General features: G+C 38.2%; 2 protein-coding genes and 1 long non-coding RNA gene across 7 annotated transcripts; 2 read left to right on the forward strand and 1 right to left on the reverse strand.

The window, feature by feature from the left end:
* Window positions 1-26,124: 26,124 nt before the first annotated feature.
* Window positions 26,125-77,238, forward strand: TMPRSS15 (transmembrane serine protease 15). The gene is given in 27 exon segments (XM_042037892.1): window positions 26,125-26,304; window positions 29,465-29,595; window positions 29,884-29,951; window positions 30,781-30,822; window positions 33,096-33,238; window positions 37,322-37,363; window positions 37,680-37,721; window positions 39,585-39,704; window positions 44,063-44,171; window positions 46,871-46,980; window positions 47,845-47,982; window positions 49,045-49,194; window positions 51,449-51,551; window positions 51,989-52,139; window positions 53,339-53,480; window positions 57,063-57,152; window positions 58,318-58,443; window positions 58,907-59,038; window positions 61,421-61,531; window positions 64,366-64,498; window positions 68,386-68,481; window positions 71,718-71,767; window positions 72,151-72,325; window positions 73,876-74,057; window positions 74,265-74,360; window positions 75,267-75,406; window positions 77,062-77,238. Coding segments are annotated over 27 exon segments (3,144 nt in total). The 5' UTR covers window positions 26,125-26,159.
* Window positions 34,974-37,719, forward strand: LOC121669327. Its single transcript, XR_006017719.1, has 3 exons — window positions 34,974-35,020; window positions 37,322-37,363; window positions 37,680-37,719. It is a non-coding gene; the product is annotated as an uncharacterized LOC121669327 (long non-coding RNA).
* A 3,695-nt stretch (window positions 77,239-80,933) lies between the features above and the next one.
* On the reverse strand, window positions 80,934-107,114 carry CHODL (chondrolectin). 5 transcript variants are annotated; one of them, XM_042038093.1, is made up of 8 exons: window positions 106,918-107,114; window positions 92,158-92,470; window positions 91,258-91,415; window positions 87,412-87,459; window positions 86,956-87,039; window positions 85,545-85,647; window positions 83,025-83,103; window positions 80,934-81,470 (listed from the first exon to the last, which is right to left on the reverse strand). In XM_042038093.1, exons 1-8 carry the CDS (start codon window positions 107,006-107,008, stop codon window positions 81,468-81,470), a joined length of 879 nt encoding a protein of 292 aa, XP_041894027.1. In that variant the 5' UTR covers window positions 107,009-107,114; the 3' UTR covers window positions 80,934-81,467. The 5 variants fall into 5 exon arrangements, with proteins under 5 accessions (XP_041894027.1, XP_041894030.1, XP_041894025.1 ...); XM_042038094.1 differs by lacking the exon at window positions 83,025-83,103 and adding an exon at window positions 83,235-83,307 and having other exon boundaries at window positions 81,384-81,470; XM_042038096.1 differs by lacking the exon at window positions 87,412-87,459.
* Window positions 107,115-144,179: the final 37,065 nt, after the last annotated feature.

Below are 144,179 nucleotides of genomic sequence, written 5' to 3' on the forward strand. Positions count from 1 at the left end.
TGTTATTGAGTCTAACACTGCCTTGAGAAACTATAATGAGAATAAAGAAATTATGGCAATTTCATGGTATGTAGGTGGAAAAAAATCCACTCTCAAATAGAGGGGAATCTGCAACTAGAAAGGAGTATGCTTATTAACAGATAACTGTACAGAAAGTATAAAATTGTAAATCCTCTGTCACATCTTTCAAAATACCTGTGAGTTACTATTCCCTTGAATACTTTCATATTGTGAATCCGGATACAGAAATTACTTAAAACTATAATGTTTTCAACATAAGAAACCATTGAAGTGCAGCTTCATGATATCTTTGGCCAGTGTTAGTATCCACAGTGACAAAATCAGGCTTTGGTAGGGAGTCACAAATTATTTTTAGTGGTCCTCTGCCATCAATGGTATTGGTACCATAGCTCTGGAATGTCTGGCCTGAAATTTTTGTGAGCCTTCTGCCATTAGTCACAATGAAGTAAAAGATGGACAGCTGCTCAAGGTCTCCTTTTTGTCAGGAAAAGTTTTCCTTGTCTTTTCCTTTCCCTACTCTCTATCCGCCAGTACTGTTTTCTATGCCTGTTATGGTTTGCCAACTCGCTCCAACACATTTTCTCTCCTCCCCTCCATGCCATTTGTCTGTTTTACTGTCTTTCCTGTCCCTGCTAAGCACAAGGTTGTGCTGCTCTGAAGTATGTATGAAAAAAATTATGAATGACCTCAAGTCAAAACCTACTGAATCTGTTAATTTCTTTGACCTTGAATGTACTTTATCTTGGTAGAATTGTTAACACAGTAAGTGTAACTATCTCCCCACTGTCCAGATTTTTCCCATATTCTATGCTTTTTGTGTAGCTAGGTCAAACACATTTTCTTTCCAGTCCACAAAATACATTCCAAAAGGTTCCAAAACAAAAGTGATTATGATCCAGCTATCATTTTGCTTTAAGAAGAGATTGGGTTTGATTTGATATTTTTGGGAAAGCTATGCTGGGGAAGCTAAAGACCAATAAGCAGTTCATATGGGCAGTATACCTTGCAAAATTAACCTTCCATGATTAATTAACTGTCACGGTTTGACACTGCTTAAGCACCAGGCACCATGAATAACTATTCACTTATTTTCCTCTGCTATAGCTGAGCAGAGGAGGGGGAATTTTCATGAGTTAAGGATTAGGGAAAAAACATTTCAAGGCAAAACAGGTTCAAAACTTAAACAGTATAAAGAAGATTCACTACTGACAGAATTAAAAGTAAAAAGGATAATGAACACCAAAGCAAACTTTCAGAACACCTTTATCTTCCAGTCCCTCCCTCTTTCTACCAACCGCACAAGGAAACAAACGTAGGTGTTTGGTCAGTATTTTACTTCTTAAGAGTCTTTCTTTATGTTTAAGGAAAAGAGTTTCTTCTGCTGTGCCGTGGGATCCTTCCCATGGGAGAGAGCCCTCTGCGAACTTTTCTAGCGTGGTTTCAACCTTCACAAGCAACAGCCTGCCCGAACCTGCTGCAATGTGAAATCCCTCCCACGGGTCATGCAGTCTTCCCACAACTGCCTAGCATGGGTTGTAGTAGTTCATGGGGTTTAGTCTTTTAAGGATGAGCTGTTCTAGTTTGGAAGCGAAGACTCTCCTATCTCTAAAAGCAAGGGTCATCTCTCTCTGTTCAAATTCTTTATTAGATCTCAGCCTCTCAACATCTACGTGCTCTAGCACGAGCACTCCTCTTCATGGGCTGCACTTGCATCTCTGCACCCCCCTGCCATGCACCTCATGAATTATAGGGAAACTGTTTGTTGTATTATAGTCCTCACGACGGCTTTCAGGAGAATCTCAGCTCCAGCGTTTGGAGCACCTCCTGCTTCTCCCTTCTCCCACCGACCTTGGTGCCGCCATGTTGGCCTTCCTCATATGACCTCACTTTTCCTTTTTCTCTGACTTGGAAGATAATTAGCATCTGAAAGTTGCAGCTGAGAGGCTGATTTTGTCTGGGCTCCGCATCAGGGAAATACTAGCCACGTCTCTCACTGCTGACCACAAGGAGCTTCCGCCTGGCTCTGCTCAGGCCGCGCCAACCCCAGGAGGGTCCCAGCCACGCAGTCCCGGCCTCAGGAGGGTTCTGGTTGCAGGGCTGCTCACAACACCGAGGTGGCCCTTCCCTCCCTGCCGGCATGGCCCTGGCTGCTGCGCCGGGAAAGGCCCAGCAGCCTTCTCTGGGAAGGGGCTCAGGGGCCCCCCCTCATCACCCCTCGGAGGGGAACAAGAAAAAGAGAACTTCTTGCGCTTTCTCCTTTCTTAAATAGGTCATCACAGAGGTGTTGCCAACTTGTCTAATTGGGCTAGTAACCTGCCCATCGTCAGGCCTTTCAGTGATTGGCTCTGTGCCAGACAGAGAAGTTTCGAGCAGCTCTTTTCTTTTTTTCTCTCTGCCACCTCAAACCAGGTTTTTGTTAAACCAACACATTAACCTTCTGTGCTCTCAGCTGAAAGTAACACTGAATGGGATGGGATTACTTAAGTGCAACTCTACATACACATAGAAATAGAGTTATTAGGACTGATACAGTAATATATAGTCCAGACAGTCTGATTCCCAGCTGAAACTGCAGGAATGGTGTTTTCATATTGGTTTATTAGGCAAGAATGGAGAAGAAATCCCTGCTGGACTTGTAATCTTATTGTACAGAGCAGTATTTCAGAATATCCTCCCTGAAAAGTGTGAACTGGAAATTTATGCTGTTTTTATTTGCCAGACTGCTGGTTACTATTGCACAGGTCAGTGCTTAAATAATGTATCACGTAACCAAAAAGGGTTATTTTCCCCTCTTCATTTCTACATGTTCTTGTATCATGGGAATTCTTTGCTTATGCCATTAATCTATAAATTTCACAGCTGAAAATGGAGAACAATCCTGAAGTGTGGTCAAAAAGATATCTCAACAATTTCAAGTATTTTTTTCTGGGCTTCAGACATTTTTTAGCTTTTTATTTTGCCTTGAAAGAATCTTTATAATGTTTTCTCACTAGACTAGTGACTCCACATGTCTAATTGTTTCTATTTACACCGTCTGCAGCCTTACTCTTCCATACCCAAGTCTGCAAGGAACTCAGTTTGTTTAGAAGTATCAAGATCTGTGTCTTGCCATCAACATATATTAAGCAAACCAAAATGTCCCATTTTCTCTGTATTTTCCTGTGTTTGTCATTATTGACAGTATCACACTTGGCCTGAAGCTTTTTTATAGCTCTAAAGCTCTTTCTGTATTATCACAGCATTCCTACAGTGGAATTTTGGCCAATCATTACAGATACAAAAACTCCAGTAATTTAGGTCATGGTTAACACAGATAAAACAGCCATTCCCAGAAACAGGTACCTCTTCCAGGATCATAGTGGGAGGCTAGAAAAAGAAAAATGTAACTGTTCACAGATGCAAGACCCAAATCAAAGGTGCTGTGAGATACCCAGAGAAGCTGGGCTGCTGTGGCTGCTCCATCCCTGGAATTGTTCAAGGCCAGAACACTGATCTAGTGGAGAGAGGGTTGGAACTGAGTGGTCTATAAGGTCCCTTCCAACCCAGGTCACTGTATGAAATTTGTATAGGGGCTAAGAGAACAACATAGCTTCTACTGTGTCACCAGTACACACTAAAAAAATTTGCTATCATTTTAACATACAGAATATAAACACTGAGAATTCTGCCACCTCTGAGTTTCTAAGTGAGTCACATTTATTGCCTGATCAAATATTGATATGATGCTCCTTTCTGAAATCCCATTAGTAACCTGTGTACTGGGGGAGAGCTCCAACATTATTTTTAAATTTGGCCGCTTTAGAAATTCTTGCCTAAGATATCTATAAATAATACAAATTTCAGGCCTGCCCTAAAAATATCAAATTCACTCTGACCTGCTGGTCTTTACTGGAAACAGATTACAAAGGGTGGATGAGGTATGATTTACTCAGACCTCTTTTTCAGGACGGCTCACAGCATTATGGAACAGAAGTGCTGATCACTTTTGGAAGGTCTCATTCGAGAATTAATCTTCAAAAGTGACTTTCCCAAACCTGACATGGGAGATCAGCCCATTGAATTTTCTGAAGTAAGGGCAGGGACTGCAGAAAAAGGCAAAAAAAAAAAAAAAAAAAAAAAAACAAACGAAGCCCTCTAGGCCAAGGACAGATTTATTTACTCTACAGGCAGCACGGAGCATGGTGCGTTATAAGCATGTTTAACAGGTTGCTTGGGAGCCATCTCAGACTTTTATAACATGATATGACAACCTTTGCTCAAATTTGTGCAATACCAGCCTGGATGCAGCTGTTCCAAGGGCTTCTTATCTTGCTTTTCCACCTGGTCTATGAATTCAGCAATCATTAACAACTTTACTGACCCCATGGCTAGCAATGCTAACTAATCATTAAGTTAATATGAACATTCATAGTAACATTATTTGTCCTAATCACAATGCCATGTGTGCACCAGAGGAATGTGAGGTCCTCTTTCAGTGAACATTATTGTCACAGTCCATTTGAATATCTTAAATTTAGAGAACAATGGTCTCTGTAAATTAAGCTTTATTTTATGAACTCATTAGCAAAAATAAAACCAAACAAGATAAATATTTCCTCAATTCCCTTTGTACAAACTCACATGTCTATGAGCAAAATGGTTCCCTAGACAATGGTTAGAGCGCTCATTCTTCATATTCCTCCCCTGCATCTCTCTAGGAAGCACAACAGCCTGGGCAGTCCAGCTGCTGCTGGATCTGCTTCAAAAGCTTTTTTCAAAGAATCAAGCAATAATTATGGTTGAAAAAGACCTCTGAGATCATCAAGTCCAGCCTTTGACTGATCACCATGTTGTCAACCAGACCATGGCACCAAGTGCCGTGTTCAGTCATTTCTTGAACACCTTCAGGAAATGGTGACTCCACTACCCTGAGCAGCGCATTCCCATGTTTAACAACCCTTTCAGTGAAGAAATTCCTCCTTATGTCCAACCTGAATCTCTTCTGGCACAGCCTAAGGCTAAGCTTGAGGTAAGCCAATGTATTTATACCGTCCATCTTGGAAGTTTGGTCTGTACCACATCCATTATTTACTGGATTCTGAAGAAACATCTAGACAATTGGTATGCAAGAGGGCAGGAGGTGATATCCTCAGGAGAGGGTAAGCTGAGGGTGATAACGGCTGCAGAGTGGCCTCTACTCCTTCCCATGCATTGCATCCCAACAGCATGTTGTTCTGGCTTTGACCAGAGCATCCATCAGGGTCTCAGCTTCTCCTCTGCCCTTATTTCTCATATTTGGTTGTCTTTCCAGAGAGTTCTATGTTCTTCGGTAGTTGATTGGCCCCTTGCTACTCCCCCCTGCCTACTCCTTCTTCCATTTGCCACAATTCCTTCTCCCTGCTCTGTAACGCCCCCTAACTGATGTAGTATTGGTTACCGCGTGTTTTCCACGCCCATTCTGTAAGGGTATAAAACCCCATGTCAGCCCCATTTTCATCGGCTTCTCTGTGGTTTTCCTGTGTTCTTCAATAAACCCTCTCCCCCCACGAAGAAGTCCCTCCACTTCTTTCCTGCCTCCTTCGTGCACCTTCGCCATCAGTGGGCAAGGTGAACCCCACCAGGAGCTTCGCGTGCCCTCCTGCGCTGGGATCGGCCCCCGTCATCCCCTTGGGGGCAGGCAGAAGATCGCGTGGTGCTCGGGGCAGTGTGCTAGCCAGCAACAGCACCGCGGCATCAGGCAACCTGCTTAGAACTACCAGTGATATGTTTTTCTTCTGGGTGTTATTTGCACTGCTCTGTCCATGGAGTGCCCTTGGCCTGAGGGCTCGGTCTGAGCTCCAGCTCTGGAAGTGCCACCAGGGAAGGGGATGCAGCCCCAGGCAGATCCTGGGCAATACTGGGGGCCTGTAGGGAAGCTTTCACCCTTTCTCTGGGAGCAGGGGAAAGGCAGAAGGTGAGGCAAAAGAAAATCCACCATCAGCTTCCTTCTCCTGAAAAGTTTTTGGGATGTTGATGCCACTCTACATCTCTCTGCTTCAATAAAATTGTCCCAGTTAACTGTAGCAGCCAGAAAAAAAGGTGAGCATAACACATAGAGGCACAGATAACTTGTAAGTCTTCCTGTACAACTCTTAATTTTTTATAGTCAGTATTTTTTATTTACCAGTTTGAACTATGTGTTAATGTTTTGTAGCGGTAATAACTACTGCTTCATTTGCATTTATGTTAAGATTTTTATTAGGCTAACAAGAAATTCTTGGCTCTATGTTTAATGTGTAGTCCCCTCCACCCATCACCTTATTTTTAATGGTGTTCAGTGCTATTCATACTGAAGCTCTGTGCAAGGCAATAAGCAAAAATGATTTACACATCTATTTTTAAGTCACAGCAAACTCTGAAGCAAAATCAAGGCCGAGCACAACAAACACAAGAAGTGATGAAGATGGGAAGATGAGTACATATGGAAGCGTAGAAGAGTTTACATGCAGAACCTACAGCTATAACAGCAGATTACACCAGCCTCCATTGCAAGAAAAATTAAACCCTAATTTAAATGAAGAGTTAGAAAAAGGTGCAAGTAGATACCTTAGTTACAGAGATGCTCTTTATAAGCTGACGGCTATTTTTCTCTTATTTTTCTTCAAATGCTCTTGTTGACCATGTCAACAGCATCTGAGATATCAAGGTCATTTTGAAGGTGATTTGTGGCTATTTAGCTCTCTATGCTCCTTGTTCAAAGGTTAAGAGAAGTGAGCTGAGTTTCCTTATTTACTGATTATTTGCAGTCTTGTCAGCTTAAAACCCTTTAGCAGGAAGAAAATGAAATAGAATGATTCTTTATGAACTGTCTGTCTTTCTCCTCACAGCTTCTGACTATGCTCCAGCATTATGAAAACATCCAAATGGAATTTGTTGTGGAGCTAAGAATCAGTGAATTTGAAGACACGGTGATCTTACTAGAAGTGAGCTGAGGATGTGGAGAGGAGGCTGGAAGGTGACAATGTAAAACTTCTGGGACATGCACCAAGTTGAATTTTGAGCCTAGCCATTACCATGCAAAACTTGTCCTAATTTAATATCAGATCTGCCTCTGCAGTTGTGAGAGGTGCAAGTGGTGCCAATACAGATTCAATAAATCTAGAGGGATCTTTTCAGTTATCCAACAGGGAATTTGCAGGTTCAGTATCCAAATCCTTTAAAAAATGGTGATATGAGCAAGAGTGAGAGGAAAACAAGAAACAGGAAAATGCAATCAGACTGGATTTCCTGATCTTTGAGAAAATACTCCCTAGAAACTATTTTTCAAGAAGCAATCTAATTTGGCAATTAAACTAAAGAAACTAAATAGGACTATCATTTCACAAACAGGGCATCCTCATTCTTGTAATTAATATCTTTTTTGAAACCCATGTGACTGGATGAGAGTTTCAGGACTATAATTTTTTCTCCAGGACAGCTATCATTCTCTTCTGCCTAGAAATAATGATCCACGTATAAATCTCCTTTGACATATTCAATCTTATTTCCCATCTGCAGCTGTTGTTAAGCTTGGATGGACTTTGTCAAAAATCCTGTAGAAAAGACTACACTAAATTGTGCATAAAATCACCACCATGCTGGAGATGCACCATCTTAGAAATCCTTGCAGGATATTTCTGGGTTTTCTAAACAAGGTTTCCATGAAGAAAAATTTTTGAAGCTTTATTTTTCAGTGCTGAAATCCTGAGTGATTATAATCCATTGTACCCCCTTCACACATTTGAAGTTGGTAAAATAGCAGTATTTAAATAGGTAAAGCTGGACCTAAGAAATGCTTGTCTTGTCTTAATGAGTGCAGTACTGAGGGTGAGAACAAATGCTCATAAAAAGCATCTCTATTTTTCTGAATAAAAACCACAACAGATTTTACTCTTTTTTTTATCTTTCTTAAAATTTTCAACAAAAATAATCTGAATCTATTTTTGTTTGTATACTACTTTTTTTTCAAGGATTTGAATAAAAAATTACTCTTGCAGATACATAAACGTGTGTGTTGCTGAAAGATCCATGCCTAAGGAGCCATCTGGAATGCATTGCTTTCCCTGATCTTTTTAGGAAGAGGCAATCCTTTTATCAAGAAGCCGAATTGTTCTAGCATAGTCTGTGTGATCATCACTCTCCAAGTGAATGAAAGAAAAAAATTATTTTGGTAATTACTCAGAGATCAAAATTTAATGCTCGAAGAATAAGTGGAAAAATTTCTGATAACTGCAGTTTTTCTCAGAAGCAATGCTTGTTTGCAGTGGTTTTCTAAAATTTTGTAGCTGTAACCATAATAAAAAAACAGCAAAACCATCTCTCAGGAGCAGGAAATCAAGCCTGTCATTTTCAGAAATAGAGCTTATTGTTAAATTCTTTCTTTTTTATGTAATTCAAACTGAGATCTATTATTTCTATCAAAGTTGCATAGGCTGAGTGTTGTCAAATCAGGGTGAAACTGTAAATTGTGGAAGCATCAACACAAAGCTTTTATGTGTACATGGTTTCACTGGTTAGTTAACTCCATCCAGAACATAACTTTGGGAAGGTTTCTGTGTGTTTTCCCTAGCCTAAGCTGTCAGTGCAACACTAAGAGTATCAGTACAGCTGCACTTTGCAGAGATGCACCCTGAAACCCAGGCTTCTAATGCTTGTTTTTTTTCCCCTTCCAAATAAAGGAGGAAAAATATGGGATTTGGAAAGAGCAGCACTGCCCTCCGGTGGGCAGCTTGATCCTTCACAAAGGGAAGCCTTGGTTTTCCTTCAGCTTTTGGAATACTTAAAAAGCAGTGCCTAGAACTGTACTCCCAGCAAAACATGTGTGCTTGGATTGAAACTTTCAGGGTAAGGTTCGAATATGAATAATGAAAACCCTTTTATTTTTGGAGGGTGTGGGGGTGTATGCATTGTGGTTTGGGTTTTGTTGGTTTTGCGGGTTTTTTTTTCTTCCCCAGAAATCTGTGAAATGCCTCTATGCAAGATGAGAAATCACTGAAAAATAGAAGAGGAGTATATTTTTCTTTGATAACCTAAAATCACTATAGTGTCAGTAAAGGTGAGTTCACTTCCTTCATATCTCATTCACTGTGTCACATGTTTTCAACTCCAAATAAACACTTACCTGATTAAAACAAAATATTCTGGGTTTTGGGATCTTAATCTTTTTGTTATTGGACAAAGCACAATAAAGACTAACTCAAATCAATAGCAAAAATATTTCTATTTGAAGCTAATCAGAAACAGCAAAGGAATAAAATGTATATGCTTTACATTTGCATATTTACAACTATGTTTACATAAAAATAATGTTGTCAAGCAGTTGTTTCTGCTTAAATGTAATTTTTATGAAGCCCTTTCACAGGCTTCCTTCCAGGTACCAAACCACTGATGGCAGCTTTCTGAGAACAGGTTTTCAAAAGCTTTGCATTCACCTTGCAAAGCTTCATTATGATAAATTTGCATGTAAAACAGAATCAGAAGTCTACTTAAGTCAAAACATCTGACTGAGTCAATATAAAATCTTTGCTATCTTAGAGTTCTGGAATGCTTTGGGTTGGAACGAACCTTAAATATCATATAGTTCCAACCCCCCTGCCATGGGCAGGGACACTTTTCACTAGACCAAGTTGCTCAGAGCCCCATCCAGCCTGGCCTTGAACACTTCCAGGGATGGGGCAGCCACAGCTTCTCTAGGGAATCTGTTGCAGTGGCTCACCACCCTCACAGAGAAGATTTTTTTTTTTTCTAGTATCTAGTCTAAACCTACTCTCTTCCTTTCCTAGGGAAAAGATTTGAAAGACATTGTTCTGAGTGAATTGTTTTTAAAAGGTTCATGTTCTAACTTCTCTGGTTTTGTATCATCTCTGTGTCATTTGGGATGCTTATAATGAATTGGAGTATTTTTTTTCTGTTGTTTTTCAGACATTTGGCCTGGGAATTGAACCTACACTGGTACATTTGGGGTTTTTGGCCACCTCTTCCTTTTTTTTTTTTTCGAAACATGTTACATGGTGAAAGTCCTTCTAATGTCCTTTAACACTAGTATTTTGAGATTAATTTAGAGAGAGGTTTGGGGCCTTTTAAGTACCTTAAAAAATTTTCCTCAGGTCCAGTTAGCTGAAAACATGTGTTTAAGACTAAGTGCTCTCTAACCAGGACTTTTTCACCTGTAGTTTGAGCTGAGGGCTTGACCTGCTCTTGCAATATTCACTTCTCTAACCATATGAACATGGCTGAAATTTCTAATAAAGAAATAAAATTTGCTCCTTTGCTGGTTTCATTGGCACATCTTGCCTTAAAAGTGTATTTTTCATGCTCCAACTCATTTTCTACCCTTAGATAATCTTGCTGGCTCAACAGACATTCCTCAGAGGAGGACCTTTTACTTCAGTTCGAGGCTGTCTTGACTTACCAGCTCTGTGTTAGCTTTAAGCATGTGTTTCCATGCTTTACTGAATCAAAGTTAAAATTATGAGTCAGGTTTAATTTTCTCTTGTTGATTAAACAACTGCTTCAGCAATATGTTTCCCCCAACAATTAATTTGTTTAGTATTCATGAACATGCAAGTTATTGCAAAACCATTCTCAAGGTGATCACCATCTCATCTCACCTAAACATTTGTCAAAATGTGGGGCTGAACTTCACTGGTTTTCAAGTAGAGTTATTAGTTGAAATAATTTGGAGGCTTTTAATGTGGCTTGGCTTCTTTTTATATGTTGAGATGAGTTTAAGCTGACACTTTCATAAATGCAATAACTGAATGGTATGCATTACAGTCTGTTAGAAAATGAATTTTAAACATTGTTTCTTAATTAAATATATGTTTTAAAAGCTGTGTTTGAATATAGATTTAAAATACTACTGAAATCTGAGATATTCACATTGAATTTCAATTTAACTCAACCACTATAAATATGTAGTGCAGTAAGATTACAATGTATGTATGATTTTTAGAAATATTTTTAAAACACTTTTTAAAAATGTAATCACTATTCTGTGATGTCCTGGGGCTTGCTCTACAACCAGTGATGGCTGCAATGGTGATGTCAGTGAGAATCTCCCAGTCCAGGTGGGCTTTGGATCAGGCCTGCTAACAACCTCCAACTATGACCAGCTGGATTTATAGGAGTTAGTTGACCTAATTCCTAGAAAAGTGGTGGGCTGTTTCTGGAGAAATATGTACTACATCCCTAAGCTTAGCTGATCCTTCCAGATATTAGAACAGGCAACTTAATGTTCTGTATCTGTCCATTGTGGGTGATGAAAAGGACATATCTCCCTGCTATCCAAATGCCAATATACGGAAAAAAAGACCTAATGAAGCTGAACTCACAGCTCCAGGAAAGAACATTTTAGTTCTATTATTCTCTAAAATTGCAAGAGGACTAATACAGCCTAGGGAAGATTGTAAAATGAATTATCCTTAGCTGCTCTTTTCCTTATGGCCTGATTCCAAAGCAAAGCACTTTCCTTTCACTCCCTATGAATATCTTCTGCTGTCATCCTCTGGTTTATTTTACTTTAGGGACATGTTCAGCTTTTATCTGCCATTAAAGACCCATTTCTGACAGCAGGTAATGGCATTTGGAACCTTTTCCCTAAACTATCACCTTAGATTCTTTGTGCCATGAAATTGGTCCTTTTTCTCTTTTTGCTTCTTAGTTTGCAGGTAGTGAAAGTTGATGCATCAGCCTCCTTTATGTTTCCCATTGGGCACTAGGAAATGACCAGGAATGACCAGGCAAAAAGCCAAGTCTGGATGAGATCAATACAGAGACAAAACCAAAAACAAACACCCCCCCCACCCCCCCCCAAAAAAAAAAGGGTTTTTTTCCTCAACTTTTCATTTAGCTAGAATTTTGTATTGACTCCAAAGCAGGAAAGACTGACTCTTTCCAAAACCCCCTTTTTTAAGAACTGAAAGCTTCAGTTCTTAGCTTAAAAGCCGTCTTTAAAATTATAGACAAAATCTGTAATAAGTTTAGTCACTTTGCCTACCCTGATATCTAAGGTCAAGGAAGCAGCAAGTTACTCAGGGTGTTTGCAGGACTGCCAGACTCTGGTTCCATGTGTACCCCACTGAATTGAACCTGAATATAGGTCCTGAACTTGTCTCCCTTATCCATGCTACTTAACCTATGTATCTCTTCATCAGCACCACAATGCCCTGGATCACCTGCCTGGATTTTCTTTAATGTGGTTAGGCAGCATGAGCAGGCCACATGCTGTGTCCTGTGAGCAGTTTGGTGGTATGGAGTGAGGGGTTAATGCTCTCTGACCCCTCTTCAGTCATGTCTGGTTTAGCTGAGCCAGCTCAAGGAGCACAATTTTAATCTGATATAGTCCAGTGGCAAAAAAAATTCTCCTTCAGAGAACCCAGAAAGTCCTTAGAAAGCATAAAATGTTGTACCACTCAGCGAAATCTTTTGGGGGTACAGATTATACAGGCTTTGCCTAAATGTGCACTTAACCAACAGAAGGATGTCATACAACTGAAAACAAGCTATTTCCCACTTACAGTGACATAGTCTAATCTGTTTCACATTATCACAGAATCAGAATGGCCTGGGTTGGAAGGGCCCTTACTGATCATCTAGTTCCAACCCCCCTGCTGTGGACAGGAACACCTTCCACACGTTCAGAAACTTTCAGAAGTTCTTGAAAAAGTTCCTTTAATGGACCAGAAGCCTAAAATCTTTGTACATTAACCAAACCTTATGAAAGAGGGCTTTTAGAAAGATATATCTTAAGGTGTCTGAAAATAGACTGCTGTCCAGCAGATCCCAAAGTCATTGCTACTGGTATATTGTTCAGTGAGCCCAATGGATATGCTACAGTCAAATGTCTGGTTAAAATTTGTAGTATTGACTTCAATGCACAGTGGAACTTCACTGTGGAAGTTAAGCAGAAGAGATGGTCAGAGTAAATCCTGTATCACAAAACAGAAATCCCAGCAGATCAGGCAGTAGTATAAAACCTGATCAGTGAGAACCAAAAATCTTGTTTTCTAACATGGAAAGAGAAAACTATGTTTTATTTGTGCAGATAGGAATAATGTGCAGATAATAAGATTCAACAATAAACACAATGTCTGTCTCCTGAAATTGAATATATTGTTTCCAAAATGGCGGCAGATCAAGCAAGGAGTGTGATTTCTAACAGTAGTGGTCTGGCTGTGAGATTTGTTAATGCAGGCACTCATAACTTCCTGAAACTTCTCAGAATTAAGCTGTTAAGAGTTTCCTCTGCTGGACATGAAAATTCCCTATTACCTAAATAGTGGTAAGTATTGCAAAAATCATCTCTACCTTTTCTTTTTTTTGTCTTTTTACCTTGTCATTTATTGTCACCAACTGTCACCCATGTGAAATCTTCATATCATTGAAATAGATGAAATGGTTATCATATCTACTTAATTAATATCTATTTACTCACTAAATTAACTCCTTAAATTAAGTAATATTCTTTTTATCTCTTGTACTGGCTCCAGCTGGAGTGGAGTTAATTTTCTTCATAGCAGCCTGTATAACACTGTGTTTTGTATTTGTGTCTGAAACAATGTTCCTAACTCTGTCATATTTTGGCTGTGGCTGAGCAGTGCCAAGGTTTTCTCTATTTCCCGTTCTGACTCCCACAGTGAGCAGAGTGTGGCTTGGCAAGATGCTAGGCTGGGACAAAGTCAGGTCAGAGGGATATTCCATGCCATATAACATCATGCACCGCAATGAAAAACATTGTAAACACTTGTAGCTAATCTTGTCAGGGAGATTTCATTAAACCTTTGGTGTTCCTTGCTACGGTTTGGAAGTGGGGGTGTCAACACAAGACTGATGGCACCTCTGTAGGGATCCCTGGGTGTGTGTTTGTCCCTATCCAGCTGTGCTGCAGATACAGCTTTAATATCAACAAAGTCGCGTTCAGGAAGGGAAATTTAGAGCACTCTTTCCCAGATCACTGCAACCAGGCTCCAGCATTGCAGGCAAATGCAGCGCTCTGACACATTCAGTAGACGGATTTCTATTCAAAAGGTGAACATGTTCCTCATTCTTCAGCAACTCAGAATATAATCATAGAATGATAAAGGGTTGGAAAGAACCTTAAAGACCATCTTGTTCCAACCCCCTTCCATGGGCAGAGACACCTTCCACTAGACCAGGTTGCTCAGACCCCAATCCAACCTGGCCTTAAACACTTCCAGGGATGGGGCAGCCACAGCTTCTCTGGGGAACCTGTGCCAGGGCCTCATCATCCTCACAGCCAAGATTTCTTCCTAATATCTAAGCTGAATTTCCCCTCTTTTAATTTGCACCCATTACTCTATCCTATCACTACAGTTCCTGATGAAAAGTCCCTCCTCAGCTTCCCTGTAAATACTCACAGTTTCAACAGCTTGAATAGCATTTACCAAATACTTTCTTCACTGTTACATGCAAAATTTCACATTACTGTAGAGAAAATAATGAGCTCCTCTAAGAAAGAAAAATTGTAATAGTTAATGCCTGAATTACTCATAGTTGACAGTAATTTTTTTTGCACATTATGTCATAGTTCAGTCTATGCATTGTGATGTTTTCAAATTTCATTACTTTTTGTATTTTTTTTTAATTTTACTTTTTCTAATATTTCTGGTATATTTTTACCTGGATTTTATTTCTTCTAGTTTTTTGACACAGCCTTCCAACCTGTTCCCTCTTTAACATTCATCTTAGCAAATCTAAACCTCACTTTGGACAGAATGTCTCCTAATTCTCTGTATTTTTATTTTTTCACTGATGATTGTTTTAGTTATGAGAAATTAGGTGAAAATTGTGCTTTATTTAACAAATGGTTTGTCTCCATTTCTGTGATTTTTGAATGAGCAAGTATATTTTGTTGACTTTCTCTAGGGTGGTGTAAATGTTATTAACTAACTTGTCTGCTTCAAGTGTCATATTTTTCATGTATTTATAGAAGATGGTTTAAAAATATTGTTAAACAAAAATATCTCTAAATATTTTTATTTGTTTCACATAGTTCCTAGCCAATAGAGATCATTTGAAATTATACAATAGTAAGAATTTATATTTATAATTCCATTATCCTTTTACTTCTCAAGTGTTTAGAATTTGTATAAATATTATGATTTGTACTGTTGTACTGTTACACCACTTAATAGGCATTTTACTAGCCTGCTTCCCCCTGAAAGGTTACCTTTTTCTTTATACTTGACTGTTCATGTGGTCACATGTGACTGCAGTGAAAATCATTTTTGTGGGAGATTATGCTGTTTTCAGCCTCTACATACTCTTTCTTTTGAAAATGCTACAAAGATACATGTGGCAACACAATTTGACTTTATTATCTAATGACCTCCTTTTTCTCTCGGATAAACTTGATCTCAAAGATAAAATCTCAAAGATAACCAACAAGAATAAATATTACTGGGGGACAAAAGGAAAATGCAGGATATTAGTGCCCCCAGTTGAAACTCTAAGCTCATGGAAGAAATTCGGGCATGTGCTACAGTGTGGAAAAAGATTTTACTTAAGAAATAAGAAAAAACCAAACAAATTTAAGTAAACCAGCTTAATTTGTCATGCCTGTTCTTTTAGAAGCCGTCATCTATCATGATTATTCTTTCTTACTTCTGGAAAAGAAATAGAAGCTTAATATTTGTTATAAAATATGTGGGACTCTACTAATTCAGCATTTATGGATGCTGAAGGTTACATCTGTGTTGCTCTGTCAACTTAAATCTCTAAAAACTTGTTAGACTTAAGAGTCAGCAGACTGTGCTAAAAGCTTTTGTCCCCAAGACAATAAGTCTAATAACTGTTAAATATCTATCAATTTTTTTCAGTTGGTAGTAACAGGAAAATCTTGCAATAAAGTCGCACACTAACAATGATTACTTAAATTATATTTTCAGCTCAATCTAATCTTATAATTTTAAATTCAAGTTTACTCTTTTGTGACCGAAACATTTTAATTTTGCATTTATAATCTGAAGAATTGACAGAGGTATGAGAGAGGGAACTTTATCCTTTTTTAGCAATAGAATTTCCAAGTTGGCTCCACTTCTGTAATCTTTCATCACTTCTATGTGTAAATGAAAAAGAACAGAGATCTCAAATCCATCTGCTGGGCTTGTACTTAGCAAGACAAATTTTTAATGGTAAATTGATTTGAAATGTGTTGCTTCTGAAAAGTTGGGAGAAAATCAGGGGATTCATGGTCAATATAATGATTGCAGGATTTTGACTTTTCTATTGAAATAATTGATATATGTGTTAGCTGGAAATGCTAAAACTTGTATAATTGTGTAGTGATAGATGAATGCAAGCTAAAATGCAGATATATTTGCAAGCTTTAAAATACTTTTGTAGAATTGCACTGAAGCATCCCCTTCCCATTGTCTGTCCCTTCTTTCCTACAAGAGAACAAAGTATATGAAATCTGAAATATTGGTCACTTCTACAAGGGTTTTGTAAGGCCTAATTTTTGGCACCATTGCATTTGATCTGTTTCTAATAATTTTTATGCTTTTTCCATGTTTCAGACTGACTTAAAAGAGAAAGTTTTCCTCTCCTTGTTTTAGTTTGTTTCTTTTCCTCCAAAGCGTATGAAATCTGTCAGAGTTGATTTACACTGGGATGTAAATCCTTCCACACAGACTATTCCTGTGTCTCAGTTGTCCAGTTTTCATTGTTTTTCAGTGGCAATTCCAATTTCTAAATGAAGAAAAATTGAGGCTGAAAGCTAGTAATAGAAAAAAGCTATACAATTTCAAATATCATTGTTAGTATTTCATGCATGCTGTTGTGTTTGATATCAGGTATTTTTTCCCAATTTAGGTAGGCATTAAAATAAAGAAGTAATTGATAGTTTTAGCAACAGAGAGTTGTAAAACATTTTACCATTCAGTATCTTGGGAGCACTTAAAGAGTTTTGAAATAAGAAGTGTTCTCTTTGTAGCACCTACAATAGGTAATGAGGAAAGATTTGAACACAATGACCAAAATTTGAACTCCTGTTCAAATAGATGAGCCCAGTTATTTGAATCTTTGAGAAAGTAATTACATGCTTAGTTGACCTCGTTTTCAAAATCCAACAGCATTTTCCTCATCCTTCTGTGTTACCTGTCAGCTACTGCTAAAATAATTATCATGATAAAAATAAAAACAAAAAACCAATTGTATATAATTTTGTTTAGTTATCATCTTGTCAAAAGTCTAATGTAAAAAGTTAATTTGGTGCAAGAAGTTAAATGGTTTTTCATAAAGGTCTAACCTGAGTATCTCTCCACATGTGTCTAAAAGAATATAAATTACCTTTCGTTCAGTAGTTTTTGTGAGGGTCATGTACAGAGGACAAGAAAATAAGAGTGACCAAATCATTTAGTGCTCTAACTTGAGATCTGTGTTACCTGGTTTGGGGAATCTTGAAAGATGGAGTACAATAGTTTACTTGTCATATCTTTCCTCCAAAACCAACACATAATTGTTGTCTGGCTGTTATGTTAGGTGTAAAGTGGGATTTTTCAAAGGGTTCTGCACTGATATAAAACTTTTTCAAGTCAGCCTCAGCTTCTACTGAAAGCTGCAGTACAAAATTCAAAAGGAAAGGAACAAGCCTGAGGCTGAATGTTTTTGGAAGGATGTATTGATAATTTTTAACATCAAAAAAAGTGTCAAGCTGTCAAAGTGCTCTGGAATATGTGTATTTAGAGAGTGAGCTTATGCTTACACTTGACGCACTGAGCACTAGGTAAATGCTTATCAGCTCTCTTTTACAGCTTCTCTGGCCTCAGCTTTCACCTCATTTTGTGTGCTATTGGGGAGTGAACTGCAAGGATTTCAGATTTATTTCTTCCTATCTTCTCCTTTTATTTGAGTAATATGTTTCTGACACATTTATCTGATTTTCCTTTGCTCGGCCTGATGTGGACAACAAAAAAGTTACTTCGTGAGGTGGCAACAAAAGGTATAATAATGGAGAAATTTGAAGGTTTGTTTCTTACGGTCTGCCCTTCAGAATCGTACAGTTAAGAATGTTACATCCATAACACAGCTGCACAGGAGTACAAATGTTTCATAAAACCAGATCGAATTTCACATACAGATTTCCAAAATCATTCTGAAGGGTTATGGACAAGCTCCCTTTGTATTATTGATTGTGTAAGTTAGCAATAGCAATAATTATTGTTCCTTAGGCATTTCTTACTACTTCTGTTATGGAGATACCTGTGGTTAAGGTTTTTCAGGGTCATAAGAAAAGAGATCAGTAAAATATGAGTTGGCCTAAAAGAGACAGATATTTAGCCAGAGGACCTGGGAATTTTAGAGTACTAAAAATTCAGAGAAACAGGTGCTATTCACATTATTAATAGTTAAAATTTAACAACCTTTTAAGTACCCATAGAACAGGGCATAGCGATGGTTATCAAGATCTGCAGTCAAGAGTGTTTATTGAACAGTTGAAATAACATTCATGAAATACAGATTTTAATGTTTTAATTAATATTTGAACATGAAATTTCACATTTTTCCTATTTTTGAGACAAAATCTCTGAATATTCATCAAGAATAACAGTTTTCTAAGTAGTGTGGACAAACTTGGGAAAGACTGCTGGAAACTGCACGAAAGATGAAGATGCATTTTAATGACAGCAAATTTTTCCCCAGTATTTTTCCCCATATTTTGCAGAGGTTTTAGACATCTTGAAATGGTTTACATAAAGAGGCTAGACTACCCCCATCTATGTCTTTGTTTCAGACCTTTTCCTCTTCTGTGTTTTGTGGCCCTTTAACCTGCAAACAGATATGAAGATTTTATTTCAAAGCTTCTTTGGAAACAGATATATACCAACAAAGCCCTGTGATGTGTAGTATAGAAAACTTAGTTTGCATTTATTCTATCATTCTGAATAAAAGGTAAGGGTGAAAGAGGTGAGCCATTCCCCTGCCACTTGAATTTTCTTTTCAATGCTTCCATATTAGCCTACAAGGAACAAATATCTGTACACAGCAATGTTCCTGTAATTGGTTTTATTCATAGGAACTATTACATTGTGGCAAATTTACTGCTGGTTTCAGTGACTGCTCCACACTGGCTTTTACATCAATTAATCAGAGAATTCAGAGAAGCAATAGTACTGCTACCTTCCCCTTGACCTTTGTCTTTTACCTGCCTATTTTGCCCTGCAAGTGTTATTGGCTGGGTTGAGACTCTGATTCTTTCCCTTGTATGCCATATCTGTTCCTGACTCATCCCATTTACTTGTCACAGAGAAATTTGCATTGACATGTTCTTTTCATAGCTCAGATGGTTCATGCTATTTTCTGTTTTCTTTTTGATTGCTACCCACTTCACTTTGTTCCCATGATCCACACCTTTTTTAGCCTAACAATAAGGGGGAATATAAGGAAGTATGTGCATGTAGTGGTTTAAACTCAGCTAATTAATTCAATGTGGCCTAGATTTTTTTAATGCAAGGCATCATGTTATTCTTAGTTTATCTAATTTTAATTTACTAAATATTAGAAATTTATGATAACATATTTATTTATGATATTTAGTTAATGTAGAAGGATTGTTTGCCTCTAGAAGCAAATTCTTACCCTCACCATTGGGTCTCTAAAGTTAGGTGAAAGTCTTCCTTTATTCTCAGTGCGTGCTGCTGGGTCTGTGATCACTTCTGTTGAAGTCAACTGGAGTCATCACAGATTTCGTTTCTGGAGACTCTTAATTTGCCCCACTTTTTATTATAATATATTTAGAAACACATTTCTCTGATTCTGACTTAAAAAAAGACTCTTTGATTCTGTGTTGGAAAATGCTGGGAAAAGGAAGTGAATGTTGAGCTGCAGCTAAGCAGTCAGGCAAGATAGGGATTGACCCAGAAAAGAACCTCAGTGCTGTCCTGTGAGATCTTCCTTGATGTGCTCAAACAAAGAGAGTTTTTGTTTTCTTTAAAAAGGCCTTCCTCCAAATCGAGGGAAAGGTGATATATTCCAGTGTTGCTTTCTGTGCAATTTTTTTTTCCAAGGCAGTCTGAAGAACTGTTGCTAATGGCAGCAGTGTCTTTTTAATTACTTTCCTGATATAGACTGGTTAACATGAAGACAGATTACTCCCCAGCAATTTATTTGGATCATTTCATTGAACAGTTCTGCTTAATCCATATTTCTGAACGTTCCTCAAGGGATATATAAAATCTGTAAGGGATTCATAGATTTTTCTTCCTTTTTATGGTCTTACTGGAAGTCAGAATTTAAACTATAAATGCACAAAACAACATAGATATTTGCTCATGTGATAGGAATCTAAAACTCCTCTGAACCCTGTGTCAGTTTCAGTATGGTCTTCCACACAAAGTATATGTGTGTATATGTATTGGTTACTTAATCCATTGCTATATGATCCATTACTATATTATTTTGCACATTACATATCCCCTCTGTTTAGTGATCACTCCTAGGAAACTTGTTAGGTGTGCATGTGAAAGTTCTTGGGCAGTGTCTTAGAGCAAACACTCAGATGACTCCATGAAACGATCTTCCCACTACATTAATCTTCCAATGATGAGGTCACAAGATATCAACTCAGAGGTTTCAATAATTGCTAGCTCAATATATATACTTAGACCCAGGATTTGGGGAATGCTTAGGGACTAAAGCATCATGTCCAATTTCCTTCTCTATCTTCCCACCTTTGACATACCATAGCCAAATGGAGATCTACGTAACCTAGACCTTGGGGCACTAATACTTGTTCTATAGCTTTGAAAGCAGGTTGGGGTTTTTTCAGTTTGGTTTTAGAGGGCTTGGGATGGTCAGTTGGTGGGATTTTTAGTTATCATAAACTCTATGACTTCAGGGGGGAAATGGAGATACTATTCCTTCATGCCTTTCACTTGCGTAAAATACATGTATTTGCAAATTTGTTCAACACTTTTGTGTTCTACAGCATAGTTTTCTCACCACCTCTACTCCAATTTAAAGAGAACAATCTTTCTTATTTCTGAAATCTTTAATAATGCATGCGCTTTTAAAAGTTTTTGGTCTTGTCTGAGAACCTCAGGATAAGAAAACTGAAATTTCAGAAAACTGAAATTCAGGAAGCCCTCCAAGTTGGGTTATTCTGGAAACAGGTGAAAAGAGGGTGAATCCAAAGACTGTGTACTCCTCTGCAGCCATGACTCCTCTGCCGAGTTATGTCTTGCTGGGTCAAATGTGCATGAGAAGATCTTTGAAGACAGAATAGCACGTTAGTGATGTATATTATGTGACTTTTAGTCAGGAAACATTTTAAAATGAATTACACAAAGAATTAAATATTTCTAACTACGAAAAATTCTGATAACTTGTTTAGTAAATGAGGTCCATGTTCTTCCTTTCATATTAAGTTTTACAGTTGGATAACCGCTACCACGGATAATTTTAATCCTTGTGGAGTTTTTTTGAATATGGCGTTACTGCAATCCAGCTCTGGGGTCCCAGCACAGGAAGGACAGGGACATGTTGGAGTACATCCAAAGAAGGGCCACCAAGTTGATCGGAGGGATGGAGCACCTGTCCTATGAGGAAAGACTGAGAGAATTGGGATTGTTCATCCTGGAAAAGAGCAGGTTTTGGGGTGATCTAATTGCAGCCTTCCAGTACCTGAAGGGAGCCAACAAGATGGAGGGAGACTATTTACAAGGGCCTGGAGAGACAGGACAAGGGAGAATAGCTTCACACTGAAAGAGAGTAGGTTTAGATTAGATATTAGGAAGAAATTCTTTATTTTGGGAGTGGTGAGGCACAGGCATAGGTTGGATGGGGCTCTGAGCAACCTGGTCTAGTGGAAGGTGTCCCTGCCCATGGCAGGAAGGTTGGAAAGAGAGGATCTTTAAGTTCCCTCTCAATCCAAGCTGTTCTATGATGCTATGATTACTGAGAACTTGTCCTTCCATATGACCTCCCTTTTAAACTTCTTTTGATGCAGTGATGAAAATAGCTCATAGTCCGATTCTGCACTTTCCCAGCAGATCTTTTGCTTTGGTTTTCTATCTTCCTCTCTGGAAGTCTGCATAGGGAAAAGGACAAAGAACTTTAAACATCTGAAAAGAGCTGCCCTAAGAAAGCTGATTTTCATTCCATTTTGATAGGAGAGGACAAGTCCTGTGGGGGTGACAAAACATTTTCCCACAGAGAGCTAGTTATTGATGTAATGTCAGGCTTTAAGTATGCTTGTGATAGTCTGGGTGCTAGAGGAATTATCTGAGAACACCATCCCCTCTCCTTCTATGTCAGCAGTTTTTTCACCTTGTGCTGGAGACTGATCAAACAAGGAAATAAAAACAGCCCAATAAGGCTACAAAACCTGTGAAGCTGCAGATGTGGATGCAGTATAAATGACCTAAATTGTGAATCTGTTAGATTTCTACCCTGTCAATGGCCTATTTCTTTAAAAATTACCTAACCTGATGTTTCACTAGTATGGCTACAGTAATAATTCAAAAAAACCCAATTATCAATTTTAAATAAGTTGTCATCTTTCTCTGGGTTTTATCACATTAATAGAATATTTGCTTTTATATCATTTAAAGTATTTTAAAATAATGTTGTATTATTTTATCATATAGTTCACAAGTAGTGTCAGAAAAGTAGAGTTTAGAACATAACAAACTCAGTTGTTTCAACTGAGTAATCTGATTTGTTATTTTTGATTTTACATTATTTCCTTAGATGAATAATTTCTTTGCTGCAGGGTGTCCATGACCTGTAAATATTCACAACTTGCAGTTGATGATAGTAATCTGTTAGTAACAGTGGTTAATGCTCACTCTTTTCCTGGATGGATCATACCATTTCATCAGTTTAGTCATGTAGCAAGCCAACAAAATCCAACTTTCAAGAGTCCTATCAATCCACAGTGGAAATTAAAGTGAAAAGAATATTTTAGAATTATGCCAAAAATAAAAAAAAAAAAATTAAAAAATGCAACTAAGACTGAAGAAGGATGAACAAGACAAGTAATTAAATGAGGAATAAGAGTAGAAGCAAGTGAAGTCAATGTCCAGAGGGAAGTTTGCAGTCACAGGATGTGCTCATCATTAAGAGACATAGAAGTGGACTGCAATAAACTTCACAATGTTCAACAAAGTTCAACAAGTGCAAAGTCCAGCATCTGATGTGGAATAACCCAATGTCCCAGTACTGACAGGACTGACAAGCTGATAGGGGTGTCTAATTGCTGCCCTCAGATATCTGAGGGATGATTGCTGAGAAGGCAGATGGACTCTTCACAGAATTGCAAAGGGAAAGCCCAAGAGGCAATGAACACAAATTGCAGCAGCTGATATTCCAATAAGACACAGAGGGGGGAAGAAAATCACTATGCAGGGAGTCAATGCATAGTATTTATGGGGTCTTCCACCTTGGAGGTATTCAGACCTTGCCTTGACATGGCCCTGAACAGCCTGGTCTAATTTCAGTTAACCCTACTCGAGCAGGAGGTGGGACCAGATGCTTGTTATAGGTCCCTTCCAGCATAAACCACTCTGCTTCTGTAATCCCTGACTGATGGCAAGCAAGCATTGGCACATTGTTGAAGTCTTCTCCCCTCATTTTGAAGGTTTACAAATGAAAATGTGGAAACATGCGTCCTTATATTGTTTTATAACCAGCTCATATTAGTACAGACTATAATATTTTGCAAACAAATTAATGCAAGAACTCACTTTTAATTACTACAGGCTCAGTGTCCAGGGCTTGCCTGTTAATTATTGCTACCATGACCTTATTGCCAGCTAAAATTGTTTAACAAATGAGTTCATTTGTTGGAGTCACAACTCCAACTTGAGGCTACCTGTGCTAAGTTATGTCCTCGGCCAAACTGTAATCAGTGTGTGTGAGCTGTAAGTGGCCACAGTTTTTGTCCCTTTGGGCTAATCTCTTTCCCATTAGAGCATAAATCCAGAATTTAAAATGCAGAGGCATCTTTGGGTAACAGTGTTTTTCTTTTATTAGTTATATATAGTGTCAATGGTACAAACAGTGAAATTATGCAAAGAATGAAAGAGGAATCCAAAGTCCACCTGCACAAAACTCCTCAGATTTGTAATAAAAAATGTTTGATTAGGAATAAGACAGGACTAAACTGTTTCAGGCAGCATGGACAATTGCAGTTACTTAACCTTGCCTGGCTGCCAGGTGCCCACCCAGAAGATTCCTTAATGCCCTCCTCAACAGAGAAGGGCAGGAAGGAAAATTCCTGGATCAAGATGAAGATGGGGAGGTCACTCACCAATTACCATCATAGCTAAAACACACTTGTCTTCGGCAAAAGTAGTTTATAGCCATCCCCAAATGGTGCAGGGAGATGGGGACTGAGGGGTTGTGGTCAGTTCACAACAGCTCTCTGTTTCTCCCTCCTCTTCACGTTCTTCCCCTGCTCCAGTGTGGGTGCTGTAATGGCACAACTCTGCTAGGTGTGGGATAACCTAATATGTGTAGCTGAGCAAAGTGAATTATTTAGAGGCATCCTCAACTTGTCTGATAGAATCAGCATTCAGAAAAATGTAGAAACTTGAACCCCTTGAAATGAAGGGTGTTAAAATTACTGCTGAATGAGCACGAAAAGTTACAAAGACACTACTGTGCCACAGTTCAGCAGTGCTCAGCACTACAAATATAATCTGGTTGTAAGTATACATATATATCTGCACACATTTGTATTCATATATGTGTGTCTGTGATACACAATATACACAAAAGCAATTCCTACTCTATCTAGCATGATGACCCAGAGATCTCATCCATTTGCAAGATGCAGAGTTTGCTCTTGCTCTGTAAGGGCAATATGATTAAGCTGCACTGAATTTTGTTTTAAAAGCTTTGGGTTTAAGTAAATAGTTATCTCTTTTTAGTAGGGTGAAATATTACTATATTGCTTTCATTATGGTATGATATTACACTAAATCTAGGATCCTACTGTCAGGCCAAGATTTTGGTTGTGATTTAGTGCTTTATATCCAATCATTTGTGTTGCAATCCTTTCAAATACTGCAGTTCTCAAAGACTGGGCAGAGAACTGCTGTGTCATCCAAGAGTCTTATTTCAAGACTTTCTCATGTCTTCCTGATTTATATTATCTCCATTTCTGTCAATTAACAGATAGGTAGAGCTTCTCTCTTCCAAAGATTGACTCAGAAGTTTCCCTTTCCTTTCACAGGCAGGAATATGGCTGGTGTGCTCAGATTCTCCACAAGGAAGAGTGTCATACCACAAATCTGGGTTTAGGACTCTGAGAGTCAAAAACAGTAACTCACAGGGCACAAAACATAGAATTAGTATGACTTTACTTTTCTGAAGCTCAAAAGTTTTGACAGATTAAATTTATAACCAAATGTTTATACTGGTTGCTACACTGCCTGTTTAATTTACTCTTGCTCTACTAAGGCTGCAGCTCTGGCCATCCACAGGGCTTTAACTTTATCAAGGACTTGCATCCCATGGCACATTTATGCCTGGCAAGAAAATACAAAACAAGCATGCATTTCATAATGTCTTTTCTGATTAGTTCTCCAGTTCTGTGGTCAAAGAACCATGCCTTACACAGATTAAATTTGTGGTGCTGAATTACTGTTCAGTGCTGAACATGTTGCTGAGCTATGGCACATTACTAAACAATTCATTTCCCAGCACTTCCTTTATAAATAAAATTATTTTTAAAGGAATTTTTAAGTAGAATGAGGAAAGATACAGCTTTCACTGTTGTCTTCATAATTGCCCTTGTGAGGAATTAGCAAAAGAAAACTCTCTAAGCAATAAATTTGGCAGCAATATTTTATATCATCACTTAAAAATATCAAATTACAAGAAATAGTGCAAATCTAGTGACTAAACTTACATTTCTGTGGATTTGCTTGTTCTTTATCTGAGACATAACCTTCAGTGTTTCCCTTCTGGGGGAATTTCTTTTCTTCTTATTTGCATATCCTGTTCATGAATATGACTGTTCAAGAATGTTGTAAAAACCTATGTCAGTGAAGTTTTATGGTGTAATTAATTTACAAGCATCTCCTATATATATGTATCTCCGTGTGGATTATTACCCTCCTTTTCATGCTGCGTCTTTTGTCAGTCCTTAATTCACACAAGTTTTTGAGACAGAAATGAAGCGGAAAAGATCATCTGATAAGAAATATGTTCCTCTTAGTATCTATGAGATTTTGTTTGCTTCTCTGCTTGCAATTTTTGTGTGTGTTTGTGTTGGACTGATTGTACTTTCTTGGTTATCAATCCAGGAGTTGGAACGAGGTGAGTAGCCAACCTTTAGCTACAGACCTTTAGGAGTTCTTCAGACTTTGAAGCCAGTGCTGCTATAATTGTTAGTTGTATTTCTTATTTTATGCTATGCTTTTAACGCTGGGGGCAGGGGAAGTGGTGTTTTAGGGTTTGTTATGTGTGAGTTTTTTCCTCCCCTGAAAATTGATGTGAAAAAAATAGGGGAAAAACAAAGCATTGGAATCATGCTCTGAAGCCATATAAAATAATTTTCATGGTTTAGGCTTTGGGAAAGGTCCTTGAGATGCAATCCAAGCTATAAAGCTTTGGTTATTCCACCATATTCATCAACTAGAGAAGGTAATATGGAAAACTGAGAAATTTTGCCTTTTTCTCCTTGTATGAGGTTTGACTCAGAAGACAAATCCACTGAAAGGCTGATAACCCACCGGAATTTGTGGGGCCCGTCTCTTGGAATCTATTAATTTTTTTATTTAAAAAATATTTTAAAGTAATATATTGGTGTGAGACAGATCCAGCCCCAGTCAGCTGCCAGCCCCATGTAAAGCTCAGGTAAAGCCATTCTTAGTCCTTGTCCAATGCTCAGAACGTGAGGGAAGAAGTTACTGATACTGAAAGCAAACTAAATTAAAATATAAATGTTGCATAATTTTCAAATGAGACTGAAATTTTGGTTAAGAAATCTTGTGGATATAAGTTAAATGGAAAGGCCACACCTGGAGGACTGCCTCCAGTTAAGGGCTCCAAAACACATAAAGGATATGGAGCTATTGGAGCATCTCAAGTTGATTATTTTAGCAGAAAAATTGTTCTGCTACATTGATGATTTTGCTGCTTTCATTAATGAAAACTCCATACTATTTCATTCTGAACCTCATGAAGACTACACTAGACTTATGTAAAAAAAAACCAACCAACCAAAACCGTTTTGTCAGAATATCATGTTTGTTCCTTCAGTTGCCATGGTTTTTACTTCCAGATTTTAAAAACTGCACCACCTACTGATTTCTTACCTTCTTACCAGAATGCTATCACACTCCAGTAAAATAAAAGGGTGTGTTACTGAATCTAGAGAAAGGCTTTAACTTAATGACTTTGTTTTTAGAAGATACATAGGCAAGATATTGTCCATGTACAAATATAATTAAAAACTATTTTTTAAATTATAGTTGATATATACTTTAAAAAGGCCTTTGATATTTAGAAATATTTTTTAAACAGATTTGCAATTGTTTTAAGGACAAATGGCCTTCAAAGAAGCTCAAAGCAGTCTGCTATTACCAGTTGATATTAAATTGGTGTCACTATGCGGTGCCTTCCATCATAAGCTGTTCATTGTAGTATTTATTGCTTATCTGCTGTTATGATTCAATTATTAAAAGTATTAGAAATACCTCTGCCCAAATTAAGGTGCAAATGAGACCATATGCCAAAGTCAATAGTATGGATTTTATTTAACAGCAGGAGAGTGAGAGAGAGAGAGAGAGAGAAAGGAAGAAATAAGAAAGAGAGCATTGGGGCAGGAAGAGTAAGGCGGAGACAACTTAAGTAGAAAATATCACGACTCTGTGGATCCCAGTGGCATCCTGTTGATTCTCTTCTTCTTCTTGGTGGTGAGGGTTTCCTGAAAAACACAGAATCCAATGGATTAATATACATTTGGGCCAGGTGGGAATGCCCAGGTACCTCCCCCAGGAGGGGGACAAGTTTGACATAGTCTCTTGCAAGACTCTGTATCCACTGCATCACTTGGCATCACACGCAGTACTCTGGTGCAAGGCCTCAGGAATGGGTTTGGGGAGTGCTTTGGGGGAGTCTTTGATGGATTATGACACCCCCTCAGCTGCCTCTCACAAGAATGTCCCGTGGCTGTGGCCTGTGGGGTTGGCAGTTCCACAGCTGGGCCAGTTTGTGTAAGGGAGGATGGGTGTTCAGTGCCTCCGACCAGAGGTTACATCACACATCTGAAACCTCCTCCTCTCCCCACCTTGGTTGTGGGGGAGTCTGTGCAAACCTGGCCTCTCTGGGCTGTGGTCTCCCCCATCCCAAACCCAGCCAGTGATGATTCTCAGCACAGCTGCTGGGTTTGGCTTTCTGGTGGATGAGTTCTTCTCCCTCAGCCTTTTCCTAGACCTTTTTCCTAGGCTTGAGATGATTGAAAAATAGTGTCACATTTATCTCAGGTTTCCTTAGATGGTTTAGCTCACAGTCCAAAGTTCCAGTCAGGCATCTTCAAGGAGGGGTGGGCTCCTGTGGTTACAGCTTCTTTAGGCAGTTTTGCCATAATGGGCAAAACTCCCTCATAGCAATGTTTAAGCCATGAACCATAATATTTCAGTTCCTGACATCTGCTTTTGTCTTAAAACTTGTTTTTGTGTTAATGCCTTCAAACACAGCCTAAAATACCACTGCTACTCCAACTGGTAAGCAAAAGGCATTTCCTATCATTCAACTTTAATTCAGCTATTTTCTGAGAATTTCCAGTGTGTTACACAGTGAAGAAATAAGTTTTGAATGCATAATGAATTATTTTATGTATACCTCATGTCCTGTAGCATATTAAATCAAGATTAAATTTGCAGCAATGACCAATTATCTAATTTCTTTATAAATTCTCCCAGAATTTCATTCATGTATTGGTGAAAAAGGTCAGGTCAAAAATAGCTTAACTATTCTGGATGTTTCCAGTGCCATCATCAAAACCAGCTTACAGATAAGAGAAAGGGCATAGCACAAATACAGAAAGTGTGAGGCAATAATTCATAATATTTTTAATCCGGAACATATGAAAAACTCATAATTCACTATTTGCCTTCCCATGTATCTCTGTCCCCCGTGTTAGACATAATTGGGCATATCCTTTGTATGCCCATATTGTATCCTTTATCTACTCACAGTGTTCCTGGAAAACAGCACCTAAAACAAAATTGAAAGTAGTGAGAACAAAGGGCAAATAGTATTCATAAAAGTATTATTACAGTTGTAACTATTGTAAACATCAAAAAAGTCTATTTTTTTCTTTAAACTCAGGACTAGGCAGAATGACTCTGATTGCAAAGCAAAACAAAAATCTAGAAGTTATTGTATTGATGATCTGTGTGGAATGAAATCTAATGCAGTATTTTTCATTTCTTTCTATATGATTAAAACACCTTTGTTTTTAATTATTTAGCTGAAGCAGATGTGAATACTCATGACTATATGGGAATATTTAAAATAGTCTCTGGCACATCTTTCACTCCTGCCTTGCAAAACAGTTCATCAGCTGATTTCAAAGTCCTTGCCTTTGATGTTGAAAAATTGGTAAGAACCTATGAACCTGTGGTTAATTCAAGAGTATTTATAGGTACATTAATTCCCTAACATTAACTGCTGTTTATGGCTTTTTCTTTCCAAAAAAAAGAGATATTTCAGGTCCTAAGCCTGGTCAGAACTCAATATATTCCTTGTTTGTCAAAATCAGTGAATCATCAAAGAAATGCCTTGCTTGTGTACTCTACAAAAAGTTATTTCGTACTAAAACCATGATTGTAGTGAGAATTTGTGTGGTTTTAATTCCTGTATTGTTCAAGATTTCTCTTTTTCATATAGATACAAAATATCTTTCAAGAAAGTGATCTGAAATACGAATTTGAGAGATGTGAAATTTCCCAGTTCAAGTAGGTACAGCTTAATTTAACTTTGAAAATAAGTGTCAAAAATCCTCACTTAGATATTTCTCTCAGAAGTACTTACCCTGATTTTCAAGTCATCCTTGGTAACGTCCTGTATTATCCCTTTCACATCTTCCATCTTCCAAGTGCTACTGTGCTAAGTTTGACACCAATGTGTTTCCTTGGGCAAACTTCCTTCTCAAGCTGATGTGTGTCTATGCCTTGGCCAAACCAGTAAGGCTGAGCCCTAAGACCCACTCACAAAACTCTGTATTTTAAAGAACTGCTAAATTATTTTTTTGCCAAGGTGCTGTTTGCAGGGTTGCTGATCCTTGCTATCTAGAAGAAATTTCAGGTTAGAAATCTCCTGGCATAAGCCTCGAGGCTCAGGCACTCATATGTCCCTATGGATATGGATCCACTTAAGTCATATTCCTTAGGGCATTAGCAGCTGAGGCTGTCATTTGACACCAGGAAAAGCTGGAGCCTGTGTGTCCACAAGATTCTATAAAATTGGTACACTAAGATCTGCTTCATTTAGTAAAGCTTGTTTGACCTCATTTTCAATATCTGGGTGTGTTGGGTGTCCTACTGAAGGCCAGCTGACAAGAATGTCCAGGTTACACAGCCAGGTCTGTAGTGTTAATTGCATCTGCGCTATTCTTAATTAGGTCCTGATTCAGCAAAACACGTATAACACTATTTCCCATTACTAAACAGTTCCAGGACATGCTTCCATCCTGTCCAAAAATATTATAGTCTCAGTGGGAACCCTTTGGTGTTGGTTGTGATTTTCCCTTTCTTTTTTTTATTGTTCCTTTTTTTTTTTTTACAGGAAATCTGAAGGTGACCATGGCAGATTGATGCCAGAGACCAGGTATATGTATATAACAAAGTTTAGTTAAAATATGGGCAAGAGACAATGATGCTACTAATTTAGACAGTTCTTCTGTGGACAGCGTATAGATTAAAAAACCAAAAACAACAACAATAAAAACAAAACAAAACAAAACAAACATTTTTGGAATTTGGATAAGTCCCTCTAAAGAGGATGAAGCTTCAAGACATATCTTTCCTCTAAAAACTTCCTTTAGGATTAGATAAAAAAAAGTGATAGTCCCTGGGACTGTCAATTTAGAAAGAAAAATGGAAAGGAGTGAGAAAGGTAAGAAACTATCTAGAAAGGAAAGGATATTGGTTTGTGCTGAGTTTGCTTGTGTAAAACTGCTTAAACTAGAGTCAGATCTCATGTCATTACCAGTAACTCAAGTTTCAAATTAAGAAAAGTATGAGGACCACTGTGATAGGCAAGAACAAAACAGAGCACAAAAGATTAAGATTCCAGCAGAACTGAAGAACCTTGAGAAAGGAATGGCATAACTGGCTGTGTCATAGTTGAACCCAGAAAATTAAAGTACACATTACATGACAACAGATCAATAGTTCTGTGGTATCACATGTTCTTGTGGCTGTAAATACATAAAGTTTATAAGTATGCAAAGGAGATTAGTGTATTGGAATGATAGTCCTTGCAAAAAAGCCCAGAACAAGATATTGGTATATTAGCTGACCACGAATATCAGTAAGTAATGGGAAGCAGATTTGAATTGGAGCAATCTTTTGATTGGAATAGTGAGGACATAACCCTAATTAGTTAGAAAGTGGAGTATGATCACTTTATGAAGGATTATATAACGTTAAGAGAATGGACTCCACAGCAGCAGGAGTAGGCCACTTCCGAAATATTGTCCTTGTGAAGGTAGATCCAGTCAGGAAATTCAGTTTCTGCACAAAGAAAGGGACTATTCTCGTCAAAATTTGGGCATCAGAGATGGAGACATCTCTGAGCAGTTTCCTCAAGACTGTATTTGTAAGTGCTGGATTTTTAGTTTTCTTGACAGGTCAATTTAGATGCTTTTTTTTAGGAGGAGACCAATTATGCCAAAGAACAGCTTACTTCTTTCTATGAACCACAATGGGAATCCAGATATCTACACTGTAAATAACTGTGTTGGGCAAAACTCTTTCTACCCCTGTATCTTGACACAACAATCACAGAAATCACAGAAAATCTGATGTTTGTGAATGTTGGATCTGGCTTTTAATACGTCAGTAAGGATCTATCTTCACTTCTGCTTTGAATAACTTTGTCTCAGACGTTACTTTCTTTTCATTTAAAAAGTGTTTACCCCTTCAGGCAATCTGCTTGGTATTTCACCCTTGAAATGCTGTTGCTGAGTCACAAGGACAGCAATAAAAGGTTTTGTTTGCTCAGCATGGCCTAGAGGTTATCAGAAATACACAAGAAGGAGAGTTTTTCTACATATTGCAAACTACAAACTATGCTCAGCAAAACGACAGGATTAATCACTCCTTACAAAGAGCACTACTGAGTCAGTTGCAAAAGGGTAGTTTAAGGATTAAAAAGTTTACACCTAAATTTAAGTAAAAGAAGAAACCCTTTATGTTTTGCAAGTCTCATACTTCAGCATTACCTTACTCTAGCTACAAATATAAAACTTCATAATAGTGTCTAGAAAGGATGGGAGAGAACAAACAGAAAACACTCTGGATAAAATTCAGACCCCATAGAAGTTAAATGCAGTTTAACCAGAGTCTAAACGACTCTGTTTTCAGCCATCACTGTTTCTTTGTGAGAATCCAGGCAATCACACAGCAGATCTGCAACAAAATAAAGAATCCAGAGATGGTATTTGCTTTGTAGAAGTGGTCACTTTGTATTATATTTTGCCACATGAAGGTATTATGCAATTTTCATAATACTTCAAAGTTCACCTTCAATATTTTAGGGCTAAAATTAATAGACCTGTTGAATGACAGTAAAGCTACTTTAGTTTCCCTCAAGTTCAGCTCCATTGCAGCAATTGAAATGAATGTTGTCTTGGTTTTTTCCAACAGTGCAAGTAACAGTAGATAAAGAAAGAACAAAGTTTCTCCAAGGTTCAAACCTACCTGATAATTAAGAGGTGCTTCTTTATGAGTCAACTTTGCCAGCCAATACTTAAAAAACAATCTGCCTTTGCAAATGGAGCCACTGGTAGAATGAATACTGTCTAGATGATAGGTCGTATAGCAGATTTATTTCATCAGTTTGAATAACTAATTAACTTCTCTGTTTTGTATTTCTAGTGTTGTTGTGATCATCACCCTTTATTTTACCCGGATGGTAACAGTTGAGAAAGTAAAAAATGAGCTGGTTGTGGGTGTCATTGCAAATAACCCTAATCCTACTCAGACTTTGAAAATTGATGTGAACAGCATACAAATCACAGGTAATGCTAGTAAGTTTTTTTGTTTGGTGGGTTTTTTTTGGTTGGTTTTTGTTTGTTTGTTTGTTTGTTGATTCTACAAATCCATAAGAACCACAGGTAGCAGGAATGAAAGCTTTGGCTCCCAAACAGCAATCAGGTTGTTACTTTTTCTCTTGGGTGCCCTCCTCCTCCATTACAGACCTTTCAGTAGCAGCTGGGAGAACTATTTACAACCTTTTCTACTAGCACTGTGTACATTCACTAAGGAGGGAGTAAAGGGCAAGGTAGTAATTTCCCAGTGAAAACCACACAATCTCACCTCTTTTATGAAACATAATATTTGTAATCTTTTTAGCCCTCTAATTAAAGCAATTAAGCTCCAACTGTGTTGTTTCATAAGTAAATACAGTTATAATTTTGTTCTGCTAAAAAATAAGGAAAGGACTCATACTCGCAAAGAGTAAAGTAAATTCATTTATTGAAAATATGTCAGGAAGAAAAACAAACTGCTTTTGGAGAAGTGCACCCAGGGAACTGGCTCCATATTCCTGTAGAGCTTAGGTAAATGTAAGTGGGTGGAGAAAGGAATAAGGCTTTAAGGACTAGGTAGCTTTAAATCCTGCAAATATACAGATATAGTTATTTTATGTAAGTAGTAAAAAATTTATCAAAGCCTAAATGGAAGCCCTTCAAGATCAATGGGCATCCTTTTTATTTTTACCTGAATAAAGCTTCAAAACAGCCCTTCACTGAGGATGAGGTTAAAAACCAATCTGAATTCTTTGAAGCAGAAGTTGATTAGCTGACATTTGAAGACCTGCTGGAGTTACTATTAAGTAGAAACTGAGGAGTGGGAATCTGGCATGCCATGTCTCTTACTCTATACACAGAGGTGCATTTTTTGCTAAGTACTTCAGGTATTCAAAGGCCAAATTCAGAGTCTTGGCATATTTAATTCTCTTTACTACTTGTTTATTCCAAATTACTGCAAAACACTGTGGAAATTGATTGCTCATTATATGTCAAAAATGCCATAAAAAATAATGAAGATCTTCTTAAAAGGTTCTATATCCATTTATGAACTTTGAAGTAGTCAAACTTTTACTGCTTTGGATCATCAAAATGCCTCTTTTCACATGAGATATCACCTGTCCATTCCACCAGGAGTGCTTCAATAAACCAATTGTAACTAATTAACAATCACAATAATATGTGACACTTTTGCATTGTGTATATCAATACGTTCTGCCAGAGACATTCTTATTTCAGAGAGGGAGAGAGGTGTAACACAGGTGTGACTTGCTTGAAATCAGTTTTCACTGTGATTAAAAGTAACTTTCTTTCTTGTAAACTATCCCAAGTTAATTTTCACTCATTCATCTCTTCTAAATACTGTTCTATAAGACACAGGTGCTCTGAAAATCTCTATAGAATAAAAAGCCTCAAGAGAGAGATTTCCCAGGTGAAGACATTCTATATGCAATACAATGAATAGGGATTGAGGATTGAAAGGGATTGCAGTGGCTATGAAACCTTGTAACTTCAATTCATTTTTGGGACCTTTCCTCCTTGGGAAGATCATGGAGTTTGAGAAAAGATTGGGAACAGGGCGAGATAGGCAAAAGGAGGGAAGCAGGACACTGACAGTGATTCAATGAGAAATAGTCACAGGCAATTTCTTTTTAATCTTTATTTCTGTCATCTAAAACCAGACACTGTTCTATAAAAGAAGTTTATACTGAACTTGCTTTCTTCCAGTAGCTGCTGAAAATCCCACTACAGTGATGCCTTTAACTTCATCAGGTCAGTATCTTTCACAAAACAGGCACTAATTTTTGTTACCAATACAAGATGAAGGAAAATAAGACTTGCTGTTTCAGCTCTTATAGCTTAGTAAAGCTGCCCTGGCTGCAGCTGGGGCTTGACTGCCAAGGTCCATTCAGTGATAATTAGCTGCTTTCACCATTTCTGACTATTTGAGAAAGCAGTGAGTGATCTGAAGTCTGAAAAAAAACTGTAAGAGCTTATTAGGGCATCAAACCAAAAGCTGAGTCTCCATTAACCAGCTGAGCTGCAAGCTGAAGTTTTTGTGGATTTAGGGAGGTAGATTACACTGGGGAGTCCTACTCTCATATTGTGGTTACTGATTTACTGAGCAATGTTGACAGACAGCCTTTCCTTCCACTATTCCTGGAAGTTTTGTGATGATAAGATATGAAGCAGACAAAACTACCTTGGTCTCACAAACCTGCCAATGGTCAGCCAGAGAGATAAATAATACAATAAGCACTTTGTAGCACTAGGTGCAGGTAGTCACATGCAAACTGCATGCAAATTATCACATACACTCTCCAGGGCAGGCTACCAAACCTGAAGCTAAGCAATTGCCCCTATGAATATAGGAGGCAAATATTTATTGACATTCTAATTACAGCCATAGTAATGAAAGAGTTATTACTAGTCTGGTTACAGGCCTACTGATGTAGTAATGTAGTAATGTGTATAGTCCAAAGTGTGCAAGTACTGTAGTTTATTCCCAAAGATACAGTTTAAACTGCTAACATACAATTTTTTCTCCTATTTATCCCTTCCTGTGGTATGCTATCTTAGTGCTCCCCTGGGTCCTAAATTCAATGTTGCTAATTATCCTTAAGCAAAAATTTGGAGATAGGGGCGTGTTTCAGAGGAAAGGGGAAGGGAGCTGGGAATTGTCAGCACGCCAGGTTGAGATGGCAGCAATATTCCTGGTGTGAATTTCTTCTCCCTTGGCCTTGTGTCTGCTTGAGGTAATTTTTGTATGTTTTTTAATACTGTTTGCTTCCTCGTTCTTTCTGTTTCAGTCCAAATGTCATGACATACCCAAGTTTTTCCATACAGTACATTTACATCTGCTGGATGCAGGGTTATGGCTCTGCTGACCCTGAAAACATCTTTTACCATCTCAACATGTTACTTTAGCAAGATTTTCTAGTAATTATGCTTACATCACTGCTGCCTCTGCCACTGCCCTGTGTTTTCCTGGAGGGACTTTGCTTTCAACTTGTGCATGCACTTTTGAGAACATCTGTAACAACCACAATTTTTTCAACAGTCTTCAAGATGTAGCTCCCTGATAATTGTTTTACTAGAACTGTTTGCTCCTGCATGCATCTATGTTTTAGGTCTTGGAACATTTAATACCTTCTTAATTGGTTATCCTGTAGTAAATCTATCAACAGATATGTTGATATACATATGTGTATAACTCTTTGAAAATATGTGAAGGCATGAATTAAGCTTCTTTGTCTACAGTAGCTGTCAGAACAGTCCATCCATTCCCTGTTCTCCGCTCTCTCTGCCAAAGAAACTGTATCCTTAAATTTGCTGACACAGAATGCATGGTAACCAGAATGACCTAATTTAACTCAATAGTATTTGTTTAATAAGCATGTTTTGATAGAAAATTGGTAGGAATTCCTCCTGCAAGTTTGTGCACTAGTAGGTCTGGGAGAGCACGAACATTTAACAAAAGTAAGCTGCTGATGGCCAGTGGTCAGCAACTTCTGCCCACAAAACTGATGGATGACAAGCCATAGAGAAAGCCTTACTGCATCTCCCTCTTTATTCCTTCTCGCCCTTCATCTTATAAACTGAGGTTCAGGATCCATTACCTGTAGTGACATGGGGATTGTTTTCAGCTGAAGACATCATCATCCTACTCACATATTTGAGTCTTAATTTAGAAAGCAAAAATAGTAAACAGGGATGCTAATGCAAATTCAAAGAGGAAAAGAAAAAAGATAATTTGGGAGCTGGAAACACCAGGTGCATCCTTAATGAAGTGGAACTTCTGTTGCAGCAATCACAAATACACATTCCATTTTTCCAGACTGTTTTGCAGTTTACTATCACTAATACAAATCTGCTTATTTACCTTAGGCATTTGTTCATGTGTAAATATGTACATGCACAGGAATGTATATATAAACCTGTATTTAAATAGACAAATACTAGATAGGTTTGAGGCTCCTAATTGATTTGTAGAGCAACATTATTTGTCAGAAAATGTACACTTACCTTTTAGTACTAATGTTAAATTTGTCATAACATGTCTTGTTTCAACAGATCCCACGAGTTTAATTACAAGTTCCCTGACACGAACTTCAGGTGAGAACTTTTACAAGGGAAGACAAGAAAGACTTGCTCTTATTTTAGTGGGGGGAAGGTAGAAGGAGGACAGAAATCTTTTAAAGTTATAGAAACACTTGGGTTTCTTGTAATTTTTTCTTATATTTATTGTGTCACTTGAGCTTCAGGACCAAGCCACTCAAGCTGGCATTACCATATCATTACCGGGAGTGTGGGGAGCAAACAATGCAGATATAAAAGCAGATTAACTGCTGCTTAATTCTGCCCAAGCAACTACAGAGGTGTTCCCAGAGAGCAAGCAGTAGAGTTCTAACCTCGTGTTGTGTTTGTCCAGATTCAGGACTACTCACCACAAGCGAGTCCTCAACAACTGTGGGTAAGTAACTGTGCGTGTGGTGGAGCAGGGAGCTAACACAGAACAATCTGAGATCACAGAATTGCACTGCTCATGTACAGCCTCTCCTCACAGCATTTAGTCCTCATAGTCTGTTCCTGCAAATGCAGGATATGCAGGTTTACCTTAGACCAAGGAGACCTGTTCAAAGAGAAAGGACTTCTAAAACTGTACAAGTTACAAAAATGCTGCATGTGTTACATGTGTTGATGCACACATCGACACTAACACTGGCTGGTCTTTTTTTTCATATTATTTCTTGGCATTTATGAGGAAAATAAAATAAACAAACTGATAGCAAAGTATGACTTCAAGTAGACAGAAAGCTGAAGGTGTTTGAATCTTTGAAAAACATCCTCCCACCATCTTACATGGTGAAATATATATGACATCTACAAGCAGTCTAAAGTGATCAATTCTTATGTGTGTACCGCCCTCGTTTAATTGAATATAGCACTTACAGCACAATATACAGTAATTTGCCATTTAAATGAGAAGTCAGAACGTTTTAGTAGGAAAAGTTGATTTCTCTCAATCCAGGAGGTGGCAGTGCTGTTTAGTTTTCCGAGTTGAAAAAACCCAAAACTGATCATGTCGTATGTAAACAATGTTTCCTTGCCTGTTGGGCTGCTGCAAAACCTATTCCTGGGCTATTGGTTGGAAGTTTTGCTCTGGGTCTCGAACGCACAGTTTTGTCTCTGCTCATCTGTGGAAATTCATTCACTGCCACTGTGTCACCTCCAACACTTGACTGGAGTATGTTTGGTTCATTTTAATTTCCAGCTGGATGCAACATGGCAAATCTTTTGGCTTTGCAATGTTTGCATTGCCAACACCGAGAGTGTTTTGCAAAGCACTTTGAAATGCTGCTATACATCCCCACCTATGTCAGTCTGGGATACACAATATGATAACGTACTTAATCTGATTACAGAATAACATCCCTATGGAAAAAAAAAAAAGAAAGAAAACGAAATTTTACAGATTACTATTTTTCCTTCTTGCATCAGAAATTTTGACCTTTTCCTGTAAGAATTTGTTGAAGTAGAGACAAGGAACTCTGTGAATAGTTCTATAGAATTTAATGCAACTTTAAGAATTTTGAAATTATTAGCTATCCAAAGCTTATTTTTGCTGCAGGTTTCTAGTCACTTTAATAGGACCTACTTGAATTCTGCAGATGTCTAAGACCAAAACCCTCTAAAGACTAAAAGAGTTTGTTTGCAATAGATGAACATTTCTTCTTGCAGAAATTTGCTCTTAACTTATACATTTAATTTGTAAGTCTAACAAGAGTATGGCTTCAAATAATTCTGGTGTTTCAAAATCTAGTCTAAAAGGCTCTTGTTTTTTAAGATATGCTGGTCAAAAAATCAGATTCCTTAGCATGACGAGGTGCAACAGCTTGATGTGTTAAAATTGAAGAAATAAAATTGAATTGTATTTACCTAAACCCAGAGATTTTTCACTGTTATTTAAATCAAAGTACAGTTTTCTCACATTATTCGAACATAAGAAATTGGAAAATGTCATTTATTATATTGCATAAAGTAGTTTATTAGTGTAAAGGAAAAAAAAAAGGAATTCATAGACATTTTCTTCCAGCCCTACTTCAAGCTTAGTTTCAAAAAATATTTCACTTCTGGGAAATTTCTCCATTCTGTGGCAAATTTATCTTTTTTGTATGTGATATTTCATTCCAGGCTTCTAAAAATGCAGTTTTGTAAAACACAATAGAGTGGTTGATTTGATTTGTGGTAAAGCAACCAGAGGTAAGTCAATTTTCCTTTGTAGTGAGACTGCATTACTGCTGTGCTCTTATTGCTCTCATCTTTATTATTCCAGCTGAGTGTTTGCCACCTGCTGAACTCTGTGCTGATGGTGTAACCTGCATTAGTGAAGATTTCTTTTGTGATGGAGTCTTGAACTGCCCAGATGGTTCAGACGAATCTGAAAAACGATGTGGTAAGAATGTAAACCCCTGTAAATCAGTCTTTTTTAAACATGCTTAAAACTGTCAGTAGTTTGTAAATAGTTTATGGGCAATAAAGTGCACAGTGAAGTCCAAATCAATTCTACTAAAAATAATGAGAGTGATTTTTATAATCTTTATCTTGCAAGAGGAAACAATTTCCTTTCAAATTCTCACTAATGAAGAATATACTTAACAAATAATTAAATATTAGAATCTATTTAAATATAAAATTCCAGAATTTGTTTCTTACTATAGAAATATTAATAAAATAAATACTATGTAAATGACAAAATTATATAGAAATTTACTATGAAGAAATTTACTATGAAGTGCATCAGTGACATCAAACAATGTTCAGACCAGATGACCTCCATGGGTCCCATTCAATCTCAGCCCTCCTGTGATTCTGTGAAACTGTAGATCTGAAACCCCACTGGTGTTTAACACAAAGAGTTTTTAACCTGCAGTGCAATGAGTTATTTGCCTCTCTCTTATCTTTGAGTACTGTGTCCATTACAGAGCCCCCCTCTACAAGAAGGACATTGAGGGGCTGGAGAGGGTCCAGAGAAGGGCAATGAAGCTGGAGAACAAGTCATGTGAGGATAGGCTGTGGGAGCTGGGAGGGCTCAGCCTGGAGAAAAGGAGGCTCAAGGGGAATCTTATCAATCTCTACAACTCCCTGACGGGAGGGTGGAGCCAGGTAGGGTCGGGCTCTTCTCCCAGGCAACCAGTGACAGGACAAGAGGAAAAAAAACAGACAGTGTTGTAGGGAAACCAGCTGTAGTTACAGTCCACTTCGGAGAGCTGGATGATTTAGCCCTGTTCACTGATGCCTGGTATTTCCAAGCAGTTTGGTCAGTTACCATTAGTGCAGCAATTTTGGCTCCTAACCTTCCAGAAGTACAGTTCTGGCTGAAGGACAAATTGTTGATCCATGTCTCTTATGTTACATTTTCAGTCTTTTCTATCCAAAACCTCGGACCTTCTCTAATTTTATGTATTTGAGTATCTTAGCAGATTTTACAAAAACAGTGGAATGACGGGTAAGAACCTGGATGCACATTTGGGATACCTGCCAATTTTTCCACCTCTAATTCTTCACTTTTGTTCCATTCCTAGAGAAACTTAATATGGTTATATGAAAGCTAAAATTGTATAGATTTTCAGAAATTCTTCAGAGCTTCACATTGAGATTTATGACCAACTCATAATTCATGCTACAAGTGCTCTTGCGTACAAAAGAGTTGCTGTCCTTCAAAACACTTGGTTTGTTTTTCATCTTGATTGTTATTCCCTCTAGTATTTCTGATTTCATAATATGTCAGTGGTTTAAAAATATAGGATTAAAAAGTGAATTTTAGTAATCTCTTTCCTGCATTAGAGAGAATTCAGTAAAAATCTCAGATTCTCAGAAGAGATTCAGGAAATCGAAGACCTTTTATTTTCTTGTGTTACTGATTAAAATTATCTTGAAATGTTTCTCTCTGGCTCTGCAATGCAGTGCAGTAACAAAAGGCTTCACAAAAGTACAGCTAGCAATTTCAGTGAAAGGGTCTCTAGAGAAATGTGAAGTCTGAACAGCAGAAACTAATAATGACTGGCATTGCTGTAAAGCAGCCGTGTAGCTCATAGGGGTACGGAAAGGGAGACCGGAGGCTGATCCCAGGAGGGGTTTCTGCAGACTCTTTGCAGTTATTATATGTCTAGACTATCATTTTGTGATTAACCACCTCACAGCATCACTACAGCACTGAGAGAGATTAATCACAAAGTAATGAACTGCACTTGGCAGAGAAAGGTCCTATCAAGTGAAGTATGTGGGCTTGATTTGATCAGTTTGGGGAGCTTCTCCCTCAAGTTCAAGGCTAACAGGTTGAAGCCCTCATAATGTCCCACATATGGAACATTAGTAAATAGAAATGGACAGCAAGAGGCATGTTGGGGAAGCAGTGGAAGTGGTTCCTACAAAGGATGTCTCCTGTCTCCTTAGAACAACTGCAGCTTTTCTTTGGGCTCCAGGAAGAGGCCAAATGTAATGAATTCCGTGACCCTGCCCATCTTTGACCACAGCTGCCTTCTCCCTGCAAGGAGGAAGCAGTGGGAGGTTCTCTAGGGAAATAGGACCAGTCCCTGCTCTCTTCCTGCTCATTCCTGATGCACTAAGCACTGACTATTGCTAGGCTGTGGATGACCTGCCTAAGGACCTTTTCCAGAGTCTTCCTGTACTGTTTCAATTTACTCACTGTCTCTTAAGAGATAAGGAACAAGTAAAAGGAAACAATAAGAAGATAAGAACAATCATAATAATAGGGGACTGGAGCATCTCTCTTATGAGGAAAGGATGAGGGAGCTGGGCCTGTTCAGCCTGGAGAAGAGATGAGTGAGAGGGGACCTCATCCATGTCTGTCATGGAGGGATCAGAGCATGGACCAGGCTCTGCTCGGTGGTGCCCAACAATGGCACAAGAGGCAATGGGAGAAACGGATGTCCAGGAAGTTCCACCTGAACATGAGAAAGAACTTCTTCACTGTGCAGTGACCAAGCACTGGAACAGATTGCCTAGAGACAATGTGGAGTCCCTCACTGGTGATATTCCAGAAGTTTCTGGACACAATGTGCTCTGGGATGACCCTGCTTGAGCAGGGAGGTGGGACCAGATGATCCACTGTGGTTCCTTCCAACTCAACCCATTCTGGGATTCTAACAGAAATGAATAGCCAACACTTGCCATTGATTTTATTAGAACAGTATGCTTATCTTTTGTATTTTTGTCCATCCTATAAGATTCCTTTTAGATCAGATTATGTCTTACTTGTAAACAGCACCACTTTTTTGTAATCTTCATTGATAACAAGCTGGGCACTTTCCTTCTTCTCACACCAATTTTCTTCTCATTGGCAAGCACAGGAAACACATGAATTAAAGTGGTGAGAAAAAGTACTTCTACATCAATACCCAGCTCTAATGCTAATATAGAATAAAAACTATCATTCATGGACCTTTTTTCTCTATGTATTTAAAAACTTATCTGTTCCGTTTTCCTCTCAAAGATTGCAAAAAGGAATATGTTTCTATTTCAGCTCAAGCATTAGGCATGTTGGCAATGTTCATCCTGCACAGTCTTTACTAATGGTGTATGGCTGACTGAAACAAAGCTTTATTTTTATTTTGTGTTTGCTACAGTGGTAGGCAGAAAGAATTTTACACTTATAAAATGAACACACAAGGAGCCCCAATTTATTCTTTTATATATGTAATTTCCCAGAGGAGGGCTGTGCTCAATAAGATTCCCATTTAATTTTCAATATGATTCGTTATTCGTAATTGGGACAGTCATTATAGGTATGATTTCATTTCTGAAATTAATGAAAAGCTCTATCTAATTTCTGATCATCTACCTCAAATTGATGAACTTGTCCTTAGCTCTCCTGATAATCATGTGTTACTGATTTTATACTTATGTGAAAGTCTATGATACTTTTTGAAAAACTGAAGAAGAAACATCATTAGACAGATTCCTAACACAATGTTCAAGAGATGCAGCAAAAGCTTCAGCAGTTCTTCAGTGACTGCTGAAATAAAATAACTCTACATGAATTATCATTTCCAAACTTACTAAGGCATAAAAATACCTTTTTTTCTCCTAAGTAACTGGTTTTTAAAGTGAAGAACTTTCATAGAATGGAATAGCAGCACCAAGGAAATAAAAATAATAAAAGGCCTTTGAAAAAATAGATGATGATGGATGACATTTACCTCAGCTGAATGAATTCAATAGCTGGCAGGAAACTTGGGAGATCCACTTATCTCTTCGAGTACCCAGTAATATATAAGGCGACAAACAAGGAAGCTCATAAAAGTAGAGATAACTGTAGTCAACCATATCCCTTTTTGCTTTTATTCACATGATATCAAATTGTCTCTGGTAGTACAAACACAGTTTTCTGATTTAAAGTAGCTATAGGTAAGAACTGGTAAGGTAAGATCCTGTCTCCTTATAAAAGTATAGAATAAAATGAAAGAAATAATTGGATTAACTAAAACCAGTTGTTGGATTTGAATTATTTGAATTGGTTTAGACTAGTTTGGATTTGTTGCATTGTATCTAATTTAAAAGTGAAATTTCTGTACTGTTTTTCTTCTCATACAGTATTTTGAGATCAAATATTGATAAGAATTAGAAATGGGAATAAGTTGATAGTGTATTTTACTCGGTCTTCCTACTGTTGCTTACAAAGCAATTCCAAGGTAATCCATGTAAACCAGTATCCAGGGTCACCCTCATTTTGGCTCTGATTCTGTTTTACAAATGTCATTCTGACAAATGTTCTTCATTATATCTTTACAGCTGCAGTTTGTGATGGAAAATTCATGTTGACTGGTTCCTCTGGATTTTTTCACTCTATGAATTATCCAAAGCCATATAATGAAAATATTTTTTGCCAATGGATAATAGTGTAAGCCATTTTCCAATAATTTTGTACCTAATGTTTTTTTGATTATGTAGTGATCTTGTTTCCTCCACAATAGTCTTATGCCATTTGCTTTTATTCCCAAACATTCCAGCATAGAAAATATGTAATACCATTTTCTCCCTCGTATTTATGTAACTTCTCTTTAAAAACCTTCATGCATAGGCTCCATAATTATATCAATAATTTCCCCACTTACATAAGTTCTTAGGTATGATTTTGAGAAATCTTCTGTGTAATATGCATCCAGAGGAACAGATGTGTAAACTCAAAATAAATCATGTAAAGTAATTGCAAGATTTTTTTTCAAAGTATTGCATTAAATAGTAGTCTTCAGGTAATGCTTTTATATGACGTAACTCTTACTTAACAGAAGGGATTTTCAAGAATTCCTTTGTCATCATCTGGTTTCATCTGGGAGTTAAGAGTACCCATGTTTTATGTAATTTAGGAATATGGTAAAGAATTGCATAGTTAGCTTTTGATATAATAGCACCAAATGCCTTTTAAGCCTTAGGCACAAGAAGTGGAATTTTTTTATCGCAGATATATACCTACAGACAGGGAAAGCTGTTTGATTTTGACACTCTAGGTCCACTTCATAGGCCAGGGAGAAAAAAGACAGCCACACTATATGAAAAAAATCTCATCCTAAAGTATATATCTAAAAAAAAATTATTTGTTCACAAGTTAGTCCTAAAAATCCTTCCTATGACTGCCAATTCAGAAGTTACTGCTTTGAAAGGCAGTAAGTCTTATTATGGTTTTGTAATAATGGCTGTTCTTGGATTCTGAGAAGTATTAATTTGGCGGGAGATTTCAAAGGAGATTAAGAAATTGCCTTTAAAATTGGAAAAGGTTTGGACTTCTCATTCCAAAGCCTCCTTTGAAAATGCTAGGCTTTGATTTTGTTCAGAACTTTCATCTTTACCTTGAAGTCCTGATTTTCCTTCTGTTTAGTACATTTTTTCCTTCTCATCTTCAGCAGTACTGTTCACCAATAATCACTGGCAACACCTGGCTTTAAAATACGGGTGTGTCCCAGGAAAAGAACAAGATTTTGTCCTTCAGAATATGTCTGCCTTGTTTCTCACTTCACGGTGTTGCAGAATTTGAGCACAGTAAATAAACATGGCCCAAGGGCCCTCCTTCCTTCTAAACTGTTAACATTGCTCCAAGTGCTGCTATAGCTGCAAGCAGCATTGTATTAGGTAGATATCTATACCAGGTACGTAGCTAATAAAAGCTTCATTTTGGAAAGAATCATGAGCAATTGCAAATAATACAGTAGATGTTATGCAGATATGTGTAATTGCAGACTGAACAATAACGAAAACAACCATTTGAATTTATTTTCCACTTAATCTGCTTTAAAAATAATCTGGCAACGGTGAGAATAAAGGCCTAACAAATTCTAAGTGGCACTCAAATTTTGTCTTTCTTTCAAATAGAGTTGTTTCTATGAGGGAACATTTTAGGTTTTCCAGTAACCCATGGTCTTTATTATCCCTATAAAAATGTGTTAAAAGGCAACCTATAATACATCCGAGACTGGATTTTTCTTGTGTCTGCCTTTGTATAGATATATTTCCCCGTTACCTTTAGGAAGAGCTTTTACATTTTCACCCCATTTAACTCCAAATGAAGATCCAATCTCCTGTCCTTTTAAAACAGCTGTATGCTCAATATTTCCCTGAAAGTTTAGCTTCCTGAAACTTTCAACTCTATGTTCTACTCTTTTCTAAACAAGGCTATTTCTTCCCTCTGGTGAAATATGAAACAACAGAAACCACAACAACAATTTAAAAATGCAAAAATTTTTAATTATTTACTCCACACTTCTCTACTAATCATTACTGATAAGCAGCAGCAGATTGCTGTTGAAAGCCTGTTTCCATTGAGTCTCTCAATTTCAGAAAAAAGCAAATAGTGGTAGCTAAGATGATAGTCATAAAAGTGTTTTAGAATTTAGACTACCATATATGTGTAGTGGAAAGCAAATGGGAGAACAAATTAAATACAGATTACTCAAAGAGCATAACTGTAGCAAAATAAAGCCAAGATTTTTTTACATTTTGCTTCAAGTGAGTTTTGTCATTGAACTTTCTGTATTTGGGATTTATAACAATTTCTCAATATGTGGGTTTGAGATCATCAAATCTGCATGCAAATCCTGGTTTTGTCATGAGAGACAGTATTTTGGACTTACAGGAGAGAGATTTTGATATCTTGCTCTTCATATTGGTATCTTGATACTCTTCCTCTGGCCTTGGGAAGTCTACCTGAGCAGTGAGATGATATCTAAGAGTAACATGTATGAAAAAGTGATTGCAATTCAATGAGATGCAGAGGACAAAAAAACCCAACCAGAACCATACGAAAAACCCATTGTAGAGCTGATAATCACATTCTAGAGTTCAGAACATTCAGTTTCTAGAATATACTTAACTCTGGTGAGTAAAGGTGTACGTGCACTGTTACAAAAGGTTTATGCCCAATTCCTTTGGCAATTTTACAAGCTAAAATTTAGACAAATAGGTCATCTTAATTAATAACCTTGATTAATATAATTTCATGTTGCTTCTGAACTTAACATCATTCAAGCACTCATTGACTTCAATGAGTTAACTACAGTCAAAGAATAGATTTTCAGTTTTGAGTTTATTTTTGTCTTGTTGCCTTAGAGTGCCTCAAGGGTTGTCCATTAAACTGAACTTCACTTCTTTTGAAACACAACCGTATTCAGACACATTGAGCATTTTTGAAGGATTAGGACAAAACAAGGTTTTAAGAGGTAAGTTTATTTTTCAACTAATAATACTTTTCCATTAATAGAATCTAAGTGGTAAAATAAGTATTTTGAGGTATAAAAAGTTGTATGTATACATTTAAGAGAAAGACTGGATCTGTGTAAAGTTGCCCTGTTAGACAATTAATCTTAATATACCTGTCTGCCCTTAAATTTGATGAGATAAATGCATCTCTTATACATTAAGAAATTCTACTTGTTTTTTAAGATCTTATTTGAATGATCTTGATAACTTCATCAGCCTCATGGTCTTGTGATGTCCATGTTTCATTGGAAATATATTGTCAGAAGTTCCTGTAATATCACACACAGTAACATAAAACTAAAGCATCTAAACTGAACTGTGAGAAGTGCTACCAAACTCACTGAAAATCATTACAAGTATGGCATTGCTTTCCTCAGATCCTGACATACTGATGATACCTTATCTCTGTCTCTACATTCTACTCTGAAAACGGGGATTGTACCCATTTTTCACAAGACTCAGTCAATTCGGCTGAATTCCATCAGAGGTGGAAAACATCTACTGAAGATAGAATATAGAGAGAGAAGTCAGAAAGATATATTATTTTTTATCCTTGTTTTTGGAAGCAGGTAGAGAATGGGAATGGGAAACTTTAAAAGACTAGCTGATATCCATATTGATGGATATGAGAGATGGAATATGCAGAATATTTATATGTCAGCCAAACAGCTAAATGCTTCAGGGGTTAGGATCACAATACAACAGGGAAAGCATTCCCTAAGACTCAATAAATTAATCCACTGTGCTTTTGTGACAACACTGGAAATTTTAATCTGCATGGGATTGTTTTCTCTCTGACTATATGTTTTCTTATTTGTTTTCAGCTTCTCTGTCAGGGAAAAGTCTTGAAACAATTTACATTTTTTCCCATGAGGCTACAGCACAGTTTATGTCCGATTATTCAGAGAATTATAATGGCTTTAATGCAACATACACTGCATTTAATGCAAGTGAACTAAACAGTAAGTGTTCTGTGTGTGTGTCTGTGTGTGTGTGTGTTTGTTTTTTATCCCAAAAGTTTGGTGAATCTATATTTTCAGTTTGAGAAAATGGAAGTGGAAAGGGAAGCAGCATTTTCTGGCCTCAGTCTACTAACTAGTTTCACTTTGAAAAATTTCATACTGTTTTAAATATCAAATAAATTATTTCAATAAGGCCATTCACAGGTTTACAGGCCTGTGTCTAGCAGTAGGGTGATGTCTAACAAAGCTCATCTGTGTATATAAGACTGTGTCCATACTTCCATCAGATTCCTCTCAGCCAGTCTGTTCACTAATGGATACTATGAAATCATTGACCACAATATCTTTATAAATAAACATTCAGAACAACAGTTACAAATACCATTCAGGAAAACACCTGCTTCAGTAAAATGGCATTAGGAAAAGTCTGGATGCAGTAAATCTACAGTGACAACAAAATCCATCAATATGACTCATGCTTTGTTGATTGGATAAATGAAGGCTTCTTGAGCCGCTAAATTTGGAGCAGGAGGTGAACAGGGAATGTGGCTGGGATGGAATATGCTGCAGAAACCATCCAGAGGGCCAGCAAGCTCTTGTCATGTGGAAGCTCTGACAGATGTGCATTTCAAGGCACCATGGACACTGAAACATGAGAACAAAAGTGATGAGGATGCTGCAGAAAAGACGTGAGCAAAGAAGGAGCAAATGAGAAGAAAGAAAGGGGCAACCCAGGGGGGTGGAGCACTGGGCTCTAATGGTGAGCCCTTTCTTCTGGAGCAATCCAGGCCTTGGCAAAGAGGAAAAGAAGGATCAGAAAAAAAGGTTAGTGAAAGAGTGAGAGAATATGTAGGGCCACTCTTCAAAAATAGTGTTTTGTTAACAAGTACAAACAACACATTTATTTGAGTAATTCTGTTACATTGCATAAAGATGAAATTGAGTCACTGTGGGTTGGTTTACAAACATATTTAAAAATTTACATCGTTCATCATTCATTCTTGTATAATTCTGAAAAAATACCTCTGTCACCTTTTATTTACTAGAAGTTCTTATTCACAGATTATGAGAAAATCAATTGCACTTTTGAAGACGGCTTTTGTTTCTGGATACAAGATTTAGATGATGATTCAGACTGGGACAGAGTTCAGGGTCCTACTTTTCCCTTGATGAGTGGTCCTGAATTTGATCATACATTTGGCAACGTGTCAGGTAAGACCAAAAAAAGTGACTTGAAGATTAAAGGAAAAACTTGATTTAGCTTATATCACAGCATAATGAGTTCTTCATAGTGGTATTACCAGGATGTCATTTTATTCTGCCATAAAAATGAGTCAGGACTACCAGACAAAATGTTTTATGTTACTGATTGCCATCTTGTGGAAGCATACCAAAACTAAAAGAAGAAATAAAGAAATAAGTAAAATGATAAAAGTTTCAGGTTCTGAAAATTTTCAATGCTATTATTACATTAAAGTGCCTTATGTGAGAAAGGAATTCCTATTATGCAAAAATGTTATAGGTCAAAAACCTGCATGTTGAGGGAAAAAGATAAAATTGCATATTAGGCAAATCACTTCTATTTCATCCCTCTCTACTGCTGACATCCTCATGGTTGTCACAAAATAATTTTGATTTTAAAAATTTGACCTGCAGTTTACAGGGTGCATCTGTGTCCCCAATTACTGCACAGCAAACACACCAACTGTGCCAAACACACAAACACTCCAGTAACTGTTACAGTTAAATAACTTAATTGGAAGAGTGGTCATATCAAAAGAGGAATTTATTTAAAGAGACAATACTGATAGGAATTGGATTTTGAGTGTATCATGAATCCTTATCCCAGAATAAGACTCCATACATTTTTTACCTTTTCAACAATAAAACCAAACAATCACTCTCTCAGTTGATTTATCAGTCCATCTAAAACCGAGTAAAACATAAATTGGATTTTGCAATGCTTATATGTATTCTATGCAAGACTTACATAAAGCTTATTCGGTGAAAAATAACTGGGAAAATTGCAAATTATTCAGAAAGAAGTTACTCCTGGGAAACGAAAAATAGTATTCTGCACTTTATCAGATAGAAATTATTCACCCCTCTCTGAGTAAATGCACATTTTCTAAACAATCTCCAGAACACTGTTTTGTCTTCCCACTTGGCTCCCAGAATGCAAATCGGATGAAAGAATGTAAAATTTGTTTAATAAAACACTTGACAATGATTTTTTTCTCTTGAAAATACTAATCTGTTTTGGGTGTTCTCTATTTCCCTGTGCCAAGTCTAAGCTGACATATGTAATGTTCCTATATGTAATGTTACTATTGTGTTGCATATTTAAATTTCTGTGACCTGTGTTTTGTGTAAAAATGTGAATCACATCATTAATATCAGGCTATTACATTCAGTGAAACTCTATTTTTGATTTTCTTCTCTCGAAAAGTAAAGAATTTAATACACATTCAAAAATTGATTCTGAATGCTCAGAGAATTGATGAAACAAAGATCAAGAACTGTCCCTTTGATTATATGAAGAACTTTTTCCTTTAAGTTAGACACCATTTATATTTTAATGCATGCTCTCTAAGTCAACAGATGAAATTAAAGTCCTGGTTCAGATTTCAGACTAATTTTCAGGTATTTTAGCCTCCCACATTAAAAAAACCTAGATAATCTGGAAGTGTAAATAACAGAATACAGTATCTATAATTTAAATTACATAATTATATTCATTTGAAAATTCTATTAATATAATATTTGCATATAAATGCATTAGATAGATAGAAGAAAATATGAGATTACACACATGATTTGAATAAAGCAAGATTTTTATTTTAAATCTGCCTAAGTTTGCATTTCTTATGACAAATCCAGTGCTTCTGTGGCCTGGCCTCATATGGCAACAAGTGGTCCAAATTCCCAGCTGCAACAAATTATCTCAGAAAGAGCTACAAACTCATTTTCACAAATAAAGGAAGTTTTTGGTTTTTTATAATGCTTCACCTTGCTATAAAATATTCACATAGTCATTCTGTCACCCTCTCAACACGCAATCCATATTTCCTATTGTCATACGGATGCAAGTTATAAAACTGTCAGGAAATTCTCCTGCAAAATCACAAGCAATATCAAGCAGGAAGACATTTTTATAAACCCAGTAGAATTGCTGCCTTCACTACATTTAAGGCAGGTTTCCCACTGACTTGAACAGGACTGGTTTCCCATTGCTTATCTAGTTCTGAGGAGTATCCAAGAAGCTTAAAAGCTCAATTTAATATGTCATTGAGTGATGAATACATCTTGGGATAATCATTCACATTTACTGTGTCAGGAATCTTCCAAATCATGCAACACTATCCGTGCTTGATGTTATTTTTAATGTAAACACTCTAATTCAATAAGTAAAAAAGAAAAAAGAAAGTTCTTCTGTCCTGGCTAAAGTGTGCTCATTATCTTGTAGGATTTTATATTTCAACACCCATCGGACTTGGATTCGTAGAAGAGCGAGTCCGGATTCTGAGTTTGCCTTTGGTCCCTTCAGATATGTATTGTCTAAGCTTTTGGTATTGTTACATCGTTCCTAAACCTATACTTTTTTAAAGAAAATACCTAAAGAGCTTTCTTTCAGATAAAATATTAATCCCACTCAGCGTGCCAGCAACACCAGCCTGGTTCTGTTTGGATTTCCATGATCATTCCCAACTCCAGGCGTGAAGTTCAACTCCTTTATAACTTTGACTCTTACAGTTAACTTTAATGTTTTTTCTTTTTCACCCTTCATCCAATATTCATTTCTGAACAAAAATAATATTACGAATCCCTGAAATGTTTTTTGTCATGAAGCTTAACTAGGCCTCTACAATTCCAGGTGTAATCCAAACATGCAATTAATTTTATTTTCATGCTTGTGTCAAATTAATCCTGATTTGATAAACCATTGTAATTTTTTAATGGAATTTGACTTCGTTTTAATAATACCCAAATGCTTTTCCCCCTCTAGGTATTTCATGTATGGTGATAATGTTTACCGTTTAAGAGTTAGCATAGGTGATGAGCATGGTCAGGAAAACATCATTTTTGAGAAAGAAGGAAACTATGGAAACAACTGGAATTATGGACAAGTAACTTTAAATGAAACATCTGATTTTAAGGTTTGTTGAACTGCCTCTTTTTTTTTTTTTTATTTTAGCTAAATTGATATCAGAGTTTTCTGTGTAATGAACCCAAAGTTGCACAGCTTCAAAGATACTTAGTATCATTTAACAATGCGTGCCATCAAATAAGTATTAGCATGCAGAAGACTGGAATCCCCATTTGAATTCTCGCATCCCCTTTTCCTTACTCTGGGATTTAAAGATTTTTGTATTGCAGAAAACAGAAAACCTGATCATTGTCAAGGAACAATGAATGTTATAATGAGAGCTTTCCACAAAACAAGAGTTTTCAAAGCCTATCAAAATCTGCTGTGGAATATAAAATCTCAATACTGACGTGAAGCACTGAGCCATTAGAAGACTTAAATTTAAATTGCTTCAGATTGTGAATCAGTGTTTTCACTAATTACTTACAGATTAATCCACTGAAAGTATGTTGCAGATGGAAGTGATTTTGACACCACATGGTTAACAACTGACCTGACTTATCTGTAAACAACAGGAGGAGATTTATTCCAGACAATTCTTTCAACACATCTCTTTTGAAAACAATTTCATTTTATAGGTATTTGGGATGGTTTGTCCTGCTACAGTAGTTTTGATTGATTTCTGGCAAGCACTGCCAGAAAGATGCATTTAACATCTAAGGAAATAAATGCATCCGTGACCTGGCTGCATCAGATTTCCAGAAAATATGTGGTCATAACCTCCCCAAAATATGTAACCACATATGATCTCAAGAAGATTGCTATATGTATTTCACCAGCACGAATTCCTTGTTTGCAGGATTGCTTTAAATACGTGGATATTAAAGAACAGTACAGAACAAACGAGGTTAATTTCAGTTTTTCATGACATTAATTCAGGAGAAGTTTGGCCTGATGAGCAATGCAGAATTGTTTTGAAAATTACATGGATTTATATATAAAAAGGAAAGGTATTGACTATTTTTAAATAATGTTCATCATTTAAATGAAGAAGGTACTACATTCCTTAGAATGATCCACTCAGTTTGCATAGTGCTGCTTTGTTTTGTGAGGAATTCTGTCTCATCCCTGATGCTTTCCCCTGAGTGTAGCACCAGTGTAGCTTACAGTGGAAATAACAGCATTCAAGAAAAGACAGAATGACACAGTGCAGGAAGCTGAAAAACGTTCATTAAATCATAAAATTCTATTTTTTTCCCCTGAATTCAGGTTATTTTCGATGCCTTTAAAAGGAGTGGTCCCAGTGATATTGCCGTGGATGACATTGGCCTGACAAAGGGAAAGTGTAATGAAAATAATTATGTAGAGCCAACTGTGAGGCCAACTGTTGCTACCACGCCTTTAGTTCCTAGTAAGTAAACACTAAATCACTGTTGATTTCCTATTACTGTATTTGTGTATCAGTGGATCAGAATTTTCAGCCTCAATTTTATAAAAACCTCTCTTCAGAATTATAGAGTTATCTTCAGAGTAACATACTAAGATCCAGTTCCATGCCTCTCCAGACACATTGTACAACTTGATCCAGACCCTTCCAGCTGCAGAGCATTTTAGAGGAAAGTACATAGGTTTAAGCTTCCTCAAAACATTCCAGTTTCACAGAGCTAGCCAGGAAAATCTCACAGAGAAAAATAGAGAAAGTACCTGTGACCATCCTTACAAATCTGGATGACTTTTATAAGAGAGAAGAAAGATTGTATACGATGTTAAACAAGTCCGAGCACATTCAAAGCAAAAACCAATACATATATAAATAAAGCTTGTGGAAAAATCATTAAAATATCTCATGGGGCTTGCTTTGTAATTCATTCTGAAAGAGGATGAAATTTTGGGAAAAAGAATTTTTACAAAAGACCTATCCACACATGGCTTCAAATCATTAAAACAAACACTGAGCATGTTCCAGGATTGCCTCTTATTAGATTTACTGTGCCTTTTGAAGCACAGCTGGTTGCTCTCTTGACAGCATTTAGTAAATAAAAATGGCCTAAAATTAAAATAATAGTAAGACTGTTTGCGTTTTATTCACGTTGAAACACTGTATAATAATATTGTCGTTCTCTCAAATCTGTCACCTCCAAATCTACTGCAACAGGACAGGTAAGAAAACAAAACCTTCTAAATATAAGAGCAAAATGCAGTTTTAGAGCTCCATCATGAGACACAGTGAGGTAAAGTTCAACAAGGTGTGTCTGTCAGCAAAATTAAATTTTAATAGCAGCAGTAACTTCAGTCATAATTTCCCAAAATGAGTTTTGGAATTTATTTGCAGTTTTTATTGAAGTAATTTTGTGGAGAGATGCTGATGTCTGCCCCCTCCATCAATCCTTCAGGTGCTGTGGGTAAACACACCTCACAAGTTAGCACCAGTCTAATGATCAGGGGTAGAACAGCCCTGCGGTAAATAGTACCTGAATGATTCTGAAAAACACCAAAGGAATATCAAATTATAGATCTTTACCCAAAATATGCTGATAAAATTTTAATATTCAAGAAAAGGACATGTTAATATGGCTTATAACTCCTTATGAATGAGTTTAAAGAGATCCATGATACAAAAGGACAGTCCAAGCTGTTGCTGGCAAAAAAATAGCTTGTTTTCATAACTTTGTTGGGACATACTACTACATCCTATCTGTAACCTGATGAAAAAAAAGCAAATGCTTTCAATCATCTTCAAAGAAGTATGAAATTACTTTGATGAATGTGTACAAGCTTACTAACACTAATGGTTTCACTACAAATGTCATGTCCACAAACGAGACACAAAAGAATTTGAACTGAGTCAATTTCTTTTACTAGAATTAGAGCTTCAGTACAAGTCACTGGCATCATTCACAGTGCCACAAGAGTTCCTTGAAACGTAAAAAAGAATATTTTTGATGGTGGCATAGGGAAGCAGGATTTGCTTTTGTCCTTTGCACAAGACTGTCAGATTACACTTTCATCTAAAACAAATCTAAGATTGCTTTCATCTTTGTGTTAATAACCTGTCTTTTAACACAAACAATGGTGTGTAAATGACAGTGTAGATTCCACACTTAAGATGTGTATGTCAATATAAACTGAAGTTTTGGCCAAAGCACAGAGGAATTTATTTATGCATAGGTCATATATAATTTCTAAAGCGTTGAGAAAATCATCTGTTGTGCTCAACCAAGATTGTTGGTAGAGATTAATATTTGGTTCTCTAATGAGTAACAGGTGTATCAATAACTCCATATGAATTTGTGTTTCAAGATCACTGGAAATTTTTACATTTTTTCAAGACATGAGTGAATTCAATTTCTTCTCTCATTTCTCCATGCAAGACAAAGATCACTACTAGTGTGCCTTACATGTAGTCAACACTAGATCAGATTTCATATGCCGTGATGTTCCATTAAAAAAAGGCAACATCGTCTTTATCTGTTGTTCATGGTATTTATAGAGCAAATAATCTTCCTTGTGACCCATATGGCTGTAACATAACATACTTATTAGTCGGGGTGGGAATGTTAACAGTTCCTCTTTCTTTCCGAGAATTTGGCTTTTCTTTCCAGGAGGGATTGGTGAAATTGAAAATTCTAGAAGATGGCTGTTGTGAGGAAATTCCAGTTTTTCTTGGGGTTTTTTTTTGGTTTGTTTTTTTTTTTTTGAGCTTTCTCCCAGTGGGATTCAATGGTCAGACTTGGTAGGACTTGTAGACTATGCAGTCCCCAACCAAAGGGCTCAGAGTGTGAGATACTGTTAGATGTCATGGCATGCAAAATTTGAGCCAAAAGGGGTGTGGAGGAGACATTAAAATGTTAGCCAAAGTCTGCTAGTTAAGAAAAATATCAATTTTAATTCAAAGAATAAAACAAAACCAAAACAAAAAAAGGCAGGTAAATCTGTTTTGCTTTAACTACTATTTCCTGAAGCAAGTGGAGGAGCATTGTTCATTTTTCAATAAAGTAATTGTGAGCAACAAAAGTGGGAAAACACCAAAGTTCATTCTGATGGTTCATTCAACAATTCTGATGGCTAAAATAAAAATAAATAGTATTTCTCAATATCAAGTAAAGGTTTTGAACATGAAACTGACATATTTGGATGTAAACCACCATCAAAATTATATATTGAAATAGAATATTGAATATATAAAGTACAGTTAGCTGTGTCCATGTGTGTGAGTGCATGTATATGTGTGTAGACATATCCACAATATTTGCTTTTACAGAAATTTTATCAATTTTTGCCTATAAGTACATATACATCTTTATGACAAAGGTATTTCCTACTAGAATAGTTGTTTTAAGGAAAAAGCAAATGACTGTTTTAACAACCAACAGTGTTTAGCTGTAAAAGTTTTTGGGGTCCTGATGAAAACAAAATAATGGTATGAGGGGGTTGGGGGCTTTTGCTGTAAGTTTACTTGCTAGATGACAAAAAGAGCTTTAGATTTGATTATCTCTGCTGATGCTGAAAGAATAATTTCTCAACCAAAAGGGTGGTCAGGCATTGGAAGGGGCTACCCAGGGAGGTGGTGGAGTCAATGTCCCTGGAGGAGTTCAGGAAACAGCTGAACCTGCCACTCAGTGTATGGTCTAGTTGACAAGGTTGACAAGGTCTTGTTGATCAGTCAAAGGTTGGACTCAATGTTCTCAGAGGTCTTTTCCAACCTTAATGATTCTTTAATTCTAAGATTGATCAGGTAACAAGAAAAGCATACAAGCAAAGTGCATAAATTACTTAAATTCAGGGGCCTCTCTTGACATTTTCTAGCTTTTTTAATACTGTACTAGTAAATGAGGCAGATGACTGTGTCACATTCTTGTCTTCATATTTCTGTCATGTGCACAGCTTACAGACCAATAATCATGAAAATGACTTTTAAAAATTATCATTGTTACCTCAGATTGAAAAAGTAAGACAGTAAGTTAATTACGTTCTTAAATGTTTTGTTTTTCAGCTGACTGTGGAGGGCCGGTTGAACTCTGGGAGCCAAACAGTACATTCAGCTCTGCAAACTTTCCAAACAATTACCCTAATTTAGCTTCTTGTAAGTCATTCTTTTCCAAATCTTTAGAAGTTTAACCATATAAAAATAGAGATACTAAATCTGCTTTTCCAACTCAGACGCTGTCAAACAAAAAAACAGATCTAAGGTATATACAGCGGAATCTTCTAACTGCATTCTCTATGGTACTGAGCAGCAGCTAAGGAAACATGTGCCAGTTGATTAAAAAGGGATGAAGACAAGCATATTCCAATGGTATGAGTCCAGACAGGCCAATTCCATCCTGCCTATTATGTCAAATGCCTTTATGTCAATGCAGAGACACACAAGGTGATGAAAATTCCCATTTTACCATAACCTGGTGTATTTGCCAGGTTAATATCATCACTTCTGCTGTTAAACAGCTCAAGTTTTCTGGAGGCAAAGAATACGCGCATGCATTTTGTAAGGAATTCTGTCCTTATTGAATGATTCTTAACATATTAGTGAGAAGACGTTATTCTACAGATGTTACTTGATTTAGATTACGCTAGAGCTGGCAAAAGTGAATGCTTCAAGGTAGTACACTATGTGCTGTTGATGGATAAAGCGAGGAAGAGAGCTTTGTCATTGCTTCTTAATAAAATTTTAATTATTTATTCCTTCGGTCCTGGGGAATAGTGTTGAGATGGTAATCATAAGAGTTGTCATTTTGTGTTTCTGTTCTGCTTGAGATATGGCTCACATTTCTAGTATTCATTTCAAAGTTCCCAAGTGAGACTCCTACGAGTGAAAAAATACTTTTCATTCCATGAAAATATTTCAAATTGGTTGGTTTGGTTTTTTTTTTCACTTTCTGTACGAGATTTCCATAGTATCCACACCTAGATTAAATATGAGAAAGTATAGGCTAAACAGAAGAAAAGAGCTACTTTAACCTGAAAGACAGGCTCTGTGACTGATTATAAAAATTATCTTATGATCAAATGAGGCTTAAGTGTCATGACTATTTGTCACATTGTCACAGTCAGAAATGAACGAGCTTTACTACTTTAGGGAAACTCACAGCTTTTAAATACAAGATTTAAACTTCTTAATCTCTTGGGTGATTATTAATAATTTAGGAGAGACTTTTTCCCCCCAAAGCCCTTCAACACAAAAATGGCACAGTAAATTTAACTACTGAAAAGGTGATTTGTGTGTGTGTGTGTGTGTTACTATTTTCCAGGTGTGTGGTACTTGAATGCTGAAAATGGAAAAAACATCCAACTTCATTTTCAGGTTTTTGATCTGCAAACTATTAATGATGTGGTTGAAGTCAGAGATGGCAGAGGACCAGATTCCTTACTTTTGGGCAAGTAGCAGCAGTGGGTACTAAAATGAATGTAATCAGACAGCTAGAGGAAACTGAGGGACATAATATAAAGGAAATGAAATTCCTCTCATTTCATTCACACTTTTTGGGCCTCAGAAATTCAGAGGAAAAATTGAGAAAGCATACTCTATGTGACATCATGTTTCCAAAACATTTGCACACACTCAGCTCTCTGTGCAATCCGTATGAAACTGACTTCTCAGTAACTCAGACTGTTTATGTGCGTGGACAAACAGAAGGATAATCTTTTAGTTGAGCCTAATTGTTCTGAGCTGATTAGTCAAATCTGGTGCTGGGCTCTGACCATTGCAGTCTGAGAGCAGTTAGGTTTGGGGAAGCAACTACATCCCTGTGGTGGTAGTATTTGCTTTTGAACCCGAAACATTTTCAAATATATATGAACAAAATAGGCTGAATGTACTCATGTTTTCCTGGTGAATAGCTGTCTACACAGAGAAAGGCCCGCTGCCAGATGTCTTCTCTACAACAAACCAGATGACAGTGATCCTCCGGACGGACAGCTCTACAACAGGGAAGGGATTTCTTGCAAACTTTACTACTGGCTACCATCTAAGTAAGCATCTGAACCTTTAAGAGGTTATACCACTGGCCAAATATATTTCAGAAAGCGTGGAGAGTGCAAAGTGACTTTCAGCACTTGCTCAGTAGAAATATGCAAATGTTAAAGAGAAAAAGGCTGGTTACTCATCTGTACTTTGTATTTCCTGGCATGAAACGTGATGAGTTTGTTTCTTAGTGTAATTGGAACAATGTCTATATCATATGAAACTCTGTGATATTGTGTGGAAAATAGAGTCAGTATTTTGACCAAAATCTTTTCAGATATTAAGAGGGCAAATGCTAACTTTCCCTGTAAAAGCCCCAGGAAAAAACATCACTTCGTAAATCATTCCAGGGTGTCAATAATGTGTGTTTAAGTGCATTTCTAAATATTTATTATTGATAACATGCACTAGAAGAGAAAACTGTGTGTGGTAACTCTGATCAAATTTGCAATATGGTCCTTCTTGCATCTTTAAAAATTTGGTCTTCAGTGTGTGAATAATCTGAAAGAACTAGTCTCTTAAATATTTGGACAACAGTGTTTCTGGTTCCAGCCAGATCCCTTCTGAAAGACTCTTGATATTCTTGGGGATTGCAATTAGACTTGTCACTCATAATACAGCAATCAACCCTCCAAAAATATGCAAAATGAAGCGTAATGCAAATTACATGGAACAGCAATGTGCGTGACAGGACAAATAATTATACTAACTCTTGGCCAAATCTTGACTGAATTAATTAGAGACTTTGTATTACTTCTGTGGGAGTCTGACAGGAGAAAAACAGAGGGAAAAAAAAGCAGAGAGACTGTTGAGAGATCTGTGAAGTACCATGCACTTACATGAACAGAAATTCAACAAGGATCTAGGCTCATTTTCTTAACTACCAGAAATGGCAAGTTTCTCCCAGCTTGTTTAGCCAGTGGTAGATTTTTTATGAATTCACAGTAGTAATAATAATATTACTTTTCTTAATATTTTAAAAAACCTTCACCATTGGTCTACATTTGTAAAATTAACTCTGTTTATTCCCATTGTGCAAGACTGAGAGGTTGGTTTAGATGTACATATGACAATTTTGCTGCTTCTTGTTCTGCCTTCTCTATCATATTTGTTCAGTCCAACAACTCTGCCTTTTTTATCAGCTGGTTCAGCATCTTTGCTGGGCCAGACTTCCCCATATTTCGTAAAATGAAAATTAAGCTTAGCAAGGCAGAATTCTCAGAGTGGCCATTGCCAGTTCTGGTTAAATGTATTAAAAAATTTCCATTTGCAAAAGGATTATGCTTATTCATGATCTTTGCAGCCAAAGGACAGACTAATATCATTAGCATGCTGGCCTAAGGATAAAAGGATTGTCAGTAAATAAATTAACTTTAGAAGAAAAGCAGACTTTTCTTTGCATTTTATTTTTTTTTCTATGAAATATTGTTTTTTTTGAAAAGTAAGAACTACTTGAACAGAAGTAATTTTTGTCAGTATGCAATATAATAAAAACACTGTCATTATTCACAAAATTCTGTGAATAACTGTCATTAGTTATAGACATTGAATGTGTGAAAATCTGGTTCAAGCCTTTTATAAACCATATTCTTCCTCTTCCAATTGGTACAGGCCATGATGATTGATGAATGAATCATTTTATAAGAATATTAAAAAATCAGAAGTAAAGTAATTATCTTGCTTCAAATAAGACTTCTAGATAATTAAATATTTCTGTCTGAAAGTCCAGGAAAGTAAAAGAAACCATTTTTTGATGGAATTTAAGTTTATGACTGTATATTTCCTGTAAATGAATGAAGCCATTAAAAATACACTTGGGCCATAGAAAGAAATATAACTTAATAGTTACTCTCTCCCTCATCTGCTTTTATTGTATAACTGATTCTGAAGTAGCTTAATCCTATTTTCATGAATGCTTTCCTCATTCGTTCCTTTTACTTCTGTCTCTTCCACCTTTGCTCACAAACAGGTTTCAGAAGGAGACTGGGCTCTCATTGCTTCTTTGCTCGATTGCTTGACTTGACACACTTTAAGATCTTTAAAATTTGTGAAAGTGCTGAACATTTGAAAATTGACATCATTAGTCACTTTTGACAGGATTTGACTTTTCACTCCTATGTTTATCCCTTGCAAAAGAAGAAAACTACTAACTGAGCAACACTAACTTGAGCAGAAGCTACAAGGCAGAGTGCTATAGAACTTATTCTTAATTAGCTTCTATTTATCTGAAAATTATCTTTATTTTGAAAGAGACATGGATGGAAATGGAAAGAAATCAAAGGTTCTGGATACTATCTACACAATTTTCTTGAGCTGAACTGTAAGATCTCCTGTGAACATCAACCTTCCTCATAATTATGGATTAATTTTCCTTTCTTATTTCCCTTCAGGGGCTTGCACAGTTGATGAGCATCAGTGTGGCAGTGGGAAATGCATCCCGTTGCATAACCTGTGTGACAACGTACCTCAGTGTGAAGATGGCTCTGATGAAGCAAAGTGCAGTAAGCTTTCCTTCATACAAAGAAATCATAGAATCATTTAGGTTGGGAAAGGTCCTTAAGATCATCAAGTCCAACCGTTAACCCAGCACTGCCAAGTTCACCACCAAACCATGTCCCTCAGTGCTATGTCTACATGTCTTTTAAACTCCTCCAGGGCTGGTGACTCTGCCTCTTCAGCCTTCCAGGGCAGCCTGTCCCAATGCTTGACAGCCCTTTTGGTGAAGAAAGTTTTCCTAGTGTCCGATCTAAGCCATGCATATTTGGCAAGAATTGCCTAGGAAAACAGCACAGAACCTCAGCTAATGTAGAATGCTGCAGATGCATGCAGACCATGCCAATTTACACATCAATATCTCATTGAGTTTGTCAGGGCCAGGAGAACAGTCACTTTTCTGAGATAGTATATGGAATCTGATGAAGAACTCTGGAAAAGGTAGGAAGCTCCTCTGTGCTGAAAACTGTAGTTGCTCATAATGGCCTCAAAATTAAATGGAAACTCAACATATGCTTTTCTTCTGTATCCGTTTTATATTTCCAAGTTCTACCAATTGTTGCTGTAATTAATTTGAGTTCCACAGCAGAATAAACTCTGCAGTGCAGGGTAGAGAATAAACATGTCCTTGGTGGAAATTCTCCAACAGATTTGTGAGTGTGAAGCCAAAGTGTAACACATGGCACCCTCCAGCCCACCTGGACTCCGTAGAGTGAATGGATGGCACAGCTTCAAAAGCAGCATCCATTGCTCACTGCTATTCCTTAGTTCTCCAGTAAAGTGGTTATTTCCAAAATGCTTGTGTACAGCATATTAATTCATTTCACATAGCAGGGAAATAAGATTCTCTAAACCAATAATTTAAATGTAAAACTAATGCTTAAATAATGTTTGGCCTAGCACAGCAGTTAAACTGCTCTTTCTGACAATCTGCTTTGGAGAACTAATGGAAGATTTAAAAGTGGTATTTAAGCTTAGCACAATTCCTTTGTTTTAAAGATGTCTACTAGGAATCAGATATGTTTTTAGGTGCGTGATGACAGTCGTCATTGATTTCAACATTTTTTACATGCATGTATAGAAATATACATGGTATATGTAAATACATGCAGATAGATAGATAAATAGATGGATGAAGACACAGATTCACTTCTTAAATTAGTGCCATTGGCTATTTTGTTGCAAACATATTCTTCCTTTAAAATGTATAGAATAAAATTCCCTTCAGTTTCTTCTTAAGCAAAGAGAACTTGAATTTTTTTTTCCAGTCATTGCTAAAGATCTGAACAAAGTAACCATCACCTACATTAACACGATGTACATTTTCCCGAAGATTTATTTTGCCACTGATTGTCTATTACTTCATAACAAATTACCTCACATGAAAAGCCTGGAAGATTTGTTTCCAAAAACCCATTTAATCCAAACTTTGGCTAGATCAATCTATGTCTTAAAACAAAATGAAAATTCAATTAGAGACTCTCACATTGAGTCTTTCCAGTGTCCAAAAGCCTTGTTCATTTTCCTGAAACCAATTTCTTATCAGAAGTGGCAATTTGAACTAGACAAACTGTCTTTTCAAATTCCCCAGCTTTTGAAACTTCCAGCAACTGCAAAGAAATGGCATAATTATAAAATACATTATATCTGAATTAAGCAGTTGTTGGATGCTCAATGACTTTATTATTCCTTACCAATAATCTATTTGGAGAACATGGATTTGATGAGGAGAAAGGAAAAGGAGCTATAGTTCAAGTTCTCTCAAGAAGAGAGGTGTCTAAAGTAGTTTGGAGAAATCTTGCAGTGCATACAATTCTGAGATGTTTAAGAAGCTCAAAAATTTAATTTAATTTAATCTGAGATCTATCATTAATTAATCACTGTATATCACTTCTTTCATAAATGCACTCCAGGTGTCACAGAGGCATTTCTGAAAATCTAAATTTTTTATTTACTACTGTGGGTACTCTTTGTGAAAAAACTTTGGTGGAAAAAGGTTTTCTGCACAAGTAAGTTTTCTTAAAACAAAAATATTTTGATGGCCAATAAATGTCAGTGCATTGCATGCTTTTCTCTACATCACAATGGCAATACCTGTCATCTGCCTGAAATGCAGCTGTAGCTGCTAAGACATATATGACACTCTATTGACCTTCTTATTATATATATTTTTAATATTACATAATAAAATTCTTTTATATATATGTGTATATGTGAGATTCTGTTGGCCTTGTGATCCAACTTCCTTAGTCACTATGCCAATAGCATAAGACTTTTTACCTATAACTTAATCAGTTTCTGAATTTTTGTTCTGAATATCTTCTTTTGGGAAAAGTTTTTATAGAAGGACTGGTTTTCAGTGAGCTTTTATTATTAGCGTGAGTGTTTTAACTAAAGCTGCAATGAAAACAGTGAAAACTCATAGCATTTGGAACTGGACATCTATTTTTTTTCTGTCAACACTCATTTTAACCTTATTTCCAGTCAGTGTTACTGAGTATCATGGAGCTAGAGCTTTTTTGGAAATTATATAATGCTGACTAAGAAAAAAATGCATTATTTAGAGTTGATGGAAAATGTGCTGTTTATTGTCTATTTCTGAGATGTTTGCAAAATGCAAGGTATGAAACTCTCGTGTGGCAGAAATATAGGAGATAACAGTAGCATTTCCTTCCTGTGGGAACACAACATTCTGGAGATGCTGGGTTTATTGCCTCTATAATGCATTTTAACTTATTTTGTGTTCTTCATTTGCAATAATAAATCTCTTTACATTACATTTCTATTTGCTTGGTGTGGTTTGCCACCTATCCAAAATGCTTCTGCCCATTTTGTTCTCCAGTGAGATTACTCAATGGCTCTCTGAGCACCGAAGGGCTGGTACAAGCCAGGATTGGGAGGATGTGGCATCTGGCATGTGCAGATGATTGGAATGGAGAGATTTCAGACAGTGTTTGCCAGCTGTTGGGGTTGGGGTGAGTAATAAATATTCATTGTCCTTTGCAACTTGTTTGCTGATTTGTTGAGCGTATATTGGCATTTCCCCCCTCATTTTACTGTTGTATTCTCCAAAAAAGTGGCAAATGTATCTGTCTCTGTCAAGTGGAGTGCTTGGTGTGCCAACAAATTTGAAAGTTTGGCAAACTCTGTTTTGATGGCATTCAGTGCAGGATTGAGGACTCTGAACATGGGCATGAGGATACATACTGGAGAACATTGGGAGAGTGATGTGAGTGCATCAGTCTTTTATCACTTTATGTCATCATTTACATCTTCACTTTCATAAGAGTAGCTCAAGAGTAAAGCTGGAGCAGACAGCAGTCTTGGCTGCTCTGCTTTCGTACTGCAGCTGTTCATTCCAAGTAAAAATAATCCCTTGGATATTCTGCTACTGGGCTCCCAATAAATTTCATACCTATCACTAGATCTGAGCCATTGGGAGAGGAAATGGAATTTCTCTTGAGGAACACTTAGAGCAGGGAGGGAGGAGGGAAGTATATGACTGAAAAATAGATTTGGCTTCAGTCACTGCTTAGAAGAATTTTTGGGGGAAACATGGGGATTGTTGAGTGAGGGGATTTGCATTTTTCAATCTATGGTAAAATTTATGGCCTGCATTCTGGCCTTACTTACATCATGTGCTACTCCGCTGTCACCCACTGAATAATAATTAGCTTTCCTGCAGTGCTGAGGTTTTTACAGAATGTCACTCACCCAACTAAAAATCAAATTAAATTCTAAGCTTGCAATTCGTTATTTTGGTCTCTGACCAAAGAAAGATACCTACAAATCCATAGAAAGAAATATAACTTAATATTTACTCTCTCCCTCATCTGCTTTTATTGTATAACTGATTCTGAAGTAGCTTAATCCTGTTTTCATGAATGCTTTCCTCATTCATTCCTTTTACTTTTGTCTCTTCCACCTTTGCTCACAAACAGGTTTCAGAAGGAGACTCTGGGCTCTTCTGATAAATTAATTGTAGCAATTAAAGAGTTAGAATGACTTAGGAAAATATCAGTGTTATTTCAAAAATACTTCTAATTGGATGAATATGTGCTGGTTTGTTGTTTTATTTTTACTTTTTTGCTTTAGATAGGTACTGAGTTTACATAAATATCAGATAGCTACATGCACAAATCCTGACTGTAATTTATGTATGCATGCATGTAAGAACATACAAAGCATGTTTAAATGTGCTTCTGGTCAAATACCTTGCTCTTTAGAGGCCTTTTTCCTCTGATTCTTTCCCCCCCTGCCCTGCCTCCTTTCTCTCCTGGACAGGAGTAATTTTGTGGTCTATTGATTTAAATGACATATTTGATAAGCTTCGACAAACTTTGTCTTCCATGGTACTATACCTCTTAAAAATTACCTCATGCTTTTGTCTCCATAACATTCTGTGGCAATACCTTTCAGGTTGTCTCTATAAACTACTCAGATGCACTTGCTAAAAATGTTCCTATTAAGCTTCCTAGTTATTTCTTACTAATTCCATTTCTCAGTTCATGACATATTCCCATGGTCAAGAAAAAGTATTTTTAAACCTAACTTGTATCACATTTTTGTAACCTGGGTGCTACTGCAGTTACTGATCCTGCAGCACAGGATAAAATTCTCATATGTGTGTGTATGTATTGGTATATGAGTAGGTGTGTATATATATATATATATATATATATATGTGTAACTCCTGTGAGTATCACACAATTCTCACAATTCTGCTTTCCTTGAACCCCCCTGTTGCAGCAGATTTGTTAACAAGTGTCACCATATTTGTTACTAAATGGATGTTTGCAATAACAGGTCCTGAGCAGGCCATAGCTCATGCTCCTACACTGAATTACAGCCTAGAATCATGCTTTATTAGAGAGACAGGCTAAGGCTCATCTAGGACAATTTACTTTTGCTGTTAATTGCTTATACATTTGCTAGTCTCACTTGCTGTTTAATTTATGAAAAGGACTGAGCTGACAGGAGTCCTGTATCATATCCTGATTATTTAGGTAGCTGGGCTAGAAAGTGCAGTGTTCCTCACAGGTTCTAATAACTCGCACGTGTGAATCCTTTTGCCTCCATTTTTCAGATACGTGACTGTTGCGTTTGTGATTTACACCAAACAGGAAGCCAGTCTGGGGACATGCTTATCTCTGCATCTACAAAATACACCTTAGGCAAATAATTTACAAATCTTTTTAACGAGTCTGGGGTGCAAGATGAACAAATTGATGCTCTGGAGAAGTCTGAAAATAATCCTTTTCTCAGTTTGCACTTGTATCTGTGTGCATCTGGCAGCACTGCTAAAATTTGAGTCTTATCAATATCTTATTTCCTGGAACCAAGAAAATCACACACTGAGCTTTTCACCATTCCATTGGTCAGATGCAAAACAATCCTGTTTCCCTGGGACCAGAGCCAGCTGGGTCTTTGCTGAACTGTACCCAGGAATACGGGTAGACCTGGCAATTTTGTCACACCCAAAAGTCCAACAAGACAGAGAGTTTAGCCTTTACTCTAAAACCCTTAATTCTATTTTCTTCATGAACATGCAACTTTCTTCAGAAGGAAGTGAGTTCCTGGGAATAATTTCCTCGTCTCAGCAAAGTTTTTCATCATAGAATTTGACTCTGCCTACCCAGCTTGGCACTTTACTGCTCTCAGACTGCCTAAAAGGCACTTCCGGGCTGAGAAATGCAGCAGTAGTGACTTTCCCAGCAGGTGGATCATACAACTCTCCTGGTGGCAGAGCTGGGTTGTTGAACACCTCTTTACTCCAGACTCAGCTGATTTGCAGGCAGATTCCAGACTTCATCCTTCCCAGGAGAGTGAGATTTACTGCATTTGAAGAGAAGGAATGGTACAGGTGCTCCCTGTGTATTACACCTGCACAAATGATTCTCTTCTTGCTCCTGAGATGTGTAAGGCTAAAGGGCCAGATGGGAGGCTGTCACCCCCCAAAAAATTATGCAGTCTGACCACAAGAATCTTTTTTCCCCATGTTTCCTCAAGGGAAAGCAAATATGTTTCATGGATATGTTTTCCAAACTGGTCATACAAAGTATCACAAAGTATATGATGCAGAATGGGCTATAAAGAAAATCTGGATATGGGTTCTAAATGTCAAAACAATTTATCTCACCAACAGTACACAGAATTCTTAGTTCAAAAAGCCATTGCTATCAAAAAAAAAAAAAAAAAAAATTAACTGGATGACCTTTAAAGGTCCCATCCAACCCAAACTGTTCTGTGATTCTGTGACTCTATGACTACATCCCACTCCCACTCACTAGCAAACATGACACTATTGACTTATTCCACAGCAATCTTGATTTCAACAGATCTATGAGGTGAAACTTAACTTTTTTTTTTTTTACTTACATTCTTCATGATACAAAATGTAATTTCATTTCCTTTCTAGACAGTATGATATAAATGTAACTGCACCCCTCAAAAAAAGCAAGACTGTGATACCCCAAGGTTCAGCTATTACTGCCGTTTGGTGTACTAAGTTTTAGCTCCACACACTTAACAACTGGTATTGCAAACCCTTCACTGTGGCACAGAAAAGCCAAAATTAATATTTACTGCTGTCAAAAGAATTAATTAATGTCTCTTTCAATATTATTGTAGCATTAGAGAACTTAGAATAAGATGCAAGACTGGAAGTAAGTAAGTCACATTTTAATCCAAATGAGTTTCAAGTCTCAAAAATGTCCTGCTAAAGGGTCATTATTTCAGGGGGAAAAAAAAAACAACCTACCAACCTGATGTTTATTCTGCCAGTATAACGATTTCCCTACTATTGCTCCACTGGTGGAATAGGGTAAATACCTAAAAATATGCATGTGTCTTTTTGTCCCAGGGATGCAAATATGTCATCAGCTGTATTATTCACTGGAGATGGCCCATTTGTCACCATTGCTAAAGGAGGTAACCACAGCCTAATTTTCACAAAAAGGTGGGTACAGTGAGGTTTCTTCCTCATACAAATGATGGCTTTAAGTATGGTGGTGATTATTTATGCACTAATATGTAGCTCAAATTAATTGAAGTCTTCATCTGTTTACTGTGGAAATTATATGCTCTTTTAACAAAATATTTCTTATCTAGAAATATATGACTACATAATACAGTAGAATTAAGACTACCTATACATAATATAGAAGAGTTAAGATGGAGTGACATTCACCCACAGTTACAGAGTAGTTGTCACAGTAGGTTCTCTCTGTAATCAGCAGAGAAAAATAAGCACTCCAAAATGTGATCCATCAAGGCATCTCTTAAAATACAATGAGTCACACTCTATAATCCTCTGGCTTTATTGATACAGACTTTGGATACTGTGAGGAATGCTAAAATAAGCCATCCACAGACAGGTATCAATATTTAAACAAACTAGCCCACTCAAAAAATGGCTTCTGGATTTGTCTCCACATTTACAAGTGAATTATTTGATTACATGATCCTCAGAATACATTTGATTCTATTCTAACCTTTCTCAGCCCAAATAACAGCTGAAGTGATTCTGAAGGGTGCTAGGAACTGGTGGTTTCTTGTAGATTAAATGAAAACGTGATGTTAGCCCAGGATTATGTCCTCAGGAAATTGTGGGATTTACAGTACAACTCCCAAGGAGAAAGGCTTGCCATCATCAATTTGAAGAATTTTAATGACTTAAATTACTTTTTTCTGCTTATTAGAGGGTTTACTGTACAAATTTTTCTGGATTTCTACCAGAAACACTGAGCCAGAAAATTACTGTCTAATTGCTAAAATGCTGGAACCATGTTGAGGACAGCAAGAGCCCAGGTTCTTTCAGTTTCCCTTTATAAACATACCACATAGTAATAAATCAGGAGAGACTTCTTAGTTTCCTATGGTCTATTATTTTGTCTACAGGAAAAAAAAAAAAGTTACATTTTATGTTCTAATTGTACTCTGTTAACCCCAAATATTTATCATTCTCACTGGTGGTGAAAGTATCTTAAACTAATGGAATATCATTGGAGGCTATTTTGCTTTTTTTCTTGAGTGAATGTCTAAACCAGCATTGCCACAAGACATCTTGAAGAGCAGTAATGATTTAAAGATGTCTTCTGTTAATATCTATTTAACACTAAAAGTGATTAAAGCAGGAGAAAATGGAATAAGTTCATTTATCTTAGTTGTATTTCTGTTGCAGAAATAGGTGTCTTCTCCCATGTTTCATCTGGACAGCTGACAGGAATAATTTTGCAGGGTGGAATGATTACAGATTCACACATGGATTTTGTACATATAACAAATTATAGAAAGATCACACAGATTTGATAATTTAAGCAAGTGAATTCATTAACCCGTAATCTAATTATAAAATGTACTTCTCACATTGTCTTTGGTTTTTATTCAAGTGCATCCACCATTGAAACAAAGGAGGGCACATATAATAGGGTTTGAAAGCTGCAGTGACAGAGACAGCAAAATAATTCTCTGGTGCCCTTAGGTAATGTGATTTTTGGCAGGATAGTTTTGTGACAGCCCCAAATCCTGCCTTTTAGATACATGTGAGCAGATTCCACAGGGACAATTGTTTTTGCCAGTTCTAAGTGAAGATCATGCTCACAGATATCCTAAGTACTCCAGATTTCTGCCTGGCGTGCTGCTTGACAGCTGACACTCAGAGAGGCACAGAGGAGGGTGTTCAGCACAAGCCTCTGCTGCCTTTTGGCCTCTCCTGTGCTGACCAAGAGGCAGCTGAGAACTGTTGGGCTAAAGTGCAGGCAAGGAAGTGCTTTTCCTACTGGGAGCTAGCTTCACAAAGAAGAAAAAGCAGAGGCCAATGAAGCAATTTCTACAAAAGCAACCAGTAGGGACCAGCAACTCACTTTACACTGAAAAAGTAAAATTATAGGGACAAATCTGACATTTTTATGGTTAGTTTGGGTAGTTTATGCATCTACCTATGGGAAAGCATAGGACCAGATAAAAAGATAAAAGACCTAATATGCAGCACCACTGACCACCCTTTGAAACCCTATGAAGGCATCGTGGGAAAGGTATTTAGTTGCTACAAGGTTTATGCAGAAGATGACATTGGTTTCCTGGGGGTTTATGCATTTCTGGTTGTCCTTGATGTTTGTCTGGTTATGAAGGGACACCCTTCTGAAGTCAATACAGATCTGAATACAAGTCACAGAAATTGGTTTCCACTTTTTAAATTACACCTTTAAAAATAGGTACCTACCTTGAAGTGGAAAATGGCAATGTGGGACTATTCAGGGCTGGAGGAATATCTCATTTGCACCTCCCTATAGTGAAGGTTTAATTGGGGAGGGGGTAGGTAGTTACAGTTCCCACTGTACTTCTTTTACCACTATGCCATTGGGAAATTACTGGGTCACATCTCACAGCAGATACCAAATTTTAGAGCAAACACAGTGAAGTGCATCATTCCCCATCATGTTTAAAGTATCCTTCACCTTTTCCATTTAAAAATAGAATGTGGAAATGCCCACTGGAAACAAACTGTTAGAAGAGTTTGGTTTCCTATTTTCCTCTAATTCGTGGTTCTATTTGTATCAGATTTGAATTGCTAGCACATACACTGTCCCAAGTGTTTCAGATTCATTACAGGCTATGAACATAATATTGAAACCTCTGAGTATCAGAAATGCTTGAGCAGCTTTCATCTGTGATCTTGCGCTCTTCAGACTCTGGCTTTATATCTCTGCTAAATAATTTCTAACCTAGTATATGCAGCTATGTATTTTACAGCAATATTATTCAGCAATATAAAACTAACCTCTTAAATTCTTTGGCCACACTGATCTCTAGTGGTAAGGCATTGAAAACATCTCAAAAGGTAGGAAAAAATACCGTAGGCAGCTATAACTTTATTGCAAATCTGTCACGGACAGATGACTGATTTCCCTAAAACACGAGTCTACTTTTATTTCCATAATATAAACCAATTAAGTACTCATTGAAGAGGAATATGTACATTTAATGTTGTATAGCATATAATGTTGCATATTTAAAATATAATTTAAACAGGTAGCATTAGTTATTATACTTCACAGGTTGATATTGCTAAAGGAATGTACTTTTATATATATGATTATATAAATTTCTCTCTCTGTGTGTATGTGTATCTATTTGACAGTCAGAGTTATTTGGTGTGCAGATACTTATGATTTAATTGCACTTTCATTCTAGAGAACAGTGTTTGGACAACCTGGTGGTTCATCTGCAATGTAACATTCAGTGTAAGTACACAGAATACAGGAATATTTCACAGAGACATCAAATTGTTCAGATCATAAAGCCTAATGTTTATAGCTTGAATAGAAAGGTTAGGGAATGGACTATAAATGCTATACTCATGATGATATAAACACAGGAAAATTTAGTCTTCACTTGATGTCAGTGTTAAGTGTACACCAGAGATGGACCTGTAGCAAAAACATATATAAAATAAATGTATAAAAATTCCAGAAGGTCTGAGGAAAGAAAACATTCCAGAGTATTTTTGAATAGCAGTTCAGATTCTAGGAAGCCTATTTTTTCCAAGAAATTGACTAGTCTAATGAAATATGTTACATCCCCTTTATTTTTTATTTTATTTAATTTTATTTTGCTTTAATCTTAGCTTGTGGAAAACACCTGGTAACTCAGAATAATCAAACAAGAATTGTAGGTGGAAGTGACGCCAGAAGAGAGGCTTGGCCTTGGATAGTTTCACTCCATTTTAATTTCCAACCTGTTTGTGGAGCTTCCCTTGTCAGTGATGAGTGGCTGGTGACAGCAGCACACTGTGTATATGGGTAATGTTCTTTTATGTGCAAGCTCACTAAGGAGGCATCAGATTATGAACAAATTGTGACACTGATATGAAAAATTAACAACTAACGGTTTAATTACCACATTTTGAATCACTTGTGGGCTTTACTTTCTGGTAAATCCTCAGTCCTTACTTTAATGCAGAGAATCACAGAAACTAAGCAGCCTTTCCTGAACAATAAGGAATTGCATTTTAAATTTTTAATACTGAGCATTGGTACTTAATCCATAATTATTGTGAGCCTCCATAAATTAGGTGATCCCCACCAGTGGTATAAAGGGTGACATCATATCCCATAAAGTAAACCCAGAATTCCTGCTGTATATTATCATGGATTGATCAAGATTTACTGTGCATCACTGGAATGAATCTTGATTTATGTGCATTGATTAGGCAATATTGGATATCCTCTTGATGGTGCTATTTTTACCATTCAAAGAAGTGATGCATATTTAATATTTTCTAGGATTTGCTTTCATAATAGCTACAATAAAACAAGTGTTGTAAAAGACATACAGAAACTGGAATGGCAAAAAGAAAATTAATATTCAAAATTACAGTAGAGCTTTCATTACAAATAGCTAAATAGTAAGGCAGTGGAGACTGTGCCAAAATATTAATGCTGCCTCATGGCATGACAGGAGCTACATTCCACACAAAGTCACTGAAATGAAAAGGATCAAGCCCTCTTAATTTCCACACAATAAATCCACAATTGTCTTGATACTTCCTTTTCACTTGAATCGCCTTTATATTTTCACCTAAATCTAATTTTGTCATCTTGCCTTTGCTAGAATTTTCCTAAATTGAAGCTTGCCACTCCATGTCTTCCGAACATTAAACACTCCTAGTTTAGAACAAAAGAACATCTTGATGTCAAACCAAAAGAGAAGCAGAAACCAATTCAGTCCAACAATCAGGCTGAAAATGTACTTTTTAAACCATAAAGTGATTGATTAAAAAATAGCGAATATTTAACTTCTCAGACAATTACAGCCTCAAATCAGCATATGTAGAACAGGAAAAAAAGATGTAGATTATTCCATATTTTGTCTTAGCATATCTTTCTTGATTTAGATTTAAAAAACTAAGAGACCAGTTTCCTATGAGCTGCAGCATTTCCAACAACATCTCAGTCCTATTATTCTTTAGACATTCCATTACCATTTTCTAACTGGGACCAATATTAATTGCCTGCTGGGCAGTCAGCAGTATTCTTCATAGTGCTTAAAAAGCCATGGTAATTTAGTTAATGTATTTTCCTCCTCTACACCACCGTCTGATTAATTCATTATAAATAATGCATTACAAGTTCACCATAAAGAAATCAGCAACTTATATCTGCAGCGTGGATGTTTAAGCTGGTGATAGTCTCATGGAATTCTATGCACATCTACTCTGTTCTGTTTATTTGACAAAACATGCAAATGCTATGGATTACTGCGAGGCTAAATATCAGCATTTTATCTAATACATGTTTTTCAAAACTCTCATTAATTACTCCTAATTGTGAATACTCCTTGAAACTTGTAGGAGACAATTAAAGCCATCCCGCTGGCAAGCCGTTCTTGGCTTGTACGTTCAATCAGATCTGGCACAGCCTTCAACAGTGGTGCGAAACATCGACAGAATAATTATGAATCCTCATTACATGAAGCAAACAAAAGATAGTGATATTGCTCTGCTGCACCTTCAACACAAAGTGCAATATACAGGTGAGTTTTTATTTTCCAAAAAAACCCATTTATTCTATTATGCAAAACCGTGCTAAGCATATGGGGGAGGTGGGGAGTCCACTCAGTACTTCCTGGATATCTTGGCCAAAAAGTGGGTTTGAATGAATGAACTTTTTCTGTTCTGACTTCATCAAAATCTGAATACAGGGAAGAGGTTGAAATTGATTGCTTGTTTCTCATTCACAGATTACATACAACCTATCTGCCTACCAGAAAGAAATCAACAGTTTTTGCCAGGAATTAACTGCTCCATTGCTGGCTGGGGAGATATTAGGAATGAAGGTGGGTCGTCTGCTTGGAAAACTCTGACAGGCATGGACCTGTGAAGCAAAGCTTGTTCCTATTCCACAGGAGTTGCTAAGGTCAAATAGTTTAGAGAGCTATTCTTCCATATGAAAATGTAGGAATTATTCCACTCTACTATTCCTTCTCTGAAGCAAAATTATAGTTAAAACATATTTATTAGAAGAAAACATGCATATCTAAGCTCATTAGGCTATGAATAAAGCTTATTACATCCACTTAGAAGTTATAATGACTACTTTTCTCAACATGAAATATGTACATCTTGGTTCCAGATATTGGGTGGGGGAAGAAGATGATTAGTCTTTCTGACAATGTGCAAATGATTTTCCCTAGAAGTCAAGAAAACTGACTGCAGTGTGAAATGTATGTTCTCTTTGTATGCCATATGCTCCAGATTTGGAGACTCTCTGAAATAATAAACATGCCATTTCACTTCCACAGTGGAATACATTGACTTCTACATTAAATTGCATTTAAAATTTTTGGTAGGAATTAATAAAAGAAATTTTTATAAAAACTTCAAATAACCAAAGTTACACAATGAATCGTGAGGAAACACAGGACAACTCACGTTCCTAAGCCTTTAATCATCCCTTAGATCTCCCCACAGTGAGTTCATATTCATCGATTTTAGTAATCTTGATTTAATTATGACAAAATTCAGTCCCATTACACAAATGAAAGATGGGATTCAGTTAACGAGCCCTGTTTCCCAGTGACTGTGTTACAGGGGCATAAGCCTGAATAGTACAGCAGTAAGGCAGGGATTCCTACTGCTCAGGAGCATGCTGAGCATGCTGGAACAGGAACAAAACCATCAGTGTTCCCAGCGGGATGTAGGTATTTAATGCCACAGGTAAATGTACTTTGTATTTTCATCAGGTCCCCCTTCAAATATATTGCAAGAAGCAGAAGTCCCTCTCATTTCCAATGAAAAATGCCAACAATGGTTGCCAAAATATAATATTACTGAGAATATGCTCTGTGCAGGATATGACACGGGAGGAATAGATTCCTGCCAGGTAAGTAGAATCAACTCATTTCCACTGCTGGCATAAACCACATCTAGTTACTGAATAAAATGCTCCCTGATCCTCCCCTTATGAAAATCAGAACAATCCCTGTCCATGAATGTCATTTCTACACACAATATTTTGCCCATTTAATAATTTATCAAGATACAAGTTTAACTTTTTTGTTGTGTGTGTGTCATCTTGGCATAAACAACCTTGGAGGGAGATAAATATGACGACTGGAAATTTTCTGCATTAAGCTTTGAATAATTCCTGCTGAGTAATTCCATGAAGGAGAGAAGCACATGCTTGAGGAAATGCAGAGAACAGAGAAATAAATACCAAATAGACTGAAGTCTCAGAAATGCTTCATTAAGGGAGAGAGAGCAAAGCTGCTTTTCCCCTGTAGACTCTGGAGGTCTTTCCTAAGTGGACACCACAGTATTTCAGAGAGGCTGCCTTTCTGCACTGATATACGTTCTTGTGGGTTTAGTTTTTATCCATTCCAGCTCTCCTTATAACACACTGCTTCTCTTTGAGGATGTACTCAGAGTTGGCTGCCACATGATTTTTCTTCCAGCAATATGGAGTCTGTGGCATGGAGACTGGCTGGCTTTCCTCAAGCCTGATGAGGAGCAGCCTCACATAATTCCTATTGCCTTGCCCTCCCAACCTAAGCCTTCACCAGGTGCCTTGATTTTGCCTAGTTTAGTCCAGAACAAGGACTGTGTTCAAGCCTAATGTCCTTTCCCCTGATGGCTTTCCTCTTACCCTTTTTCCTTCTGAACCTTATACTGAAAAAACCCCCAAACAAACAGTGTAGCACCACAGGCTGATTCAGAGTACAAGTGACCAGCACTGTGATCAATGACCAGTCAGCCATGAGCAAAGATGAGCAAGTGAGTCCTGATAGCACATCCCCCTTTAGGCTGCTGTCACAGCCTTTAATGCTCTGGGATGCCCTAGAGTTATGGGCAGAAGTATTTTAATGGCTGAGTCCTTGCAGAATTCTCTAGTAAAGATCCTTTCACAGGGCCTGAAGAAGACACAATTAATACTGGTTCAACTAACTCGACAGACAAAGCAAAATAGTTGTTGTTCTCTTTCTCGTCAAAACAAGATACCCATGGCTGACTCATCCCCACTCAAGCTAAATCAAATTCAGTCCCTATTGCAATGCTACATCTGCTAAACTATTGAAAAGGAGGTGAGAGGAAAGGACACCTTCTCTTCTGGCAATCTCATTATTTTGTTCTCTAAATTTGAAACTGCAGAAGCTCTGGGGTGACTGAAAATAGAACTGTGTTTTGGCTGAATACATTCAACTGAAAAAAAATCTTCCACATTTACCCAGGCTTTGTGAAATATGAAGGGCTGAACATAAAAGGAATAAGATTTTTTAAAAAATCACTTGAAGCTCAGTCCTGTATTGCAAAACTGATGAGAGCCTAAGGTCACATCATTTAAAAAATAAAGAAAAAAAAATAGATCGTTTCAAGATTTTTTTTTCACATGGAAATATTTCTATTGCTTTCACTTCTTGGTGCCTAGGACATACAGGAGTACAGCATCTATGATAAGGAACAAAATAAACCAACATCATAAACAAGCTCTGCTTCAGAGTTAACACTATTTACTTTTAACTTTTGAATTTCTTATTGCAGGGGGATTCAGGTGGCCCTCTGACATTCAAAGATGGGGACAAGTGGTTTTTGGTTGGTGTAGTATCATTTGGCGAAGGGTGTGCACTTCCCCAACGACCAGGAGTGTACGTTCGAGTCACCATGTTTGTGGACTGGATCAAAAAAATCATCTATTAGCTTGATATTTTTCAAATATAGAAATGGAATTCAAATTAAATGTTGATGTTGAGATGTTGAAAGTAAGATATTGCATAATGATGTAAACTAGGCTGCCATTTCAGTCCCAGAGAGAAACCGAATAAAAATGTTCATCTTTGAGGAAAACATTGGAGGACTTCTGTTTGTTAATAACACCCATTTCCAACTGAGCATGATATTTCAAAAGAGATGCTGTGGTTTTGCTAATAAATAGTTTTGTCATTTTACTTTTTGTTTTATATAAGATCTTAGGAAAACTGATTCTTTGAACATCAGTGCATTAACTGCACAATGGAAGGCTTTACAAAGCATGGGCAGTAAAAAGGGTTTGCAAACTGTAAATGCTTTAGTGGAAAAGAATGAAAATTATTAATATCAGGTGAAATATTATCTGGTTTATATTTTTAAATTGTGTTTTTCAATGTGCAATTTCATATTAATGCATAGTCAACTCTTTCCAGCAATCTCTCTGCATATCAAACTGAAGATGTATGTTACCTCTTTAAACTGGGCTCACGAGAGTTCCTCTGCCTCGCCTATTACAAAAAGCTCTGGAATGAGGTTTGTGGATTGTGCAGAAAGGCTGACCATGGATCACGCTGCTTTCTAATGAATGAACTGAATGTCAGCCAAAAGTTCTCTCTTGTGTAATGTGTTTGGAATTAATAGAGTTAAAAAAGGATTGAATAGAGCTTTTCTGTTCTCTTTCTAGGCAAGCGTTTGGCAGTTATTCAAACAATTATAGAGATGCGCTTGTCCACACCCAACCACAGATGCACAATACCGCAACTTCCTCTCATAAAAAGTTATGTTTTTAAAAACATTTGGCAATAATGAGTACCAGCTCTTCCTCGTGAATTATAGTGTTCCTATATTACAGACTTACTGGGGATTTTTAACACAGATTTTGTGCTTTGTATAAAAACTAGCAGGGTATCCCATTACAGCATTCTAAAGGGGAAAGAATATGAAAACCAAAATAAAGGGTTTATCTTCTCGAGGTCTTTTATAAATAAGTTTCTAATTAAAATATAATTACCTACTTGTTCAAATGCCTTAAATTCTGTGGTGTCTTAGTATAATATGATGCACTTCTTTATTGCTGTTTTCAGACTAGTGTAGGAATGTAATGTATATATCATTCCACAGTACCAAAAATACAAAATGCATTCTCACTTACTGTGTGAGTGTATCTACACATATACATACAGGTGTATGATTGTTGTATAAAGCTCCTGGATTTGGTTCTTGCAACCCTAAACACAGGTATGAAATGCTTGCAAACACAGGTTGGCCATCACTGATAAAAAAACAAGCCCCAAACTGTTTTCATGTCTTCGTAAGCATTAGACAACTAGGTCCAGACCAAAATCTGTAGCTTTGTCAAGACATCTGTGATCACAAAGAACACAAATATACATAGTTATGACAGAGAGAAGGTAAGAAAGTGTTTTAGAAACAGTCTCTCATATGAAACACACAGGTTTTTAACATTAAAATATTAAATTTGCAAATTCTATCTTTCATAGTGGACCACTGTTTCTCCTATTACTCTGAAAAGTAGAGCATTTTGCTATCAGTAGAAACTGATTTGGATGAAGCAATTCCATTAAAATGTAAAGTAAAATATTACCTAATTTTTGCATTATTTACCATACATCACTATTGTACACTGTGTTTCAGTCTGTTAATGAAATACAAAAGCCAGCTGAAAGCAGATCCAGTCACTAGAAAATGTACTTCCCAGGAATACAATAAGTTATTTTTATTTGTCTGCATTTTCTTGCTTCCCAAAATGCAAAGCATAAATGTATTTATATATATATATAAATATAAATGTATATTTACATTTATCAATGTAAATATATATTGATAAATCACCTCATCGGACTGAAAAAAGTTCTATTATAAACCCTGGCATAAAAAGCTCTATCATATAAACTATCTTAATTTAAGAAACCATTTTATTCCAACTAATTATTATCTAGGTAAAACTAACATAACCTTAGGCAATCACATTCTAGCCTTTGGTCAACATCCATGGCTTCAGTTGCCTGCAAACTAATCTGTGGAGAAACCAGTCAATACTATCTTAAAACACTTGAGCAAAACAGATTATTTGCAACTGAGTCAGTTCCAAGATGCTTGGAAAGAGAGGATGGATATGGTGATACATATGGAAATATTTTGTCCCAATATTTCTTATTTCTACATAAAATCTGAGTGCACTACAACAGAAGCACTGGATGCCACTTCCCCTCCTGCCTTCACACAGAGTTTGAGACAGGTCTGTGCTGATGCCTGCCCAGCCATCACTTTCACTCTGTAAAAAAAACTGCTGAAGGTATTTGCATTCTCCTAATTGCTGCTTCAAAATAATTTCTGCTGCCATTAACCATGATATTGATAGTGACTTTACATGTCCTTTGGAAGTATAAAGTATGAAGAAATAGTTAATCTTTAAGTTAAAGGGAGCAAATCCTTCAAGACCATAAAAATTAACTAAGTTCTTTTTACTACAACTCTTCCCAAGAAAGAGGTATCTCTTCCCCTCAGCTGAATTGAGCAATATTTATGTCAGTACTAAACCAATTCTTGTCTTGGTGATCGTGTAGGATCATTGTATTTTCTCAATGCAAAGGAAACTGAAGTAGGGGACTGAACAAAGAAGTTGCCACTGACTGGAAGGACTACAGAATATTTTAAGTAGGAATAGCAAACAATATTTAACCTGAACTACAGGAGGAGGTTTCTTTGAAAAGGAAGCAAAACCACAGCTTAACAGCAGCTTTAAGATGCTTCCAGAAGTGCTTCAGCAACTAATTGCACAATTAGTATTAATGGTATTGAACTTTCAAATATTTTTTCTGTACTCAGAAAAATTGAGGCACATTTGTGTCCGAAGTGATGTGGTGAACATCAGCCAGCACAGTGCAGGCAACCCATCAGTTCTGCTCTGACACCAGATTGTCACCAACAAATCAACCAGAGTGCTACTGCCATCACCCCAGGCTGCTCCTAATGACTAGCACAACCATTCTTAAGGCACAGAAAGCTCTTAAGGAATCAAAGAGAATGGACATTAATGATGTTAATCATAACTCTAAAAGACACCTTTAAATGCACCACAGTTACCTCTAAATCTATCCATCAATTAATATAATTAATGCTTTTCTAGGTAATAGTCTGAGTAATATTGGAATCAATCTATTAGTGCCACTTCCAAGAAAAAAGCCTTTGTCTTCTCTTTGTTCCAATACTACATTATTCCTAACAAACTATCAGCTATATTTAAATAACCTTTAATGTCTTTGCACATAGACTTACTGAAACAGTAATTTTAATCTTAAACTCTTGCCCACTCTGGGGTTTTTTTTCCCATCAAAAAGTATTTTACTTAAGTAACAACTAATAGCTGCCTTTAAAGGATACACTGTTAATGAGGTATCACTTTCCAAGTTATTTATGTTGACCTTAGGCCAATATGACAAAAAAGCTATAGTCATTCCCCAGCAAAATTAATTCAGTCTATGACAGCAAAGGACTTTGAAGAAGCCTTGAATTTTTCCACATCAAGTTGATGTCACAACATAGCGGCTGTTTCTGTCAGCAGCCATGTTAATATTTAATAAAATAATATTTGTTCCCGAGGTTCAAAAACTGTGTTAAGTGTGCAAATAAATACTAAACAAATGTTTTGTATCAAACTTTTATGCAAAGATAAATAATTGTTACACTGTAAAATTGTCAGTTTCATTTACTGTACATTGACTAAGATACAATTCATGAGAGACTGAAAGAAACAGAGGAGGTTTGTTTAACTACAGTCTTAAAACTACATACATTGTGGATATTTCCCCATAAAAACTTCAAATGCTCTGTTCATTTCGTTGCTCACAACTAGCTAACTTACATCTCTTAGCAAAATAAACACATACCCTTTATTTAGCAAGGCATATTTTGTTACTGAATTAATAAACAAACATTATATAAAAATGATCTGAACATTTGCCTCAAGGGGGAGCTTACAGTTCATTCTTGTAGATCCTTTGCATTTTTCAAGCCATTCCAAGCTAATGTTCTTTGACGACATTATAATACAGCCTCACAAAAGGTTATTTTTGCTTTGTTTTCAGTCAGTAAACCATTATACCTCCATGCTACTGTCCTTTCTAGGCGTCTTTGAAATCCATAGTGTGGACTGGTTTGGACTGGTTTTTGTTCTTCCTTTACTGAAAAATAAAAATATAAACTATTTTCAGTGCATGTGTGCCTTTCCAGTCCTGATTCAGCTTTGTGATCAGACCTGAGCGTTTCATCCCCAGAGCTCAAAGGCCACTGGTGCTTTCACAGTGTGGGTTCCCCAGCCACAGTGGCACTGTTACCAAAGATACCAGACCACCCAGCTTAGCAGTGCTACTCCCAGGAACTGTACGGAATTGGCCTGTATGGATTTTATTTTATTGTTTTCCAGTTCCCATCCAACCACACCTCTTGTACAGAGTGGTCTTTTCAGAGAAGGGCGTGGACTCAGTTTGACCAGGGCTGGTGGGAGTTGAGTACTTCCCTTGTCTGGGGGGAACCAGAGCACACACACCCCACTAAATCCACGCCCAAGGTGCAGCCCACCCACCCCAGGGGGTACCACAGCCCTGCCCACCCTGCGTACACCAACGAGGTCACTGCGCACCCCCCCATGCGCCAGCAAGCCTCTTCCCTTCAGGGCTTGACCTGACATCTAATGAAGCGATGGCACATGAATCAGACTCCTAGCAATGAATGACTGGTAGAAAGCTTCCTTAGGGCTAGTTTTCAGTCAAAACTGTCAATAGTAGGTTTTGTGTTTGGTGTTTTTTCAATAAAAAAAAAAGATAAAACGGGTTCCAAAAATACTTGCTCTGCAATACTGCCAAAGTGTTCACTCCAGTTTTTTCAGGGAGCCCTGAGGCACCCTAAAAGTTTATGGCAGTCTTTCCACATGGCTACAACTGCCACAACACACTATCTTCCCTCACTTAGACTGGCAGATGACAGTGCACTGCAGTCTACTGAAACAGGAGTCACTTCAGGAGCCATTGCAGCTGCATTTCAATGAAAATGCTTCAGTCTCTGGGTGGAATATTTCACACTGATGTTTTTTTTTTCCAATTAAGTAAAAACCAGAGGAGGAGAAGTAGCCCTACATAACTTTGTAAGGTGGAAACCTAAGACTCCCAACAGTCCTATACATTCAGTTTTACTCCTTTCCTGGTGTGTAAATGCAAGCAAGTCTGAGTTGATTTAAAATGTACTTCGAGGGTGCTGAATGCTACAGTAGTTTTCAATCCCTCCAGACTTACCTCTGAAGTCCTACAAAGTAATGCATTATGCACCTGAGCCCATTGGAGTAATTGAAAAGACTCCCTTTGGCTTCAGTGGACTTTAGATCAGGCCACAATGCTATAAACAAAGCAATTGCAATGAATAAAGTAGTTCCAGCGCTTCCTTCTTAAAGAAACGAAGTCACTACTTCCTTCTGGATTAATCCAGAAAAAGCAGGCATATTTCATAAATTAATGATGAAAGGCTTTGAATGGAGAGTCCTTGCCACACAGCAGGAACAATTTCTAAATACCTTGGATCAGAACTTGAGCTGTATCAAATGAGCTTATCTTCAGCAAACCTACGCTGATTTTCACAGCTGGTTCAGGAAACAGATTTTAGTGACAAAGGTAAGATGCAATAAATAGCTTGAGCATATTGGTGTTTTGACCATCAAATGCAATCATAGAAACTGAGAAATATACCAGGTTGGAATTTAAACTTTCTGCAAGGCATTCAGATGATAATGGAGATGGGTCTTTGAAGCAGTTTCTCCTTGCTTCCCTGGAAGAAATGAAAGGGAGAGCATCTAAGCATGAATGAGCTGATCATTTCGGCTAGCTACAGGGACGAGGTGTTGCTTTGCCTTATTACTACCCTTCAAGAGCCCAATGCCAGGCAAAATTAGTCATGACCTTTCAAGCTAGGCATGTCCTGGTTGGCCATGGGTTGTGGCTTTCAGAGGAAAGGTCACCATGCTGTGGAAGCCTAAAAAAGAATGAGAAGTCAGGGTCATGTGGAAAGTTGGGGATCCCTCCTTCCCCACCAGGACAGAATCCCTTTCCTAAAGCTCTACATTATCCAGATGATCAGTTCAAGTGATTGTCTCTTTTTTGACTTGCTTTTTTTCCAAGAACTGCATATTTGTGATGAAATAAAATGATTTGCAAGGCAGTCATAAGAGGAGATTGAAAATAGATAGGAAAATATTTTTTAAAAAACAAAGTTTTGTTTCAACAGATAAACAAAATACTTCATTTTTGGTGATAGTTTTTTTAGCTAAATGATTTTTAGAAATGGTTTAAGTTCTTTAATTAAAGGTTTTGTTGCAACTCAAAATGGACATTCTGGGAACAAAAAAAACCCAAACCAAACAAACAATAAAAAAGAGAACCCTGTTTTGCATCAAAACCATTTTGTCTTTAATTTTTGTATCATTTCATCTATCAAACTAATCAGCTAACAGAAAAAAGGGCAATCTTCCAAGGTGAATTTCCAGTATCTGTGTTATGCAATTTTGAAGTCTAGGAAGTTCAGATGAATTACTTCTGGATGAACTGCTATAGCATCAAAGGCCTGATCAAAGCCCACTGAAGTCAACACTACTGTTTCTATTTATTTCAGTGGGCCGTGAATCTCTCATTGTTTTCCCAGGGGTATTCAAGGGCTGAAGCTTTTCTCAGATGAGAAAGACCTGCCAGAAAAGGTACAAACATGTACCATACTTACCAAGAAATCCATGGCCATCATAATAAAGGTTCCAGAATTCAATCACTATATGATTGCTATTATTATACATATTATTATTTTATTACTCTTTTTTTGCTTTGAGCTTCCAACCTTCTGCAGCCCCACTGCTGAGGTTTGTACATAGCCTTTCACAGGCCTGTATTTGCCTGTCATAAGACAGGTTGGAAAATGCACATTTTCCTTTTCTTTATAGAAAATGCATAAAATAAAAACGCAATCTAGCTTATTATGCAGACGTCATCATATCTCTTTTTATGGCTACTTGTTTCCATGAGACATGGTACCAAGGAGTACTGCAAATATCACTGTACACTCACTCATACAGAGAGAAAGAGTCTTCATATGTGAAGTGTTTTCTCACCTGAAATAAGGTACGACAGCTATTGGCAGGAAATATTAAGTAAAAACCATAAGAAAAAAAATAAAGGCTAAAAACAAGGAGGAATTTTGTTTTCTAATTTCTTAAAACAGAGATATCGTATTCCTTTTAAGTATTCCTGCTCTTCAGGAGGGACAACAGCTTATGAATCTGTTTATTACTCTTGATATTTTACCAAAATAGCATTTATCTACAAATCATATTCCAGTTTAAACTCTTCTGAATTACATTAACTTGAAACCACTTCCTGAATTAAAGGATGAAAATGATATTTGAAAGTTTCAGAAAGACTAGTTCAGAAAAAAAAAACAAACTTTTATGCTGTCATATCTTGACATATCTATATCATATTTTGAGAAAAATGAAAAGTCCAAAGAATTTTAAAGCATGAAGCAAAGTAGATTGTATTTCAAAAGGCTGAAGTGTTTTCTCTTTGCATAACAATACATCTGCTTGATATCACAGATATGGACACACACCTATTTACTTTATGCATCCTCTTTAGCACCTACACGATGTACAAAGGATGTGTCAATGGTGTGTGGCTCAAGGAATGTTTTTGCTTTTCTGTTTCTCTGCTTAGTGGTCCAGCTGTTGTTTGTATGGTACGTGCAGTGGAACAGCATTAAGCAGCAGCATTAAGCAGCTGCTGGCCCTTAGATTTATCCTTGGAACAAACTGTACTTTAGGTTAGAAAGTGAGTAGTCCTTGAGTTCACCCTGTATCTGTGAGGGACCCTGCTATTATTTGCCACAGCCCAGATACTTTAAAGGTGGTAATCACAATGAAAGAGGTGAAGTAAAAGTGCTGGCAACAGCCCTGCCTATCAAGTGGTCTGCAAAGAGACTTTCTTTAGAAACAGGTGGAGTCCCAACAGCAACATACGTTGAGACCTGGAATTATTTCAGCATATTGTGGAAAAGCCTGAAGGTGAATGTTCAGCTGTAACAGCTGTAAACTACTTGGATTTTAATAGATGAAAAGATGCTTATTTGCATATTTGGGGATAGATGTAAGCAGTCTTTCAGTAGGAATAGCATGCCAATGGAAATATGAATTCTGCATTATAAAGCCACTATGGATGAGTGTATTTTACCTTTTATGAAGCATCTGGAAACAGCAAGTCCCAAAAGCCACCAGTATCAACAGCAGTAGTGGTATAGTGGGTATTACAACATAAATTAGATTCGGAATTATACCTACAAGACAAAAGTTTTCATTAATGTCTCCCATGTTGAAATGCTTTTAACCATGTGAGTAAAAATCTGGAGTAAAATAATAGAAATACATTAACTTACACAAAAAACCACATAAATTCCTTCTATAGGAAGAGCTCCAAAGAGAACTCAGCAGTATCAAGAATAAAACAGCACTTGAGTTGTGTGCAAAAAGGTCTTCTGATATTTTACAATTTCATAATTCAAAATTCAAGTATTTTAACACAGTTCAGTTCACAGACTATTTTTACAGTCCATTTTAACTGTAAACTCAGTTGTCTTTGTATGTTGGATTCCCTGCCCATGCGGGGCCACAGGAGGAATGAGCCTGGCTCTCATCTTCCCTTTTCCCTTAAAGGACACATCTAACCTCTCCTTGATTAATGAGGAGAGCTAAAGGTGCTCCTCTGCAGGTCCCTGGACAAAAGGAGTGGGAAATGGTATAAGCTGAGACTCTATTATCTGTCTACAATAGAGGATGGGGCCTGCAGCTTCCAGAAGGGTACTGTTTCGCAGGAACTGTATGCCTGTGTTTCATACTAGCACACATTTAATGTACAAATTGTGGAGAATTTCTTACCCATTGCCCTATTTTGAAAATATTTTTCACTAGTAAGAATAAATGTGAATATTCAGGTTGTGTCCGAGTTTTAGAGAGAGAGTCTTTGCATAGTTTATATTAAATGGCATTATTGATTTCAAACCACTGTTCATCAATATATCAATTCCTCTGGGGTTACAAATAATGGAAACACCAGTTAGGAAGCTGGCTCAAATCCAGACAACCAGTAGGGGAACAGAGCACTCACTTTCCCTAGTCCCATGGCGCAATCCTGTAAAATCCAGAGTTGCTCCTTAGACATGTTCAGTTCCTTGAACTAAAGCCATGCTACAGCCTTCGGACTCCATCCACAAGACAAATTGATGAATGAAGCAGCCAGGGGCATTGCAGAACCTGGGCAGTAGGTACCCACTTCCCAAATATCAAGTGTCATCTCTGCTGGGAATCTCAGCAAGGCACTGAACTCCTCTTAGCATGTGGTTTTCCTTAAAGCACAGGATACTTGGGGGAGCTAGGGACACAGTTTGGTGAGACAATGATATAATTTGTTTCCACAGTAACTAAGAATGTTATGTAACTTGAAATGTTATTCAAATATATGTATTTTCAGGGCACTTCCCAGGGAAACAGACTGTTTCTTCCTATTGACAAAAATGGAAACTGAAATATTAATTTAATTCCACTATTAATATTTTTAGCAGAACACTAAATTCATATGACCACATTACCTGTTTCAGTAGCAATAATATGATACTGATCTTCTGGTTTGCTTGTGTCATAAGGATTTCCTGCTGGCACTGTTGGAAAAATATCTGAAAAGGAGATCAGACAATTTAGGAAAATAGTAAAAAAAAAAAGGGCCATTATGTTGTTAAATAAATTAATATTCATTACATTTTAATTTATATTGCAAAAATGAACATTTTAATGATTTATTAAATATACATGTAAACAGGATTTTATTACAAAATTGGAATTATATCCAGAACAAGAATTACAAGCAGTGCCATTCTGAACAACAGCCATATACTTGCAGCTTTTGCTGTCTGAAGGATTCATTTTTCCTGTGTTCCAGTACTTAATTGTCCCTGTTAAACTTGAGTAATTTTGGAGGTTCTTGTAAGCTATCCTTATAATTATGTCTTCACCAATGCAACTGAATTTAACGTGTCAAAATTTCTTACCGTACTCTGGCTCCGCTCTGTCTCCCAATTCTTTTTCTAAGACATTATCTGTTAAATCAATATTTGAAATTGATTGTTGAAGAATGAAAAATGTGTGCAAAAAACCAGATGTTTCCATTATTTTTCATGCAGTATCACAGACACAGATACATTCCCCCAAACAATAATTGCTTAATTCTTCATCATTTCATCATCTTCCCAAAGACTATTTGCAAACACTAGTGTCAAATCACCTCTAGTTTATACTTTTTGCTCCTTAGAAGAGGGCAATAGTTTACTCTAGCTCCAATTCTTGGTGGCCTCTGATTTAATGGCTAATGGTTAATGGCTTAACCACTGAACACCCTAACTTCTTGTGCTGAATAAAGCTCCTAACATATTCAGAGCTTCATTTGTGCAGACAATTCTAAAACAATGTAAGAATTTCTCTCTATCTTAAGGTTATACTAACTTAATAGTGCTATGAGACTACAGTTCTTAGTGTCTTGATAAATCCAAACTGCTGGAAGAAATCAAAACAGTGATAAAGCCTAGTAGAAAAAGGCAATTATTTCACCTACTCTGGTAAAAAATAGCTACATTTGGCCATATATAAAGAAAGATGCCAAGACACCCCAAAGAACTGAGTTGCTGTCTCTTGACAGCAGAAGAGGAGATGAGTTTTTAATTTGATGGCATAATCAAACCTACACGAGCTGGACAGGAACTAAATGTGGTTGCAATTACCAACCTATAATTAAATTTAAGAATGCTGAATGATCAATATGATCCAAAGCCAGACTGAACATTGCAACAGCAAATTCTGTCAAGGGAGGCACTATAAAGAGGGCTTGGAAAAATAAAAGTGTCTACCAGAAATGTAGTTGCTGCTTGAGCAAGGCTGCCTAATGAGCACTGCCCTGGAGTTGCTGCTGATACAATTAGATGCAACTTCATCACAGTCACCTACAACCTGTTTCGGCCTGCGGCTGGTATCACACTCCATATATTGAATACAGACAGGAGAGTTGTGAAAACAACATATTCAGATAACAAACTGAAATTCAGTATGCATGTGGCACTTTAATACTTGTGGTGAAATGAATGTATTTTGTATTGCTAAGAGCTGACATTGAAGCCAGTACAGTGATTTCAGGGGGGGGAAAGGTCATTTTTAGGTCTCCCTTGGTTTGAGATAACAAATGTAATTTTCTTACAAACATTTTGGTACTTTCTTCAGGCAGTGAAAGAAATGTCATATATCTATTTAAATACATTTATGCATCTACTCCTTTCCTCCATGTGACAGAAAAATACATTTCTGGAGAATAGCCTGTTTTGCTAAAGAGCACAATTCCAACAGTTTGAGAGTAAATAGCTACAATTCAGTAGTACTGTATTTACATATACTGCATAACAATGTCAATACTAACAATAATCTACCTATACATTGTTTGCCTTATATGCCTCATTATAAGCTAATAACCCATTTTTACCTACCGAAAGAAATATAAATGTATTTTCATTGTTACTGTTTTCACTTCATTTTCTGCCAATCTAAAATACCCAGCATTTTTTCATTTAATTTCATTTTCATTATTGCTTTTGGTAAAAGCAATAGAAAAAACAATTCCTTATCACATCTCAACAAGAATGGTAAGTAGCTCACTATTACAGAAAAATTATCTAATTTAAATTTGTTTGCTTTTAAAGTTATGAAACATACCTGAAACCAAACTTTTTTACTAAAGCATACAATTTCTGACATCAAAATGTTGGTTTTTTAATAAAATAAAATATTTTTATTTTGTTGCATTATTTCAAAATAATTCAAAGAGTTCTAAAAGTGATAAAATTGCATATGCATATATTTCCTTAAAGGGCCTATGATGATTATTGATCATCATAAAGTAGTGATATCCACTAACAATTTTAAAAGCAGGAACAGATTTAGAGGGTGGCAGTAAAATATCTTCCAAATATTTAATACTTGCTTGTAGTATTAATTGTCATTAATATCCTCATTAAGAGACCAGAAAGTGAAAAAGTTATGCATCCACCAAAACCAAAGGAATGAAATATCCTGGATCTCTACAGATAGCCAGATCTCTGCAAAGAGTGTGATTATTGTTTGATCGTCAGCATAGAGAAAGCAGAGAGGAAACTGCAGAATTATATAGGTCAAATAGCTGCTAAGAGTAGGACTTCATAGAATCATAGAATGGTTTAGGTTGGAAGGGACCTTAAATAGTATCTTCTTTCCAACCCCCTGCCATGGGCAGGGACACCTTCCACCAGACCAGGTTGCTCAGAGCCCCATCCTACCTGGCTTTGAACATTTCCAGGGATGGGGCAGCCACAGCTTCTCTGGGAAACCTGTGCCAGAGCCTCACCACCCTTACAGGAAAGAATTCTTTCCTAATATCTAACCTAAGCCTACTCTCTGTCCATTTGAAGCCATTCCCCCTTGTCCTGTCACTCCAGGCCCTTGTAAATAGTCTCTCTCCATCTTTCCTGTAGGCTCCTTTCAGGTGCTGGAAGGCCACAATTAGGTCACCCCAGAGCCTTCTCTTTTCCAGACTGAACAATCCCAGTTCTCTCAGCCTTTCCTCATGGCAGAGCTGCTCCATCCCTCTGATCACCTTGGTGCCTCCTCTGGGCTGGCTCCAGCAGGTCCCTGTGCTTCCTGTGCTGGGACCCCAGAGCTGGATGCAGCACTGCAGGTGGGGTCTCAGCAGAGCGGGGCAGAGGGGCAGAATCCCCTCCCTGCCCTGCTGCCCACGGGGCTTTGGGTGCAGCCCAGCACACGGGGGGTTCTGGGCTCCCAGAGCACACGGCCGGGGCATGTCCAGCCTCTCACCCACCAGCACCCCCAAGTCCTTCTCCCAGGGCTGCTCTGGATCTGTTCATCCCCAGCCTGGACTGGTAACAGGGGCTGCCCTGACCCAGGTGCAGCACTAGCATTTGGTCTTGTCAAACATCATAATATTCCCATGGGCCCACTTCCTGAGTTTTTATTAATTAATAAATTAAATTAATCCATAATTTCATATGTATTCTGACTTTCAGCTTAGTCTTTGAAAAGAGACACCAAAAATTATTTGAAAACATTTGCATGATCCTGCTGAAAACACGTTTTCATTTACTGTAAGTACCACCAAGAATAGAAAATGCTGCAGGCTCAAACTGGAACGTTTACTTTCCACGTCCTTTCTGGTTTTGCACCATGATCTAGTTTATAGTTCACTTTTCCTCTATTGACATATACAGAACTTATGTCATGTCTGGAAGTACAGCCAAATTGCCTAAGATCTGTTTTTTCTGTCACCATCTCAACTAGCAGGCATCTGCTTTTCATATCTCTAAGTCTACATGCATGAATGCAGATTTTTTTCCTGCTGTTCTGGACTTCATTCTTCAAGCCATGACTTTTTGAAATAACCACCACACATAATTTGGTATAACTGGCTGCAACTACAAGTACAGTGCAAAATTTTTTACAGGAAGACCAAGAGATGTCTTGGTCATCCTACCTGGAAAGTAGAAAATGTCCACTTAAAACATTTTATGAAGAAAAAATAGCTAGGGAATTAATTAAATCAAAACAAACTTGGGAATGCATTATAGTGAAGCTAACTTTGAAAATATTCTTATTAGATATAAAATGGTTTATTTAAATGTACTACAATTTATTTTTTATTGTTGTTACTGACATATTACATCCCCTGTTAATGGCAGCCCAGGCACACACCAAAGGAACCAGAACCACAGGCCAAAAGACACTTGGAGATTCCCTCACAAACCAAGAGGCAATTGTTTTCCTAAGACAATGTCCCACCTGTGAAATATAACTGTAGTTTCACCTACCTGGGGCGTATTTGCAGATAAAATTGTGCTTCATGTTGCACCTATCATCATTCCATTGATAAAGGTATGGCCCTCCCAGACCAGGGTTTGCAGTTGGCTGATGATACATCACCACACAGGCTTCACTTCCACAGGAAGGCTCATCTGTGTACCAATTTCTAGTTTTTGAGGATAAGGTTCATCAGGATGCCAAAGAAGAGTTTGCCAAAGAAAAGAGTTTGCATCAATGAAGAAATATCAACTCCAACAGTCCCATCCTCTTCAAACACATCCTGCATTTCCCACAACCCTTCTGTGAAAGGAGTTAAAGGCCCAAGCTCCACATCTCTGAATCTTAAACAAATTCTGATCAAAGCACCTCAGCAGAAATAACACCCTACTGCTCTGCTTTCTTCCCTATTAGACTCTTATCTGTCCCCTTCTCCTGAGTACTGTGAGTTGCTGCTACTCTGGCTTTTGGATTCATCAAGAAACTAAAGGCTTTTCAAAAAGGGTAGAAACAGAATTTACACTAAGCATCTCACAATAATTTATTTGGTGGCTGACTCCCTGTTTTGAGGTGGCCAGAGCCTTGCAGAATTTACTGAGGTGGCCAGAGCCTTGCAGAATTTACCTGCCTGCTTTCAGACCACACCCTAAAGACTCTGTGTGTGGCAGAACAACCTCCAGATGTCATGCAGGGGCAAATTCTGTGGGTGGGAGCAAAGAAATTTGTAGGCTGAAGCCACAAAATGCCATCCTGTCACAGCTTCAAATTCAAAATCCCGATTGCCAGCTATCCTTTATCTGGAGAAGTCAAGGGGGAGATGCTACAAACTTCATGCCTTCAAGCAAGACTTGGCATTTCAGGCTCCATTTCTTTCCATGAAACCTTCTCAATAAGCAGTTTCACACACTTACCTGAATGGTGAACTACTTCCATCAGCCCACTGATAGAGGTCGGGGCAAGCACTCGACGTGGCCAGTCCGTCGCCACTTCTCCACAGCCCAATCCAGAAATCACCATCAGAAATCCCAGAGCCCGATTTGGTGAGGTTTTGCAGCATGTTTTCAATTAGCTGCTGCTCAGCTTCACTTTCCAAGCTCAGTAAAGCCCCACCATCGATTTCACAAGCCTGGCGGGCCTCCTGGAAGCCCACACGTCTAGACAAGTCCTGGAAATAGGCTAATTTGTAACACGAACGCTTGAAGGCACCATAGCACACCTTCTGGCCTGGAAAATAAAATCATGGGACTGTTCAGAGTACAGTAATGAATATCAAACCTGCAAGAAAAGAACACAGAACATCATGCACATGCTGATGGAGGACTGGAGATTTTTGTCTGAGAGCATTCATGGTGATAACACTGGCACCACTGAGATCCTTTGCCCTAATTTAACTTGCAAATAGAACACAGTTCATAGGAATCTGTGCCATCTTCCCATGGCCTGTGAAACTCTCCAAAACACTGAATATTCCCAATAGGTTCTAGAAGAATATTCTCTAATGACTGTACCATCAGGCCTCTCTGTTAAAGCCAGGATCTGTTTGGAGGGTATTTTCTTAACTATTTCATATTAATGGAACAATTTCATTTTTATTTTGTAACTAGAGTTATTCAATTTAAAAAAAATTTCAAATTCCCATTTTTAGTGGCAAGAAGCAGCTGGAAATTTTTTGATCCTCTCAGTTAATCTTGAGAGGGCGTGTAGGAGAGGAACTCATAGCCACTCTTCACTACAATGTGCCTAAGTGCAACCTATGGAAGGAGAGAGCCTGCTTCTTCCAGTTCTTTGTCTGAGAAAGATATCTTTTTCCTAAAAAGGAAAAATAATTATGATTTTCAACTACTAAGACTCTCTAGAGTTTATTCAAGATGAGGGATTAACACACCCACTTGTCAGCTGCAACTGAACTCCAGTATGTTTATTTAGGGACACTAGAAGGCTTCTAAATCAAATAGTCTCTTTAAAAAAAACCAAAATCAAGTTTTTCCAGTATCGAAATTTATCATTGGAGGAAAAAAATAGGAAAATTCATTTTGTTAAGTAAGAATGACTGAAGGATACCAAAGTAACAAAAACTACCAGGCATTATCAAGATTGTATAGAAATCAACAAAAGTCATCATTTTACTGGAAAATTTGACAATCACACAACATGCTGAGCCAGACGGGCTCATTGAAGGTCATGGAGTCCAACTCCTGGCCCTGTGCAGAACAACCCAAGAGTCACACCATGTATATGAGAGCTTTGTCCAAACACTTCTTGAGCTCTGTCAGGTTGGTGCTGTGACCACTTCCCTGGGGAGCCTCTTCCAGGGCCCAACCTCCCTCTGGATGAAAACACTTTTCCTGATATCCAGCCTAAACCTCCCCTGACACAACTTCAGGCCATTCCCTTGAGCCCTGTCACTCGTCATCACAGTGATCAGTGTCTGCCTCTCCACTTCCCCTTGTGAGGATGCTGAAGACCACAATGAGGTCTCCCCTCAGTCTCCTCCAGGCAGAATAGACCAAGTGCCCTCAGCCTCTCCTCATATGGCTTCCCCTCAAGGCCTTTCACCATCTTCATAGCTCTCCTTTGGACACTCTTTAAGAGCTTTATACCCTTCTTATATTGGGGCACCCAAAACTGCTCACAGCAACGGAGGTAAAACCACACCAACACAAAATACAGTAGTTTATTGTACCATATCAGATTTGTATTTGAAAATCTTGTATTTAGTCTCACTTTTAAGCAAACCCAGATATATGACTCACATAAATAAACTTTGAACAAGATTTATCCTGTTTCATCTTACAAAAAAAATTGTAATTTGTCACTGGGAAACAGCAACATCCTCCCATAACTTCAGCTATATTTAAGTTTTCCCAATGTTTTTCTATAAACAAAGAGTAAACATCGAAGTAAACAAAAAAGCTTAAAAGCTACAATAAAGTGCAGTCTATTTGCATTAGTGTTGCTTTATTTTTGTCTTTAATAAGTAGGATATTTCCAATAGCAGACAGCACAAGGGCTGAGATGAAGACATCTCTATATTTGCACAGAGCATAGTTTCAAGTATTTGCAGAGAATAAACAGACTTTATCAAAAATGCATTAATATAGGAATGGAAAAACAGGATCAGCTCTTGACTTTTAGTTAAATCTGAAAGTAATTCTTATTTTTTGGGATCATTTATGTTGTAGAATGCTAAATTATAGGGGCAGTAGGGATATACTATGCTTAGCTTTCTAGTGTTTCCTACAATTCTTGTAATTTTTCCAAAAAAACCCCAAACAAACAAAACCCAAACAAAAACTCTGAAACCTTCACTTTATAATACCCTATTACAGTTCATCTGGAGAAGGACCATCAGGAAGAGAAGCATCTTTGTAATCTCATTCTTACTTGGCAGATAGACTTCTGAAAATTCAGTTTTTTATCAGTAATTAATCTACCAAAATAACAGAGGAACAAGGATAGTCTAAAAAAAGGACAAGCTTGTGTCACAGATATTCAAGGAAAAAGCCAGGCTCCAAGATCAGGCAGAGTGCGCCAATTTGGACTTTCTCTGATATTGTCCTGACAACACAATGTATGCCCCAATTTCTCTTCTGGTATTTCCCTCTATTCATATAGGTTAAGAGCCTTGCTCCCAGTAAATGTAGCAAGAGCCATAGTCCTAGCTGGACAATGGTGCTGAAGAACCAAGGGACGGACCCTTTGACAGAGATGCATATGAAATAATGGGCTTCTTCCTAGGACTTCTTTGAACAAAAGAACTACTCTTATCAAAGTAACAAAGTGATAAGTCTAAACGCTGCAAAGAGGAAGTGCAAGAATGAAAGCTGCACGTGAAATCCCAGTACATTCCCTTAATCTACAATGCTGAAATTCTAATTTTTTTAACATAATCGATTTTCCCCAGGAGCTCTGTGTCACTGACAAGACCAAGTGCACAGGGAAGGAGGAACTGATCAACATTTTGACCCTCACTGCTGGGTAAGTGACAGTGGCTTATTGCCAGAGTACACATGTGTATATAACAGCACAAACGTCCAAAGCCTAGCAGCTTTGAATTATGAATTATGCAGGACTCTAATCACTTCCAAGGAAAAGTGACCACACCCTTCCCTGTAGCTGAAGATTGGATTCAAAGCATTAATTCAAGATGCCTATGCAAATTTAGGAAGAGTGCTTTGTCCTTTGTCTTGTTCTTTTTATTTTCCCAGACAATCTTTGAAATAAACTCTTCCATGATTCTTTCATTCTGCGCACATACTCTTCCTTGACATCAAATAGTAAGCTATGAGCAAATTCAGGTATCAAAGTATCCTGGTCACAATTTCAGTCATGAGGGAATATTCAACCAAGGTGAGCAGGCTAACCGCTATGGATCATAATTCCCATGCTGTTCCTCCCTCTCACAGGAAAACAGCTGACTTTGCCTTTATAACACACAATCCACTCCCCATCCCTGCATGCTTCTCAGGTGGCTGAAGTGCTCCTCTCACTCTCTGCTTTTCTGTGACTCTCCCAAAATCTGAATCAAACCTTCTAGCAGGAGCAATGGATCCTTGCTGGCTACCTGACTGAGCCTGCTCAGAATGCTCATCTGCCAGTCAGCTGCTGCATGGAGACTCAAGTAAAATCATAGAATCTTTTAGGCTTTAGACCTTGAAGACCATCGAGTCATGGCAAGTGCTGTTTCTGATCTGCTCCGAGGCTTGTATCCATAAGCTGTGCTGTATTCTGGACCAGTACAGAGGTTGTATCAATGCTCAGCTCCATCACCCACACCAAGGAAACCAGGTGGGACTGTACGGAGCAGCAAGGAGGATGACAAGCATTTGTGATGCACAGTGGGAAAGAGCTACTGCAGCCCCTAAGATGTGCCCAGCTTGCCACCATTGTGCACTCAAATCAGAGAGCCCTCTTGGAGCAACCAGAATACAGATGCGAAGGCACAGTCTGTACCCAAGGCTTTATCTGAAAGGGTTTGCAAGCTAAAATCTTGAAGCTTTGTGGAAGACATTTTCTTTCTTCCCTTAAACTGACCTGAATAATTTTTAATGATACCATTGTTACTGCCAATGTTTGGGCAGGGTTAAGTAACTCTAAAAGCAAGTTTTATAAAGTGAAAGAATTGAACAAATGAAAATTTGCATGAAATCCAGCTCCTAAATTACTGCTCTCACATTTGTTGCTCTCTCCACCTGTGGCAAAAGAAATAATTTTCTCCTTAGAGGCTGATCATTTCTGCAAGAATATACCTCCAGAAACCAACAGAGAAAACCGCAAGAAACCAAGAAATAATTGGCTTTAAGACCCATAGACCCAAACAGCGTGAATGAAGTATGTGAGCCAGAGCAGTAAGCTGTCTGGAAGAAGCTGTGAATTTCTCTTGTTCTAGTTAATTTAATCCCTGTGTTTCGGCTGTGACCTACTCTGAAACTTTTCTTTCTTCTTTTGAAGCGGACTTTGAACCAGCTCCACTACAGCAGATAAATGTGTTAATGGAAATCTGCAGTTGTGCCTTAATAGCTGGCAAATCAGTTGACATTTTAGTGCTCTTCTTGGAACACGCTGAGATGTCAGGTTTTAAAGCTTCATTTTTTCTCTCACTACTAATTTCTGAACTACAAAGCAGAAATAATTTACCACTGAAAAATGACAGAATGGACCACATTGTACAGGAGACAAGATAAGTAGGGAAATATTAACTATGTACTATTTTACCTTATTCTAACATCTTTCAGTAGACTCCACAGTTAGTTCTAAAGCAACATTTTGCTATTTCAGTGTATAAATTGAGTTCCAATTTTTCTGTCACAATTGACTAGAAACTAGATTCGTAAGAAAGCCTATTGGAATGAATCACGCTAAGATACTCTGCAACGTGAATAATCTTTTTGTCTCATCATCCCATTAGCTGACAAAAGCAAGTGAACAGTACTTGCTCTAGAAAGTGCTAGCTACCGTTTCCATCTTTGGGTGTCGCACAGCAGCTCCATAGTAGAATGTTTAGATATGGGCCTCAGAACAAAGATATTTTTAGACTAAACTACTCATTAAAATATTTCTGCAGATAATCATACAGGGGGAAAATAATCTCATTCAAGAAAAAAAGAAACAAGCAAATTTCCAGCTGTTATTTCAATCAGTTATATCTCCATTATGTTTTAATAATCATGCTTCATTAAACAAATAATAGGTTCCTTGATTTCTGTCATGACAGAAGTTACAACAAAGTGTCATTTAGAAGCAAAATTGCTGATAAAATACCCAGGCCAAGGACTCCTCTCTCCCTAAGAGCATCAGGCTTAGCACTAAACTAAACCCTCACAGGGCCATGAGGGGCACGAAGGTCATTTTGAGTGACACACCCCTCTTAGCTGGAGTCTTTGAAGATGTCAGGTAGAAGATAAGCTTCCTGCTGATAAATCCCATTCCGCTTCCTCTTGAACCTTACAATCTAACCTGCAATCCAGGGTTTGACACCATTAGCATCCACCTAGATTAGGTCAGACACTGCATGTGCACAGTGTAAATGAAGAGAGACAAAAATGAATGCACAAAGACTGATATACTAAAGTCCATTCTGTTTTTGCATTTTGACTTTTTTTTTCTTCCCAAGATAATGGATTCAGCAGAAAACACAGAAAAACACTTGGTAAAAAGCAATGTGAAATATTTAACATTAACAAGAGCATGTGAGCCTGATGGAGACCTCTGAAAAGAAAGTGACAAATAAAACACAAGGACATAAGTAAAAGTGATAATGAAACAGCAAAACAGAAAGCTACAGTAATTAACCAAAATATTCGCTGCCTGTGTTATGAAGACTGGTCTTGGTCTTGAACTTGCATGAGCAGTGACCTCAGGGATGGCTAACCAGCATTCAGGACACCGGGCACAGTTTGTTTTCACCTGTCCCCACGTCACAGGACACTTCACACCAAGTCCCAGTGATGCACTTCAGAATGTGCCAGTAAGACTAAGTGGTATTAAATTTTCCTAATCACATTTTAGTTCAAAGCTGATGCATCTTGTCAGATGATCTTTGTATCATCCAGTCAGATTTTGACTGGGTTCAGCTGCTGGTCATGTTTTGCTGTATTACATTACGGCTCTTGATATTCTACTGCATCATATTTGCGTCCATCCATCAAATATAATTTTTTAATGATTCATATTACTTTAAAAAACAACCTGTGATAACATTTCATAATTACATTCTGTCTTCAATTATGATAAAAGCAAGTTGCCATCTTCTCTCCCAAAGTTTGTAACACTGAAGACACATTCTCTAGCTGAGTCAGTGTTCAAACCACTGATGTTTCTCAGCTCACAGTCCTGAGCAGCTTAGGGAATTCCATGTGCTTACAAATTTGACATTCATATAAAAACTGCTGTACAGGTCACATGCCAGCCTGTATCTGTACCGATATCTTCATAGCTCTCTCTTAGCAGGTACTTTTTCTTCCAATCCTCCTAATAACCAAGCCTTCCAAGAGAAGAGACATTTCTTACTGATTTGCTCTAGATTGGGGATTATGCCTAAATTGTCATCATACCATTTTTCATAAGTGATTTCCCCGGGTTAAAAGCTTTCAAAGGTTCCAAGTCGCTTTTAATGGCTTATATAAAAAAGCCTGAGGGCCACATTTGCCTATCCAGTAGCTGTGCTTCAGGTAGGTGTTCACAGCAGGCAGTTTGTGTGCGTCGTATCAGAGTCACAAGCACGCAGACAGTGTCTAAGGTGCCTTAATGGAGGCTGCCCCCAACCTCTCGTGCAAAAATCATCTATCAGCCATTCTCAAAATATTTCTTGCAATGGAGTATCTTTCTTGCTAAATTCTTGGGCAAGTAAAACTTATAGATGCACACATAGATAGCAACCCTAAAATGATAAATAGGAATTTTTTTCTATTCACTCACAAGCACAGGCCAGGTAATGTAACTTTAGCTTTTAACCATCCCATACCTTGTGAATTAGCAAAGATGATGCAAGGGGTCCTCAGACACCAGGAAAACAGCTGTCTCTAGGATTAATGCAGCTTTTGCAAAGAGAAAAAAACCAGGGATGATGAAGTTTAAGTGAAACAAAGTTACTGTATTACACCATTCATAGAGAGATTTAGTACAGTTATGCAGAATATGAAGCTACACAAGATTCATTTGTTTCTGTCCAGTTCCTGTCTTCTTTATCTTCTCTTTTGCCATGGAAAGTGATTTTCAGTTAATTTATTGCTGAAAGTGGGTTTTCACCTCTATGTTAGACTTTACTAGTTCAGCTACTGTGTTTCTAAGCACTTTTGGGGACAGGGAGTGGATTTATTTTTGAATGACAACTGTCCTCAATAGACCCATAAAAAGCTACATTTTTAAAAATCAAGCAGTCAAAAAGCAGACAGTGCAAAGGAACACCTGGCAGTGCTGATTTACATATTAAATATTACTTATCCCTAACACCTGGATTTTGCCATCCAGGTGAATACAAATGCAATTAAAATTGGATCTGAGAGCTCTCCTGCACAATGCAGCAAGATGGCTGGTCACTAAAATAGGTAGTTGAGAATGCACATATGGCCACTTATGACAAGTATTGATCTAAGCAGGTTATTTTTGGGAAGGTTTGTCAAAGCCTCTGTGTGCTCAGAACCTGCACTGTTCTAGGTCTTGGGAAGATGCAAGAGGATTCCTTGTTCTGCAAAATGTTCTTCATTGTGTTGAAAAAATTGCTGGGAGAATTTGTCTTTTCCAGAGCAGATTAAGTTTGTCTGGATTTTCAAAATCCCTGATGTGGTGTGTCAGGCTTGTTCTTGATGTCCTGGGAACTGGAATACCAGTCTGCATGAAAGATGCCATCTTCACATGGCAGTGTTAGGCTTATTCACTCATTTCCCGAAGAAAACAACACACACGTGTATTTCTTAGCTTCTCAACCCTGGCACACAAAGGAGGGAGCTCAGGCCATTGATAACAGAGCTGTAAAGAAGCAGCTTGATATCTAAATCTCATTAGAAGCTATTCAACACTTCACCCTCCATAATTACCATTTCAGGCAAACATAAAATTACAATTATGTAAATCAATACGGGCTAAGTGTCTTCAACTGGAAAATATAAAATTAATATTATTTATGAAAAAGTTTTAGTCACTGATTCAGGTCATAATTCAGTGACCAAAAAAAAAAATCTATAAAGTATTTCCCAAGAAGTACTACTTTTTTCCCCCCAGGTCAAGTCATTAAAGCCCTGACAGTTTTCTTTCTTCTAAGTGAAACATACCTTCATTTTGGCACTAGCTCTGGTTTCAGCTATCTAACACTCATAAATTTAAAGCATGAGATCCATTTAGCTTTTCCTGTAATAACTATTTTCCTTTCTTCTGATCATGTGAACTTTACAGGTGTATATCACAGGGCTGGCCATGGCAGTCAGCCACTTACTTCTCTAAGGGGCCAGCTCACAGCTGCACTGTCCTGGGGATTCACAAAAAAAGTGCCAACATAGCTGCTATAACAACATCCTAAAGTTCCAGTTGCCTTCCCTTTTTTAAGGAAAAACTTGGACACAAACAGGCGAATGATAACATCCAAGCATCAATGGCATCTGCTTGAACCTACTCAAAATAAGGGGAAATACAATGCACTGGACAGACCTACACATCTACAAGTCTGCTCTAGGATGTGGATTATTTTACCCAGAACTTTTAAACCCCCAAACAAACAAAACCCACAAACAAACAAACAAAAAAACCCAAACAATTCTGTGGTTCAAATTAAGTCCATTCATGAATAGTTTTCTGTGTAGCCATGAAGCCCAGAACAGAATTCACAGTGGCTTTAAAGACAGACATACTATGGCACTAAGAAGTTGTTGTTAACTTGCTGTGGAATAGATATAATAGACAAAAATTGTAGTCTGAATGTCTTAAGTATGTGTGCCAGCCTAGGGGAGTGGGGAATACTTTTATTCTTCTACCCCAAAGCAGCAGACATTTTCACAAATACCCAGTTTTATACCCATCAGTAGGTTCCCTCAACAGATTTTCTCCTAGGCATAAATTTAGGCACTTCTGACAGTTTCTGCTGATGGTTCCTTTCTTTTTTTTTGCCTCTAGAAGGAAATAGTTCATAAATCCCCAGCCACAGAATCACAGAGTATCACTCAGTTGGAAGAGACCCCCAAGGGTCATCAAGTCCAACTCCTGGCCCTGAACAGGACCATCCTCAAGAACATCACCATGTGCCTGAGACTGTTGGCCAAACGCTTCTTTAGCTCTGACAGCCTTGGTGCTCTGACCACCTCCCTGGAGAGCCTGTTCCAGTGCCCAACCATGCTCTGGGTGAGGAACCTTTTCCTGATATTCAATCTGAGTCTCCCAAATCAACAGATCCACCTTATGTCAATTAAATGAAGGAAAAAAGGAGAAGGGAGAAAACATACTCTTTATCAATTATTTTTCATAGCAAGCATCATCCAATCTCAGTATTTTTCAGTGAAATTTGAATGTCTTTTTTCCAAGTAGGTGTATTTCCATGGATTTGTTACCAAAGTGTCTGTACTTTCAATAGATTTAGGTAATATAGGGACACAAATTATATTAACTTCCTTGGTTTAAGGACTTTAAGAGCTTCCTAGGGTGTAACACCCTTTATGCATTTCAGTACAGGAGTGCCTTCTTTTTGCAGCAGTTCCACAATTAAAAGAGAAACCAACAGGCAAATCCTTTCTCATTCAACTTTTCCTAAGAAAGTGTGAAAAGCCAATCCACAAGGAATCTTAAAATTGTCAACATTTCTCTTAAGGCAAAAATAGAGTGGAAGCTTGAGGGGAGGATAAATATGTTGGAATATTATGAAGGATAATTTACACTAAGAGAAAATTTAGAGGTAGAGCATGACTGGTTAATTCACAGTACATGTATGCAGTGCTTGAGATACAGTGTGGGATTCGTCTCACCAAACTTCAGTTCTTCCCAATAAACCTGTCCATATCTAAACTGGCTCACTGACCTTGCTGTGTAGACAACTGAATGTTAAGCATTGTTAGTGCAGATCTGAAGCGTTTTCAAAACCTAAATTTAAATGCAATTAATCCCACTCTATAAATACCAACTTTTTCCTTCACTTCTTACAAAGTGAGCCTAGAATCATTAGCTGTATAACACAGCTACATTCAGATTTAGTTAGACCCATGCTAACTGTTTCATTAAGACTCATTATTTCTTAAGACTGCTTGGAATTGAAGGTCCCACTGTTCGTCAGTGGTGGGAGTAGGGACTGCTTCAGCAAGAGACTCAACTTCCAAATAGTGAGTGACAGGTAAGAGTATGGGATTAGAGTGTAGCAATTACTGTCAAAGGATTGTTTCATTTTACCTATTTTACATTAGCATCTACAATCTTTTCTGATCCACCAGAGATTTGCAAAGAGAAAGCCATTATGGGAATTAGTTTCAGAAAAATAATGCTGTATAGAACCCTTTATGAACCAAAGCATGTCCCCCTGCAAACATCGTATAACTGAGAAGTTTGATGTACACAGGATCAGACCTGAGCTACACAGAGTTAAAATCAAGGTACAGAACATGAGCTTAAGCAGGGAAGAGATGAGCTTTCTCTCTCTGGGAACAAGAAAAGCCATGTGAAAGCAAGCAGACTGTCCATACCATTCCACATGGTTTTTACCATAGCTCTATCCATGGTAGGTGTTTCCTCTTGGGCTCTTTAGTCAAGTGGAATACTGGGACTTGACAATCATGAGTTTGATATTTGCAATGCCCTTCTCCATTTTTGAACAAAATGCTGTGAGCGAAAAGTTGTATTCCTGGGAAAGCAGCATGCTGGCCTGAGACACAGCCCTAGGATTTTCCATGTCTGTTTCCTTCTCCCTGAACAGAGCTGCAGCCTGGCCAACCCGTACAGCTCTCCCCCACAGGAAAGGTAAGCTTTACAGGGTTGACAAAGGGGGATCTCCTCTAATACAGAAATCTGACTCCTGAAACTGATTTAAGTACTTGGGTATTTCTACCCTGCTACAGAAGGACTCCTTCACCACCACAGGTCTCATCAAAACTGGGTTCTCATTCCACAGGGTATTGTGGAATTTTTTGGTAAGGGGCAAGGTGTGTTTAGTAGAAACATGTATTATATCCAAAAGTCATCACCTCATTTCACTTTAGGAGCCTAGATCATTGATTTTCCCCCAAGAAGACAGTGCTCAGTACAGCTGGATAAGGAGAGGAACAAATAAAGGAGTCCATGGGAATTAAATGCCCAGCTTCTCCTGCAGTTCTCCAAGTCTCGGCTTTAGTGATTACTGAAAGCTACAACTGAGCAAAAGGATCTTGTACTATCTGGGCATGCCTATCCAAGAAAAGCTGGTCTAGTATGGAACTAAATGCTGGATATTTCCAACAAAATGTGTTCAACGCACACCTGTTGCACACATATCCTGTAGTGAGATGGGCAGTGCTTTTTTCAGGTTATGCCTTTTCAAATTCTGAACTACAAACGTATCTTGAAATTTACAGTTCAGGTGGAAAAAAAAAAAGCCCCACAACTTTACAGTAGAAGGCTTCAATTAGAGAAAACACAGTTTGACAGACAAAATTCAGGTGTAATAAGCAGGCCAAGCCAATTAAATTAAATTATGCACCTTTTGAGATTGACTAGAGATAACAAACCCTATCCGGTGCCCATGAAGACACTGCTTTAATTCTCTTACTTTGCAGTACTTTCTGTAGAACTCAAATCTGATCATAAGCCATGTGAATGAACATATCCACTTCCTTAAAGGCAACTGAAGCAATGAAGTCTATACCTCAGGGGAAACTCTGGTAGTTTCCTGACCCACCAAGTGTTTTTCCTCATTTAGTGTTTTATATATCCAAGTACTTCTGCACCAAAATAGATACATACTGCTTCAAAATACTACATCACTATTTAATCTGCTATTGATGCACAGCAGTAGCAAAGAGCAAAACTTAAAAAGCCATAGAAATACAACTAGACAAACAGCAGTCATTAAGCTATAATATCTATGATTAATACATAGGCTGTTAAATGATTAGTAATAAGATTAGCTTGCATGTCTCCTGCCCAATAGATACTTAAAGTAATTGCATCTTTGCAAACTGCATTATCATCACTTCATGTTCTTTATGATGTCATGGGACAGCAAGGCAGACTCAGCACTTTCTCCTGAGCCTGCTTTGGTTTTTTTCCTATAAGAATCAATTCTCTGGCAATGCTAGATAGTCTGATATGGAGGCTGTGAGCACTGCTCACAAAACATCTGTTTAGCTATACAAAAAATTACAAAGCATTTTACATCGCCGTTCAAAACTTCCCAAATTAAAGATGACAAAAAAAATAACACTTAAATGAAAATTGATGCCAACAATAGTTTTAATTATATCCTAGGAAAATTAACATACTTGGAAAAAGTAACAGAAACCCTTTAATTAAGAAAATGGCATTTCAAAAAGGCAGGCCCTTCCTTCTCTGTCCTCTTGACACTTTTGTGGTCAAAATGGTAGCAAATTTCCAATTATTGCTAGGTCTACTGCAAACTTACTGCAGTCAATGGAAGTCTTTCCACAAGGTCCAGCCAGCACTCAAGCAGTTTCATAAACAGCTTATGTGAGTGATAAGAACTATATATTTATTTGGAATGAGAGCAGTGAAATTTCCTACTATGCCAGATTATTAATCGTGACTGAAGAAAAAAAACCTATTTTTTTTTTTTCAGGAATAGATCTGTTTAAGATATAGATTTAGGATTTCAAACATAAGGTTGCTTAAGTCCAAACTGCTGGTTCTTATACAAGAGAGAGGTAAGCTAGATGGGAATCAGGTGACAGCACACACTGCCCAATTATTCAATGGTACTATTTCTTGCTTGAAATAATGTCAACTACTATTAGTACTACACCTACCCACGTGCATGTGCCAGAACAGCAGTGTGGTCCTCGAGAGCAAGAAAGGGGGAAAAAATGTTCTTCCAGTACATACAAATACCAGGAATAAGCATAAATAAACAATTAATATCTTCCCTTGTTATTGTCTAGGAAATCTTTATTTAATGAATACAACTTCAACAAATTAACTAATGGTATATAAATGGTTCTTTCTGTAAGTGGCTTCAAACCCTCTCCTGTATTCTCCCAGCCAAGTATTAACAGCATAATACAATGACATGAGGCTCATTATATGCCTTGAAATGCTTCAAGGAAATATGGGGAGTCTGTGTCCTTTCAAAGCCCCCAAAGCCTTATGTGCATCTAGGAAGAGTTTGACAAGGCAGTATACACATATCACACACGGCTTTAAAAGCTGGACCTCAGTTTGCTGCATCTCAAACACAGAAGCTGCAGCTGGAAGATTAAGGGACTGGGTTTCCTCAGGCACACATGGACTCCTGCACTGAGACTGCTAATGCCAAACCTATCTCGTAGATGATTAATCCTCTCTACTCCTTAAAAACAACAGTGTTACATAGCGGTCATATAAATTGTAATACTTAGAGCTTTGATGCATCATATAGCTAGCGTAATTCACAGTATGACAGAGGTAGATGAAATATCTTAGGTTACTGTTGAGGCAAGCAAGCTTTTTCAAAGTGCTGGAAGTACTGCTACTTAGCTATTGTTTCCTGAAGATACTGTTTCACCAAAAGCCCAACAGCCCATCTTAGCTGTAGCATTAGAACATGCTTCAAATTAAGCATGATCAAAATGGTCCCAGTGACTGCCCTCCCTCATCAACCAAGAAAGTTATCTGAATTCAGCAATCAAATGGTTGCAACAACAACAACAAAAAACCAACAAAAAAGTTTCGTTGACATGTTACTGTTACAGCCTCTGAAACAATAGTATACAAGTAATGTGCATTGTTCTGGAAACAGTTTGTAAAGAAACACGTTCTTGCCCACACATACACACACATAACTTGTTAACAAGCAGAGTCGAGTGCGTAAACCTTTGTTTTCAGGAAAATGCATGGATGTATAGGCACATGCAACACACCTCTGAGAGCCTGCCACCTTTCGTTTGGAGGGTCTGAACCAAAGTAAGCTTAAAAGGGACCTTTTCATTAAATTTAGCAGCTTCTGAGCATACACACCTGCATACTGCAAACACGCAGTGCGAGTCTACAGCTCTTAAGTTAAACCTAAGCTCTAATGTTAGATACAGATTTCTGAAGTACTGTCTTCCTTTCGGTTTAGAGAGTTGTGGATGCACCCACACACAACAAAACTATTTATGCCACACGCTCTTAAAAGTTTGCCCTCTCCTCCTAACAATATCGCAGACAAAGAAGAAATAGCCCCGTACAGCTGCCAACAAAACCCAGTGCACCCAGACGTTCCTCGGGAAGACGCTCGACCTTTTTAAACAATTCGAACGGAGCCGGAGCGCGCCGGCAATGAACGAGCTCTAACAAGACGGGGCAGGACAGGAGTTCAGGCTGCCGCAGGAGCCCGCAGCCCCACGGCTGGAGCCGCCGCCGGCCCGGCGAGGTGCCCGGTGCTCGCCCCGCAGCGGGGCAGGGGCGCCCGGGAGGCGCTCCCAGCGCCGGCCGCCAAAGCGCGGCTGCTTCGGAGAGCGGGGTCGGTCCCGGGTCCGCCCCGCGCCGCTCCCGGAGCGCTGCGCTCCCGCACCGGCCCCGCACCGCGCACTCACCGCTGAGGACGCGCCCGGCGAGCGCCCCAGGACTGCACAGCACCGCGGCCGCCAGAACAGCCGCCAGCCCCAGCCCGCCTCCGGCCCCCATGGCGCTGCCCCGCTGCCGGCTGGCTCCGAAAAGCGCTCAGGGCAGGACGATGCCGGCCGGAGAGCACGAGACACACACGCAACACCACCGCTACCCTCCACCACCTCCCCACTGCCCGCCGCCCTGCCTTTATCTGCTTCCCCTGCCGAGGGACCGCCCCCGCACCGCCCCCAGCCCCAGCCTCTTCCCCATCCCCTTCCCCATCCCCAGCGCCTACTCCAGCCCCTGTCCCAGCCCCAGCCTTTCCTGTCTCAGCCCCTTCTCCGGAGAGGTACCGGCACGGGTACCCGGTGTGAGGTCGCTTCTCGCTCCTGGGTGGAGGCTGCAGGGCGGCGGGTCCCTCCCAGCCCCGCTGCCGGGTCATTTGGGGATAGTCCCGGTGGCTTGTGAGTGTGATCCAAACCCAGGTCTGTCAGGGTTTCCTATCTGTTAAGGGCTTTGTAGACCTTCCTTGGTCTGTGTTTTCCCTAAGAAGAATAGAAATGTCCTGTTGCCAGCTTGAAAATGTGGCTATATATATATATATATATATATATATACACCTATACATATATACAGGTATACACCTGGAAAGCACATATATACACACTAGACTATAAGTATATATACTGTAAAGTCCCCTTTTCTCACTGCCCCCGAAGATACTGTAGTTAAATCCACATTGCTGTCACTCTGAAAATGCACTGGTAATTCTCTGGATCTCTTCGAACGATGCCTTAGGTTTTAGGTTTAAAGGACCACTTTCAAAACTTGTTTGTTCTTCAGAGCCATGCTGAAGTTTTATCTACAAATATAGTTTATAGATTGTGTAAGATTAAGAAGTGGTTACTTGTGTACTTCGCTTTTAAATGGGATAGATCACTGCAGATGTGCTTAAGGGACATCTTGTATGCAAATTACTAGAGGGTTTGCCAGTTATTTTCATCTTTCTCAGAACTCAAAGATCATACATGGCATATTGTTAAGTTATTTTCCCTTTGGATGTTTATAGCCAGGTTTAGAAGTCAATACGTCTCAGATTATTATGGATTTTAAAACACTTGATGGATTCCTAGCTGCCTTAAAACTACCTGGGATCAGTTTTTTACTAAAAAAAAAACCCAAAACCCTTGAGGTTCCTAAGTAGCATTGGAAAATTATTTGAAGCACTGCTGTGCTTTGCTACCAACTTTTTTGATTTAATAGCAGAGTTATTTGTTTGTTTGACTGATACAGATTTTTTCTAAGTGGATTTATGCTTCCAGGCAATAACGAATTTTTCTCTCATCTATAGGTAAGTTGAGCTGTGATCCTCCTGAACAATACATTCTGAAATGGAGAAGTTACCTTGAATCTCCATGGCATCTGAGATTCAACTTCTGCTGACGGTATGCAGAAAGAGAAGAGCATGATCCAGACCTAGGATGAATACAATGAGAATTTTAAAACATTTTTGGTAATCCGTATGTTTTTAACCTACTCCTGTGTTGCTAATACGAGGGAGTTCTAATTTCTTCAAATAATCTTGGATCTCAAGTGATGTCCAGCCAAAGGAGGTGGGAAAATTTAGAAAGGTGTTACTAGTTTTCCAGAGTGTATAGTCTCCTACTGTCTCAGAAATGATGTATAGGTAGTAAGGGACAAACCTCTACAAATTGGTGGGAATCTTATGTTGAATACCACCCACAGATACTGAAAAGGTCTTCTATCTTTTTCTTATACCTTTGAAAACTTTCTTAGCTTGCCTAAAGCCATTTTGAAATGCAGTAGTTGTATATTTGCACAGCTAAAGAAAGTCTCCAGGCATCCACACCACCTCTTTTCCAATGAAATTAGCAGGATGAATGGGAAACATAACAAATTCTGTCTTTAGTCAATTATGCCTCACCTTTCTGACATGCTTTGTGCTGGTTTATTAGCCAAAGTTGTATACAGAGTAACAGCATTGTGAAGTGACTGGGCAACCTAGAATTTTAGCAAATTCAGTAGTTGCATTCAAACTCTAAAGCCCAACAATACGTATTTCAAGGTTGTGGTACTCAGAATATGAATAGCATCCAGTGCATTCAAAGTTTATAAATATTTTGGCTATACCTTAGCAACTTGTATGTCCATGAGATGACTCTTTGAAGGAGGATGGTGTTTCCTCTGGCATCATTAATTTGCCATGTAACAAAGTTTTATTTCCTCATCTGGAGAATAAGAAATTGGAAAGAGAACAGTTTAGCCAAACACAAAGATTTCAAAATGTTGCTATCTTCAAATCAGCGCTAGGTACTTTTCTAAGGTAACTTTTCGTCTAAGTGAAATTATTTTAAAAAATCAAAGAAGAAAATAGGTAAACTTGAGCAGTGCTGTTCCATAAGGTAAGTAAAAATTTTTTTAATAAACATGGTCATTAAACGCTGATGTGTTGCTTCTCATTGCTTTATGAACTCTTGAAAGACCAGTTATGGGCAATTTTAAAAGATGACTACTATTCAGTATCACTCATCAGTTTTCAAATCAACCTAGAACAGAAAAAACGTAAATTAAGTTGGAATAGTTGCTCTTTGCAGCAACTTAAGAGCTCCTCTACTTTGTGATTCCCTGAAGTGGTAGTGCTCTATACTTTGCTTTCATGAAATGCTGTTTAAAATCTGAGTTACAGCTGTTTTCTGAGTTCATTTCTCAGCAATGAATATTTTCTTTTTAGTTTTCTCACTCATATGTAAAATTCTTCTGTCATTTGCCCATGAGCTTAGCCTTTGGAGCTGCCCTGGTACACAACTGAAAGTTGGTAGAGAAAGCAGTGGCTTGCACATGGGTAATTTATTATATATCAATTTGATATCTCATTGGCTTACAAAAATGGTTTAAGCTACTTAACTTCTCCTGCCAACTTTCTTGGGGCTGTAACAGCATTATATTTTAATGGGTTTTTTATTCTGTAGTTATGGAAAAGAATTCAGTACCAATGTTAAAAACATTTGAGAAAATATAAGATGTACTAGAGGAGGGAAGAGGATGGCAGAAATTTTGTGCTTCCTTCACCCCTTTTAGCATTAACCTAGGTACCATCCACCCAGAAATTTAATGCAGATCAAAAGAAAAAAAGAGAAACAGGAGAGAAGAAAGGAAGTGTACCATTATTTGCTATTCAAGTGTCTTAAATATTTATGTCCAGCCTGCACAATATGGTGTGGCTCAGAAATTCCCAAACTACCTGTGAATTAGTGGTTTGGCATAGCTGGGGCCAGTGCCCCCCCAGTTCCCATGGCAGTCTTCCCACCTCAGCCTGTCCAGCTCCCAAGCCAGCTAATTCAGCACTACCGTGGGTGTTTCTGCAGAGTGCTGCATTGCACAGCACAAAATGCCACTGTGGCTGTATGAGCAATGCAGCAGGACTGACAGCTTCACCAAGTTCTGCCAAGGAGGACCAAAGTAATTGAATTTCCTTCTATTATAATCCATTTAGATGTAACATATAGCAGAAGTAGCTTTAAAAAAAAAAAAATAACAAAACGGTTCAGATAAACAGGATTTCTTAAAGGCCACAGGACTTTTTTTACATATCAGCACATTTTAAGTTCACAATTTAAGTGAAAATTTTAAGTTCACAATTTTTTTTTTAGCATTCTCAACTGTAATATCTTGCATCTGCTAAAATAATGTGCTTTCCCCACCCCCCCTTAAAGTCCCATTAAATCTAGTTCCTCAGCAAAATCTTCATGGCTAGAGACCCAACTTATTAATATTTCTTGGGCTTGGATCAGACTCATCAGTAATCAAACTCTGCATGTTAATTAAGCCTGATTCTCAAACCAGATGCCAACTACTACCTCTAAGTGAGCAGCAGTTCTGTCCCAAGCTGAGATAGTAAGCTGAGTTTTGAACTGCCAAGATTCAAAGAGCATTTTGACAACTTTAAAACTTTATTATGAAAACATATTCAAGGCAAGGTGGTAAATCAAAACAACTGTTGATCAAAAATTAATCTTTCTGGGTAAAAGTACTGGCTCACTGGAATTCACAGCTGAGCCAAATTTCTAGCCCTTTCTTTGTCTTCTCGGTGGAAGCAACAAGTGCGTAGCAATATTCTCTGTAGACATATGCCCAGCTTCAAAGTCCAGGTGGTCTCTACTCGAGGAGGTTAAATTCTATCTTTGAAAGAGAACAAGCACATGTTTATCTTTACTTGATTTGCCTTTACTTGATTTGAAGGAGAACTTCAGTCCTGGTTATTGGTGTTTGTCAAATACCACACAGCAAATCTGTGAGAGTAGAAGTATTAAGATTAGTATTCCTCTTTCATGGTGTTATCCTGTTTTCCCTGCATACCAGAGATGATGACAGGACCTTGTTTGGCTGTTGGGGTCTCTATGTATTACAGCTACTAACAGTATTGACATGTCTTGCCACTGTATCCTGCATGAAAGATGCATATTTCCCTCTTGCTGTGACCCTTGTGATTGTTTAATCTGATTTTGAGCTCATTTTCTCCTAAAAACTTTCTGTTTCTTACAGCATGACTACCAGGCCTACACACTCCATTCTTTCTTTCTCAACTGCTTTCAGGCATTTGAAAAGAAAATGTGATTTAAAGGAGATGTGCTGGCCAATAAAGATGAATCAGATCTGCTCAGCAGTAGAGACTACCTGACAGTCTCAGGATCTTTCCTTTCTATGTGGCACTGAGCGGTGGGTTGTGTTTTGCTGTTTCTTCTTTCCCCTGGAGGCATTCATACCTACCAATAGAAAGGGTTCAACGAGGCTGTAGAGACAAAAGGAGTGTCATGTATTTTGGGGGGGTTGTAGTGATATTTCCTCTTAAGCACTTAATTGCAAAGCTTCTCTTTTCCTTGGCTCTACCAATGCTTATTCTGTTCCTCTACTCCTCCCCCTGTTATCTTAATTTGATAATTCTGTGTGTGTTTCTGCAAGCATCCTGCAATGTTGCCCTGTCTCAACCCTCTTCCTTCAGCAGTCGGTCTCCAGAATTCTGCTGATGCTGATACAACTGCAGCTCATTCTTGCTCCTCCTGATGAGTCTGAACCATGTCCTGCAAAGCCCATAATGCTGTGAAAGCAACTCTGCACTGTTGTTTAGTCTTGATCTCCTAAGCAGCAAGGTTCTCTTAAGTCCTGATGCTGAGACATGGGATCTACCATCAGGTGAAGAAGTGAGAGTACTTGGGCAGCTGTGGAGTGGAAGGGATGTCTTCTTTCTCTTCTCTAGAAAAATCTTAGGATTTCTTAAGTAGAACAAGGAGTCCTGCTTGTCATTTTGTCTTTGCTTTTGTCAATGTCTCAACTCTTTAACAACCTAAGCTAAAATCAGCATTCGAGTAGCAGAGAAAATAAAAAAACCAAAACACCTTTGTTTCACAATCTTGTCATGTTTTTTAATGTATTCAGATCAAATTTTGCAATTTGTCTGCAAGAACTCTCACCAAGCTTTGTGTTATGAGTTTGGGCGCATGTGCTCCTCTCTCTTCCAAGCAGGAGAAGGGGCAATGTTGATGCCAGCAACATTACCCAAAGTCTTCTTTACAGAAGAAGCTGCTTGATCTGCTCCTCCCAGCCAGGACAGGTCAGCTCACACCTCTTAGCCAGCCTGCCTGATGGGCTTGCCTGTGATGCAGAGGGAGTGAAAGAGAGTATCTTGTGTGTTGTGTCAAAGCAGAGCAAACGATGCTCAATGTCAAGCTGGATACAGTCACAGTGCAACGAACAGGTGTGCAGAGGTGACTTCTGACACCTCTGCTGCCTGAGTTGCGTGGACTGTGCGTTAAAGGAGTCAGGACCAACAGAGGCAGAAACACAAGAGCAAAGCGAAAGAGACACCAGAAATCCACAGGAGCAAGATTATCTTGTGTGGCTCCAGAGGCTGTTCTACGTGGATGTCAGCAGTTGATGACTCAAGTTTTTCCTGCTGCCCTTTTGATCCACTCTTGTCAGCCATAACAATATCACTTAAAAATCCTCAAGGAAAAATATGGTTCCTGGAAAAAAATCATTATCTTTCTTGAAGAGACACACCAAAATTCCATGCAAGAGGCCTGACACAAGAAAGTCAGCTTACACTAGCACTATGCAGTCAGTGCTTCCCAGCCTTGTGTGAACTTCCAGGCTGGCAAGGCCTATCTGTCTGGGACTGAAACAGAAGTAAGAAATCCCTGGATCTCTGACCTGCATTTCCTTGCTGGCCTTGCAAAGGCTCATAGCTTGAAATTTTAATATTGCCTCCCATCCCAGGACATCATCATGTGCAGACACCAGATCTGATCAACTTCTGTCACTTAAGTCCAGATTTCCACTAAGAAGGAGCGCCATTTAGGCCTGGAAGAGGACAACCCGGATGATGCTCTGGTGTGTAACTTCTTCAACCCAAATTAGATGGGAAAGAGGCCAAGATCAGAGACCCAGATGTCTGTAGTGTAAGAGCAGGCTAAAGCCTCAGAACACTGAAGGATAACTACGAACTTCACACCCAGTGGCTTAGCACTTTAATTCCTCTCTACAAGAAGGAATCATCCTAATTCTTATGCTTCAGTGCTGAAGAGTAATGGTGAGGTGCTGCTGCCTTTGCTACCTTTGTCTTCTTCATTCCCACACACAAGCACATTTCTTGAACAAAACAGTCCTTCACAGCTCTGGCTTTGTTCAAACCACAAGTCCTGCAAACCACAGGCTCCCCAAAGCTTCCCCTTGCTGGAAGCATAGGAGGTGATGAGCAGATTGCTGCCCTACTCTTTCTGGTTCAGCTGCTGGTGACTGGGTCCCAAGGCAGCTGGATCTCAGCCTTTCTGTCTGAGCAGTCCGTGTCTCAGACTTGTGTACATTTGGGATATTTTGTGTATTGGAAGAGTTTAAAAGTGAAAGGTTTTTGTACTGAAGATGGGTAGCCTATATGAATATAACTTGAGAATGAGGAAGAGGATGGTGTGGAGAAAAACTAGAGTCCAGCTGCTACCTAGATGCAAATTAGGCAAAACCTACAAGTGTAGACTTGTTAGATCAAGCACATGTAAACTTTAAAATTCAAATTATGGAAAATGCTCAGCATAGTAAGACCATTGTCTTTCATTCATACCCTACATTGCCTTGTTTACTGGCCTTTTAGCATTTCATTTGAAAGACTAGACAGTGTGACTCACTATTAACATGATCTAGTTCTCTGACTGGAAGAAAATGAGCTGTGATGCTGAAGCTCTGGAAGAAACTGTCCCAAATGTCATATTGCCATTCTAATCTAACAAGTAACACTAAACCAGTAACCTCCGTGGATTTGTTGTCTTGAACTAATGATGGGGTTTCCAGGTGCAACACTACGTACACGTCAGGGGATTGCTCCATCACAGAGCTGCCCTCAATAGGGAGAACTACCATGGCCTCATAACTGAGTATTTCAGATAGTGGTAACAGAGTGGCTGCAACTCCTCTCTGTTTCAGGATTCTAATTCCTGGAGAGCTGGGCTTAATTCAGTTGCAGATGTCAATTGTTGCTAATTCAGCTCTGCAGCAATAAGGTGACTGATTCACTGGGAAAGAGAATTAATTTTCTGCTAGACACATACTGGTATCTCATTTCATGAGCTAAGCTATTTGTGATCTTCCCTACCTTGCAGAAGCAGGAGTGCCAGTTATAGCTACTGTTCTCGCATTCCCAATGAGGTTTGATCAATGTTAGGGATGCCAGGAACTCTAAAGAATTAGCTTTCATGCTTCTGTCCAAAACTGAGCTTTGGCAACTGACACCATCTGGACATGCTACTGCTCTTAAATTGTTCAGTTTTCCTCCTTTCCATCCCCTTATCCCTTCAACTTCTTGAAATGCACTTGAGGAGGGGGGAAGTTAATCCACGTAAAATTTCAATTTCTTCAAAGATGAAATTCAATTTCTTCAATTCTTTCAAAGATGGAATATTTTGTTCAAGGAAGGAGAATTGATGGAATCTGTATCACAAAAAGAAATCTAGAAATTAAAGATATAAAAATTCCTGTATGAAAAGTTGGATTAGTAAAAGCCTGGAAAAGAATATATAGCTTTATAGAAGAAGAGAAGATTATGTTCCTTTAGAACATTTGACAAAGGTTATTTTTCTTGCAAGAGGATACACTACCCAGGATACTACTTCAAAAACAAACATCTGAGGGACTTTGTCTTAAGTAAACCTAAGTAAGAACAAACACTGGAACTTCAAGAGTGTTGTCTGCACTTGGTACAACAAAAGCTCTATGTAATAAGCTTGTGCAATACATCTTCTGACTTTAAATAAGTAGCATACCTTAAGGATATCTGCTCATTAAAATGATTCTTGTCAAACATTATATTGCACAAACTGACCCATGGCTTTATGAGATTCCAAACTTGGAATGCCTTCAGCTGTCCAGAGTTGAACATCAAATGACAGTATCTATGAGACAGGATGGAAATTTCCTCGTGTCCTCTTGGAGGAAATTTGCTGCAGAAAACTGATTTCAATGCTTGTTATTTCTTTTGGAGTCACCAGGCCATTCTTCTGTATGTAATGTAAACCCTTGCCTTCAGTTTTGCAAATGATCTGTAGAATAACTCAGATATTAGGGAATGGATGCAGTGAAACTGCAGATTTAGTGTTGCCAACAAAACTTCTACCATATGGACAGTTCCACAGGTGAGAAAATTAAGGATTACATTTAACCTTTTTGGATCATCTTCCCAAGCGAAGTTCAGCGTCTCTGAATGTGTTTGGATTTTCTGTTTTATCAAAATCTTGCTAACAAGGACTTTGGTGAGGTAAATATACCACTTAACTAATAATAAAAGCTAGTTACTTTTCATAGATCAGCAAAATAAAAATAAATATGTAATAACAGTAAAATAGAAGAATAAAGGCTAAAAGTTACTATAGAGTCAGCCTTTGGTGTCTATTAGCATAGCTTTGGAAGCATCAAAGTAGTAGAACTGCTCATGAGAATTTAAACTATACCTATAAGTAGCAACAGAAAACCTTTTCATTCATCTTTGAAAGCTCATATTTCGGACAAAATATCCGTTCTTTTGAACTTGCTGATTGATTAGGGTTACTCCAACAGCAGAAAAAGCTTGGAAACTATTTTTTTTAATATTTAGTTTAAGGGAGATGAAAATGTGTCAAGTATCAGAGAATATATATTATATAGACATATATAAGTAGTTATATAGTAATATATGTTAGTGCATATTCTACATGTGTGTATATATTAGAGTATAATATTGCTCACAACTGAAGTAGAGTGACGATATCTATAAAATAAGTGCTGTAAGCATGAGTTTATCTGTCACAAAGTAATGCAAAAACCTACTAATTACTATGTTCTGTACAAGCTACTTCAGGCATAAAACTGAAAAGAACATTGATCATGTCATTTGGTGCATCTATGCATCTTTTTGCTGGAATTTGACGAGTTCTAGAGGCATATCTGATACAATCAGGAATGTTAGATTGCCATATCTTCCTAGCTTAACTTTAGCCAAGTGATCAGGGGTAGGTACTTGTGCTTTTTTTAAGTGTTTGGATTGTTTGATTGCATTGAGTTGGGTTTTTTGGCGGAGAAATGAAGCTAACAAGTAATTAAAAGATTGAGTGTGCCTGCTGGGGTCAGGAGAGTGGTAGGAAAGTGTCTTTGCACCTGTAAATGTACAACTACTACTTTTTATTTCTCCTTATAATTATTTTCCAAAAAATATGAATATCAGGCTATTTTTCTCTTCTTCCTTTGTAGATTCTCCTTTCCCTTCTTCCTAGATTTTTGCATGAGGCCAGTCTCCCGTCTTGCACTCAAATTGATCGATCCAGCTCCCAACAGAACCATCCAGTTTTATTCTCGATTTTTCTTGCTTTCATGTTTAAATATTTGTTATTCTTCCAGTTAGAAGTAAATTTCCCACTCATGGAGTTAACTCCGGTACATCATGATCTCTCACGACATGAATCTTTTCCTTTGGATGCTGCTTTGCCTCCCTTTTATTCCTCTTTATTGCCTCAACTTCTACTCCACCAACATTTGTTGCATGCAATTCCTCTCTGTAGAGAGAGACCGGGGAGCAAAATCAATTAAATCATTAAATGCAAAACATCTTAGTGTTTGTGGCTGTTCCAGCTGCCTAAAATGCAAAACCTGAGTGTTTTTAGTAAGATGGACTATGGAATTGCAGCCAAGTAGATGCATGGGGACTGTGATAGAATTAGTGGTCTTAGTTGGCTACAGGTATTTACTGGTGTTGAATTAACTCAGGAAGTAATTGTTCTTGTCTGGTTGTTAAAAACATCAGAAAAAGGCATGAGATAAATTACATATGCTGGAAGGCACTTTATTTCTAACATTATCCTAAGCATGTTAAGGAAATTAAAATAACTACAAGGTATCTTTGAGAACTTGCAACAGCTTTGCTATTGGAATATCTCAGTGGAAATGATTTTTTACTTTAAATTTTGGTTTTCTTGTCTCTGCTTAAATGTTCTTCCTTAGTTTTCCACTCACATGAAAATTGTTTACCGTCTTGAAACACAAGGCTAGGAATGAGAGGTTCTGCTGTCTGTTATCGAAGCTGCAATTTGGAAGTTTTGAGTATCTGAACACCTTAAATCTAGTTTTTCTGATCCAGATGTTATAAACAAAAATTGAAAAATCTCAAAGCATCCTCTTCTCATCTCGTGTGTCACAGACCTTGCCCTTCTTGCCTTGAGGTCCATGCAGCAGGTGCTTGCTGCTGACTTGAATGACCCAAGACTTTGGAATCCTCTTTCCACAAATAATACAAACTCACTATCTTTTTAGGATCTTTATTGATCTTGATGGACATGATGTCACAGAACTGTTCCCAAACATCTAACATACGTTCCCAGGCTGCCATGACCTCATGGAGCTACATCTGGCATGGTTTTGAGCCACATGATATGTCCTTCTGGAGAGGGGTGGATTCCTTTGTAGTTAATGTGAAGAAGGTCATGGATAAAATTTTATTTAAAAAATAATACTAATAGTTAAAAAGCATTGCTGATAAAAACTGGGCAAAAATTGTTGCCCCACTACTGCTTCCTAGAGCGTCCCTACACTGCCATCCTCCAAGGTATGAAGGGAAAAGAACTAAAACAGTGAAACATGAGCAATGAGCTTGAGGAGAACAGCCTCTATTTTAAAAGGCTCGAAAAGCTCTTCATTGACTTTTCAAACTAATTTGCAGACGTCAGGAAACACAAGGACTCAAAACTCCCTTTTGCACCTTCTTGAGCTCTGAATAACCTGTACAGTAACATTTCTGATGATTCAGTATTCCTCTGTTTAATGCTTTTGATCTATGTAGAGCACAGAAAAATAACCAAGAGGGCCTGCTTCCATCTTCAGCCTTTACTAAACCAAATATTTTCACAGTTCCAGTACCAGCCGGCAAAAGTTATTTTAGAAAAATTCTTAATTTTGGTTAAAATCTATTTGAGTTACAAGTTCAAGAGGTTTCTCTTCTGCATTATGAAAAAGAAAATAGATTTTAAAGGAATAAATCTTTGTAGGAAGCATTAATCTGTGGAACCACACTGGTTGAAATCCTAAACAAAGTAAATCCAGAGGAAACCATTATGTAGAAAATCTCTGGTAAAATGAATTTTTACCTCATGATTCTAATTACAATTAATCCAGAAGCTGATTGTCAAGTTCTCATTTAAAAAGCAACAAAACTTAGTTTTTCTTCATATTTCTTCAGTCTGTGCTACTGATTGAACCTGCCCTTTTCACATTGCTCCTTTCCCATTAATACTTTCCACTTTATGACAAACTAGGTATTCCACATTAGAGTGCAGCTAGAGTCAAGGCTTCAGAGAATCCTAATGGGCACAAGGAGAAGTCTGACAAACTCTTTAAAAAAAAACAAAAAGAAAGGAAAAACAAACATATTGTGATAATGTGTCAAAATAACCCTTTGCAGTTTAGCATACTTTCTTCAAGTGATAGACTTCTCACTCAGTTGTGAGATCATCACACGTGGTCCACATTCCATAATTTATATTTCATCAAGTTTTCAGATTTCAGATCTACTTGCTCATCCATGAAAATCAATATAACTTCTGTATCCATTTATTAAGCTGTGGTGGAAAGGACATGAATCATCAGTGGCTAACTTTACTTTGTTCGATATGATACAGCATTAACTTAATAGCCTCTGAAGATCACATTTAGCTCTATCCCAGTGCTGTGGCAACCACTTCTCCTTTAACAATGATTTGTATGCCTTAGCCCTTCCAATGCTGTTAATGTGTTTCAGTCATTCCGAGCTATAGAGCTCTGCAGGTGTGCAGTATTCATGTGTGTCACTGCAGATGCAAGGTGTAAAACAAAAGTGGCAAAGGAATATAAATGTTGGTTTACTTCAGGACTTCATATTTTGATAAAGAATATCCTTCTCTAAATGTCACCTTGATGTCATAGAATCCCCATTGAATCATGGAATGGTTGGAAGGGACCTTAAATAACACCTTGTTCCAACCCCACTGGCATTGGGCAGGGACACCTTCCACTAGACCAGGGTGCTCAGAGTCCCATCCAGCCTGGCCTTGAACACTTCCAGGGATGGGGCAGCCACAGCTTCTCTGGACAACCTGTGCTAGGGCCTCATCATCCTCACAGTAAAGAATTTCTTCTCAATCTCTAATCTAAACCTACTCTCTGTCAGCTTGAATCTATTCCCCCTTGTCCTGTCCTTCAGGCCCTTGTAAATAGTCTCCTTCCATCTTTCCTGTGGGCTCCCTTCAGGTACTGGAAGGCCATAATTAGGTCACCCCAAAGCCTTCTCCTTTCCACTCGGCTTTGCCCACATAGCACTAAGATCTGCCCAATCTCTGCAGCCAGGACAGTAAGGAATCATCCACAGGAATGCCATGGATGCTATGTCCAGAATTTTGTAGTGTTTAAGTACCTCAGATGCCCCTTGGATTCACTGATAAACTTGAGAAGCTCAGTGAGGCTGTCATAATAGAAAGGACTTGAGTCATTACTGACTGACTTTTAGGGCTTAGACAGATTAGAGTGAGAGAAAACCCTTCACAACTGACCTTGGCAGCAAATTAAGCCTTCCTAGAGACGTTTTGGGTGTGCTAGTAAGTTCTTGATGAAAGCTGCTTGCATTTGTGCACTAACAAAATCTGAGGTTTTCCTCTTCTTTTGCAGAGGGACAAACCAGGTAAAAGTGCAGTATCAAAAATAAGCTGGACAAGATGGACATAAAGCCCAGTTTTGCAGTCTGTAAGTGCAACTATCAAATTACTTCTGTTGTGGATGCTGAGAAATGTTTACCAAACTGCACAGGCTGCTAAAGTGGTCTCCAGATAGATACACTTTCATGTGCCTTTTTTATTAACTTTGGATTATTGGATCAAAACTGTCTCAAGTCTTTTGCAAAGGACTGTGTTGAAGACCAGACTATGTTGGGACCAGACACTGAGCACACCTGACACATGGTGTTGTGAAGCCAGTTAATGCTGTTACCCATTTCACTGGACCCAGACCCTTTCTGTAGCTGTTTAACACTGACATAACACTGATATTTGCAGCCAGGGCAGGTGAAATTGGATCTGATGAGGGAGAAGAACATCACACAGGACCACACATTGCACCAAGTGGCATTTCTGGACATCTCACCTGCAATCTGTGCTTCCCGTTTGGAATATGCAAGTACCCATGCCCATAACTGCTGGCAATTATACCATGTGGATGGCATCCTTGAAAATTATATCATAATGAGTACTCTGCTTTTTAAAACATACTTCCTGAATAGTATTATGTGAACAGTAATTAATTCTGGTAGGCTCAGAACAGGATTATGAAACTACTGGGTAGTCTATCTAATCAATTTATTGCATCAAAACACCAAATAAAGAAACAGAAATAGGGAAAAAAATATTCTGGCCACAGACTAGGTTTTCTTGTGCTGTGAATAAAAATATCAATTCCCTAAGGAGGAAGAGAATTATGCTGTAAGTCTGCTGTAGCATTCATGGTACCAGAGCTAATATAATAATCATTACTCACGTCATCTTCATGAAATAGAGGAAGAGAACAAAGGTGAACTAAACGGTCACAAAAAGTACTGGAGTTAAAGAAGGTGCTTTTCTGGAACACAGACTTCTCTGCATGCTGTGGATTTAATTTTGACAATTTAACTAGACTTGATCAGAAAGCAGAATTTTCCTTCTGGAGGAATAGTCTAATTTTTCTACCTGCAAGTCCTAAAATGAAATGTAAATGAGAAGACTCAAGACCAATAATTACAGTAAGAGCATTGCAAATGTAAAAATACAGAGGTTTGTTTTCATTTCAGATCTGATCAGTAATGCCTTACTTCTAGTTCATAATGAAAGCAAAGTATTTAACCTGAAACTGAATGCTACGGTGGAGTCACCTACTAAGAAAATCAAAACAAGTGAACATTTTCCTCACAGATGACCATTTCTAAGCCCCTACTCTTGCCAGTGGCCAACTTCAGGTGACAGCAGTATGACAAAGACTAAACACAAAGCCAGCTGCAGGAAGGTGGGAAGGACAAATCCTGTATGAAACAAAAATTACACTGAGATTGGTAAGTAGCATATGTAGCCCTTTTCTGGAAGACTTTTAACCCTAGGTTTGTTTCTAAGGGAACACAACCAGGTACTTGGGCATTGAAATGAGGAGCAGGAATGTGTCTGCTTCACAGAGATCTGCTCTGCAGCTCTTCAGAAGCTTCCCAGGCACAGGGCAGAATGGCCGATTGCTGGTGCTGGGTCAGACTGTACTTCACGTACAGTGAAGTGTGCCCTGGAACTGCAGTACATGCTGAGGTCCTGAGGGTCTGTTAATACATCTTTGTTGTGCTCAGCAGAGAGATTTTGACCTTCTCTTCTCTTTATTGTTTTAAATTTGCTCAGAGATACTGCCCAAAGCTCCTATTTCATTTCAGCCCAACACAATTACAGATAATGGCCTGGGTTGGAAGGGACTTTAAAGATCATATAGTTCCAACCCCCCTGCTGTGGATAGAGACAGCTTTCACCAGACCAGGTTGCTCAGAGCCCCATCCAGCCTGGCCTTGAACTCTTCCAGGAATGGGGCAGCCACAACATCTCTGGGCAGCCTGTGCCAGCACCTTGCCATCGCCACAGAATTTTTTCCTAATACTTAATCTAAACCTAATCTCTTTAAGCTTGAAAACATTGCCCCTTGTCCTGTCCAATGATAAGAAAGGGTAGTTTTGTCACTGTGGCCAAGCTTTGAGATGGGCTTCATTTCTAGCTTTTCCAGCATCCTGGAATGTATCTAGCAGTACTTCAGATCCCAATCAACAAAGTGAAGTTGGCAGTACTGCTCTTATATCAGTTATCAGTGTTTTCTTTTAAAAGAAGCATCTGATTTGAGGCAGGCAGGACTTCCTTCTGGATCATCCTAGCAAAGGTGGTAACAATACAATCAGAGCTTCTGGGCAGCTGAGCAGCACAAATAATAATGCTGAGCACAAATCATTCCAGCAAAGAGCTGATGAGTATCTGCTTGCACAGAGGATCTTTTTGCTTCTATTTTATCAGTAGTGGTTTATCTGTATTGTCTTTGCTAGGGCATTGTGCTTCACTGCCACAGTCAAAGCAGAACATCAGAGCAGAACCCTCTGTTGATAAATTTCTTCTGCAAATTAGTCAGCCTCATTTCTCTTCAAAGAGAAAAACATCTCCTTTTTCCTGCCTTTCTGGGTTGGCTGGTAATTAGTCTTCTGAGCTGTGTCACTGGACATCATCAGGAACTTGGAAATCTTGACAACCTCTTCAGTTGGTAGATAACGCAGTAAAGACAGTTTTGTTTTTCTATTGTCTTCAATGTTAAAAAATCTCAATATTTAAAATTTTTAAGTTATATGCTAAACATTTTCATGTGTAGTCACTGCAGTATTTCAACTCTTACCATAACGCTAAGCAGTAAAAAGACTTTTATTTTGGTTTTTTTCTAAGAATTATATAGTGTACTTACAGTCCTTGTGCAGCATGCCATTTGCACAAATAAGCTCAATCTGAAAAAACTGGAGGGTTCAGAAGAACTAGAAATGATAGCAGCAAAAAAATACATTCAATACTAAAAGAGGTGCAGTGGTAAACACTCTAGAAAAAAAACTGATGAATGTGCACAGACCACAGTCAAACTACACAAAATTGGTGTAATTCTGAAATTGTCAGAAAAGTGATTGGGGGAAAAGACTTCTGATTTTGCTTTATCTCAGTGTTCCCGTTGCACATCTAAAGGGAGCAAGTGTTGCCAGGTATGTGGTTTCTTCTTTCTTTCATGCTGCTGTACCAATCCAAAAAGAGAACGGTTTACATCTGGTTTTCAGTTCTTTTGCCATAACATATTTGCCTTTATATGTGTAATCTCTTCATCTCTTACACCTTCTGTAAAATTGCACAGATTGAAGCCCTTATTAAGGACAAGACTAGTACCAGTTTGAGCAGGGTGAAATTAGGCCACCAGAGACCTCATTTCAACTGGAAAATGCATGAGCTGGGAAGAAAAAGTAGCTTGGCTTTCAGATTTAAGCGTGCTCTGACAGAACTGCTAGTAATAAAATCCAAACAAAACACTGTTTTGCATGTGAACTGAGCAAATGTAATCCGAAAGTTACCGATTCACAGCATACCCAGAATCCTGAAATCAGTGTGGTGTGGCAGGGCCATATGGCCTGTCTGAGAGAAGCTATTTGCAATACCCAAGTCTTGCATACAATTCCTTATCTTAAAGAAAACTCTAAGAGTTTGTGCTGGTTTTGGCTGAGCTAGAGTTAATTTTCTCCACAGAGGCTGGTGTGGGGCTGTTTTTTGGGTTTGTGCTGAACACAGAGCAGATAATATAGAGATGTTTTTGTTATTGCGAGAAGAGCTTGCACAGAACCAAAGCCTTTTCTGCTTTTCATACTGCCATGCAGTTTACTTCACAAATATACATGTATGCCTGTTCATCTGCCTATTTTTTAGTGTACTCGTAATGCCCACTACAGATGGTATTTTGTTCCCATGGACAGCTTGATGGTTCCGTCAAAATTTTTGACAGAAGCCAGCCTGAAGGTTGTCTAGCCAAACACTCAGCCCACACACTGAGAGATAAGTCCACCAAATGTATCCCTTTACTGTCTGGGTTTTTCAAATTCCCAGCAAAACATCTGAAAAAAAAAAAAAAGGAGTGAAACCTTCCTGCCAATTGCATTAGGTAGTCCAAGGGTCTCTCCATTAAGGTAAGGCTCTGGCCTGAGCACGGATCATTCTGGCTTATGCTGAGCCATCCAGAAGAACAGGAGAAGATACACAGCTTAAGTGGCTGTGGATATCTATTTTACTTCTATAGCTCCCCTCCAGGTCATTACTTCATGTAATCATATAGTTTTAGTGAGTCCAGAGCTATTAGGATATAGAGGTCTTCATTACAGATTTTCTTTGGAAGCCTACTAACAATACAGATTTCTTTAAAATTTATTTTTGAAGGAAAAAGTGATAAAGTGTATTTTCCATTTAATTCAAAGGAGCAATTCTATAAGGATGAGGTTAAAACAGGCTAAGGCATCCTAAGATATTTAAACCTGACATTTATTAGGGCATAAAAGCACACTTTTATTGGTTCACTGCAGAATTTACAGCTACAGTTAAGAATATTACCTTATAGTATATTTCAAAAAATTCTATTTTCTGTAACATACTAGCTACCTTAGCTGGTAAAAAGTTTTTCTGATACATGGACATTACTTTATTGACTTGCACTTTGCTCTGTGATGGATTTATTCCTTTAAGTGACACCGAAAGTAACAAATATAAGACTTCAGATGAAAAACACTTTTATTGGCACACTGAAGAGAGAAAGTAAAAGCAGTGTATAAAAGCTTGGCACAAGCAGTCTGCATTTGTGAGATGAGGCCAAATTAATGAGGAAAACCAGTAAAATGGAGCTTCAGCATGCTGTTCATTTTCCAAAAAAAAAAAAAAAAACAGAAAGACTGAAAGCCTGGTTGTGAATTTTTCACTGAAGTGCAAGCAGTAGTATGTTTTATTGCCCTACGGAAAACAGAGGGGTTTTCCCAATTCCAAAAATATCCCACTGCACTCCTTGCCAGTTTTTTATTACTGTGGGTACTGCTCAGAAGTGTGCTATGGAGATGCAATTCACTGTCAGAGTCCATCATGCTGTGTAGGAGGGCTAGAAAAAAATGCAACACATTTCTGTTGCAGTTAGGTTACTTCGGGTTCTAGCACAGAAACAGAGGTCTGCTCTTGTGTGCACAGCGAGAAGCTCAAGAGATGTTTTGCCCTCAGGAGGTGCCACTTCTTTGCACATCCTGTAAAAGATGCACTCACAATGCAGATAACTATTCATTAGTAGCCCAAAAAAAGGTGATAGCCGTTATAAAATCTTATTTCTGATGCTGGGAATTCCGAGGTGATGCCGTATGAGATGGATCTACGGTCAAGGCACAGCTCATGGCTCAGAACCAGCCACAGTGAGGCTCACCACTGGAATTCTGATAGAGTTGTGGTCAAAATACATATTTCTCAGTCAGTGACAGCAGTCAGGACTGGAATATGCACTGAGGTTTGAAGGGTCCCTCGGAGATACACTTTAATATTCTCATTAATAAAGCTGCAGTTCCTGAACAGGTGCATACAATATTTCAGTGGAACAAGACAATATACTATACACAGACTCGAGATTGATGCACTTTGACTGCAGGTACATCTACAAACTATAACTGGCTGTACAGTTATTGACTAAATAGCAGTCACATGACATCCATGAGACAGAGGCATCCACCTAGATTAACCATTATGGGGATCACAGAGTCCTACGATATTCTTCCAGACTAACCAGTGCAAGGGCAGTTTGAGCTTTCTTGCTGAGATCTGAAATAAAGGCAAGCTACTGGGCATAGACAAGAAGATTGGCAGGTTTGGGGAAAATGGAATTGCCAATTAAAGTTAATATTATAATAATGTTACAGTTTTTAATTTCTAGCCATTAGTGATTTAGAATAATAACCTCAAATTCCATTTAATCTGGGAATATCTATTTCAATGATACCTATACTATCCATCAAATCCATGAAGTATCTTGAATTTTCTGTTTTAAACTTGATTGCTTTCTCCATACCTTGCACACTGGGCTTATTTAACTCCTGGCCTTCTGTCATAGGTTAGCAAGCATAGTCCCGGAAGGGACGTCCTTGCTAAGGGGTGCTTACAGTTTCCTCTGGGAACTGATAGAACCTATCAGCTGGCCAGTTTGAATATGGACAATTCTCTAAGCCACTTAAAGTTGTGATCACCTCTGTGATCCACATTTAAGAATAGGCAAACTCCCCCTCCAAGCTCTCTCTCGTTTCCGGCGCTGGGACAGGTGGCTGCGGGCCCCGTGTGGGGGCCAGCGGGCCCGGCCAGGCCCTGCTTGGGCCAGGCCGGGCCGGGCCACGGCCATCCTGGAGCCATGGACCTGTTCCAGCCATGGAACCCCCCCCCACTGCCTTGCCGTGGGCAGCTGGAGCGGCTCGGCTCTCCCCCCTCTCCACTGCGATAAGAAAAATTCAACATTCCAGCTGCAAAGCTGCAAGGCCGAGGTGAGAGTAACCCTTTTATTGCTGTGAAGAGCTGAAAACCTGAGGGAAGAGAGAGGAGATGCTTAAAGCTGAAATTCTGTTGTGAAGCTATGATATATCAGAGTATCCTGTTGTAATTTCATGAAGATATGGGGGGTGGAGTGTTCAACTCGTAAGCAAAAGCACCTGCACTGAGATAGGCAGATGCTGACGCAGCTGTAATTTCATGAGAAGTTTGGACAGGGAGAGATGGACCAGATGAGGACTTTTGCTCCAAATGGGAAAGGAGAAAACCTCAGTCCCTAGAGATGCTCCCAGAGATAGTCCTAACGATGAAGATGATGAAGACCCTTTGCTCCCAGGGAAGGAGAAGGGCCTCTGTTTTTGTTTCTGAATGGCTCAACCTTAAAATTATACCCCAAAAAACTTCAAGAGTGGACCCTCGAAAGCAGTTGCGGGAAAAGCTGCAAGTCGGGGGAAAGGACTCACACGCAGGCAGAGAGACTCCTCTTCCTAAATGGACTGAACGATATTTGGAAGTGGGCGGCTGTCTCGTTGTGATAATGTTTTCATAGCATGAACAAGAAGAGACTTCTCTTTCTAAATGGACTGAACAAGGTTATTATGGAAGTGGTAAACAGACTGAACATCTTAAGGGTTGTCTTTTCACGTTGTCAGTGGGAGAAGGGAGGAAGGTGGGGGGAGGAGGAGAGTTCTGAAGGTGGTATAATTTTTTTTTCCTTCTTTTAGGTCTGTTAATAAACTTCTTTATATTCTTTCAAGTTTGGTGCCTGCTTTGCATTTCTCCTAATTCTTATCTCACAGCAGATAAACAGTAATGAGTATTTTGGACCAAACCACTACACCTTCCCTCACTGTTTAAGAAGTCTGCTGTGCATGTCCCCTGAAGTCAGTAGAGGAGGACCATGGTAGAGATCCACCTGAAGTCTGTGGAGGTCCATGATAGAGGAGAGATACACTTGCAGCCCATGAGGACCCCTCTCTAGAGCATGTAGATGCACAAAACAGGCTGTGACTCCATGGGAAGCCTATGCTGGAGCAGGTTTGTTGGCAGGACCTGTGACCCCATGGGAGACTCACACTGGAGCACCTCATGAAGAACTGGAGCCCTTGGAAAGGACTGTAGGTGGAGAAGTTAATGGAGGACTGTCTTACATGGGAGGGACTCAGCACTGGAGCAGGGAAGAACTGTGAGGAATCCTCCCCCTGTGGAGGAAGCAGCAGCAGAGACAACCTGTGATGAACTGAGCACAGGCCCCATTCCTCATCCTCCTGTGCCACTGTGGGGGAGGAGGTAGAGAAAATGGGGAGTGAAGTTGACTCTGTGAAGAAGGCAGGGGATGGGAGGAAGGTGCTTTTTTAAGATTTGCTTTTATTTCTAATTACCCTACTCTGATTTGATTGGTAATAAATTAAACTGATTTCCCCAAGTCGAGTCTGCTTTGCCCATGACATTAACTGGTGAATGATCTCTCCCTGTCCTTTATCTAGACCCAAAAATTTATTCTCTTATTATGATGAGGGGAGGAATAGAATGGCTTTGGTGGGTACCTGGCAGCCAGCCAAGGTCAAACCACCACAGAACCAGTCAGTGAGAGGTTTCAGATGGAAAAACAGCTTTTGGCAAGGCAATATGCCCTGGCCAAAATGGACAGACAAACAGCTTCTAGAGGCCAGTATAGATTCAACATTCCTGGTGTGTAGCTCTCTGCACTTCTACCTCTGTTCTGCTGGCCATTTAACTTCCAGCAGCCAGGCATGTGACACTGGAGTGATGGTCAAGAAGGAAGTGTAGATCTTCTGTGACAATAATCTTTTGGAATCAAATGCAAATGGCCCTGGTGTTTAACAGAATAATAAAAATAAGTATATTCAAAAACTATATCCTTTCTTTAAGGGGATCGAACCAGATCAATTTAGTATCAGCACATAAATCTCTCACCCCTTTTAATATTTACTAGCAAAGGCAGTAATTCATGCAGTTCTTTATCCTGGCTTTAAGGCTGAGAGAGTTTTGTTAATTTGAGACTTCTCTTACCACCCAGAACGGTGCCATCTTGGGTCACCTGAAGAAAAGGTATTTGCAGTGATGTTTCTCTATGAAAGTTTGGCTGCATCAATTGATCAGTGTCATTTTTTGGTTTCTACATGGTTAATTAGGCCATGCCAAAGTTCCTGCTTTAGTGAGGTAGTTTCTAGGTTTCATAACAGTTTGTTTTGAAGCTCATTTAGATATCTCTGCTACCATAAAGTTTGTACTATGCACACATTGTTGAACAGACCTAACAGAATCTAAGAATCCAGATTAAATAAACAGTAGAAATTCTTTCTACATATTCCAGCAACAAACCAATTATAATTATTTTATTATTTTAATGGCTTTTAATATTTTTAATGGCCTTCAAAACTGCAAAGAACTGGCAGCATTGAACTGGGAGCACCTCTGTAGATCAGTCCATGTGATCCATGTGATCCGGTGATAATCTCATGTAACTCTTCCCATAGCCTTGCAAATTGGCCTGATCTGCTCATTCCCATTATGTATTTGCAGCGATACAGCTAATGCTTTTTGGTTTTTTACTGAAAGTAGTGATGACAATTATCAGTTGTCATTGGTGATGATAATTGGCAATTTTCTATTAGTGGATGATGCTTGTTTAAGTAAGAAACTTATTAAAATAGCAGACTGCTATCTCACTGTTTATTTCATTAGCTTTTAATCCAGAGCTAGACAAAATAGTGAAAATAATGATATTTTTATCTTATAAATAAGATCTTTTATGACAGTTTGAATTGTGCTGTTCAGCTATTTCTGATTAAAACCACTCAGATTTGAGATTTTGAGTTTTGTGGCTGAGATGGCACAAGCAGACATCCTGGCATTCCGAAATATTCTTGTTGAGTCTTTTGTAAACTCCCTGTCTAGCCTAAACCACTCTTGATGCACCAATCAGTATCAGTGGAAGAGTAAAGTTGAGGCAGTGTAGCACCCTAAGAGCACCTCTCCTTTAGCAGATCCTGGCTCATGGGACAATCATAATCACAGAATGACCTGGGTTGGAAGGAACATTAAAGATTAGTTAGTTCCACCCCCCTGCCATGGGCAGGGACACACACTTTCCTAGACCAGGTTGCTCAGAGGACGGTCACACCTGGCCTTGAACACTTCCAGGGGTGGGACATCCCTCACAGTAAAGGATTTTTTTTCTAATAACCACTTACTGTCGCCTTAAGTAAATAACCTTTTCAGATGGGAATACATTGATCAGGGAGCTTTTTCAGTTTTAACACCTCCGAGCACACCTGTATTTCCATTATTCTTAATTGATTTTCCTCCCACTAATATGTCATTACTTGTGGTCTATCCAAACATAGGTTCATAATTCTGATGGACATGTAATGCTGACTGCTATATATAGTTATGGGAATAGGACATGCTGGAGAGTCGTAGCCAGAGTCAGCAGTTAACATATCTGCAATGAGGGAGGCAGGAATTTATGTTTATGGAATCGGAATTAAGCTTTGCAGGTGCCAACTCATAGAAGTTCACTGAAACTTCATGGCCAACAGCCACGGAAATTAAATATCTGCTGAATAGGGTGTTAAATTAGCAGGGCTGCTGAAGCAGGCTTGCTGATACAACGTTGTCATATTTTAGTGTCAGAACTGTTTTGTGCATGTTTCTGACAAAAAAAAAGATGAATTTCACATGACAGATCTCTTGTTTGGAGAGAGTGGGGTGATTAAGCTGCTAATACAGTTTTCTATTATTCCTATAGAAGTATTCAAAGAGTATTTCTTTAAATACAGCTCGACGTTGTGTGGCAAAGGTTGAGGCACCTGTGCAGCAGTGAATGAAGGCTATCTAAATATGAATGACTAATTATCAGGGAACAGGAAAACACTAGTTTTCTTTCATGACTGAGATGGCTTCATCCTTTTCAGAATAATCTGTTGGGAAAATAATTAGCATAAAGAAGATGGAGTGTTGATAAATAACTTTGATGTTCATAATTATAGTAATTTTTGTATAATTTCTTTCATTTATGCTCACGTTTTATTTCAGTTTTTTCTTTCAGTCATAAAAGCTGATATTAAATTTTAAAGCAAACCTATCTCACTGTAGACAGACTCCTTAGGAAAAACTCTTATCTTTGTATGGTAACAGTGGACTTAGCATGAACTTGCTGTTGGGATTTCTTCCCATTTCTCAGAATTTGTCTTCCCTACCATAATAAATCAAACAGATTAACATGTCAGGAGGGATGTAGAATTATTAAATTTAACAAGGCATTAAAGGAAACCTTTTTCACTTTGTTTGTATAATATTTAATATTTTTTAACTTTTATTCTAGGCAAAAATGCATCCTCTCAAGTGTTGAGCAGAGTGGAAATATTTGGATCATTGTGTCACCTGAACAATTTCCTAACTTAGGTCCAGATTCTGAAGGAGTAGTGACTGTCAGAGGGCTCTGAAGGTTGCCAGCTTGAAGCGTGCTTGTTGTGCTTAGTGGTGTAAAAAGATTCTTATTCTGCGCTAGCTTTCTTTAAGGCTCTATGCTACATCTCAGTGTGCTGAGAAATATAATTTCTTACACAACATTTCTTTACACAAAAATTTAAAAAAAATCACTTTAGACATTAGTAATCCTTTTCAGATCTATTTGAAGATGACTCTATAGAATAATTGCTACATCTCCCCTCTCGTTTGGTCTCTAAGGAATTAACTACTGGGTTCTCCTAGTAGCTAATTTGGTGTTAAATTGCTCATATTGTTCTCCTATCATAGAACAGTACTGAACAGTTATTTCTCCTCTTTTTCATTTACTCCAGTGTTTGTGTGCATGTGTTTTTAGTAGGAATGCTTGAAATTTGGGGTGCTTGCTCTCTGAAGCCCTACTTAAAAACCCCCTTTTGTTGTGAAGGATATTGTAATGCTTTTTTCTCCACAAATTCTATTATTTTAAAAAGTTTATCAGCTTTCTCATAGCATGTGTAGTTAAATCCTCTCCCTGTCAACTCACAGCTCAGTGATTAGGGGGATTTATGGCCAGCTATGCTACAAGAAGAAGATGCAGGAAATACAGGAGTGTTAAAGGATGAATTGTTGCATGTGTCCCATTGAAACCCAGGGAGACTAGTGCAATAAAATGGTTGTTGTGCAGCTGTGAAACAGCAGTGGGTGAAGATGAAGTCAGGCTTAACTTGACCAGCACAAGTGCACGGAATCATCCAAAGGTCAGGACACAACTGGTCAGGGTCCTTGCAAAGCCACTGTCTTATTTGAAAGGGCATGGAAATCACAGGGACACCTCTGATGAATGGGGGAAGGTAAATGTCACCCTCATTTCAAAAAATGGCCAAGTAATCCACCCAGGGAACTGCAGTCTGGTCAGCTGCAATTCCATCCCATGAAGGAATCTACTTTGGAATGTATTGTCCTGTATATAGAGCAGAATGCGGTGATGGGGAACAACCCTGAGTGTAGGAAGGGTAAATAAATCATGCCTAACCAGTCTGATTACCTTCTAGGGTAAAATGCCTGGGTCTGTGAATTCAGGAAGTGTAGCAGATATAGAATCATAGAATGGCCTGGGTTGGAAGGGACCTCAAAGATCATTTAGTTCCAACCCCCTGCCATGGGCAGGGACACCTTTCTCTAGACCAGGTTGCTCAGAGCCCCATCCAACTTGGACCTGAACACTTCCAGGGATGGGGCAACCACAGCTTCTCTGGGAAACCTGTGCCAGGGCCTCACCACCCTCACAGGGAAAAATTGTTTCCTAAAATCTAATCTAAACCTATTCTCTGTCAGTTTGAATCTATTCCCCCCTGTCCTGTCACTCCAGGCCCTTGTCAATAGTCTCTCTCCATCCTCCTTGTCAGTTCCCTTCAGGTGCTGGAAGGCCACAATGAGGTCACCCCAGAGCCTTCTCTTTTCCAGGCTAAACAATCCCAATTCTCTCAGCCTTTCCTCATAGCAGAGGTACTCAATAAAATACCATTTACCTTGACTTTATCAAAGCTTGTGACACTTTCCTCCACAATATTTTTGTGTTCAAATCACAGTTTTACGGCCCAGATGGTCATCCAAAACTGACTTGATGGTTCAGCTGAGAGTGATGCAATTCATCCTACCCAAACCGCAGGCCATCAACGTGTGGAATATTGATGAGGATGACAGATCCTGGGATCTGTCCTGTTTGATCTGTACCTGACACCTGAGGACAAGTAACAATGGAGCAGGTTGTCCAGAGAGACTTCACAGACCCTGTCCCTGAGGTTTTCAAGACCAACCTGGACAAAGCTCTGAGCCACCCATATGACCTTGTAGCTGACATTTCTTTGAGCAGAAGGATGAGTAACAGACCTCCAGAAGTTCTTTCCAAACTGTGAACTTAAATATGGCTTTTGAGATGCTCAGTTACAAGAAATCACTGGCTGAATGATCTGTTAATAGCTGAATTCCATTAAACCCTCCTTTTCTGTGATTATGATTTAGTTTTACTAACTTCAAATTGCATATTTCTCTAGAATATGGCAGAAATAACATGAGGATAGATTTGACATGTGGCAAATGCACTGATACAGTCTCAAAAAATTGGTTTGATTCCAGTTCTTTTTTTTTTTTCTGATTACTTAATGCTTTGGACATCATGAATAAGAAAAACAATATCTATTTGCCTCCTTGAAGCCAGATTCCTTAACCCATTTGCCTTCCAAAAACACACACACATTTCCCTGCACATCAGAATAAAAGGCATTGCTGCTAATCACCATCACCAGAAGCCTATGGCAAAAATTAATATCATTAAAACAAAATTGATGTCCTTAATACCTGAATACATTCTGTATTTTTTTAAAAATTTTTATTTACTTTCATTCCATTTAAGTTCAGTTGCTATTCGTAGTATGCAGTGCCTTCCTAGGGACTTGTTACCACCCACTCTCTTCCCAATTTGCTGACTTCTCAGTAATTTTTTGGGTCCTTTAAAATAGGAATATTCCTCCATTTCTATAAAAAAATGCAGTTTTAACTGTTGCTTGAGGTGTACTTGCTCAGAATAATTTTCCTGAACATTGAGTTCCAGTTTGGTATTTTTTATGTGTTTGAGACCTCTGTACAGGAATGCTTTGATAGCACAGCTGTTTCCTAGTACTTCCAGATTCTGGACCATGGGGATAAAGTGAAAAGTCTGGAGAATATCATCAGGGAAGTGGCTTTTATTTCAGGGTCTGTTTAGTAAGAAGTAATAGGAGAGGTCCACACTTGTTTTCCTGAAAATTATTTCCCAGTTTTATTTGTGTTCGTGAGAGGATGAAATAGCAAAATAAAGATTTTATCTGATTACAATTTGAGCAATTGCAATTGACAATTCAGTATCTGTTGTTAAGAACATTAGTAAGAAATCCTGAGCCACACTGTCTGTAATTCAAAATGATGAACTTCTTTATTTGACACCAGTGCAAAAGAAATGCCATGAAAGGAGTGAAAATTAAAAATTCTGCTTGTTTTCATCAGTTGTATAGAAGAATGTAAATGTACGATAAAATGACCTGAGGGCAAAGTAAAGATGTATTCAAAGCATCCAATTAGTGAGTCTGGCAATGATATGTAAGAAATAATGATGAGACAAAATGTTTGAAATGATGGCTACGTGGTAGCAATGAGACAATTAGAAACTGGTGTGGCGAAGCGATTCAAGTCTTCACCAAAAGCTGTTTTACCCGTGATGAGAAGCTGTTTTATTGCTATCCTCAAGTTAATGTAATCCATTGCCTTCAACAACAGCATCAACAATTGCCACACAGCTGGGACCAGTGTGCAGGCACACAGTGCTGTGCTTGTCAGGAAATCCACAGGCAGAAAAGGGACCTGTCGTGTCTCTGTTCATTCCATTTGTCAGATTCTTCACTGTTTCTCAGTATCCTAGCACTTCATTCTCCTACATAACTCCTCCTTCTTCCCTTGTGTTATCTCCATATCCAAGTGTCCATTTTTTGTCTCCTTCTCTCTGCATATAAATCTCCAATTCACCTAAGACACTTACACAAACACTACTTTAACACCTCATTTATCCATTGTCCTGATTCTTGTATTTTAAAATTTCTGCATCAAAATTACCTCTGTCATTCAATTCCTTCTCCTCATCTGCATTCTGCCATGATGCTTGCTTTTACCAGTAACATCTCGATGTTTACAATAAAAGCATTATAGTCCTTTGACCTACATTGTTCGATTTTATTAGTGCTTTGATTTTTGAGCATGTTTTTTATACATGCTTTTATAATGGTACTGTGTATGTAATTTCTCTTAAATTACTTTGATGCCTCAAGATGCCCACAGTCTTCTATCTGAAAGAAAAATGAAGAAATAAGAAGGTCGAATAATGTAACTAGTTGTGGGGATTTGACCCCAGCTGGACATCAGGTCCCCACCAAAGCCACTCTATCCCTCCCCTTTTCAGCTGGACAGGGGAATGAAAATACAGCAAAAGGCTCGTGGGTCAAGCTAAGGACAGGGAGTGCCACTCACCAGTTACCAACAAGGGCAAAACAGATTTGACCTGGGGAAATTAGTTTCATTTTTTATCAATCAAATCATAGTAGGACAATAAGGAGTAAACTCAAGGCTTAAAAACACCTTTCAAGCAGCCCTCCACCCTTCCCAGTCCTAACTTTTTCCTGATTCTCTACCTCATCCCCCTGCACAGCACAAGGGGACAGGGAATGGGGGCTGTGGTCAGTTCATCACACGTTGTCTCTGATCCTTCTAATATTTTAGGGCCATGTAGGAAAAAATGGTATGCAAATTGCACAATTAAAAAAAAAACCAAAACACAAATCCATGCAGCAAAGCAGAGACTGTAATATTTCAGATCTAGATTTATCCTTCAGTTATTATTTGCTGGTACAAAATTCCAGCACATGATTCTGGAACAGATATTTCTGGAATAAAGAGAGTGAGTTTAAAGCAAAGCACCAATACAGACAAAAGCATGCATAGGCAGGAGAGACACTGTCCTTGATGAGGAGGTTCTGAGGGGATTACCAATCATGAATATTCTGCAATTATCCATGATGAATTTTTGATGTATTAAACCTCTGCACAATGTAACCAATGCTTTAGTCTTACAGTGAGCCATTATTTGTTCAGATAGAAAAAGATAGGAGATTATTCTGCCATGAGTATGGATGAAGATAATTTGTCATGCTAAAACATCATTGATACCGGATCCTTAATATATCTGCTTTGAAAAAAAATGGGTTTGAATTATCAGAAAAACCCTGTTTCAGATCATTATGATAAAACTGAGAGAACTCTTGTCTTAAAAGCAGCAATATTTTTCAGTCTAAACAGCCTCCAAAAAGCCACTCCATTTTGCTGTGTTTATGTGAGATAACTGTCATAGCCTGAATGCCAGACCTGCTTGGTTATTTGTGATGGTGGACGTCTTTTTTCCTTTGTGAATGTCCTCTCTCTGAGAGCATGCTTATATTTGAAACTCACAGATGTTCATTTAGGTAAATCCCTTTTCTATTATTCTATATGTATATTCTATTTGTCTCAAACCAGGGTAAGATATCCAATTCATGTTGTACCATGAGTCAAATTCATGTTGCTCTCACTTAACAATCCACAAATGACATCATCCAGGCAAAACTGGTGAACTCCAACTTTGTATTATACACTTTGCCTCAGAAAATCTGTTGAGACATTATTGGAGTGTCTTGTCCCCAAAGAGAAACAGCAAAGGCACTCAGAGGTGCATTTCAGATTAGAACTTGACTCTACAGAGAATCATAACTATCATTCAAAGAAATCCTGAATACCATGTTGTCAGACTAAATGATCAACTCGAAATGAATGATTTATTGTTTGTCTTTCTTCCCTGATACAAAACAAGGAATCTATTGATTTTTTTGAAGCCAATTTTTATTGTGGTGTGAGGCATCACAATTGCTATTAACTATAATATTGTATGGGCAGTGAAATAGTCAGTGCTATTAGTTAATGTGCAAGCAAATATCAACCAGCATTTTGAACAATAAATATAATGACACGAGACATGAGTGTTTGTTCAGCATTTATTCTGACAATCCAACAACTGAAAAAAATCTCAGAGTTGAAATCTAGGTACCATTAAAAATTACACATGGTTTCTATCCATCTAGGTTTGGAAAAACTGGCTGTGATCCAAAGGTCTGATGACTTTAGCTTTAGAAGAAAATCAATGGTATGCAAATAGCTATTGAATTGTCCTAGACTAAGCAAAGCAGCTCAAAGATTTAAACAAAAGGAGGGGTTTTAATTCAAAGAACAAAGAATAGTTTGCTATTATTTCCCTTGGATGGAGCCAGTGTATCAGTGGGGTTTTTTTTGTTTTGTCAGGGAAAAGCAGTGGGATGCTGAGTGGCAGGCACATCTAACAGTATAGCTACCAGGAACCTTGTGACAGGAGGAAAAATATTTTAATTTTTGCATGTGAAAGCATTTCTACAACAATGTCTCTGCCATGCCTCAGTGCAGCAGTGTTGGCACAGAGCCTCTCCTGGTGCCCCTTGGCTTCTGTACAGCTCCATTCCCTTGTCTTGGGAAGGCTGCACCTCTCAGGCTGCACCCCACTGATGTCAGAATGATGAATGTAGTTTGTTACCCAATAAATATGATTTTGTCCCTGCTACTGAAAGGCCACAGGCCCTGGGCTGAGCTAACTTTAACAGGTGTCTCATGGTCAAGTCAATGAAAATGACTGACTCAGACAAAATAAGGTTTAAATTTAAAATATAGAAAAGAAATTAATATTTCTCAGACCAAATTATTGCACAGTTGGTGAATCTTTGATACTAGAAGGATTGTTTATTTGGTGCGTTCTTTTCAAGAACAAGTAATGCCCCCTTTTCAGATTTGAATATTGGAGTTAAAGAGATTGCTGCTGGAGACCTGCAGAAAAGTGAGAAATATTTGCTATCAATTTTGTGTAGGGCGGGATGTGGTGAAATGAAGCAGAAGAGTAGCTGACCTCTTTATTGAAAACCAAATGATTTTTCTGTTAACATTAGCCTATACCACTAAAAGATGAAAGATTTATTATCTAATTACTAGGAAACACAAAGAATACAATTAAGATCTGAATCTGTGGCTGCATGTTTTTAATTCTTCATCACAGCAAGTCTTTCATAAATCACTCATCTTTTATGAAATACATTATGAGAATATGCGTAATGTTCATTGTCTCAAAAAAGGAATTAGAAGGAAGTCAATTATTTCAACAGACTATATTATTTTAAAAAACTGGTTTCCATCAATTTTGTCAGTTTTCCTTAGTGTAAAATTAAATAGAGAATAGTCATACTCAGTGTAGCTGCCCTTCATTTTTTTTAAAATTAAGAATATTATATTGTCACCCAGGAAGTGTTTTACACTTGTTGCTGCTGGGAGATGTCCCGGGGGTGGGTTCCAGGGGTGTCTGGACCGCTCTGGGCCTGAGAGGGGCTGAACTGGGTTCCCAGAGTGCCCATTGCCCAGCTCCTGCTCTGGGGATGCTGCCAGGGAAGCAGCTGGCAGCTCCAGGGCAATATTGGGGGACTGTGGGGCAGCTTTCACTCCTTCCCTGGAGCAGGGGGTAGGGAGAAAGCTGAGGGGAGAAGCTGTGGAATGAAGTGGAATGAGAGACGAGATTTAGGACACCACCATAGGCAAGGGGGCAATACTAGGAAGGTGGTTTTGTACATGTAGGGACTTTGACTGTATCATTAATAAGGCCTTTTTTGCAATAAGTAATTTGGATTATTGGACTGTGAAAATGCTAATTGGACAAGCAATAAATGGCATACAGCCATTTCCCATAACAGTATTTGGAGTGTAAGAGTATTTACCACAGTGTCTCAGTTTAGAGACAAATTTAGGAGAAGATGCTCTGGAATGAGTCATCTCCTCTAAAACTGTTCCCACAATCCCTTTCTACCAATACGAAATGAATACTGGTGGAAGAAGGTAAAAAAAAAAAAAAAAAAGAAAAACCGCAAGAGTTTATTAACAAACAGAATGTCCACAAGGCACAGGGAAAAAAAAGGTAAATAAACGCTAGATATTAAACTGCCAGACCCAACCCCCAGGAACAAAAACCCAAAATGCCAGGGAAAAAATACCGGCTCACACCACGCGGTAGAGGACGGCGCCGGCATCGGTCTCAGGAAAACAAACAGGAGCTTCACACAGCAGTTCGGGCAAACAGATGAAAACCTGGCGACCCTCTGGCATTGTCCTCCTCTCCACAGCAGATGAAGCAGGTGGGCTTGGTGTGCTTTGTCTCCCAGGCTTGGCTTTCCCCAGGTTTGGGGCCGAGACAGAGTGGCCCCTTTCCTGCTGGTCCCGACCGACCCCTCTCCCACAGGGGGTTTTCTCTGCGCTGGGACCAAATAAGCTGTCCAGTTCACCTCGAAAAATTGGCGAAGGATTGCTGCTGCAGCTCCTCCTAGGCCAGGGAAGGTAAAGACTTCTTACCTGGGCTAACAAAACCAAGCTAGCCAAGCAAAACCCAGACCGTGCTGCACCCTGGATGCCTGGGCAGTGAGGCTTTGGAAAAGCATGCCAACGAGCCCAAGGCTCCCCCCTCCCCTGGACCCACCTCAAAGATACAGCAACCATTTCTGGGCCTAAAGCTGCCTGAGATCAGGGAATACACTGTTGTCAGAAATCACCCCAAGATATACAGACAGTACAGCTAATTTGTGTTAGATGCTAATTAGTATAACTAAAAATTAATTTGTTTTTAAAATTTCACCAGAAAGTGCACAAGTGATTAATTTCCCCCCTTGTATGACGAATAGTTTAAGCAACCTTGTCCCTCAGTTAATTTGTACATTAAGGACTCTTCAGACATAATTTGCTGCCTGTTCTCGTTTCATGTGAACTGCAGCAAGCCATACTTCTGTTCAGCATCTCAAATGCCTGACTTGCTCACTGACTCCAGGGCAATATCCTCGCTAAATGCTTGAGAAACAGGAAAACTTCTGCATAGCTTACCACTCAAGGCACAGAAACGGTGACTTAACAGTGGTTTGTAGCAGAGTGGGGAACTAAACCTTGGCACTGCAAGGCTCAGGGTTCAGGTACCTACTGTCACTAATAGCAAAGCTCATCTGTAATGGTACTCATTCCTAGCAACGTGAGTGACCATAACACTGACTAGGAGCTATGGAGAGGAACAGAGGCAGCTAAAGGATCTCGCTTTCGGTTTGCTGGTTGCTCAGGGAAGCTCATGATCTGGAATTTTATCTGGTCATTTACAAATTCAAGATTTGTCTTCAGAACCTCGGATGTGATGGTTCAAAGATTGATCTGCCTCTGGGCAGCAGGGTTTTCTGCACTGAACAGGTGTAGGTTTTGTAGTTAATGCTCTACAGAGCTGCAAAATATGTCTAGGATGCACAGAAGCGTTACATCACTGTTGATAAGAGATCCCAATATCCTCACTCTGACAAGATCTGTGGTGGTTGTGCAGCACTTCACAGCTGACAGAGTCCAACTCCACAGCTCCCACAGCCACTCTTCATCTATTTTTGACCGTATCTCTCTCCCAATGGCACAGAGAGGAGCAGGTGTTTTCCTTCTCTTCCCCCTCACAGTGAGAGGTGCTCTGGCAGGGAAGAGAGCAGATTCCACAGGAATCACCGTCTCTTTAGCACCACCAAAGACTAAAAAAACATATGCAAGATAGAGGGTATCAAAGGTGATTTTTTACAGGACTCACAAGCAGAGGTGAAGATGGTACACTAGCAGAAAGTATTTGCTAATAAAAAACTACTTCTCTTTCGGCTTGAAAGCTTTTAAGTATAACAGATGGCAGCACTATCAACATAATGTAAGATAAGGGACATTGGCTCATACTGGAATACTACTGACCTGCTTGATAATATTTGTGCACTTGGAGACTCTTTTTTTTCATTTTTAATAACTTGATTCCCTTTATCAGGCAAGAGTTACTTCCAAGAGGCTTCCAACTGCTGTTGTCTGGAACTCATCTGGAAACTGTTCAAATATCGTAAAGGTCAAATTAAATGACTGGCCTTATTTCCAGAGTGATATACTTCAAACCATAAGATCCCTTTACAGCTGAAGCAATTATGAACCTTTTCTTACAGAGGGAGTGGATTTTTGATAAAGAATTATTGGGATAGTTTTCTAAAATCAGGTGAAAGCAAGCTGACAGGGTTGGAAAAATCCTATCAGTGCAGACATGGATTCATTTATTTTGCCTGCCTTAGTTTCAGTACTGAGCACTCAAGCAGCCACAAATAAAATCCAGTCATCCAAATTTTGGAAGATTTCAGTGTTCACTGGATCTGGAAGCCACCATTTTTTAAAAACCAGAATTACTGCTGTGCATCTGAAACAGTGGAGCACATGGACCAGTACTAGCTAGATGTAAAACATTAGACTGAAGGCACAGTCCTACTTGACCTCTAGTTAATACGCATTGCCAAAATGTGTCTGCACTGTTGTTGTTAAGTTTAGGTATTCTAATTAACCTATCTTGTACATAGTGATTGATGGAGCACTGTGTGATCTTTAAATTTTGACAAGCAAATCAAATATCTTTGCTACAGAATCCAATCCAGAATCTAAACCTATTAGCTTTTTAGGATATCTCGCCAGTAGGAAATTATTTAATCTATTTATTTTAATTCTTCTGCCTGTAGGACATCTCTCTATGTCTTGGAAATAACATTTGACAAGGACTTCAAGATTATATTGTTAAGATTATAATAATAATTACATCCATTTGCAGCATTTCCTAGTCATATTATAATATAACAGTACTGTAGAAAGAACTATTCAGTGTTTGGAAAAAAGAGTCTGATTGTTGTCTTGTGGACAGTGCAGATTCTCAGGTGGTATAAATCAACATTGCTTCCATGAGCTAAGTAACTTGTCTTCTATGCTTTAAGTGTACTTTGTTCACAAGGTTATTTCAGAAGCATTGTGATGGTAATTCTTTCCCTGGCAATTATCAGTTTTTCCGTTTGCAGGTTTTCTTTCCTCAATCCTGTTTTCATTGAAATTAAAATGAAGGAGAGTTTCTTCACTTCAGCATTAGTCTGGTGATTTGATAAATGATGGTTAGTTAGCATCAGTTTTACTGACAAGAGGAGAGACATTTTTAATTCTATGTTGTCCCAGGACAAAGGGTATAGATCTTTCATAAGTAGTGATGATTTTTAATTTCTTAGGTAAAATAATAGGTGTTAGATGTTATTTCCAGTTATTTCCCTATATATTGATGTGGGCACTGTGTTAAAGTGTCCTATCTGAGATCTGACTGGTAGGTTCTTCTTTGTATTTATACACACAAAGTGAAATCTTCCACAAGAAGTAGTTATTCCAATTGCCAAACTTTGGTTCTCTTTGTTCCAGCTAAACTCACTGTCAAAATTCTCTCCCCCTAAACCTTTTCTATTCATAACTTTTCTGTTGAGTGATCTGTTATTAGCTGTTAGTCTCCTGTGCAAATATCGTGTTTCTTGTCTCTCAGTTCATAGGCCTTTCCAGCTTTTACTCTGCTTACAATTCCTCTTAGGTATTTTTTGTTGCAGGTACACCTGTTCCTTATATTCCTTCCTTCCTTCCTGAAGATCATTTATGTCTTTTTTCATTCTTTCTAAAGAGCCACCTGTTCTCCAAGGTAACGGGGTGGCTGTTTTGCTCCAGTCCTCCATTCTGCACTGACTTGCTCATTTGCTTCACAGTACCTGAATTTCTCTGGCACATTCATTCCCCTCCTCAGTCACACTGATCTGCTCTTTGCTCAATCAGGTGAGTCTTTTCTCCTTTTTGCAGGGAAAATCTTTTGTGATGAGCAATATTGGACCTAACATCAGGAGTCTTAAAGATTTTTTTTTTTCCACAGATGCTATTAAATTAATCGTAATCCCACAGTAGGTTTTTGCAGTATCAGGCTTCCAAAATTATGAACGGAGCCTACCAAACAACCGAGTCATGATACTGACTGAAAAAACAGTATGTGACATGACAGCCACAATAGGGTATTAATACTGATGAATTGTGAAGACTGCAGAAAATACAATTTCTTAAATGCAGGAGGTGAGATCTGCTTCTGCATATTTGCCATGGATGGAATCATTTACATGGTTTTTGCTCTAGGCAAGGTCTGAGCCTGGGAAGATGTGCTGAAGCCACACAACAGGACAGTACCTGCTCAGTGAGATGGAGTGGGGGTATAATTCTGTCTTGTACAGTATAAATCCTGTTTGGAAAAGGGTGATTTTGACTCTGAAATGGATTTCCACATGAACAGCAGAATGTTTCAAACAGAGTTGGTGTACTTTTCACACACTGAAGCTCTGCAGTAAACTATGGAGGGTAATGTCACTGTCAGAGCAGGTTGCAAGAATACATTATAATTGAAAGTGTTAGCTGGATTTGGCATAGTAGCCTTTATTCTCTCCAATGGAATAGTAATTACTTCATCCAGAACTGTGTAAGATATCAGTACTTGAAGACTGAGTAGATGTTTGCTGCTCTTTTTGGCAGCATTTGGTGCAGAAATGGGGCCATTTCTGGAGCACTCTCATATGCAGTTCCATCAGCCTCCCTGTGGATCAGACAAGAACCAAGATGTTAAGGTTGCTAAGGCATACTTTCAAGCTGCTGGAATATTCTGGATAGCTTAACATGCCAAAGTAAACAACATCTGAAACAAAAATGTAATGAACTCTGACTGGCCCCAAAGGACTTTTAAGTGCTTTTAATTGTTCAGGCAATTTCTTTCAACTGTTGGCCTCTGAAACACATTGTTTGCTGCTCCAAATAAGGAGGGGCCTCAGTTAATGACAAACACTTTTCATTAACTAAGTTTTCTTGAGATAATCATCCTGGTTCTTTGACCTCTTACCTGAAAGACAATTTACGATGCTGTACCAAATCCATTTATCACTTTATGCTTACAAAATTTTAGTTATAGGACAAAGTCTGTAAATTTAGACAAGTTGTAGGTCAGATCTGAGTTCCTCATCCTCAGTTGAGGGAAAAACTGATGGCTTGTTGTTCTCTTTTTCTGTTTTTACCTTTTTTTTTTGTTTTGGTTGTGGGGGTTCTTTTTGCCTGTGTAATTTGCAAGCTGTAAAAATCATCACCATTTCAGTGTATACACTTGCTGTGCAATTTTGTTACTCGGTCACTTCAGAAATTGACTGTCAATACTCCTTGGTGCCTGGTTTTATGAAGTAAAAGCCAGGTCACTTTGCTAATTATTAGGGATAAGCAAGCCAAGCCAGATAGACAATATGCAATACAGTATTAATAATATTTATAAAAATAATCATAATTAATGATGTAAATTTTAACAAGTTTTCTAGTATTAAACAGCCTTTCAGAGTGTATTGCAGTAACCCATGGTATAAGACCAGAACTCTTTCCTGATTATGTTTTTCTCTTAATTCCTGACAGTCCATGGGAATCATGCTGCCTGGAGAGACTACAAACCTGACTCATTTTTATACATATTTCTCAGCTTGCAGCTTGTCTGTAATGTCCCTAAGACTTCTAATATGTCTTCT

The sequence above is a fragment of the Corvus kubaryi genome, unplaced genomic scaffold (assembly GCF_017639235.1).
Source record: "Corvus kubaryi isolate FWS band 111438036 unplaced genomic scaffold, C.kubaryi_AGA036_p1.0 37391, whole genome shotgun sequence".
In the NCBI taxonomy this organism is placed as follows: domain Eukaryota; kingdom Metazoa; phylum Chordata; class Aves; order Passeriformes; family Corvidae; genus Corvus; species Corvus kubaryi.

Coding starts and splice junctions, on each gene's coding strand:
- CHODL (XM_042038091.1), bottom strand. CDS start 107,008: ATGGGGGCCGGAGGCGGGCTGGGGCTGGCGGCTGTTCTGGCGGCCGCG. Junction 85,648..86,955: donor TATTATTGCTACTGAAACAG/GTAATGTGGTCA, acceptor TTTGTCTTGTAG/GTATAATTCCGAATCTAATT. Junction 81,471..85,544: donor TTCCAGATGCTTCATAAAAG/GTAAAATACACT, acceptor TTTATTTTTCAG/TAAAGGAAGAACAAAAACCA.